Source organism: Simochromis diagramma, unplaced genomic scaffold, assembly GCF_900408965.1.
Source record: "Simochromis diagramma unplaced genomic scaffold, fSimDia1.1 OVJJ01000487.1, whole genome shotgun sequence".
Classification (NCBI taxonomy): Eukaryota; Metazoa; Chordata; class Actinopteri; order Cichliformes; family Cichlidae; genus Simochromis; species Simochromis diagramma.
The window spans coordinates 703,425-829,499 of record NW_024387305.1 but is presented as its reverse complement, the minus strand read 5'-3'; the positions used below and the strand labels follow the sequence as shown (position 1 = coordinate 829,499).

The 126,075-nt window shown below is 38.9% G+C and overlaps 5 protein-coding genes across 13 annotated transcripts; 1 reads left to right on the top strand and 4 right to left on the bottom strand.

The window, feature by feature from the left end:
• The first annotated feature begins 11,198 nt into the window (after window positions 1-11,198).
• cplx2l (complexin 2, like) lies at window positions 11,199-28,789 on the top strand. Its single transcript, XM_040004637.1, has 4 exons — window positions 11,199-11,417; window positions 12,767-12,850; window positions 25,963-26,141; window positions 27,382-28,789. The coding sequence occupies exons 2-4, from the start codon at window positions 12,820-12,822 to the stop codon at window positions 27,571-27,573; spliced, it is 402 nt and encodes a 133-aa protein (XP_039860571.1). The 5' UTR covers window positions 11,199-11,417; window positions 12,767-12,819; the 3' UTR covers window positions 27,574-28,789.
• A 936-nt stretch (window positions 28,790-29,725) lies between these two features.
• tmod1 (tropomodulin 1) lies at window positions 29,726-50,921 on the bottom strand. Of its 4 annotated transcripts, XM_040004633.1 has the most exons (13): window positions 50,395-50,914; window positions 47,039-47,116; window positions 46,858-46,917; window positions 46,497-46,633; window positions 41,028-41,184; window positions 38,886-39,002; window positions 37,127-37,216; window positions 35,661-35,791; window positions 35,291-35,398; window positions 34,072-34,215; window positions 33,557-33,701; window positions 32,784-32,883; window positions 29,726-31,931 (listed from the first exon to the last, which is right to left on the bottom strand). In XM_040004633.1, exons 4-13 carry the CDS (start codon window positions 46,617-46,619, stop codon window positions 31,913-31,915), a joined length of 1,134 nt encoding a protein of 377 aa, XP_039860567.1. In that variant the 5' UTR covers window positions 46,620-46,633; window positions 46,858-46,917; window positions 47,039-47,116; window positions 50,395-50,914; the 3' UTR covers window positions 29,726-31,912. The 4 variants fall into 4 exon arrangements, with proteins under 4 accessions (XP_039860567.1, XP_039860569.1, XP_039860568.1 ...); XM_040004635.1 differs by lacking the exon at window positions 34,072-34,215 and having other exon boundaries at window positions 50,395-50,921; XM_040004634.1 differs by lacking the exon at window positions 32,784-32,883 and having other exon boundaries at window positions 50,395-50,909.
• A 975-nt stretch (window positions 50,922-51,896) lies between these two features.
• tdrd7a (tudor domain containing 7 a) lies at window positions 51,897-68,927 on the bottom strand. 4 transcript variants are annotated; one of them, XM_040004629.1, is made up of 23 exons: window positions 68,538-68,798; window positions 68,351-68,441; window positions 67,935-68,164; window positions 67,672-67,816; window positions 67,389-67,503; window positions 67,177-67,272; window positions 66,784-66,812; window positions 66,215-66,255; window positions 65,765-65,935; window positions 62,102-62,533; window positions 61,743-61,939; window positions 60,976-61,168; window positions 58,995-59,106; window positions 58,629-58,840; window positions 57,822-57,956; window positions 57,120-57,203; window positions 56,848-56,982; window positions 56,634-56,744; window positions 55,892-56,066; window positions 55,591-55,751; window positions 54,833-55,026; window positions 54,390-54,550; window positions 51,897-52,673 (listed from the first exon to the last, which is right to left on the bottom strand). In XM_040004629.1, the coding sequence occupies exons 3-23, from the start codon at window positions 68,136-68,138 to the stop codon at window positions 52,450-52,452; spliced, it is 3,327 nt and encodes a 1,108-aa protein (XP_039860563.1). In that variant the 5' UTR covers window positions 68,139-68,164; window positions 68,351-68,441; window positions 68,538-68,798; the 3' UTR covers window positions 51,897-52,449. The 4 variants fall into 4 exon arrangements, with proteins under 4 accessions (XP_039860563.1, XP_039860564.1, XP_039860562.1 ...); XM_040004630.1 differs by lacking the exons at window positions 68,351-68,441; window positions 68,538-68,798 and adding an exon at window positions 68,821-68,927; XM_040004628.1 differs by lacking the exons at window positions 68,351-68,441; window positions 68,538-68,798 and adding an exon at window positions 68,815-68,908.
• A 935-nt stretch (window positions 68,928-69,862) lies between these two features.
• Window positions 69,863-78,663, bottom strand: stra6l (STRA6-like). Its single transcript, XM_040004631.1, is given in 19 exon segments — window positions 69,863-70,164; window positions 70,281-70,424; window positions 70,841-70,952; window positions 70,954-71,005; window positions 71,432-71,551; window positions 71,652-71,769; window positions 71,982-72,030; window positions 72,141-72,222; window positions 72,358-72,433; window positions 72,717-72,870; window positions 72,999-73,107; window positions 74,445-74,518; window positions 75,184-75,309; window positions 75,469-75,514; window positions 75,737-75,857; window positions 75,942-76,072; window positions 76,643-76,743; window positions 77,494-77,566; window positions 77,988-78,663. Coding segments are annotated over 19 exon segments (1,935 nt in total). The 5' UTR covers window positions 78,014-78,663; the 3' UTR covers window positions 69,863-69,943.
• A 2,368-nt stretch (window positions 78,664-81,031) lies between these two features.
• Window positions 81,032-116,279, bottom strand: LOC120716918 (phospholipid-transporting ATPase ABCA1-like). Of its 3 annotated transcripts, none has more exons than XM_040004626.1 (49): window positions 116,092-116,279; window positions 112,204-112,312; window positions 110,939-111,032; window positions 110,014-110,155; window positions 109,775-109,893; window positions 105,930-106,051; window positions 104,068-104,259; window positions 102,465-102,554; window positions 96,710-96,953; window positions 96,451-96,590; window positions 96,250-96,366; window positions 95,269-95,463; window positions 94,050-94,258; window positions 93,792-93,968; window positions 93,487-93,709; window positions 93,035-93,256; window positions 92,643-92,847; window positions 92,426-92,539; window positions 92,128-92,302; window positions 91,858-91,989; window positions 91,625-91,764; window positions 91,377-91,514; window positions 91,033-91,262; window positions 90,776-90,848; window positions 90,428-90,630; window positions 90,249-90,300; window positions 89,927-90,031; window positions 89,534-89,682; window positions 89,199-89,323; window positions 88,853-88,951; window positions 88,524-88,713; window positions 88,143-88,237; window positions 87,999-88,031; window positions 87,781-87,886; window positions 87,473-87,547; window positions 86,701-86,870; window positions 86,426-86,603; window positions 86,185-86,300; window positions 85,945-86,089; window positions 85,683-85,806; window positions 85,445-85,574; window positions 85,153-85,336; window positions 84,923-85,029; window positions 84,633-84,774; window positions 84,279-84,413; window positions 84,039-84,142; window positions 83,829-83,921; window positions 83,350-83,593; window positions 81,032-83,258 (listed from the first exon to the last, which is right to left on the bottom strand). In XM_040004626.1, exons 2-49 carry the CDS (start codon window positions 112,267-112,269, stop codon window positions 83,115-83,117), a joined length of 6,807 nt encoding a protein of 2,268 aa, XP_039860560.1. In that variant the 5' UTR covers window positions 112,270-112,312; window positions 116,092-116,279; the 3' UTR covers window positions 81,032-83,114. The 3 variants fall into 3 exon arrangements, with proteins under 3 accessions (XP_039860560.1, XP_039860558.1, XP_039860559.1); XM_040004624.1 differs by having other exon boundaries at window positions 89,918-90,031; window positions 116,092-116,278; XM_040004625.1 differs by lacking the exon at window positions 116,092-116,279 and adding an exon at window positions 112,669-114,424 and having other exon boundaries at window positions 89,918-90,031.
• Window positions 116,280-126,075: the final 9,796 nt, after the last annotated feature.

Below are 126,075 nucleotides of genomic sequence, written 5' to 3'. Positions count from 1 at the left end.
TTTACTTGTTTGTTTCTTGAGAATGTGATCTGGAGGAGTATATGGGCAGTTGGGATTTCAGGAAAGTGGAGAGAGGTTGGTGGAGAGATGGCAGGTAAGAGAAGAAAAAGAAGGAAAGGCAGAAGAAGAGGTGGGAAAAGGAAGAGATAAAGATAAAGAGTCCTATCTTTACTTGTTCTGGTTTTGTCACACATAAAATTTAACAAAAATAATCCTCAATACACATCTCTCATTTTAATCATCATTATCATAGACGTGGGTAACAGTGCTAGAGGAGCTCAGCTCATATTTAGTCATTCAATGGGTTTTCCCCTCTGTACTTACGCTGAAACTATTTGCAGCACATTTAAAAAAATAAATAAAAACCTCTGCAGTTGCACTTCTTCATTTTGTCCACAGGGGAGCAGCAGCGCAGCCACATTGCTGCTCTCATAGCCATCATCGTGACTGCAATGCAAGCCAAGGTTTCTTTCAAGGGCACACATCATATCTGCAAAGTCACATGTAAAGCAGGGAGAGGCTGTATGGGCGTTTTCGGCTTATCACACAGACTATGCAGTAGGGCAGAGAATGCTGAAGCTTAGTCTAGACAGTCACTAAATATCTAATCACAAATCACTCACTGACACCTTGTTGTAGTTGCAAATATTCAAGGGCGAAACCTTAATTTCCAGTAAACATAAATTGCAAGCATGTAGGTTTAGCAGATAAAGGATGCTTACTAACATGCTGACATGAAAAAAAAAAAAAAAAAAAAAAGGACAGATGCATATATAACAAATGCATCTTGTTTTGCAAGAAATTCGATTTTCAATCAAGGTAATGACAGACAGCATCCTTGCTGCGCTGCTTCTAATGAAAATCTATGTGCTATTACACATAGTGATGCATAGTAAGGTAGAAGCTGTGTTGTTCAACCTGAAAGGGCAGGAGAGCCATCATAGCTCTCCCCCAGTCTTACCTTTTTATAGTCATCAAATATGTATGGCCCCTCTGAGTGTGTATATATAATGTATTCACAGATCTCCAGCACACTGGAAACCCTGCATCAGCAGTTTGTGTGTGCATCTTCAGAATAAGACAGAAAGCCTAATCAATAAAATGATTCATGGAAGACCCATTCTGGAAGAAAGGCGTAGCGTGAGCGGCTTTGGACTGCTTGTTCTGAATATGTCAACAAAAGTGTAATGTATTTTCATTTTAATAGAATAGAATATCCTTTTCATTGTAACATGGAACATGTGCAACGAAATTAAATGTTTTTCTCAACAGTGTGAAGATCACAACAATCATGAGAAAACCTATATAAAAATATAAACTATATAAAACCATCTACGAGATGAAACCACACCAGGACAAACACAACCCTTCTATATTCTCCCAAACTACACAAATCTCTTATTGCACCAAGCACAATTATATGGATATTGTTTTTGCAGCATTTAATGCTTGTACAGCTCTGGGACCAAAATGGTTTTTCAGTCTTTTTATCCTTTTTTAAAAAATTTTCAGTACTATCTAACTGACATTAACAATGTATCCCTTATGATGTCACTGCCCTTTGTTGAGGTAGCCAGACATGTATAGGTCATCCAGAGTAGGGAGAGGAGCAAGAAATAATTTTCCTGGGCTATATTGATAACCTTCTGGAGCTCCGTTATCTGTGCCGCTGTGAACAGGAGAACCACACACAGAAGCAATATGTTCAAATATGGAGCAGCAGTAGAAGGACACCAACAGTCTTTTTTGCTCTTTCTGATGACCCTCGGGAAGTAAAGGAAGCTCTGTGGTGTTTATTTCCCCGAAACCACCAGAAAATGGAAGTCTGTGACTCTGTCCACATACTCCTTGCTGATAAATAAAGGCTTAATATTTTTAATGTCTTCCTGAAGCTAATGAGCACTTCTTTAGTATTAGACATGTTAGAGATCAGGTTTCTGCCTCTGCACGACTGAAACAGCTGCTCCACCTCATCTTGATAAGCAGACTCCTCCCCCAAGAAATAAGCCCCACCACTGCAGTGTCATCTGGAAATTTGGTGAATGTTTTGCTGAAATCAGAGTAATCATATGTGCTCAGCACACAGAACACACAGCTCTGTGGGGCTCTAGTGCTCAGGCTTTTAACCAAATTTCACTAAAAATGCAAACATTTCTGTATATCTAAAAGCTTGTGCAATCATCAAAAAGAATAAAAAACAATGCTTTCTCATATATGGGTTACTAACAAAACTGAAATAATAAGTAAACTTAAAAAACTCTCACGTCCTAATTTTTAACTCTATGACTTTATATATTTTCTTATTAAAGCCTAATGAGAAGTGCATCATATTCCATGACTTCACTGTACTTTTGGGTCTCTGACATTTTGTGCAGGATTTGTATGGTTCACTAAGTGGCAATGTTGGCAGCAGGAAGTAAACCTTTTCATACTTTTAAAATGATACTTAAAAAATGTTTTAATGACACTACTGTCAGTACACCCAAGAGGGCTTATACTCAGTAATGATACATGAAAGAAATGCGCGCACACACACATACACACACACACACACACACACACACACACACACACACACACACACATACACACACACAATCACTGGACATGAGCCATGGGGTGGTTAATGCAAGATTGCTCTGTCAGCAGAATCTTTATCCTCAAAGGATAGGTGCTGTGGATCCGTGTGTGAGACAGAGAGAAAGAAACAACGCACATTGGTGACTGACACGTGAAATAAAAGCAGTAAAAGGACCATAGTGACCCATAGAGTATTGATCACTACAGTCAGGCTACTTTAATCAACATGCACATACCAAAAGACCCACATATCTTTAGATTCACCAATCCACCATATTGCTTAGAGTCCTCCCCTTTGGTGTGGTTAATACTGATCTTGCAGAGGCTTAGAGCCAGAAATGTGACTGACATGAAGCATTTTATTTTCCTTGACATGAAATGCAAAATGTGCCCATATGTCTACTCTTCTCTTCCTCCCAAGCAAATAACCTTACAACACAAGGAGATTACTTCTGATCGGGTCAATTCCAAACTTATCCTGCCTTTCTACCCAATTTAATTGCTTTAGATTGGATGTTGCTTCTCCAATATATTTTTAGTTATGCCAATACATTTGGTAATAGTTTTTGTCCCCATGCCTTAGTTTTTATTTAGTTATCATTTCCTTTTTGTCAGAAAAAGAAAAGTTGTTGACGAAAACTGTTACGGAACTTATTAGTTAACATAATTAATGCTGCTTATGGTTTGAACTGAAAACATTGATCTACAAAGCAGAAGTTTTGCCATCACATTTCAGAAGGCCCAACTTTTCCTTTAAAGGCAAATATTTTCCATTTCTGGTTTAAGTGGTACTTTTCAGTTTCACTATCCCTTGGTGATTAGTTTTTGATTGAAGACAAGTTGACATCTTCCATGCGAAATATTGCCAATCAAAGCAATCGCAAGGTTTTGGGCAGATCACTTTATATCTCTTTACAACTAGTTTCACACTAGCAACTGCAGGTAACCTCCAGCAGCCAGTCACCTGGTGGTCATGGAATACACTTTCACTGGTGGTTACCAGGGAGTCTCCGACTGGTTTCAATGGGGCTTAAGCAATCAATTTCACAGATATTGCCAATAATCATTCAACATCAGTCGGAGAATACACATTATACCCTTGCAACTGATGGTTGGCAGATGGTCACCAACCAGTCTGTAGACCTGTGTAACTGGGGTTGCAATGAAGCATCTATTTAATAGATAGACAGGCAGACTGAAAGACAAGTATGTGAATACAGCTTTGTGTTATTTTGTTTAGGAAAGTAAAACATTCAGAAAAGATATTTTACATATCTTTCAGGAACATAGCAGTAATGTGGCTGCTTTATTCTGGCAAGCTGGACACCAGAAAGCTTTTTCTAATTTAAGAATACTGCTTTAAGCCAAACACTCCTGGCTATTAATTAGGCTGACTTCACAGACCAGCCAAAAACACACACACATACAAACACACTATTCTCAGTCTCTAAAAGGTGGGGGTGGTGCGTCTCTTATCCCATGTATCACACTCACATTTTTTCTCTCTCACCTGAATCACAAGTCTGTTGTGCTCTGCTTTTTGCCCATACTTTCTACCCCCACATCAACACCAGGATGCTGGTGTTGATGTGGGGGTAGATGTAATTTAAAAACAAATTAAAAAATATCCAGTCTGATTGGTCTATAAACAAATGAAGCCATGAAAAAGATTAGATTGCGCCTGAAAAACTAAAATCCTATTTCCTTGCTTTTCATGCGTTTATCTCTTCAATATTTGTGTGAATGACTGCACTGCAGAATGTCTGACAGCAAGCAGCTCTCTCTGGTATCTTAAATGAGAAGCTGGTTAGACAGTCAGACTGTCAGATGTAGTGCACTGGAAAATGCTTCCCCACAGGAAACAAGACACTTTGGACCTGATTCTCTGCGCTTTGTTTTTCATTCCTTTCCAGGGGCTGAGAAGGGGGTGTCACTTTATAAGAGCAGGCTAATTTGAGCATCCACAGTAGCTTTTGATCTAGCTTAAACTTAAACTGCACTTGAACCACAATGTCTTTTATAATTTGTCACGTACAGCCCTATTCTATTCTATTCTATTCTATTCTATTCTATAAAGCATTTCATCATTCATTTTTAATCACGTGTGTCCATTTTGTATAATGGAAATTGACGTATCAGATTCAAAAGATTAACAATGATTGAATCCTTAAAACATAATTCCTTAGACCCCCTTCACTGTTAGTCTGTTTCTTAGTAGGGCTTTTTGAGCTGTAGCTCAAATGTCTTCAGAAAAGCCCCAAATCTCTGGGGTTCCCGTCCACTGCACTAGCTGCAGGCTCATATTTGGTACTGTGGTGGGTGTGAATTCAGCTCCAGCCGTCCTGTTGACAGTTCTACTGCACTAGCTTTCTGGGGCATGATGCGTTCACTCTGGATGCTTTCCAATCGTTTTTGTACAGGAGAGTGGGAAGCCCAGCCTCCTGCAGTATTTTATGCCTTCAGACAGGTACAGGGGAAGATTCAAAAGGATACTGAAGGTTTCAAGAAATTTGCACTGGTAAACAATAGTGTCCAGTGACCTTGCCACCAGAGCACAGTGAAGGAACAAATCAGCTCTGAGTCTTGGCTGTGCTTTCAGTTGGAAATGTCAAGTCCAAATTATGTTTTTTTTCACAGACAGATGGAGGAAAAATATTACTGCACTGTAGCTCGGCTATGACTTAATCCTTTCCTTTCCTTATATTTTTTCTAAAATCTGTCCGTGTGTTTCCTCAAACTGGAGTGTTTCCAGCTGTCACACTGAGATGCTTCCCTCACCACTCCTTTGCCCTGCTGTCAGACCTCAGGAAGTTAATGATCTTCTGACACCACAATATGGCAAGCTATGGTGACATCATGCTCGAGTATGAACTTCTCAGCTATGGGGCGTTTACATTGGTGTGTGAAAGCTAAAATAACGAATAACTGAGGAAAATTTTTACCTTTGTTCAAAATAAGTATATATGTGCATCACAAGATATACATTTGAACAACAGAAAGCTGAACCACCCTTCATTGACAGGAAGGATGAAATTAAATCAAACACCCTCCTTCTGGGAGAAAAAAAAAAGGTAAGCAGCAGTGCAGACTGGACACCGCTGAATGGCTTTCCTGCAATCCTTCACGCCCAGCTTTTGCACTCCTGAACTAAGAGGAAAAATAGCCATTCTCAATCACCTGCTGCACCTTCTCTCTTCTCTTCTCTTCCCTTCTCTTCTCTTAATTAGTAAGTAATGATTTCTATATAAAATTTCATAATTGCCCAGCACTTTCAACTCTCTTCTTTTTACTTTTTTTACTTTTACTTTCTGAGTGTAGTTTTGAAGGGAGAAACCATGTAGTTCATATGAATTTGTGAATATGGGAGAGAAAAAAAACAAAGGGTGGATTGGAAGAATGCTTTTTAGTGTTTTTAACACAGTGAAGATCATCGCATTAACTCTAGGGATGACTTAGATTGGTTTGATGAGGAAAGATCAGAACAATAAAGTAGATTTATCACAAGATGAAGCAGACCAGTGGGTCTGTGATTATGAGATGTGCAAGGGCTGTAAAAGCCTATAAAACCTATAAAGACAGCTCGGTAGTTAACTATTTTGACAGGTTGTTGTTGTTGTTGTTGTTTTTCATAAAGAGAACTGTACTGTATGAAACTCTGATCCCATCAGTCAACCAGTCAGTCATTCAGCATTTCAGTCAGTCACACTCAGTGTCTGCTCACTGCTTGAAGCTGTAATGCCTTTACGCATTGCAGCAGAACACACCTCCCAATGTCTGGGACTTCAGAGGTTGATGGACGGACACACACACACACACATACTCACACATATAGAGACACACACATAAATTACATGCAATCCCTCAACTGCCCTCCCCTCCTTTTTATCCCTCACTTCACCTCCTCCCTTTCATTCTTTCAGCATCTCTGAGGACCTCAGAGTGCAGCAGGAATGATGGACAGCAGACTAATATCCAAAGAAAACCACCCCTCCCCTCTGATTTCACAGAATAGCCGGAGAGAGGCCAGTATGCCCTTCAGAAAAAATAAATAAATAAATAACATGACCTACCACTGAAAGAGAGGAAATGCTGGCAATGATACAGCACTAAGAAAAAAGGGTGGGCTGAGAAGTCATCAATATTGTAATCTGTTCTTTAAAATATGAATACTGAACATCTGCTCTAGAGACATAGACATTTCATTGTCATGCAATTATCACCTTGTAAATGCACTGATTCGCTGGGGACTTTAAATATGACTAATGCACACAATGTCCCCCAGTGAATCATGCTATTTAACATTTTAAGACTACAATTATGGAAGTAGAATGGATCTTACGTTTTTAACATTGTGAAGATCATTAGAGGCACCTTTGACAACACACAGGAGGTGATGCATGAATGCTCTATGCTATTTTAGAACAGTAACTATGTAGAAACTTGCTTGGGTCTGCAAGGGGATAGAAATGAAAGCAGGGATATCATATGTAATGTGATAAAAAAAAATTGTAAATAACAATAAAACAGAAATAACTTTTCAACGAAATACATATTTTAATCTTATTCAATTCAGTTCGGTTCATTTTATTTCAGTTCATTTTATTTCAGTTTATTTAGTGTTAAATCACGAAACCTCAAGGTGTTTATATTCTTAATTTCATAATAACGCTTACCCTTATTCTTCATCATGTGAAAAGGTCACACTTATTTCTGTGGAGGAGGTTTTTTAAGTATTGAATGGACCACCAGTAAAAGGTCATAAAACAGGGGCCTACTGGTTAGTCAATCAGTCTAGGGGGGTGGGATTGGTGGATTTGGGTTGTCTAAGAAGATACAATCCACATATTTACTGATGTGTGCAGGCAGCATTTAAACATACAGCTATGAAGAAGAGTTGTCTGCAATGAAATTAACAGCTGGCTTTTAAAAAACAAACAAACAAACCTTTCTTTAAGAAATGGTACAGCAGCACTAAGGTTCTTCATGTGCCATAATCCATAATTCAACAGCAGCATAAGCCAGAAATTTAGCACCCACTGTGTTGTATTTTACTGTCAGCTTCTCTATTTCCTGTGGCACCAGCTTAAGTAGACCAGGTCCAAGTAACAATTTCTACAATGGAAATTGAAGTTTATAAATTGAAGGCCATTGCTGATTATCCTTCATTTATTCTAACATTGCTGGCGTTTTCATTTATTCCATACTTATAACTATTCTCTGATAAAGATTTTCTAGCCACATACCTTCAAACCTGACAAAATTGCTAAACGGCAGATGTTCACACTGTAAACTAAGATGCTGGATAAGGTAACTTTTGAGGTCACATTATGATGTTGTACAGTCATGTAAATAAATAAATATATGAAGTTGTCAATGACTCTATGGTGCAATGAAAAAAAATACGAACACTGTGAGAATTAGAATAGACCATTCAGGTGTGTGTTGATATGACGCCAATGAAAAAACTGTTGAAAATCTTCACCAGAGTGGACACGCCAGCAAATTAACCCAAAGGTCAAACCACAAAATGCTCAGAGAAATTGCTAAAAAAAAATCCAACTGTCAAATTTCAGACTCTACAGGCCTCAGTTATCATGTTAAACATTAAAGTTCATGCCAGTACAATTAGAAAAATATTGAACATGGAACATGTATGACTTGTTTGGTAGTGTTGACAGACACAATTACCTCATCCAGTTGTCCCACACAGTGGTGCAGGGGTGCTGATCTGGACTTGTTTTTCAGCTACAGGACCTGTGCACCATATATGTAATGAGTTGACTCTGACCTCCCATTATTCTAGAGCCTAATGTGAGCCCATCAGCCTTACAGCTAAAAATTGACCAGAATTTAGTTATGCAACAGTACAATCATCCTAAACCAGCAAGATCTACAACACAATGGCTGAAAAAGAAAAGAATCGAGGTGTTGGAGTAGGCCAGACAAAATCCTGACCTCAACCCAAATAAATGCTGTGATGGGACCTTAATCGAGCTGTGCATAAAGAAATGCCTGAAACCCTAAATGGACTGAGTTAACGTTATGAAGACTAGTGGGCCAAATTTCCTTTAGAAGAACAGAGACGGTTAACATCTTCCAGAAAATGAATACTACAGTTAAAGGTGACTCTACAAGCTGCTGAATAATGAGGTGTCTAAGTAGAAGCCTCAACCCAAATTAGAAGAAACACATTGTAGTGATGGAGGACAATCACGGGACAATGGCGAATCTCCGTGCGTATGCGTGATGCTATTGTTACTAAATATTCTTAGGTTGTAAACTGCATGATGGATGTGTGCGTCAGAGTGTGCTGACTGGACACAGCTTCCTATGTCTTGATTAATTGATGGCAGATTCAGCAGTACAAGCTCCCTTTGGTGCATAGTGTTCTCTCTGCCTGTCTGTCTCACCATGTCTGCAAAGTGTGTCAATGTTGCAATATGAAAAAAAAAAAGCATGGACATTATAAGTAGTTACAAGGGCATTAAAAAAATCTTCTTTTAGAGCTGGAGGTTCACTAGGCCCGTAGCATCTGAAACAAGGTTAAGTTCAGGTGATAAATATGTACTTTGTCCTTTATGTGGGTCATCTCCTAGGGTGTGTACGAGAGAAAGACTCGCATAAGGACAGACTGGAACAATTAAGAGTTTCTAACCTTAGAAATATACAAATGCCTGCAAACACAAGGGTCCACACAGTAAAACAGCTTGACACCGAGGCATAGACAGACAAACAGCCCCAGGAGGCAGTAAAACTGTGGCACAGAGCATTACAAACCAACGAGGAGAAAGGGCAAATATGGTGGTGGGCTGGTAGGCAAACAGGGAACAGGTGAAGATGTGGATTTCAGGTGGAGACAAAACAAGCTATAAACCTAAAAGAACTGACCTGATCCAGCTGCTGTGATACCTCTATATGCTTTCTGGATGAAAATGTGGATACTTTTTGGCTCCGGACATTGTTCACACAGACTGTGGCTCAGGAGAAATAGAGCGGGTTGTCCAGCATACATTGGCAGATTGATCTGAACTCATCCAGTCCACAGGTTAAAGAAGGGGAAGATACTGAATCTCCAGTTGACGCAGCCATTACTGTGTGGGTGCGTGTGATAAAAGCACCATGCACACTGAATGTCACAAAGCACTGCATAAGTACGGGTGAATCTGACTTATGAATGGTCAATAAACCTAAAACATACAAGTTCAGACTGTGAACTAAAGTCATGGTACCGGCCTCCCTGCTCAATTCCGAGCATTGCAAAGAAACAGATACTAAAATTTATCTCATCAAATCTCATCAAAACTGGAGCATAGACTTCTTGAAGGGCCTGCATTGTTGTGTGTTGGAGTTCCTACAAGAGCCTACACAGAGCGTCATCTGCATGTTGCAGCTATGGAGTGAGACCAGGAGGCAGTGTCAGAAATATGTGGAGCCTCTGGCCGTATTTGTGTCTGTGCTTTTTGAGCAAGCTTCAAGTGGCTATTCCAGGAACTGCAGTTTTTGGTATTTCTATCTTCATTTTTTAATCCCTGAAGGTTGACATTTCTTTTACAACATGTTGTGTTTGTTACTTTACTTGTTATCCTGCTTCTTTAAATCCATAGTACTACATAAACTGGTGTGGACATAGCGGTACAGTGGTAACCACTGTCACCTCACAGTGAGAAAGTTCCTGTTTCAAATTGTACGTTATGTTGTTGTTACCTCCAGGAGCTGCAGCTTCCACAGTCCAAAGACATGCAGTTGGGTTAACTGTTAACCCTAAACTGATTATGGATGAGAAGCAGATAAAATGTTTAAAGTGTATAAGGTCACAAATCAGAATAAGGCACTGTATGAATGCATGTGAAATGTGTCTTAACTCTTAGTAGTCAATAAGATCACCAAAGTGTTATATAAATGCTAGTCTGTAAGTACTGTGACACAGTGTATCGAGGAAATAATACGAGGACTCCTTCAGCATCATGACAGTAAACAACTGATACAAAACATCTGGCTTGACTCACTAAAAACAAAACTTGCAACAGTCTGATCTCAACAATGACGGAAGACGTCATAATAACGGCAGTCTACTCAATAATACCTGTTTAGTATCTCGTTATAGCTTTAGTTATTCATTCATTCATTAGTATTATTATTGTTGTTTATAATGAACTTTGAAATAATGTGAATTCATAAATACTAACAAACAAATCTGGAGCATGTTTCTTTTGTGTGTGAACACTGGTCATTTCAATTGAGGTCAGTTTGTATTTATCTATGTATGAATTATTTATGTTAACCATTTCCTGTGCCGTAGTATTTACATTATGATTACGTTCTCTATAAAGAGACAATAAAAATACGAATTTTGAATTGTGAATAATAACGAATCAAGAGCTAATCAGTTAAGAGGTGTGAGAATATCTGAGGTAACGAACCAACGCTGTTATAGCCTACTTCTTGCACGTTGCACCGGGTAATTAAGGCGCTCTTGTTATTTACTGTTACTGTTAGTTTTTAACGTTGTTATAATGAAAAAGAAATGGAGTTTGGAAACTAGATAGACCCTCCAGTTAGCCCGGATTAGATTCATGAGCATCCCTCCTGCCCCCCCCCTCCCCCTCCCTCTCCCTCTGCATGTTCTTCCCTCGTCCTGCAGGAATAGTCTTTCCTCCTCCACCGCTGCAGCCCGGCATGTCCGCAAACTGAGAGCGTGAGCGGTGAGACACGGAGAAAGACACAAGCCAGCCTTTAAGACACACGGCTTGTATTTTGCGCCTTCCCTTTGAAGGAGAGAAGATTTTAACACCGCGACGAAGCTTTTAGAAGAGACTTGGACGAGGATCAAAAACAAGGTAAAGGATGTCCCGAGCAACCACTGGGATGTTGACGTGTGGCTTCACTGTACGGGACAGGGTGCGTGATAGGTCCGGGCACTTGGTACAAGATGCCGATGCTTCCGTCCACTGAAAAACAACAACAAAAAAATAACAAAGAAACAAAAACACTGGCATGTGTGTAAGTTGTGTCCCCTGAAAAGAGTAGGGGATGCATCGCTCTAAGCTTGTAGAGTAGATAGTACATTCTGTGCATGAACTGTGGCGACATGCTGCAGATAATAATACAGTGTTAACTGCGAGGGTTCATATGGGGGGAAGGAAAAAAGGTGCAGCTAAGGAGACTGATGAAGAGGAAGGAATCCAGGAAATGATTTGAGCATCTGAGCATAAAATCGCTGACGAAAGAGCGATGCCGCAACCGTGCAGCAAGTTCTCAAGTGGATTTTTTTTTAAAATTCTGCTATAGTGTGTATTGCAATGTCAGTGGGATGGTGCGAATGCTGCAGAACTTTACATGGTTGTTATGTCCTAAAAAGGGACTTAACTCAGGCTTTGAATGCTGTAGAAATGTCTTTGGGACATTATAATCTTTTGAAATGACTACAAAGTATCCACTTGTGAGCCCCTTAGCAGCAGCGTAGAGAATCATAGCCTTTTTCTTTTTAAAGTTATAAATGAACTGTTGATTTGTTCTGAATACCTACAAATCCAATGTAAATGATTATTATAGGAATAAGACATGCAGTAAAACGCCACAGTTACCAATATACTCACACAAAAGAATCAGACGTACTATAAGAAATCAGCAGAATGCATATTAAAAGCAGTGTGGTCAAGCTTTCTAAGACCCATGCAGTGACACAAATTGTGCCTAGGTTTGCTCATCTTTGACCCCGTGTTTGTTTCCCTTTGCTTCTGGGAGTTATCTCCATGAAGACAAATCGCAGGCAGTCCAGCAATGTCAGCATAAAATGCGCAAGACAGAGCGCAGTTGTAAATTGAGGGCACAGGTGCCTCAACCAAACTCAGGACACAGTGTTATCCTGAAGGGTAACGATGTTTTAACCGCTCGAAGTTTAACTATTCCCTGTTTTATTCACATTTTGAGATGGTTTCTGTACATTTTTAGCACAGCTAACGGAAATAAAATTCCAGAGAGCTACTAAATATGAAGATATTCTCTTTAGAGTGACTCCTTTACCAAACAGGGATCTCCGTCTGAACATCGTGTTGTGTCCGCATTGTGCCTCGTCATTTCTACCCCCACCCCAAACCCATCCCATCAAACTTGTGTAAGAATCACTGGAGTGAAACAGTGGTGTTCCTACAGTCACAGCTTGTGTATTCTGTCTCCCTGGCTGCAGGTCTGTCCCTGTAACGCGACCACTGAAGGAGGAGAACACAGAACTGCTTCATCATGAATTTTGTAATGAAAGCTGCGCTGGGAGGTGAGTAGACTGCCTGGCGTGAGGTTGATTTAACAGCACTGCAGCGTAAAGGATTTAACAGGATGCTTGGCGGCAGTAGCAGCAGTATACTGGTACTGGCCTCATAGTTATGGAGACACTGGACTGCATCCAACATCAAACTACTCTCTATAGCATCATATTTCCTCTTTGTTTTATGCCAACTGTTTTTTAAAACCTCCAAGGCTGCAACATAACTTGTTTCAATAAATGCATTCTGTTGGCCAGTGCTTCATTATTGTCAAGAACTGCTGAGTGTTTTAACCTTGTCTTTATGGCCAGCATATCAGTCTGGAACCAGGTTAAGGACCGCTGCAGATGAAATAGGACGGCGGCAGCAGCAGTGATAGATCTAGTCATATACCAATAATACGTCTGTCAAGCGAAAAAGCCGTGTATCTCCAAAATGTCACCTTCTGAGGATGGAGGCAGCCTTACTGTAGGTTGATTTTAATGCATGAGGTTTTCACATGGTTTTAATACCCAAGCAGACTCGGCTTTTCAAGTCCAACCAGTGGCACCTTTTGAGGCAAGAGAGATAGAGAAGGGCGGTTTTGCCAAGAATTAATGCTGACTTTTGTCCTTTAAAGCCTTCAGGTATTATCCCTTAGAATATTATCTCAGCTATTATTTGCCCCCTAATTAATCCTCATTATAGCTCTGTAATTCATCCTTCTCGTCAGCTATAGCTTCAAGGTGAAGGGCAGGAAAGTGGTACCAGTAGCTACAATGCAGCGGTTTCACTCATACCTGGTCAGTCGTGCATGATGTTGAGCTGTTGTCCAGGTTACAGAGATGTTAGGCAGTTACAGCTGGAGTTAAAGCATAGCCCCAACTCCTCATTGGGATGCAAAGGATGCAAGCGCTGCCTTGTTCTGCATAGCTCCTGTGCTGTGCAGCTGTGCTGTGAATTCTTAAATCAACTGCACTGCACTGGATGTAGTTTTGCTCTGCATAGGTTGGGCTGCACTCCCCCTGCAGACATTGGGAATAGATTTGACAGTGTGGGTGTTTATCTGTGTACACTGCCAGTGCAGGGGCGGGGTAGTGTGTTATATAGATGTGTGCACCTTATAAAAGATAAATTACAGTGAATGCAAAGGCCTGTCTGCGTGAACAGATCCTTGTTGTATATGTGAGAGAAAGGTGAGAGAGTAAGGATGCAGAGAGAAAGTTTGACGATTATCAGGATGGGTGTCATATTTAATATTTAATAATTATTCCTTCTGGGATGCATTGCTGTTAATGCCTTTGTATGTTACACAAGCTGTAGTTCCAGTCTGGACACAGTGACCTCTTTCCACGAAAATGTCCACAAAGTATTGACACTGCAAAACATCATTAAAGCTCCCTAAGGGGGGGTGAAAGGTTAATGAAGGAGGCAAGCCAGTTAGCCAGTTAATCAATGAGCTCAGCTATCAATCTGACGCTCAGAGCCGGAAAATCAGTAAATCAATATTTGTGAAATATTATTGAATTAATTAAGTTGGATCATTGAGTCTCCTCCGTGCTTGAGCAGTTTGAGCTATACAGTGCTCGTGGTTTCATTCCAACCAGTGACCTTTGTTATGTGTCAAACCCCTCTCTCTCTTCTCGCATTTCCCCGAGGCTTCAGTGACAGCTATGAAATTAAAAAAAGAAAAGAAACAGAATAACATGTTTTATTAATTAGCAATGTCTTACAGCGGGTGTCTAATTGAGACTGAAATATGTTCAGTAATACTGGGTGGATTTCTATGACATGAGCGTAACTTAGGTACCGACTCAAGCACCAACATCAGTTCTAAATTTAATCTGTGCAGCACTGTGCTTAATGAGATATCAGGGAAAGTATCAATCAAAATGCTGACCGTGCCATAAATATCACTGTTCCTGATTTCAGTTTTGTCATCCTTTTCAACATTGTCAACTTGTGCAGCAACACACTGCTCCCAGCCCCCCCTGCTATGTGTGGAGCTGTCAAACAATGACTTACAGGCTTAAACATATCCTATTAAATGGTCAGGATGCACAACCTGTAATGTGAAATGGTGTCAATGTAAAACCTCCAACACATGTTTAGGCTAGCCTGCCTAGCATGGGATGTGGCATAGCTTGTCAGGCTAGAAATATCCTGGATGTCAAAATGGAGACTTCGACAAAAGCCTGGTCTCCATAGCACTAGACTAGAGGGAACATCTTGTGGTGCTGTTGGGGAAATATGCTTACAAGTAAGGGCGATTGTGGCTCAAGAGTTGGGAGTTCGCCTTGTAATCAGAAGGTTGTCGGTTCGAGCCCCGGCTTGGACAGTCTTGGTCGTTGTGTCCTTGGGCAAGACACTTCACCCGTTGCCTACTGGTGGTGGTCAGAGGGCCCAGTGGCGCCAGTGTCCGGCAGCCTCGCCTCTGTCAGTGCGCCCCAGGGTGGCTGTGGCTATAAGCTTGCCATCACCAGTGGGTGGATGACTGGATGTGTAAAGCACTTTGGGGTCCTTAGGGTACAAATACAGGCCATTTACCATTTTACTCATTCACCATGTTGGAAGTTAAAAATGCTTTGAGTAGAACAGTGTTATATAAGAGCCAGTCCATTTACCAGAATGGATCTAGCTGAGGTATCTTGGGGATCTGATTAGAACGCCTCAACAATGTTGTCTCCGAGAGGTTGTGTAGTCATGGGCAACCTTAAGGAGACCCAGAAGCTCTGGCTTGGAAAAGCTTTGGTGTTCCCTCAGAAGAGCTGGAAAAGCTGGCTCGGGAGTGTTGACCTTGTTAGTGTTGACCCCTAAAATCCACACTAGCATGTATACACTGAAAAAACTCCTGACAGAAACATTTATATGACCTCCATTTATTCCTGTGACTATTTTTTTTCTCCTTAAGTCAATATTCAGACAATCTTAATGAGACGATTTAAACAATCTGCAGAAAGGTAGCTTGCTGAGAGACAGAAAACAGAATAAATCAAGCAGCATTTCTTCATTTCTACAGCATTCGTTTCCATCCAGTGATGATTTTTTTTTTACCTGTTTTTGGATTTGCTATCCTGCCACTGAGTGTTTTGCTGAGTATGTTTGGCGATGTGCGGATGAGAGTCTGTGTGACAGAGGATGCTGCCAGTGCATTAAGTAATCCTCCAAGGCTTCTTTAGTTACAGATACTTGAAAGAAAACAGAGCGATGTTTAACTGTGATGATTCAGCAGGACTAAGATCCAAAGCTTGAAGAGTGCTGGGTAGTTTGCTGCATTTGCCACAATCGACACCGCTGGTCACGCGACTCCCAGACATATTATTTTTCCTCACACAACAACTAAAAAAAAAAAAATGAAAACCTACCAACGTATTTTTATACTGTTGCTGTGTGCAAGCTGCAGAAAGCTCCTAGATGGGATATACAAACAGTGTAATTGAAAAATTTGTAGGCACCTGCTTGGTGATGCAGACATTTTAAAATACAATGAAACTTCTTTTGTTTTTATAAATTTCCGTCTTACTGAGAAGCAAAAGAAATGCAAAGAAAAGAACAAGATGTAATGAGATGAAACAAGTATTTTAATCCAACTTAAGGAACCTCTCAGAGTAAAATGGCATGTACGGATGGGCACATACAGATGAGGGGTGCTTACAACCACTTGAACATGTATGTTTAGGCATGTTTATCTCATTTAAAAAAATTATTAAATTAAATTAAATTATACAGTACCTTGAGCTTCTTGGACTACAGTTTAAAAGCCCACAGCATCCTAAAAATCTCCATTATGGAAACAAAAAATTATGCAGTTAGATTAGATTTTATTATTATGATTCATCCGTGAAGATCTGTTGCTAGTTCTGAGTTATGGTACAGAGTAACGCAGCTTTTGCTTTCAATCTTAAAATTCCGGATCCACTTTTGTCTCCTTGTTAAGTGATTGCTTCGACCTCTGAGTGCTTGGGTGCGGACTTGGCACCTCCTGACTCCTAACTAAAAGTTGAAGTTAGTTTGACAGAATGGGAAGCTGTTAAATGCGCTAGTGATTTAGTCCCAAGGTCTGGAGCTCAATCAAACTCTGAAGGCCTCAGGCAACAGCAGTGACACCATGACTGCTGCATCTGCAGAAAAGTCAGAAGTGCAATCGTCTAGTCAATAGTCACATTTAATTACTCATTTAACGCACGTTAACGCAAGTTTTATATTTTTTCCATTTGTTCAACAATTTCTTCAGCTATGGGAAGGTTAGATGTGCCAAGAAGATTGTCTTTACACAGAAGTTTGCAATTCGTGTACACTAGAGTTTATGTGTTTGTCTGTTGGTGGCACCAAATGTGCAAAACATAGTCACGAAACTTTACAGGTGTGAAGTTCAAGTACACCTGAAGGCCAGCTTTAAAGATCTGTTTAGGGGGACTTTGCAGTAGGACAGTAGACAACTAATTGAATCGGCACAGTGGAATGATTATTGATATTGATATAATCATATTGATATAATCATCAATATGACACCCAAAGAATAAAAGGCAGGAATTAGAAATTAAATAGAGTGCATGCTTAATATTGAGTATTTTGTTTTATTTGTCAGATGTTGTGAATGATATGGAGACTTGCATGTGAAACCAATGAACAGAAAGCTGACCTTTGTTTGGGTGAAGATCAAAGTCCATGAATGGCAAAAGTCCATGAACAGGTGGTAAAACATAATGTAAGACTGACTAGAAACACAGAGGAGGTTAAACAGATGCTCGTACAAAGGAGAAAAGAACAGACTGGGCCTATATACTCAAAATGGGGAAAGAGGCAAGGGGAGGTTAAAAAAAAAAAAAAAGCGCAAGGAACATATGACTTTCAAAATAACACAGGAGGTAACCAAACAGGAAATCGCCAATAGTGGTGAAAAATTTTACAATAACCCATAGGGAACTCAGGCGGGATAAACAAGGTAAGACTGAAAAATAAAACCAAATAAAAAAGATTTCAAGAACAAAGAAACTAAACACTGAGGCATGACAATTATATGGAAAAACCAGAAGGCCATAGACTAATGAAAACAATGAAAATCAAACTATAACCAAAAGCTGGAGCTAAGAAATCAGACTCAGTCCCAAACTTGAAATGCTTGGTCAAAGACCTGAGACCATAACATGAATAATGTCTCATAATTAAATACACACAGTTCCTTCATCATTAAATTAAAAGATCAGTATGCCAGCATAGCTGAATCGCTCATTTCTGCTGTTGTCTGGAAACCATTAAGGCTAGATACCATCGTCTGACCCATGAGCACCCAGTAATAATTTCTTCACCACATATCTGGTAGTTCCTGCTGCAGTAAAAGACTCCAAGACCACATTTTACCATGATCAAACACGCTTACACACAGACTGCTAACTGTTGGCTAAAAACTACAAAGAATTTACCGCTTCAGCAAATTAGTATTCTACATATTGTAAACAAAATGGGAACATGCTAGTTTTTCCTGGTAAAAATATGAAACCCCATCGTTTCTCTGCTGTAATAATATTTAGTTATTTACTCTAACACATAAATGCGATCATAAGACATTTTCATTAGTTAAGTCTGACAAAACTGTGTTATTTGAGGTGGAATGAACAGAAGAGACACCTTGAGATTTTGCTTGCTCACCCCATCGCCTCAAAGTAGAGATAATCACATTTAGCAAGCTTCTAATATGATTGGCAAAGGGAGTGAGGCCTTCATTACTTGATTGGTGTGGAGGTTTACAGCTGACACCCACACATAATTTTCCCATTTTCTTCTTGTGTTAACTCCAAGAAATCAAATAATTTCCAAAAGTGACCTTGAGCTTTTGCTGGAGTGCAAGGTGTGCGTGACTGCATGTCTGTTTGGTACATCCAGATTCAACAACTAAATTATTCAACCGTATAAGGCATGATTAGTGAAAGAGAGAGACGGGGGAGGGGTTCTGAGAGAGAAAGAAAGGCAAATTCACAGAAAGTATCACTTTTCGAATTCATAGCCTGACGATTGCAATGTTACATCCTGCTGCAGCATTTTTATTACTAATACCATTTTTCCTGTGCTGAAATGGCCATGTACCTTCAGAACGAATCTCAAGTCTTGCTTAGAAGACAGCTCATAAGCTCAACTGCTTCTTAACGCAGCTATCTAATCAGCCAATCACATGGCAGCAATTCAGTACGTTCAGGTATGTGGAAATTTTCAAGACGACCTACCAAAGTTGAAATCAAGCACCAGAATAAAAAGAAGAGTGACAGAACGATAATGAAAGTCTGTGTATTTCAGAAACTGCTGATCTGCTGGGATTTTCCAGCACAACCATCTCTGATTTACAGACAATGGTCTGAAAAAGAAGACAATATCCAGTGAGTGGTAGAGGAGATGTGAGACTGATTTGAACTGATGGGATGGGCAACAGTAACTCAAATAACCAGCTTAAAACGAAGGAATGCAGAAGAACACACATGTTGAACAGTGAACAAGACGACACCAGCTGCCAGTCCTGACAGCTAAAAACAGGAAACTGAGAGTAGAGTTTGCATGGGCTAACCAAAATTAGAAAATTGAAGATTGCTCACCCCATCTTCACTTTAGCTGCAACGGTCAGGCTGCTGTTGGTGTAATGGGGTGGAGATGTTTCCTTGGGACACTTTTGGGAGACGAATATAAGCTGGCATTAAAGCTGCTACCAATTAGTAGGCTAAAAAAAAAAAAATCAAAATCACAGTTAACATGCTCCCCACCATCTCCTCCACCGTCTCACAAAGCTGTTATTGAGACAATGACTTATATCCCAAAGGCCAAACTTGCTGGAAATCTTTACAGCACACTTGCGAACTTTCTCGCCACACACTGGGCTTAGAGGGGATTTGCCCGAGAACTTTGAGTGGGAAAAGAGAGATAAGTACTGTTTATCTGATTCTGTCAAAAGTTGAAACTCTGTGAGAGTTAGCTAAGGTTAGTCTTCTTTGCCACTTTCTCTCAAGACTTTGGATTTAACAAAGATTTACTGAAGAACTTTCAGAAGGAAGGGATTAAAGAAATGACACTTCTTATTAAGCAGGAAATGCCCAAACATGGAGGAAAGAAATCATAGTATATTAATTAAAAAGAGAGGTGATACAGGAAAATGTTGTACCGGTATCTTGGAATTGTATTTTCGATGTGGTCAGTAGCAAGATTATCTACAATATCCAGTGGCACAGCAGGGCATGTCTATGTCTGTTATGGATAAAGTGGCTGATATTACTGATTTTAATTGAAAAACATAGCTCACCACAGCTTTGTGATAAGAGCAAGCTAAATAAATTTACTTTTGTTTAAAAGGGCGTTAATGTATCTGTGGCAAATGGCTTACAAAACAACAGCCAGACTCATTGTTCAGTTTTAAAGCTATCATCCTTTATTCTATTTGAACAAATATGATCTGAATGCACAAATAGGATTTTGTGAAACCAGACCAAGTTTATTTTGGTTTGATTTAGTGTTGTTAAAATAAGAGCTGAGGGCCCTTTTCACCATGTTTTCCTAGGGAATTATTTGACAGTGAGGCTCAGCTAGTTGTGAGTCATTGCATTACTGACAGGATTCAGCGGCATTGTTTACACAGCTTCTGCTGGAAATATTCCAGATCTGGGCCATAAGCTGATCTTGAAGTCCATGTTTATCTGGGATTTTCTGACACTGACAGTATCGATTCATGTAAACATTTATTTCAGTTTCCATAGTTTCGCATAGTGCAGTGCCTTTTTCCTGACTAAACCAGTGGTCAAAGAATAGTGGTGTTTCAGTTAGTAGTAATCATTGTCTGGGCTGGTAACATTCAAAATTTCTTAACTTAATACAGCAGGTTCTCTACTAATTGGAAGGTCGGTTGATTGATCCCTAGTTCCTCCAATCTATGTGGTGAAGCATCCTTGGGAAAGATACGGAACCTCGAGTTACCACCAATGCATCCATTTGAGTGTGTGTGTGTGAATGTTAGATAAAAGTACTATATATTCTATAACTGCTAGTCCATTTACCATTTAAATGACACCTTTTCTCAGCACATATGAAAACAATACAATGTTTATCATCGTGTGAACATGTGTGCACATTTATCACTTGCATTCAAAGACATATAAAAAGAAATTGCATAACCATGCAAAACCTCATGTTTGACCATATATGTTGACAACTAAGGACTTTAGCTGTAACCTGCCTCTCTTTCACTGTCTGATACAGATGCAGACTTGAAAGGAGCAAGTATAGCATGCTCTGCCAGATGTTGCTGTGTTGGCTTCTATGTGCTGCTCATCCAATGCTGATGCAGCTAATACCTCACTTTACCTTGTATTTCTTTCCTTCCCTCTGAATTTATTCTCTTTAATAAAGAGATTCTGACTTTCTCTGTCCTTTTCAGTTTAATACAAGTGGCTCATTGATGCTGTTGATAAATTGCTTTAAATGCTGAAAAAAGTGCTGCTATTGCAATGCTTAAAATCTTGGTTGAGAATAAACTCACTGCTGGTTGGGTGTGGATAAGCAGGGAACACAGATATGGAGTGAAACTAACTTGCATGAACATAATTTGTATTGATGGAAAAAGAAATAGAAGAAATTCAGTTTGGATTGTTTTTATTCTCATTGAATGATAGAACTGAAGGAATTTGGAGTTTGAACTTTTTCAGCCTCTGCAGTGGGAAAAAGGTCTGAGAACCACTGAGCTTGTTAATAATTGTAGCTTTGCTGCTCTACACTTCCCATGCAACACCTGTTCAAACTGTCTTGAGATTACAGTCTTCTTTCCTAGCCCCTGGGCTAGAGCTATTACTAGTTCTCCAGTTGTCAATCCCTTATTTTTGCAAGCCTAGCAAAGTACAAGCGGGTGAAACCAGCCGTAGGTGGTGTAGCTCCAGGGTTAGAAAACTTTTCCTCCCTGTTATAGATTTTATTTTTATGTTTTTTTTAACATTAGAACATTAATGTGTTCCATTTCATACACGAGTTGGAGCTTATTCCGTTGAGTGTACTTTTTTACATAAGCACTGGCACAGTGTGTGTTTGCAACCTGAGCTGTCAGAGTTTTACTGTTGTTTTAAGTCTTCTTCCTTTGTAATAAAGTCTCTGAGAAGCTGTGGAGCCCCAGAGCATTAGAAATAGCCCTGTAACATTTCTAAGACTGATGTCTTTCAATCGCCCTCTTCCTCATTGTGTCTGGAGAGCTTTTTAGATTTTGATATTGTGTTCTTCTAGGCGATCTTTCAGCATACTTAAGTGTAGCCACGGCCCTTTAGCTGAGGTCCTGTTTTGAAGCCTTATTGTGAGCATTTTTACCGTCACCATCCTGTTTAGTTAAATCACGAATGAGAAGTGGATCTGACTAAGAAAATGAGGACACTCAATACGCTCAAGTTAGCATCTTGTCAGTTAAAGTAGTTCTGTGCCAAATCGTACCCTATTTCCATTTTAGGACTATAAGTTGTAAATTATATGTGCTATAATGTGTATGATCTGTTGTATTAAATGTGACTTAAAATAAAAAATGTGACTTTTTAATGTATTTTTATTGAGGTTATACCGGTAGATCAAATGAGCTGTAGGGCCTTTATTACAATTAGAATTTTTGCCAAAATTTTTTTATAATTTGGGGGTTAACTAAGAGGGCAAATAAGCCTACTTCTCCATACAAGCTGTAATGATTCAATGTTACGAGTGTTGTCCAGCAGTTTTACTATTAGTCTGTTCTAACAAAGCCCAGATAACCTTTTTTGCTTATGGAAATACAGGCATCCTTTAAAACTTGTGTTTTGTGGCTACTCAGGTTGCTTTGTTTTATGCTAAATTCTGTTTGAATATTTGATGCAATTTATTTTGAGATGTGAGCAGAAAAACTGGTGTCATTTGTGTTTTGTTAATTACCCAACACAAAAATGTGTTTTTCGTTTTCTGTCCTTCAGCACCCTTGTGCTCGCCCATTGCCAACTCATCTTTTCTCGTCTTCTGCCTTAGATGTCTTTTATCTCTCTCTACATTTTGCTACAGTTTGTTTTTATTATGCTGATGAATCAGAAAAACTAACAGCACCAGGGGAAGACTGAAGGAGTAGTCAGTCTTGTGTCTTGGTTGCTTGATTTTTCTCGTCCGACGTCCTTGCCCGCCTCTTATCTTTTCAATCCCACTCTTCGTTCTAACCTCACTCTCTCGTTTACTTCACTGTTTTCTAACACAACTTATTCCTTCATTGAGCACTTTCTCCATATTGCTTCCTTTCCAACTTTCCCTCTCTCTCTGTCACACTGTAACTTCACATGAACTGTTGGATAATCCCACTAACTGGAACACTTCAACAAATTGGACGATTATTTTTGACAGATTCTCTCCTTCTCATCACACTCTTCTTGCTTCCCTTCTTGTTGTGTCAAAATGTTCGGATGTAGACTGCCTTGATATCCTAGATTCCTTATTCTCCAGTTCTTCTTTCCGCCTCTTCGCTACTTATCTCCTCCCGTCTTTGCCAAGATTCTTCAGACCACTGGTTTTTCTCCTAATCTTTTATATCATGATGCTTGATGACTGTTTCTACTGTTTTCTATTGTTCGTGTTTGCAGAAGTCAACATTTTCTGTACTGAAATCAGGAGGTATTATTTTATTAGATGTATAACTCTGACAGGCACAGGAAGCAGATTTGTGCAAAGCATATTCAAAGGCTTATGCCTTGTAGATTAATATACAGAACTGTGTACTCTCTGAAATCTGTCACCATTCTTTCATCCTGTGTCATACTGATTATACTGTTAGTCTCATGAGTACGTCTTTTTTTCCTGTTTGCTTCTGATTGTTGCAGAAACAGCGTATGCCGTGTCATCTGGCAAATAACTGTATACATCAACAGTGTGCTATGCAAAAACCGTTTGATCCATAGCCTATCTGATATCATCCATGTTCCTCAAATTCCACATTGAGACTTATTAGGACTGCAGCCATTACTGGGGTCACTAACATTTAAACTACTTAGTTAATGCAGAATTCCATTCAGTTCAGTTATATTTACATAGCACTAACTCAGTGTGCTTTATATTGCAAGGTAAGGACTCAACCATCAGGCATTTACCTGGCAGCAACACTCGGCAACAGTGGGACAAAAGAACTCCTTTTCAACATGAAGATTCCCAGCACAACCAAACTCATTAGGGACAGGTTATGGGATGAGGGGAAAGAAGAGGGAAAAAAAGGAGAGCATAGAGACACAAGGACGAAACACAAACTGTGGGAGAAAAGACTGCATTTCATGGCATGCCGTTTACTAGCTGAAGGAAGTCATTTTCAGTGCATCATGGGTCATCTTCCAGCAGCATAAGGCAGATTAACAAAGGGATAGGTCAGCGTCACTGCTGCAGCTATGTGCTTCTTCAAAAGGAAAAATAGAAAAATTGTAATCCCGCTTTTACAAGTAGAGAGCGTGTCTGTTTCCCAAATACAAGCTGGGAGATGGTTCCATAGGAGAGCGGTCAGATAACCTAAGACTCTGCCTCCTGTTTTACTTTTAAAACTCTAGGAACCACAAGCAAACATGCTGTGTGGGAGCCAAATGCTCTGTTTAAATAATGTGATTCTATGAGGTTTCTATGTTGTTTGATTTTTTTTTTTAAAACTTTGTATATCAGGAGAAGTTTATTACATTCAATTCAAGATTTTTAGGGGCAAATACAATAATCCCAGCTTTGTTTTATTTTAGAAGTGGAAGGTTATAGTTCATCCAGACCTTTGTGTCTTTAAGACATCCATTCACGTGAAGTATTCCTTTTTCAGCCTTTTTAGATAAGAACAGCTGGGTATCATCTGCATAACAGTGAACATGTATCCAGTGTTTTATGATAACATGACTTCAGGGAAGCATGTATAATATAAAATCCATTGCTTTCAGCACAGAGCTCTGTGGAAGATTGGAATTTAGAAGGAAAGGGCAGATTCAGCTATGTTTTAATTGCCACCAGTAGCCAATATTTGCTTTTTTTTAATTTTTAAAATGCTTTTAATGATCTCATCTACAAGGGACTTGCAAATGCCTTTCCAGCAATATTAAATAGGGTCCAGCATAAGGTTCTTTTTTGCTGCCTTTTTTGGTATACTTTGCCGTCCATTTCATCAAAATGTGTCTCAGTTTTGTATGAGTCAGATGATTGTTGGGACCAGATCATCTGCACTGGTCTTTTAAATAGGCTTTGCCTGATATGTTTTGGTTTCATTTCCCAAAATCAAGCAAAATGGGCCATACTGTGAGTTCTGAATTAATAACCAAGTGTTACCAGCAGAGGGTGAACATCATGGTCAATGCAGACATCCATTTCCCTCTATTTTATTGTGACACGACATGTGAGGGCACCAACTATAAACACGTTCCCCAAATGGACTGTGAAACAGTATCTGGTTGGAATTAGAATAGAAGAATCAGAGAGCCAACAAAGAGCAATGACAATAAAGCGAAATTATGGGTGCTCCACGGCAACTGTGCAGGACTAAAAAAAATACAAATAGTAAAGACATCAGGAATAATTTCAGTCAGTTGTGGGTAACTGAAGACACTACAGTAGAGTACTTGTTTTTATTGGGTGCCCTTGTAGTGCAGTGTTTGCATTCAACAAAGTGGATGGCATGCTAGATTAATAAGAAGAACTGGGGTGTCCAAAGCTAATCATGAGAAAAGGTAAGCCCTTGCTTTTGTGGTGTAGCTGGAAGTACCACATTTTAATTTAAACCATGCTTGTAACTAACTCAGGCAGCAAAGGAGCTGTGCTAAAACAATCTTTGAAATCAGCTTGTAAACATATTAGAGGTGCCATTAATAACTGCTCAGACAGTATCTGTTTAAGAAAATTAAATAGTGAGTGAAAAGGGCCAACAAAAGACCAAAAACGGAAATGTTTTTGCATTTGATGTCAAATAGCATTGGATACTGGCAGATAATAATAGCTCTAAGGTGAAATGCTGAAGGTTGTACCTGTGTTTGTGAAATACATCTGCCTCTATTTCATTCAGTCAGTTTATCTGCTTGTCATCTCGTGTCTCGCAAACTAATTTGACAGCTCAATCTTGAAAGCCTGCTGGAGCAGTTGTTGTGTCTAATGTGTTTCTTTTTTGTTTCGTGTCTCTCAGGAGGCCCTCCTGATGTTGGCAAAATGCTTGGTGGAGAGGAAAAGGAAGAGGACCCTGATGCAGCGAAAAAAGAGGAGGAGAGACAGGAGGCACTGAGGCAGCAGGAGGAGGAGAGGAAGGCCAAATATGCCAAGATGGAGGCTGAGAGGGAATCGATGAGACAAGGCATCAGAGATAAGGTATAATGAAAAAAATGGATTTTGCTCTGTGGCTAGCTAAGGTAGTCATAAAGTAAAATTTACAGTTTTCAACCCAACAAACAGAACTATAGTAAGTCAGTCAGTCTTGTAAGGAAAACAACCACCAAAACAAAGACAATAAAGAAACAATTAATGCAGAATTAAATAATGTCATACAATGAGCACTGCTTACTGCGCGAGAGATGCATATGGGCAAAAAACTTGGATTTTTAGAAGCCTTTCTCTCTTTTGTTTTTCACGTACCTTCTAAAGGCTTCTCATCTTGGTGGCTTGACAGCACAACTGTTTATTTATATATATATAAAAAACTTGTTTAAAATAGACTACCGTGACATTGTTGTGCTTGCTTTGTACTATTTTTAAAGCTCTCGTACCCATGAAATAGATCAGTAGATCAGGAAGGAGCTGTAGAGAAGTAAAAAGCTGTTGAAAAATGAGATTAGATTGATTTAGAAACAGTAATGGTAGCCAGGATACAATTGAAGCTACATATACATATATATTATTAGGCCATTATTTGGACGTTTGTCTTTTTTCCATGATTACACACTGTATTTCTTTTATACAAACTAGTCAGGGCTGTAGAGACGCTGAAACTGCAGTGGCTGCAGTGTAACCACTTCACTGCAGTGTGAAAGGCAGGCAGTCTGTGGGTGGGACAGGTCTGAAGGGAATAGCCCACTGTGAATCAGCGGGTTGAAAAGCAGCACTCCTCCCTTGGCTCGTCACCTCGTCTATACTTCTTAAGTTCTCCCGGAGGAAAACAAAGAGTGAGGAACAGCTCCTAAAGTGCTTGTCACCAAAAGGATACTGTCAGTTTCCTCCACAGCTTCATTCCTTTGTGCCAGATTGTGTGAAAAATGCCCACACTATGTGCATGTCCTTGCTGGAGCATGGCAAAGCTAGCAGTGTCACATGCATAGCTGCTTTATTTTATGATTACCAAATTACTTGACTGACATTTGTCAACCAGAAATGGCATCTTACAAATGTAGTGTGTAGGCGTCTATAAAAATGTGATTCACAAGAAGCACTCACTCTTTAAAAAGCTGGCTGACAGCGCAATAATACTTCTTTTTCCATGATGTTTTGATTGCAACATGTTTTTTTAAATGGATGCTTTTTTTTTTTCTTTGTGTGCTTTTGTCAAATACAAATTTGCAATGTATTTTTTGTCTGAACTCTTATCAGCAAACTTGTGTTTCTGTTTCAACTCTAGTATGGCTTGAAAAAGCGTGAAGAGGCTGAGGCAGAGGCAGCAGCTGCCCAAGAAGAGTCTGCAGCGGGCAGCTTGACTAGACCTAAGAAGGCTGTGCCAGCTGGCTGTGGTGATGAGGAGGAGGAAGAAAGCATCATGGACACAGTGATGAAATACCTGCCAGGCCCACTGCAAGACATGCTCAAGAAGTAAGCTAGGTAGCTAGCTAACACTATCTAGCTTAGTTCACAGGCTACAGTTACTTTAATTTGTTTTTTCTCCTTTTTCAAACACATCTAAACAAATAACATGAAGTTACATTTTGGCAAGGTGTTATGTTGTTTGGCAAGTCAAGGTTTTGTGATGAAGAAATGCACCAACAGTGTGTACTGCAGCCATTGGACTAAGCTAGGCTGGCTTACCGGCCATGTGAACGTTAGTTATGTTACAAAGCTAACAGCAAGCAGAGGGCAAAGACAAATGTTAGACGATTTATCCTTCTAGTCTGAGAAGTTTTAAACTCCCTTTTCTGTCCCCTGCAAGGGATGCAAAAGCTTTCTTGCACCACTGGAAAATAATACCCTTGTACACCATATTCATTCAGTTTGTACATAAATAAGGCAGTGCATAACAACCCTCCATGTGGGCAAAAAAACAATCAAAAATATTATATATTAAAAAATATTATTCTGTATGTCTGTCTTTCAAAAGAAAAAAAGTAATAACTTGATAAGCCATATTTTAAAAAGGAACTTTAAAGACTACTCTTGTGTGCTCCTAAAGCTCGTTTTATGTTCAGCCTTGTCTAAAATTAATGTGAAACCTTTTGCACACAATGTTAAAATCTCTGTAAAACCTGTCGTCTACCTTCCTCACACACTCCCACAATGCCCTTCATGTAGTATAGTGTTTAAAATGTTTCTATTCTCACATTCTGTGTCTCTTCACGTCCTGCATGCCATTTGTCTGTAAGAGTTAGTCGTGTGAATATGTGCTCCCATCATCTCGGTATCCTTTTATCCTCTTTGTTATCATGCAAAAAATAATATGGCAATAACACCTGAGTTTGACTGTGTTTTCATGTCTATATAACCGTTAATATTATTAGTAATAAAAAGAAATATATATATATATAAATATGTATGCTTTCAGGAAGTTTAATTTACATGTTTGCAGGGTTTTCCTTTTTTTTATTTTATTGTTTTGATGAAGAATGACTGCTTGGCTGTTCATATAATAGCCAAAAACCTTAAGCTTTCAGCCATAAAACCAGAATTTACAGTATATATACACTATTACCATCAGGATCACTTAAAAGGGAAAGAATAATAACAAAACAGTGTGAATAAAAAATGTGTTTTTGAATAAGCAGCGTTGAGCCGAGAGTGAATTATAAGACCAGGTTTCGCATTATACAATGATTTGTGAGGAAAAAGACCGCCTTCCCTCGATACGCACAGACACACAGTGAATACTGCAGTTTGCCTTCTAATTTAGCTACACAGAAAAAAACTGGTGTGTTTTCAAAGACGATTTAAAGTGATGCTTGATTCAGTTTCTTATTGTTGGCTTAGATGTGATGATGGTCCAATGAGGGCAATGCAGGTTGCCATGAGCAATAAAGGTTTATCATGTATGTTTCTGCCTGAGATTCAATAAAAACTTAAAACCTTGTTCACACATAAAAGCGTGTCGCTGTCTTATTTGTGATATTCCATATTTAAATCATGATGGTAAGTTGCACTTTACAGTCTCAGTATACATGCAGTATTTGTTAGATTGGAACAATTAAGACGTTCTGAACGGTACAATAATAGAATATAAATATGTGTTTGTGTTTGCCATGTTGAATTTCACCAAATTAACAAAAACTAAAGACATTCCTTCCTGAATTTTATTTCATTTTAGTTACTTTTGTAATAACAAAATTCCATTTCCATTCCACAATTATCAGGGATTGTAACATCTAGCCCTTTTACTGAATCAGCCTCATTTTAATTTTTTATCACGATTAACTAAAATCGTTTTAGTTCAGTCCAGTTAACTGTAATAACCTTGTACTGAAACAAATGATGCATAAAACTGTAATTTTTCCCTCCAATGAAATTAAAAGAATTTTTTTTCAGATCGTTGCTTACAACCTCCCTGGAATGACAATGAGAACCTGTAATTTTTCATAAATGTGACATATGACGTGGATTTTTTCCTTGTTGCAACCAAGCGCCACCACTGAGGACCGTAGCCAAGAGAGCCAAGAGGGATGGAAAGCTTCACCAGCTTGGTGTAATTCTTCTCTTTCGCCACAGAGTGGCACTGTGGGCCCTGCGGTCTTTGTATCAAATGTGCTGAAGGTGTATAAACAAAGACAATTTTCAAGCTTTATTTAATTCATAAAACAGAACAAAAAAATGTGAACTATCTATGAAAAAACCGAGTCAAGCAGTACAATATGAAAAAAGCCCTACACAGGAGAAAAGAACATGACACACAGAGACTGTGAGAGCAGAGTCCTCTTTCACTTTTAGCTTTCAATTCTTCATCTTTATAATGAAGATATCGACCATTCACTGGACATTGGCCTTGACACTGTCAGTAACAAAGTGGTGATAAATAATAACACTGAATGTGTTATTAGCCCTTAAACATGCAATCAGAATTTTGAGCAAGAGTTGTTCACATTAGGAAGACGTAAACGTTTCCTAAAACAAATAATTCATCGACAGCTAATAAAAGCTAACAAACCATCCTGTGATTTCTACTGGAACTGTTCTAATTCCTGCTTATATAACAGCTAACTCTACTTTTCCCTCATTGCACTGCTGATTTTTAAAGTTATGAGAAATCCCACTATCTGCTCCAAAGTATACAGCAGCATAAAATCAACATTTATTCAGGTGTTTTTTTGGCCTATGATGAGAACCATTTCATTTTGATCTCCAAAGGATTAAGGTGCAATACCATATCTCTGATTTTCAGTACCTGTCATAGCCACACATGCTTGTAAATAGTCTGTTTTTCATACGAATAAGGGGGATTGTTATAGTCTGAAAGCTGCAAAGACATGAAAGGTTTCCTGCATACAAAAATACAACAAACCTGGATTTAGGGAGTAATGTGAAACCTGTAGTAAAAAAAGTCATTTCATACTAAAACACACATTGTAGCTCCAGTAAATACAAATCAACACAAACAATCAACAAACCAGACCTGGCTGAAAGTGTAAAACAAATCCATTCAAATATTCACAAGTTGCTTGGGTTAATGTAATCTGGTGACTGTAAGCAAAAACCCTTTTGCCACTCGGCAGCTATGTAACATTTATTCTAAAAAACTGCATGTAAAGAATCTCATCAAATTATGTTTAAAATTGTTACATTTCTTTGCAGATTTTGTCCCAACACAAAGTTTTTTACTCTCTGGGAGTTTTTTTTCTAACACCATCTTTAGTTTTGGGAATTTCTCTCAGAATTTGTTGAGCTTCTTGTCTCTCTCTCTCTCTGGCGCTCTTACAATGCCGCTGCTGTAAACACTTCTATATAACAGTGCCGTATTCGCTGGATATTTAAAGGAAAATATAAAGCACATTACACTGGCATTTGAATATTGCACATTAACAGGCAGCGAGTGCTAATATAAACGCTGGATAATGTCACAGTGTAATTTGACAGTACATTTTCTTTTACAGCAACATTTTTACTACTGGTTATTTGATTATCCAGCATAGTCAAACCAAGTCATATGAATGGCTTCTGACTCTTTCCCAGGTCTGTTTCAATAAATACGTATGTAGTGACAAATCTCACAGTTGCCAGGTTTATACAGCTATTTGTAAATTGCTCAAGAATCTGTGTAGCTCAGTATCGAAATGAGTCACTAAATACTTTTTTTCACACTGAAAAATGAAAAGAGAAAAACATCAGAAGATGGGGGCAAAACCAGATGTTCTTTTTTTTTCTCAATTCAATTTAAATGAATAATCTGACATGGCAGAAATTCGTAGTCTTGTAAGGTGTCCTGGAAGCAACAGCAGTAGTGACAACACCAGTCATTTACAGCACAGTAGTGGTAATAATAATAATAATAACTATTAAAATTCAACTCAGCAGACTGCTAAAAGTTGCCCATCGCTTTTCATATGGGACCACATTCAAAACCAGACCTTAAGCCCTTCACTGAGGTCTAAACACTCGATGAAGCATTGAAAGACTCAAAATTACAGAGTAGGAGTTGGTTTGTACAAAAAGCTGCAGTTATAGCTGTCCAAGCCTAGAAAATATGTCAAAATGCAAACTTCAGAGCACAAAGTAATAATATTAATGTCACTTTTTTTGTTGTTGCATGCACTGGAAACTCAGAAGGATCTGTTAATTAATCCAAATGGATCATTTAACATTTACTAAGTAAAAGTCTGTAAGTGAAAAAGTTCAGACACTGTCTCTGAAACCAAAACAATTGAACCTGATAGAGTGGAAGGGGGTGACAGATGGCAGGAGTTGAAGGTAGCCCTGGTTTCTACACATTTGTCCGACACTTTGGGAAAATGGGTCCTCCTTCAAGCCTTCTCTTTCTTACTGTAGACAGAGGGAAAATGGAAGGTTACAGGAGAAAGAAAGATGAAAGACAACATCAACCCATCTTAAGCAACAGCACAGCAAAGCTGACCTCTTTAACTGACAGGAAACAAGATAGCTGACAAAAAAAGCAAGGCAAAAAGAACATCACAACAAATTGGTGGCTGCAACGTGTAAGAAGAGTTCTTTGTGAATAAATACACAGGACAAACGTAAGCAAGTGGAAAGAACAGGACAGCGTCTTCTTAAATGTGATTACTTTGTGGTTATTGTGCACAATAAAACAGAATATATGTTCAGCTCTGAAGAAAATTCTGTCTCAAGATCACGTAATAATGCATGTTCAACAACCAGAAACTAATTACTAAAAGGTGATCAGAGACTCCATGAGAGTCCTGTGGGTCCACTTTTGGGGCTTTGGAAAGGAGTGAAAAAACAGGAGGAACCAAATTCCTCCAAAAATGCAGATGAAAAGAGCAGAAAGACCAAAGACTAATCACTCAAAGTCAGTATAGAAAAATACAGCATAATTTCAAAGTCAAATTCTGTGCTACTAGATTCTTTCTTTTTTTTTTTTATACAGGTAGTTATCTCATCTACATGTTTCCAGAATTGCAAGATTTTTGCGCTATTTCAGGAATGCCGTGGGACTAAAGAGCGGTCTCCGTAAGCTAGAGATGATTAAAAGAGTGAAGATGTGGACAAGCAATAGAAACTCTCAGAAGAGTATGACAGGAGGCAGCAGAGCTTCCGGTAGTCCGGATAAGAACTGGGAGATGTTGGCAGCAGAAAGGCAAGGCTGAGCGGTCATACAGTGTGTGACTGTACTGTACTTTTTTTTTTTTTTTTTACTTAGTCTTAGACTTGAACTTTTTCCCAAAGGCCCTCTCCAGCTCAGGGACAGATAGAGTGAGGGTGAAAGAGCCGTCTGTCTCCGACCTGACGACCCGGGCTTAAAGATGACGTGGGGAAGAGAAAGCATCATAAATGATGTAAAGTGGTTTTGAACATTATATATATATATACACAAAATACAAGAAGATAGTAAGACCATTTAAAACAAAACACAAACAAAATCATATCCACATCTAATTTAGTTTTGAAGCTACATTCTGTAGTGTGAATGTTACAGCAGTCGAGTCAGAGAGGATTTATTCTGCCCTAGTTTGTTGTACAAAGTAAATATTTTGGGGAAAACAAGTTGAAAATCAGGTCAGCAAACACAACAATTACTGGTAAAATCTGTGCATGACAGGAAACACTCCACTCACTCGCTTCATTATGTTCTCTCTCACGCTCACAGGCTTTTCTTAGTGCTGAGGTCATAACTCAGGAAGGTACTGTTATGATTGGCTGAGGCTGTTTGGCAGCTCTACTGAGTAACCAACTGATGATATCACTCTCATTCTTCTATTAGCCTCTGATTGAAGTAGAACTCAAGGAGATATAGTGATGATAAAGTGCACTCGTGCCCATACTAACGTCTAACTCTGCCAAATGAAACATTACAAAAAGACGTAACTAAAAGAATGAACATAATATTACTTGAGTATTTACTTGACGTTTTGTCAGTTCGAGACCTAATGCCACATCCATACAGTGATCATGCAGGTGTGTGTACCCACCCAGGTCATTGTTGTTCATCATGGCATTGGAGCCCCGGAGGCGTGGACCCTGCTGGGTGAAATGATACCCAAACTTCAGCAATGTGGTGTTTTTCTCCAGCATGTTGGCTATTTCCATCTCCACTTTGTTGCCTAAGGGCTGACTCTGGAGTTCACAGAGAGTGCAGGAAAGGATGGTGGAGAGAGGAAGACGAGAGAGGAGTAGATGATTAAAGGCAAAAAAAAAAAAAAAAATCAGTGGTGGGATTGAGGGTTTAAAAAAAAAAGTTGATTTCAACCAATAACTGGACTTGAAAAGCAAAAAAGAAAGGGCCAAGAACAAGGAGAGAAATAAAAGTAGGCATTAGTGGGCAATGAGTCACAGATGTCCAACTATGGCATATGAGACATTGCAATGCAATCAGCGAGCATTAGACCAAAGTGGCAATGATGAACTGTGTACACTGCATGACACATACATACTGTTCCAGTGTGTTTAAATCTGTCTGTACTCTATGGAGGGTGTGAGCTTTTACCTGATTGTCTATCTTGAGCTCCAATAGTGTGGTGTTATTCTGCAGCGACTCTATGAGGGCCAGGATTCCAGTCCCTGTTATGAAGTTGGACTCAACGTTCAGACTCTTGAGCATCGTGTTAACTTTCAACATCTCTGCCAGGGCCTGAGAAAACACACAGCACTTTGTATTCAGGAGCAGCTTTGAAGCCAGGCTGTTCTTGTCAGGCTTTCGTTGTGGTTTGGTCCCAGTTTTGATTTTGATTTGGTTTTTCTTCTGTTCATATTGTACAAATGTCTCCACTGTTTCCTACTCTTAGTCTCTGTTTCGTCTGTGTTAGTTCCCTCGTCTTGCTTGTTTCCATCTCCTGCTTCATTTTGGTAACTGCTATTCCTTGTGCGTCATCTGTGCCCTCACTTCCTGTCTTTGTTTTTCTTCTCATTTCCTGCTTGTTTCCATCTGTGTCTTCGCCTATCCGAGTTCCTTCCACTGTGATATCTGCCACTTATGTCCACCTATGTCTCATTCTAAAATCTGGCCACTGAGTATATGCAAGTCTTTTCTTTTTTTGGGGGGGTGGCTGTAGCTCAGGTGGCAGAGCAGGTCAGCCACTAATCAGAAGGTCGGCGGTTTGATCCCTGGCTGCATGCCAAATATCCTTAGGCAAGATATTAACCCCGTGTTTGCCTACTGGTGGTGGTCAGAGGGCCCGGTGGCGCCTGTGTCCGGCAGCCTCGCCTCTGTCAGTGCGCCCCAGGGCAGCTGGGGCTACAATGTAGCTTGCCCTTGCCTGTGTGTGTGAATGACTGAATGTAGTGTAAAGCGCTTTGGGGTCCTTAGGGACTGAGTAAGGCGCTATACAAATGCAGGCCATTTACCATTTTCCCTTTGTCTGATCATCTGCTTGACTCCACATGTACTCCTATTTGCGTCACATTTCTTTTCTGTATTGTTGGGACGAATTTTCCTTGTTGCCTTGAGTTTGGATATCTTGCTCTTGTTCTGCAGAGCTTTTTCTTCTTTTTGTTTACGCCCTGCTTTTTTACCCTCTTGGTGTATTTTGATCTGTTTAGGAGGAACTTTGTCAAACCACATGTTTATTTTAATCTTCATAGTGTTTGTCAAAATAGGACTCATCCCCATTAATGATAAAAAGTGAAAAACTGGGAAGCTGTTAAGATAAAAAGGAAAGAGAACTGGAAAAAAAAAAGCAAGTTAGGTTGAAAAGCATTAGACTTACAAATGCTACAGGGTCATTGCTCCTTGTTCCTACAATACTGAACCTCTCCACCACTGTGTTCTTCATCAGAGCCTCGGCATATGCCTTCAGAGTTGGGATAGGAATATTCTGGGTGCAGAAAAACAAAAAAATTTAATGTTGAAAAACTTATTTCTATGTATTTTTGCATTTTCCCTTATCATAAACAGTAAAAAATATTAATTGCTTTGTTTCATAAGGAAACAAATGCTTGAAGTTTATGTATAAAACTTGAAACCAAATCCAATATACATCCTAATTTAAATATAATTTTTATAATAAATATAGATTATTAAACCTGCACTGTCTCTCTCTTTTTCTTTTTTTTTTAAACACAACCCAGCATTCTTACCTTGATGTTATTGAGGTTGACTTCTACCAGGTCGGGATCATTCCTCTTTACTCTCAACAGAGTTTCCTCTACATCAGTGGAGTTGGGCTCCTCATCAGGGACTGGCTTGTACTGGGTACACTGGATCACACCTGGGGTGCAACACACGTATAATATAAAAATATATTTACAAAATCAGACTTCGGATGGATAAATTTGCTTTACTCAGGGTCTGATTGGACTAAATCTCATTTCAAAAGCAGCACAAAAAAATAACCTCTCCATTAAGTAGTTGACTCAATTTCTGAATCTGCGACTCTAAACACTGTAAACAGCATTTTCTGGATGATTGCTTGAGACTTTGCTTGTGTCAAGCAAAGCGAACACATTTTGTTGGTGAAAGTATAGTTTTCCACATTTAGTGTTGCTTTTGGTCGTGGAGTACTCTGCTGGTTTAGAAATGCTGTTCTTCTTCTCCATGCTTGCCCCCTTTTTATGGTAATCCAGGCTAAACATCTGTGTAGCTTCACATTTATTTTACTGACAGGGGATTGGTATCAATCTTAAGAAGGTGATTAAGCGTACTTCCAACGATAGTTTTTTGCAGAGCACAGTACAGGCAGAGTATTAGTATTTGGCCACAATAACCTCAGGAGATTTTCAAAATGATATTTTTTATACTTTGCAAAAGCTGTACAGAGTACCTCGTTGTAAGTGCTCTGCAACAGAAGATCTAAAATACGGAAAAACTAGAATCCGTTTGGTTTACCAGCACGAGAAATGTGCACCTACTTTAGTAATGGATTGCAAATTTCTGAGATTCAGTCATTAAGGTTAATATGGACCAATGCTTTTGTAAAAAGGGTTTTGTGCCCTCCTCTGTATCACTACTCAAAACAGAGTGACAACTTCAGCAGGAGACTCTGGGTTGCTTTATAAGGTAGTCATATTTGGATGTGAGATGCTCAGTCTCTGTTTAGAGCTGGAAGCGTAACTATAGGATGAGCCACCACACAAGATAAACAATAGCTCATTAACCTGTGAAGGAGAGCTAAAAGTAATCCCAGAATTCAATCGTTTACACGATGTAGCATAACATGAAGTGCAAACAGATGAACCAGCGATAGTGTATTCCTGGCAGGATAATAGCAAAATGTATGTGTGCTTATACTCTTTTATCTACCTATCTAGTTTACTTTAACCTGTTTTACATTATTTGTGCATGTATCAAGTGCAAAACAGAAAAAATATGAGCATACACTGTTTTTGGTCAAATAAACATTCTGCAAACATGAGATCACACTTTATTCCAATCCAACTGCAGCATTTTTCTTAAATGATGCAATTTTTTTGGTACTAGTTGAGTGATCTGCTTTATTTTAGAGTACTTTTACTTGTTCCTCGAAAGTCCCTATAATTCATGTGTACTTGTGTCCAGTAGTATACATTTTGGTAGGTGAGTGCAAGCGTGTATGTGTTTCACATACTGTTAAGGCCTTGCTTGTTGACTATAGTGCTGCTGGCCAGGGCTTCATAGTACTGCTGGTTACTCATCAGCGTGTGCATGCCCAGGATGGCTGGAAGAAGAGAAGGAGACTGAAGAATGAACATTTCTTGAGAAAAAAAAAGGATTGAGAAAGAGAAAGCAAGAGAGCAGTGCTGACACTGAGTGGACTTATTGATTGGCTTGCAACCTTACACCAGACCACCATGCACCAGTCGCTTTCAGCATCACAATCAAGGCGAGCATGAGAAAAAAAAAAAAGAAAGAAAAAAACCTGCACACTGTATGGATTCAGCTCCCGTGTACTGGCTTTGACTTCTGCAACCACAGCTGACCTTCTGCTCTTAGCAGGCCAAAGCCAAATCAATGTGCAATATACTTTATTTGTTATAAAAAATAATGAGATATCAGCCAGCCAAGGCAAAAAATCTATGATGTGCTCTGGCAGCGGGAAATCTGATATATGTTTCCAGCCAAGCAGTTACTCTGAGGACACAATTAACAGAGAATCTTTGCCTTGTTTCTTTGTCAGAGAGATTGAGAGTATCTGACTGTTTATTCGATTACTGAATGCAGTGAAGTGCGTGTATTGCAACAAGCTAAGAGGCTTGTTCACCACGAGCATTTCTCATTTTAAATCCCCGTCTTCTAACAGCAGCAGGGTTGGATAATATTTTTGTCACACATGAAGTATGCATCGTCTTGTAATTACTCTGACAGTGGTTAAAACTAAATGTGTTTACATGGTATAAGTAAATATACTTCCCACAAAGTCAACTCACTGTCATCATTAATATAATAAGTTCAGCACATTGACTGCAATAACTCAGGCAGGCTAAAAACAAACAAACAAAACAGGCAGAAAAAAACCCTGAAACATCAGCAACACTGTTTTAATGGCAGCTCGAGTTTCTCCTGATGGTATGGACATTGAAAAAGTTATTATTTTATATTTTAAGGCAAAGAAAAATAACTTCAAACACTATTCAGACAAAATCCAGCAAATGACAATAATTGCAGTGTGTAAAGCAGAGCTGTGTCATATCACATCATACCTGCTATAGCGGTGTCATGCACTTACATTCCCAACTGCCGCCACCTGCAAGCTGCAAGCTGATAAAACACTGGGTGTTTTCTACATCTTCATTAATATCATTTTTACAATTTTTTGTGATGTAGCTTACATCGTCCTTCCCCACTATGCAAAAAAATGTACCAGCAGGTCCACTCGCCCTGCATGAACCAAGTTTTTTGTTAAATACAATGCACGGTCCGCACATGCAACAATACGTCGACTACAAAGTAAAACAAAAAGCACAAATGTCACAGAAGACCAGTGTTGTTCCATGCAGGACTATGTGCAGCGTACAGATACCCTGGGCGGTGATGAACTAATAGATAGAAAGATCCAGAAAATGAAGGTACGGATGATGATGATGAAGAGTTGAACGGTAAGAGTGGAATGAAGATGAAAGGAGTGCTAGAGGAAATGAGTGAAAGTTAGATTAACAAGGGCTAGGTACACCTATGGTAGTCTACTTACATTCATTAGTGAGAGCATGCCTAAAACCTTCATATAGAAATATATAGAAGCAACTCTTGAAATGGAGAAAAGTTACAGTTCAGCTACATGTGCAGACGTAAAATCCAATTAAACTTAAGTACTTTTATTTGTTCATTTTCTTGGAAAAATTAGCCTACAGAGAAAATTAGCCTACAGAGAGATGTTGTGTGATAGTTACCTGCAATATCACAGAGTTCAGCATCGGTAGCACTGGACAGGGCTTCTTCTAACTCCGGCTCCAGAGTCACAGACTCTATGATTGGATCCACTCTTGTTTTAGGCACCCAGGCTTTCCCTGCAATATGAGGGGATATATTTTATGCAAAGTAAGTGACTGCAAGCACTACTATTACAATGACAATTATCAGTAACTTTAATTTAGCATTTAGCTTACAAGTTACATTTGACAGACTCCAGTTTTTTCCTGGATTTTTGTCAATTTAGGGACCTCTATGGCTACAGATTTGCTTCTTAAGTAGCATTTTTTCTCAAAATTACCCAAAATTTCTATACATTCTGTGTGGTGTGACCGCATGTAGTGGAAATGCAGCTTCATAGTATATGCACTGAATTTCTCTCTAAGGTTGAATTTGTTGAACTGCTGTGTATTGAGGTTATTAAAGTTAAAAATAAAACTAAAAACTAAAGTAATAAAAAACTGAAACTAGGCATGAACACATATTTTTGTGAACTAAAATGAAAAAAAAAAAACTACACCTTTGAAAAAAAATAAAACTGATGGAAAAGATTTTGTGAATTTGGAAAACTAAACTAAAATACAATTACAGATGAAATGTGTTTTCCTTGTCATTTATTATAAACTGCCTGATGAGGATTTGATGAATGCTTCTATTGAGGCCAAAAAGTCGAAAGGTTTGTATTTATATTGTAATATCTACACTGATTTTTCACAGTTCTTGCCTCTGGCGTTTGCCGTAAATGAAATAATAAGAATTAAAGATTGAAACTAATGAAAGCTAAACATTTTCAAACAATAAAAGCTAAACTGAAACAAGCAAACCCACTCTGGAAACAAACTGAAACTAAACAGAATTAACAAAAAGTCAAAATGAAGTAAAATTAAAAACTAGTAAGAAAAAAATAAAATAAAATCTATGATAACTCTGCGATATATTGTTTTTATTTCTTAAAATAATGGAATAAACAACTTTGGATTGTCCCCTCACAGCGAGGTGTGTCAAATCCACTAGACAGTCGGGGTGTTTCTGTGTGACGTTAGCATGTTCTCTCTGTGCCTGTGTGGGTTCTCCTTGGATACTCTGGCTTCCTCCTGCGGTCCTCCCATGTTAGGTTAATTGGACATTCTAAATCGGGTGTAGGTGTGTATGTGAACATGAATGATTGTCTGCCACTCTCTGTTATTCCTGAAACACAGCAATCATTTTCATTGCTACTACCATTAACAAAGGCTCACTCTTTTGTCATAGAAAGTCATGTATAAAAAAGACAGAACAAAAGCTAAGTAAATGTGAATTACAAAAACAATGAAGACCATCAACCTGTTAGAACCTATAACTAGTACTGAATACAGTACATACAGTAGTATGGAATTTGAATGTAACTGTCAGTCTAAGGTGAGGACATGTAAGACAAGGTCAGTCCAGTTGCCAAAATCAGTTCTGTTACACAAGCTGTGTGAGGTGAGTATGCTTTCATGTCACACCTGACAAGCGGCTGACTCTAGAAGCCCAGAGATGTCTTTACCGATAGGTTTGCTATGTCTGTATTTGTGTGGCTTGCTCCTCGAGTTTCAGCCAGACATTTTTTCTGATGCTCATATGAACACGTGGCTCTGTGAGAGGAGTTGTGAGAGCAGTTTTTGGAAAGTCACGTGTGACCTGTCTTGGTTAAATGTCATGGCACCGCTGAGGGCACGGCAAATGCTGCGGCAAGTGGAGTGAGTCCCAAAGCAACAACACCAGCAAATCAGAACGTAACAAAAGTCAGAAAAACAGAAAGAAACTTTACAGAGTTTAAAGAGTTTGACAAGGCTGAAGTTCTTCACCACCAGTCAAGTCTGTGTCTACGCTGTGGATTTCTAATAAACCGAGTTTAAGTGTTAACACCTGAGCTACAGGTTGGCTGTTTTCACTGATCAATTTGCCTTTTTAAAATCCATCCACGAGTCCAGAGATATTTGTTTAATTACAAAGTAACACCATCATTTAAATCATATTTAAGGAAGATTTAAACAGCTTTCATTTATTATTAATAATAACAATAATATCTTAATAAAAAGATTAATCATGAAAACATTTGCCTGATTAACTTGATTTTTATTAAACACACCAGTTCCTACCTCTCTTCTCCCCGGTGTAGGGCACCAGGTCTTCTTTGTCAGGATGCTCTTTGGCCTGTTTCTCCAGATGGGCCAGGAGGTTGTCTCTTTGAAACGTCCCTGTTGGTGCTTTCTTTGTCTGGTCCTTCTGGCGCATCCCAGCAGGCAACAATGCATTCTAGACACGGATTTACATTTACAATATGTTGGTATTGCATGTTGGAAAAATAACCCATACTTTTGCTAATTTGACCAGTCTATGCTTTACACTGTGTGAAGTGTGAAGGAATTTTTCGATGCTTTTAGCCAGACTTGCTCCCTGCTTTACAATTCCGATCCAGCCTAATGTAACTCAAGGATTCATTCTCTGGGGAATGAATGATGTTGAGTTTCCCAAAGTGCCTTTCTACTCATTCTATCATGTTAAAAAGGTTTTCGTTTTTTTTCCACAGAACTTGGTAGCAGAGACTGTATACGCTCCAAGAAAGAAGAAAGAAAGAAAGTGTACTTTATTGATCCCCGTGGGGAAATTCCTCTCTGCATTTAACCCATTCACTCAGTGAAGCAGTGGGCAGCCATTGGGCGCACGGGAAGCAGTGTGTAGGGACGGTACCTTGCTCAGGGGTACCTCAGGGTAGCTGTTCAGGGGAATCGAACCCCCAACCTTCCGATCATGGGGCCACCACTCTACCTACTGAGCTATCCCTGCTAAGAAGCCAATCACATAGCAACAACTTGGTCTCAATCATGCAGACATGGTCAAGACTACCTGGTGAGGTCTAAATCGAGCACCAGAACTGGAGTCAAAGATGATTTGAGCGACTTTGAATGTAACATTGTTGTTTTTGCCAGACAGGCTGGTCTGAATATTTCAGTGAGTACTCATCGACTGGGATTTTCCCACACAGTCATCTCTGATTTATAGCACAAGACCACACCTGCTGTCAGCTAAGAACAGATGAGATGATGTGAGATGATGAGATTTTTTGCTGCTGCAACATTAACGCTCCATGTCATAAAGTTCAAATCATCTCAGTGACAGTGAGTTCACTGTACGCAAATGGCCTCCACAGTCACAAGAGCTCAATTGAGCATCTTCAGGTTGCGGTGATGTGCCGACAACAAATCCGAAGCAACTGTGTGATGCTATCGTGTAAACATGGACCAAAATCCCAGAGGAATGTTTCCTGCACCATGTTGAATCTGAGCTACAAAGAATTAAAGCATTTCTGAGTGCTTTAACTAAGCCCAACCAAGTATCTCATATCTCACCTCATGAGGTGTCAAGATGTATGTAGCTTCTGAAAAGTGAAGTGACTTACACCTGCATTCTTTCTAATGGTCAACAGAGGGCAGCTTCTTTGACTGCAAAAGCAGGACAGTGCAAAGTCTATGATAAAATTACACTAATCAGACTTTTCAATCACATCCTTCAAGCACAGCATAGCATATCTTTCTTTATATTAGGATTAAAGTCAGTAAGTAGCTGTGTTGGCACCGGATCACTTAGTTTTTGTTTCCCTATGTCTCTGTCAGCAGTTATCTCATGCTAAAGTGGTCTCGAACAGGTGCTTATGTGGTTTTATTTTCTTTATCTTGTTCAAATTTCTCTTTTAGTTAAGTCTTGTAATATTTTGAAGCAAAACACAAAGCTAAGAACAAACGACTTTGATTTTTTTTCTTCTGTAACAAGTTTTATGAGCTGCTGAGTGAACTGTATGATGTCAGGCCTAGACAGCATGACACCATATAATTCTCTCTCTCTCTTCTCTAGCTCAACACAGGACCAAGAAATTTCCCAGACCATTAGTGCACACCAAGTTATTTTGAACCTAAAGCAACATTCAAAACCATGCTCTTAGAAGTGCTACTTATAGCTGCATATCTTATCTGCTTCTCAGCACTTAGGGGCCTCCCTTTCTTTATAAGTCTGTTTCTCTTTTTGCTTCTCACTGTTGTTCATCTTCAGTCAGACTCTCTCCTTACATTAGGAGCTTCCAAATAATAATCTGGTTGTACAGCAATTTAAAAAAAAAAACAACCCAACCGAACATACCCAACACTTTGCGCAGTCAGCACAATCTAAGATATCACCAACACAAAGCTTATATCAGCTTTAGATTACAGCGCTCAGTCCCAGTATTTTATTTTTAACAGCATGAGTCGGCCTCTGTTTCTCTCCCATCAACAGTCACGTGTACAATACGTGTGTCTATGTGTCTATGAGCCTGAAGCTGAGATGATATCATTTCAAGATATATGACACATCAAGATCCATTTCAGATACCAGCATATAAAAATGCACAACGCAAATAAAAATGACCACCTGCAACAAATGCAAACAAACATCAGCACAGATTTCAACTTTCTCACGCTCTAATAAACATATCCAATAATACCTGCCAGCAAAACACCACCTCCACCTCCTCAGGAAAATATCCGTCTATTCTGTAGCTACAGGCTCTCTACAACTTTTTGAAAATGGGAAGTTGCAGTCTCAGAACCATTTTGATGGTTTAATCTATGCCAAACTTTTCACTTTGATTGGAACTTTTTCTACGTGTGATTTGTATTAATCCACACAATCAAACAACTGAGTATGAAGCAAGCTTGGGTCAGTACACTTGTGAGGCAGTACTGTGTGTTGTAAAACACAAAATGTTCTTGTAATTGTTGCTGAATAATCAATAATGGCAGACATGCGTGCAAACTTTCAGTCTGTTTACTGGAACTGATGTGGGAAACCGTGCTAGGAATGTTACAGTCAGAGCAAATGGGCACTTTACTGTTGTGTAACAGGTGACCCTCATAAACAGGCACAAACAAGGTAAGGACATACGCACTGCTTCTCTCTGTTTCCTCTGTTTACGTCAGCGAGTCCCTGCAGTCACTCACTGCTGGCATGAGCCTCGCTAACAAACACACGCACATATCTACTCCACATTATACCCTTCGAGTCATCCCCTTGGCACTGAGGGGGACTCCGGTCTCTTTATGAGGAGTTAGACATTCATCTGGCAGCTATTGCAGCAGCTGTCCACACCTCGACCCCTGATTTATTACTCGGTGGTCTGTCGGTGGACGAGAATCAAATGCAGAAATAAACATATCATAAAAAGCAGCAGCGAATAAACACGAGTGCTGATGTAGTATTATAAGTGCTTTAGCTGTACTTAATACAAAAGGAGAAATACTTTGAATAACAGGGAAGACTAAACAGTAACAAGAGGTTATTAATTTAAGGTTAGTATTTTACTTTTTCACACTTTCACTCTTCATTTTTCGATTGTTTCACCATTTTTACACGTATTACTGAATCAAACCCTGCCGCAGACACAAAAGACCTTCATGTTTAGTTGTAATACTTTTACACAGAGAATCTAAGCTGCGCTCAGCAACTTCTAATACAGTCGCGGTCCAAAGTTTGCATACGCTCATTGTGGTAAATGCTCTAAATGATTTATTTGAACTGATATAAACTGATATAGTGGAATGACTATACGGCATCTGTCTTTAATGACTTCAAAACATAAAAATAAAGAATAAAGAATTTATTTCATTTAGGATTTTCTCTAATTCATACAAGGTCAAAAGTGTGGATTACACCCCAACTAATATTTGGTTAAACGTCCCTTAGAAAGCTGCACCTGGAATAGATGTTAAACAAATTCTTCAAAGCAAAATTGGTGGAGCTCATTTATTTTGGCTCATTTTGTGGCACGGAACCAGCTTTACAGGTTATCCCAAACATTTTCAACATGGTTAAGGCTGGAGGTTCGGGAAGGCCATTAAAGAAGCTTAATGCTGACCTGTTTTATTTGGAACACCCAATTCTGTCCATGTTTAGTCTAGTGTGAAGTGAAGTTGAAGAATTCCATCTATTTGAGTAATGTAACAGTACCACTAGCAGCAAAACAGCCCCAGAGCATGATGCAACCACCACCGTGCTTGAGAGTTGGTACAGTGTTCATAGGTTTGAAAGCCTCATCTTTACTTCTCCAAACATGCCTGTTGCCATTGTGGCCAAAGAGCTCAATCTTTGTCAAATCTGACCAAAAAACTTTTACCAAGAGGGATTTTAAATTGTCCATGTGGGACCCTCTCAGTGCATGGTGATGTAAAAACTGGCTTCCCTGTGCAGTTGGTATTTCAGTAGTTTCTGGTAACTTGAACTTGGGGTTTTTCCTGAACAACCATCATCTGAGGGTGACAGTTTTTCAGGTTTTCTTCCAGACCTTGGCAAAGTGGTGACACATCCAGACAAGATGTGCTTGCGCATAACTGTTCTGAATCATCTTGGAATGTGCACTTGTTTAGAAATGGCTCCAAGAGACCCTCCCAACCTGTGCAAATCTACTCTTTTCTATTGCTCTGAGTAGTGACCAACACTCAGAGCAATAGACAACCGCTATGAAACAAATCCTTTTTATGCTGGCAAAGAAAGTACCAGTTGTAGGCCTTGGCTTTGTCAATTTAAAAGAGACTATGGAACCTTCAGCACCGCTTATGAAAAAATGTGAGTGTATGTATATTTTATTTTATTTTGTATATACTTTTGACCAGTGTGGATCAGAGGAAATCCAAAATAAATTGCTGCTTGGGCACCCAATTCTTGTTTTTACAAGTCATTAGAGATATATGCTGTTATAATCAGGGGTGCACATAAGTGGTCCGCAGGTGCGCATTCGCTGTCAAAATAAAAGACGCGCACCAGATAAGAAGTTGCAACGCGTGTTTGCGTACATAAGATTTTCTGGGGGAGGACAGACATTTGTTTAGAACTCTTAAAGATGTCGAAGAAGCAAGCTCCTTTAAGCAATTACTTTGGTGCTCCTCCACCTCCAAAGAAATGTCAGAAGGAGTCCGAACCGCAAAAGAACCGCATATTCTCAGAAAAGTAGTTGCAGGAGGTGAGCTGGCTTCTAACAAATGATGAACGCACAGAGATGTGGTGCAGAATATGCCGTGAAAATCCCACTCTAGCGGACAAAAACAGTGCCTTTTATATGGACGCAAACGCGTGTTGCAACTTCTTATCTGGTGCGCGTCTTTTATTTTGACAGCGAATGCGCACCTGCGGACCACTTATGTGCACCCCTGGTTATAATCAATGCACCCTGGGAAAAAATGTCTCAAAGAAATCATTAAAAGCTCAAAAGTATCACGACATTCATTCCCATGATGAGTTTATGTAAACTCCTGACCATAAATGCCATGGCTTTGTAGACTTTTGTTTTCAGTCCTTTCCTTCAAACATATTTTAACAATTGCTACTGTACTACCACTATAAAAACTAAGATTTATGTTATTTTAAAAACAGTAATTACCAGCTAACAGCAACTCAAACGAAAGCACACTGCAGCTCCAGTGACATACAATGTAATAAATTACATCGTGCTGTCTGCTGAGCATGTATGCCCCCATTAATCCCCACTGATACCAGCATACTGACATAGCTTCTCCTTATGGACTTCAATGTTATAAACTTACATCAGGATCCAGTTCCTCTAATTCATCCTCTAACCGCTGCAACTCTTCTTCTGACAGTTTCTTCAGCAGCTCGTCCTCGTCTATGTCTCTGTACTTCTCCATCTCCTTCCTCAGAAGCGCCATTGTGGACAGCACACCTGGGGGGGAAAGAAGAGTACAATATCTTGGAAAACAACAGAAATAAAATATTTACACATCAATTATGAGCAATGACGGCAATCAATTTGAGAGTTATACTGTTTGAGGGAATATACGTGGCAATAAAGCATAACAGTATTTATCATTTTCTTGTATTCTCTTTGCTCTTTGTTATTCTTGGGATGTGTTCAACATGTGAGGCATATTCAAACTGTTCTCTCACCTCAGCAACGCCTCCAAATGAAAAAGGCAAACTGTAGGAGATCAGGAGCCTAGATTATATCTATGGATGGAAACAACCAAGAAGCGAGTAATTAAAATGAATGTTGGAATAACAGTGGGTTTGAAGGATCAGAGAAAAGCAACACAATGCTTTAACAGTGGAATTCAGAAGACAGACTGACCTTAATGACCCCCACCTCGGGTAAAATAACAGCAAAGGCAGCCAAGTGCCTGTAGCCCTCTTGGGAAAGCAATTACACCTGAAAGAGGCACAAGTAAATAGTGTGAAGAGAGATTAATAGCTCGCAGAATTAGAAAACAATACTATGTCATGAACATGGAAAGAAGTGAAACATCATATTTCTCTGCTTGTCATCTCTTCTCTACTACTCCGATTTCTCAGAAAGCAACTGTCCGGAAATACAGAAGGCTTGAAAATACGAAATTCTTTGAGTGCAAAAGAAATGTATGAGAATTTGTCAAACATTTTCACTGGTAATGCTTTAAATGTTCTTCTTTTCATTTCTCTTATATCGTCACAGAGTTTTTGAGAGCTGTTGGAGTGTTCAATTTCATGTCCTCAAAAGGTTTCCATGTGCCACACTCACATCTTTAGATTAAATATGACGCTACAGCCAGCAGGTTAGTACAACTTAGCACAGAGTGGAAAGATAAAAAGCGCTAACCTAGGCCTTCTCAAAGCTAACAATTCCCATCTGCCAGCAAATATACAATTAAGCTGTTAACAGAATTGCTAGATGGAACTGCTCCTAGCCAAGACAAGTCTGGTATATAACTGCATCTTTAAGCTTTTATGGAGGTTTTTGAATGACTTAATACTAAATATGAATGAGTTTACAAATGCAGACAGGTGAACAAACTGCACCGTTAATTATTATTTAAGGAGAAATATTTTGAAGCCTTCCTAGGTGTTTTATTGTTCTTCTCTGCAAGAATTTTTCCATTTATTTGTCACCATTTCAATTTGATTCAATTAGACAAAAAAAGGTTGTCTGATTGAATTGGATTTGCTTACAAGTTTTCACCTATTTGCTTGACACTTGGTAATTTTGCACATATCCTGCTGCTGATCATCTGCTTATTTTCTCCAAGTGTTGCCCTGAAAACTTTATAAATGTTGGATAGGTCAAATATGCTGTCCGTAAACGTGTCTTGCTCTTGTTTCTTTCTCAAACAGCTATGAAGACTCATTCCAAATCTTGCTCTCGAACTCTGTCTTGGCTCTGTGACCAAATGACTGAAAATGGATGAGCTGCAGTGGAATATTTGTGGACCAGAGCACCAAACACTGGGCGCACACACGGCCTCTAAGCCCCAAGTTCCTTAAAGCTCTAGTTCAGACTCTGACAAGTGTTGAGCTGCTACCGATGGATGCCCACATAACAACATTAACTATAACTTCACTGAGCTTGTATCAGGCGATGGGAATGATCTCAAATTAGGCAGAAAATATTGAGCTGGAGCTCAAAGTGCAGAAAATTGTGTTTTTGAGGAGCACAAATGTGAAAGAAAGTCTATCTTTTTGATCTTAGGGATGTCACCAAGTGTGCTTTGGCTTTAATCCTAAAAAGCGGGGTCAAGCGTGTTGTTCTTTTGTTCTGCTTTCTCTTTTCACTCCATGTCAAGACAAGTTTCCAAAACCAGAGATGAAGAACTGGGCTGCACTCCAAATAGCACTGCAAGCCCACTGGAAGACTGCAACCTGTTCTGATGATATCGAACAGACACTTGCCTGTATTTAGAACATTTCTATAAGCCTCTGCTTCATTACAGGACATTCACTGGGCAGAAAGAGCAAAACAACTAAAAATGACCTGAACCAGAATGTACCCTCTGCAGTCATAAACATCTAACTTGCCTCTTGCCCTTGAAAGCAGGCCTATCCAATCCTTAAGCCTCTAAGAATAGCCCACTGATACGGGATAATTAATCAAGTCAGATATGTGTAAAACCTTGGGAGGGCAACTGGTCTTGCATGAGCACAGCCTTTCACTAACTGAGAGCAGAAGATAAAAAGAAGATTTCAGAATAAAAGTCTTTTTAAAACTGCGTGTATACAAGTTAGCTACTCCTGGGTGAAGGCAAGATTTTTTTTCAGTCATGAAGTACGCAGACATTTCTGCAATATTCACAAATCCTCTCAGAGTGAAGAAAACGGAAATATTCATCACAGAAATAAGCTCATGCAGCAATATTAAAGTAACTTGATTTTTCTTTTTGCAGCTCCTCGTTAACTGCTTTCAAACAGCATACAAATGGCACGTGAAGCCTTTGTTGCCATCTTCTACAGGCTGCTGAAATGACCTCCACAACATCTTTGTGCATAACTACTTCACAGATTCACATTCAAATATAAGCATAACTCTACATATCTAAAAAAGTAAATTGAAAGTGATTTTAATTGATTAAATTACCCCAAACATATCTTAGCTGCTCAGTTTGTTCTAGGTCTGATGCTGAAATGGAATAAAACTACAATAATCACACTTAACTCTGCTCATTTTTGGGAAAGTAGAAGAATTAAACCCTAGTTTTGTGCCACACAATCTAAAGGAAAGATAGCAGTTGTAAAAATTGCACAGATATCTGAAATGTCCCAGCAGACAACAGCTGAGAGACAACTGTTCTCCTTTACTCAGCCACATGTCACAATGCATGTGGCAGAAAATAAGCTCTGTGGAAAGGATGGCGTGTTTTATTACTGGCACTCCAAAGAAAAGACAGTTTGGTTCGTAGATTTAGACCTGGCATTGAAGTTGTGCATACAACCAAAACCATTAAAGGCCACACGTTAAATAATCCTTCATTTTGCTGAGGACATCTGTGGCCACTGGTTTTTTTTTGCTTTGGGGCCAGCACAGAGTCATATATCATGATCTGTATACCAGACCAAGTAGCTCACTTGCTGCCTTGGACCTGGGGTCAGGCCATTTGTTCATTCTGCAGAGGTCAAAGTGTCATAATGTTTTTGTTAAGTGTAATATCACCAATGAGTGCTGTTATACTCCAGCTGATAATATAATACATGGCTAAACCAGGAGGTAAACAGCAGACTTCTGAAGCACCATTAAGAGCTGTGCTCATAAAATAAAAATGACTGACAAACAGAAGTTCCACAGCTTAGTTATTTCTAGAGTGGATGTGTGGAGGTCACAGAAAACCAGCAACTTTTGTATACTTCGGAACTCCTGTTTCTGCAAAGTTGTAATAACTTTAATAATTAAATTAAAAGATGTAGTTATGATTGGTCCAAATACAGTCACAATAAAATAAAAAAAATTTAAAAAAAAACCACCCAATCTGCATCTTTCAGTTTAATATTTAACCTGCAGCAGCCAAATTATGAAAAACAGAAACAGGGAACTTATATTTGGTGTTCATTTTTTCTAGAAAACCACTTTCCCACTTTAAGTAAATGTTAAACTAATCCTGTTCACGGTTTTAACACGGAGAAGTGACCTTAACTTATTTGACTGCTTTGCTGCCCGCAGTATAATAGATGCATTAATTTCCCTACCTCCTCCAGCGCTATTTATAGCCGGCTGGTCCCGCTGGGTGACAGCAACGAATACTTTGACCAGATATGGTTTCCTTCACAGCCGCCTGGAGTCGCAGCAGTGCGAAGTACGGTCCGCTGCAAGCGCGCAACTCCGGGAATCCGCCAAATTTCCCCTAAATCAAATAGTCCATGACCCGCGGACAATCTTGAATCCAGAAGATTTCAGCGCTCACAAAGTTTACTCCCCCGGCTCTGGTCGACTCTCTGTGGACCTGTTGGGACTGAATCTCATCTCCAGCAAAGGGCAAACCAAACTTCTGGGGAAGAGATCCTCCTCCTCTCCTCGCTCACGGCTGCTGTGTCACTCCTGTGATGTCACGAAGATGCGCTGCCTCTATTATCGGACAATGGTTCACTATGTAGCGTAGCTCACGATAACGTTTATGGTTTACATTCGAGCTGCAAGACTCTGGGTAGGATATCGGTTAGTTTGGTGACTGTTAACCGCTTAAGTGCTGGACTCTGGATCCCTATTATTTTACTGTGCAATTAAGTTATTGTATTCTTACAAGTACAGAGAGCAATCTGTACCAATCGGTTTATATTGGTTCTGCAATAAGCACCAAATTAAATTTAGGTGGGCTGAAGCGCAGACAGATGACTGTCTGTTAAAAAGTACTTGTATTTAAAACACTGTGTAGAATAATAAGTGGAGTAACAGATGTTTGTGCAGACACGTTACAGTATATGTTTCTAACACTGAAAACTTAAGTCCACTCAAATCCATTAAAATTGTGAAATTATAATTCAGTCTGATTCAGTTTGTACAGACAGCCAAATAAAACTGTTTAAAATACTCATTTTAATGTGGGTGAAGCTACAGTTCATAATAAGTGGGGGAGGGGGGGGAGATCTGCAGTTACAGAATATTTTGACTACAAATCAACCGTTTTAATAGGACCAAGTTTTTTGTTTTCTACTTTCGTGATTATATAAGTCGTCAACAACAACAACAACAACAACGCTAAATATTATGTAGCAAAACTCAAAGCTGTTTAATAAAGCACCTGATAAACAAGCAGCACTCTCCCAAGGCAGCTCACTCTGAGCATTATTTACTTTAAAGGTAATATTACTGTATTTCATGTATATTAACTTTATGTGTTTTTCTTTTTAAAGTTACTTGAAGACATTTGTAATGCAGTTAGTCAGGTCAGGGTAGCATGACAGATGTTTACTTGATTACACAGACATTATGTAGGACTAAGATAGGTAATGGATAACAGGTATCGATTTTAAATAACTGGACATGAATAATCTGAGCTCCTTTAATATTATAAAACAACATATTTCAAACTTACTAGACAGCTCTTTTGCTTGACAAAAGTGCCTTTAAAAGTTAGAAGAAAGGTAGAAATGTGAAATGTAAAAGTGAAATCAGGGGTTAAATGTGCAAACGCTAACTTTACAACATTAAAACTATATTGTCCATTATACAAAATGATACTGGAAGGCAGAGGTTAAACTTGAAATCTTTATACGGTGCATGCTTTCTATATTTTGAAAATACACATCACATTTGCAAGAATCTGCTGACAAGAAATTGTTCACCCCCCCCCAATATTTGCCCAACAAACCGTTAAACTGACATTGATGATATAAGGAAAAAATTTAATGGATTTATGATCCTATCTAGAAAATTGTAATCAGAATTAAACTTTTTGAGCCAGAAGGTATGGACGCACATGCAAACCTCCTACAAAAACAAAACAAAAAAAAAAACAACAACAATTTCTTCAGAAGTATACATTTCAAATATATATTATATAAATAAACAGCTGGATTCACTGCAATATCAAACTCTGCAAAGTCAGCTCAGCTTAAAGAAAAAGCAAAACATGCAATAAAGAACACATATGGCTTAACTAGAACCAAAAGAAAAATGCAGGAAATTTTTTATTAACTTCAAGACTGTGACCCTACCAAATCCCAAAAGTCTTCGTACAGAATAATGAACACTGAAACAGAACAGAGGACATTTATCCCCATGCTTGTGTTTCCATTCTAGGAAGTTCAAGACAGCTCGACATCAATCGCAGTGATAACTGTGTGGATCCAAAGGTCCTGATTATCCACTGTGGTGTCCACTAGGTAAACTGTCAACCTGCGCTCCCAAGGCTCACCTTTGACCTCCGACACATCTTGCACACTGTCCACCACTGCGACCAGTGCGCGATTCTCTACATGATTTCTGAATAACATCGAGGAATCCTCTGACCATTGGTGCTGTGTTACACCTGTGTGATCAGGAAAAGGAAACAACTAGTATGTGTACACCACAGATTTCATATAAAACATGGACATGTCTACTACAACACCCCCCCCCCACGGCCTTTTGCATTTTGGCTTCCACTATATTGATAGGTAGTAGTGACTATGTTTGGATGGATGATCTCCGTCACACCTCTCTGATCTTTCAACTAACAAAACCTCCAAATAGAACTCTCAGTCAGCTGGTAAGTTGCTTCTGATTTTCCTTGAAGCAGGCTAAAATAGGCCTTTGCAATTGCGGCGCCCAAACTTTGGAACAGTCTGCCTCTTCATACTAAGATCTCTCCAACACTCGACATCTTTAAAACCTTTCTGAAAACACATCTTTACTCACTAGCTTTTAATTTTGACTGAGTTTTTGTTTTGTTCTTTGTGTTTGTTCTACTTTTTACCTTTTTAAAATGTGCTTATAAATAAATTGATTGGATACTAAGTTGGGCTGTCAAGTTAAGTCACATGCAACAAGATTTGCTTGTTGAACACTTCTTTGCAAGCAGCAAGCAGTCCCATGAAGGACATTCCAGGTTTCAGATGGTAGCTAACCCTCAAACAGAATCTTGCTATTCCAATAGTAGACATAATTGTACCTAGGGCTGTGGGATATGACCAAAACCTCATATCCCGATATAAGACATTTATCGCCCCGACAACGAGATATCACAAAAATGTTACATTTTCTGCAAATTCTGTGAATCTCGGGCAACTCTATACTTGCGTGAAGTTTTTTCAGCTGGGCGTCGTGTACCTGGAGTTGAGTGTGTCACATTAGTTGAAAACTGCCACAATTTTCTTTGTATTTATTACACTGCGTGCTAGCGAGACAGAAGCTAAGCTCGCTGCAACATGGCAACTGCCTCAACGCTACCCGAAATTGAACCTCCCCCACCCTCATTCATATCTGGCATTTGGAACTATTTTGGTTTTCATGTGAAGTATGACCCTGAAGGTAAGCGCGTCATGGACAACAGTAAAACAGTATGTCGGATGTGCCACGCAATGCTCAATTACATTGGTGGGAACTAGTGCGTTAGCGCAGTTAGCTCGTTAACGTGTTGACGCCGTCCAGCCCCACACACGGGCGATCCGCGGTAGCTCGTTAATGGAGATTTGCGCCATTATGGCGTTAAAGTCATTTTAACGAGATTAACGCTGACAGCACTAGTGGGAACATAATGAATATGACTGCACATTTACGCCAACATCATCCTAGTGCAAAGACAAGTATAAGCAGACAAAGACAATAAGCACGCATGCTACAAACGTTACCCGAGTCATTTAGACAGCCGTTAGCACATGATTTTCCTTATGGGGACCTGATATGTTTAATATGCTGCTGAGAATATGCCCCAGAAGAAGCGTATAGTATAGCTTTTATTTTGGAAAGAGCCATTTCTGTAATAAACTCTCTTTTCCAAAGATGAGTGATTTATCGATCAGATAGATTTAATTTTTTATTATTTTTTTTGTTTCAGCAACATTAAATTTAAAAACTGTACTTTTGAGTTAAAATATATATTTATAATTTTAATGAATGACAAATTAAAAAAGGCATGAACATTTTTTGTGTCGAAAAAATATCGAACCGAACCGTGAATTTTGCATATCGTTGCACTCCTACTATCTATCTATATCTCCATCTATATGTAAAAAACCAGTGAAGCTGTATGAAGACAATAACTCACCTGCCAGTTGTGCAGTCATAGCCTGGAAGGGCAGCTGTCTGAACTCTTCTATTAAGGGCCTGATGAGCGTACTGTGGACCAGCTCATGCTTACCGTAGTCCAGCTGGTAGACAGACACCAAGCCATTGGAAAGACTCCCCTTCACCTTCACACGGTGCCAACTACATACAGGTAAACATCGGTTAAGCCATTGACCCTGACACAATAGCAACTTATTGATTTTAAACTGTGAACCTTGGCATCACACAGCAAAGCAGTTGAAGGTTTTCCTCCTAATATAAACTTATAAAAGAAGAATTCTTTAAGAATATCTTTTATAATTTTGGAGTCTCAAAAATATGCTACAAAGACAACAATGTGTTAGGGAAGGAGAGAGAATAAATGAAGTAGTTGATTTATTTCGGAAAAACTGACAGACCTTTAGCAGCCATGTGTCGACTTACTTTTTGTCTATTTTGGCAGCATAGATGTGTCCTTTCTGGATGGTGGTGGTTGGGTTGGTCTTCCCTGTCTGGTTGTAATAAAGCATCATCTCCCCCATCAACACCACCAGCTTATGCAGGTCATGCCAAGCCTGCAGCACAAAGTAACCAGGGTGGCATGCCACTGGTACGAACACATCTATATTCTGACCAGGCTGAAAGAAGAGGACAAGGAAAATGACTTCTTGGTACTCCAGCTTTTTTTGGGTCTGGAATTAAACCCATATTCTTTACAAATTTAATTTGACCATAATCTGTAAACCGATGTGAGAAATTGCTTGCTCACACACACACACACACACACACACACACACACACACACACCATACTTTGGACAAATTTGAACAGCAAGATTATGTTGAACTTTTAACTGGAAAATTCTATTCATTTTCAATGCTTCAATGTTACAGTTTTATTGTTGGACTGTAGTAGAGTAACTGCATGTTTCACCATGCAAAACAATTGTTTTATTTTAAACTAAGCCTTGATGAGCTTCAGTTTATTCTCTCTGAAACAAACCACTTTGGCTTCACCATGCTCCCCTCTAAACCAACTTTTTTCAGATTTGCTTCCCCTGGCAACAAAAGCATTTAAAAGGAGTGGTAGGGAGCAGTTTTGTGCTTAAAGCCAGGGCTGTGTGCTTGAGACTATTCAAGCACACAGACTATTCTTGCAGCCATCTTTTACTCCCAATAGAAGGTTATCTCATCTTCACGCACCAAGGGGAGATCCAGCGGAGGTGGCAGCTGAAGTAGTTGCGTCTGAGTTTTGGTGGTAGCATCCCCGCCCCCTGCTACGTGACGTAGCTGCGGTGAAGCCTTCACAGCGGGATTCGAGACTGAGTTGCTGAGAGACGACCTCTCCATCACAGGAGTGAGACCTACCAGTTTAAACAGCACCCCATTCAAAATATTATATTAGAGATTATGATCTTAAATAAAAAATAAAAGTTTCAGGTCAAATGTTGACTGCTGGTAGGAAGTATTTCAGACCCAGAATGTTTATGATGTGCACCATTACCTGTATTCATGTTGCAACTGGTGATTGTGTTGTTGTTCTGTATTGTGAGCTTCTTCCACAACTCTGACTGGGCCAAGTGATGGTTGATGCTCTCGTCCAAATGCTGACCGCCAACGCCAATGAAAAGATACATATAGACAAGCGTGTCCTTTGTGTCCTGGTTTAATTTCAAGATCTGAAAATGAAAAGAATGGTTAAAAGAATGCATGGACAAAATGTACAAATTGAGAGCTTAAATTTATCGTGACTGCTTTACACAGTTGCACTTTGGAGTTAACTGATATTTAACTGCACGTCTACTAATGAATCAAAATACGACAATCAGAAGTCTAACACACTGTTAGAACCTACAAGACCTGTGATTTGCCCTGTGATGTACAGCACTAATACAGTGCCAGCAGATCCTTTATTCTGTGCATTTTGAGTGAAAGAGCCAACACATATCATATTTGGTCCAACAGTCTCATTATCCATCAGAAGTTCATGGTTTGTGGATCGTTAGACCAGTGCTAGTAGATGCTGTCCATAGCTCTTCCACTAGCAATGCTGGTTATGGTATGTCTCAACAGTCAAATCTTTCCTGTTTAGAGATACTTCATCCCATTTACCTAAAAATTTGTCAAAAATCACTTCTTTCACACTGGCCATTATTCCAGAATGCAATTACAAGTTACTGTGCTTCAAAGTGAAGATTTTATTATCAGCAGCATTTACCAAGTCTATTTTTTGATGTAGATATTACCTTCATTTTACAGGCTTCAGAGCCCATAACAGCCTCCTTCACCCACAGAATGGCCTCTTGGCTCCAGTCACCCTCAGGAACAGGAAGGTCAGCTAGGCGACATTTAATAGCCTGGAGAAGACACAATTACAAACCTTTACATGTGTTACAAATCTCGTGAAGCCTGTCTGACCACTGATCTCTCCATCACCTAGAACAAACACAAGTAACTAACCTGTGGTGGGATGATAATGAAGTCTTTCAAAAGAAGAGGGGGGATCTCCCGAAGATCAGTGAGTTCTAGTGTTGCTGGGACACCAAAGTCAATGACAGAAATCTCCATCACTCTGTTACCGTACGTGTTGGTGATCTAAAAATAAAAGCAACAGAAGATGATGATGAAGAAGAAGAAGAACTTACTGGTCATGATTTTTGATATTCTCAAAATATTTCTTTAAATTATTTTTAAGTCTTCAAACAAATACATTGCCAATATTTGATTCCTACCTCAACTCTGGCCCATTTTTCTTTGTAGCGAGCTAGACAGAACTTGCCAATGAAGGGCCTAGACACCAGGAACTCAGATGTGATCTAGTAGGGGAGAAAAGAGAGGAGAAGAAGAAGAAAAAAAAAAAGAAAATCACAGTAACAGTGTTAGAAAGCTTCGCCCATTCCACAGGTGAAACGACAATTGCAAGGAACTCATATCTGAGAGAAGTACAAATAATGAATAAATCCCAGTAAATGACAGACAAGTGTCTGAAGTCTTTGGTGGGGATCAAATGCACTGTCAACGAGATAAAAAACAGGCACAAAAAAAAAAAAAAAAAAAAAAGGGGGAAGCCATTCGTGCTCAAAGGTCATCCTTAAGGAAAAACCTCCAACAAGAACTTTTTTTTTTTTTTTGTAAACTAGATGTTTTTTGCATTCATTGTTCTTTGTATTTAAAGTAAATGCATGCTTCTGAAAAGCAATTTAAACAGCCAATGTGAGGTACAACAACTGCACAAAAACCTCATTGTCCCTGAGGCCCAGTATGGGGAATGTATTTTTCCCCTCCTTATCTTTATCACTACACTCTGAGCTGTTTATAACTTCTCACAAAAACATGCCGAAAAATACAATCCTGCACACATAGTATGTGGAAATACCCTTATTCCACTGTCTTCCACTCTTCCATGAATGTATGTACTATAAAGTATTATATACCTGGGAAATGAAGTAGGCCTCTGTTTCTTCTAGTAACTTGCTCAGTCTTGCAGTTCCACGGGAAGGGAGCTGGCAGTACAAGGTGCCATCTTGACACACATTTGTGACAGACACATCCTGATAGGTAACATTTACCTACAGGCAACAGTATCATATTATACAATGCTGGAAGAATTCATCAAAAACTTGTGTGATGCAGCAATGATGATAATGGTTAGAGTCTCACACACAAAACAGTCTTTGCATTTTCATCTTATTTCTGGCCATTTGATGGGCTAAAATGAGTGCATTATGCTTCAATAAATGAAACCCAGATTAATTTATTGAAGCATAATGAACTCATTTTAAAAAAAAAAAAAAAAAGCAATTTTATTGCTACAATACATTAAAAAAAAACAAAAAAACAATGAAGATAATGAAAGTTTTGCTGCACTCCCGAAGTTATTTTTGTACTCTTGAATTTTTAAATCAAGTAACACGTGTTTCTCAGGAAAAATAACAAGCAGCAAGCTCTGCCTGAGGGCTAACAAATCACTTTGCCCCAAGCTGAATATAAAACTGCAGTTTCCAAACCACCCACATACACACACACCCCTACTGTAACATAAGGCACAATAAAGTACGGGTAACACAGCACCACTTAGTGGTTATGTTGAGTTTATAAGAAAAATATGAAAAGGGGAGGAAAATTATTACAAATCTAAGTCTTCCCCACTAGAACTAATTGTCTGACCACATTTTAATAAAAAAAAAAAAAAAGAAAAAAAGAAAAAAAAAAAGTATATCCTCAATAATATGTAAACCTACAGACAGAGGATTGTTCATGGTCTTGTCCTGTAGAACCTTCAGGCAGGCGGAGTTGATGTTGAGGTCGTCATCCTGTGAAGTATCATAAAGTACTGCTGTAGGTACTTCACTCTCTTGGCATGGCTCTAATGTTTCCATCAGCAGGATCTTTCCAACTGCCACATTATCCATAAGTGAGAGCACCAATGGATGGGAGCTGAATCCTTCTAGGCCTGACAGGAGGATAGTAAAGAAATGGAAAAAGATGAAGACAATGGCAAGAGCATCAGGGTAACAGAAACTCCTAAAAACATTTCCTTCTTTATCTAGAGATTGAGTTTGTTCTGTATAAAACAGTTAAACAGAATTTCCTAATGTTCTACATACCTGCAAGCTGAACATTAGTGGCTTGAAAGGGCAGGGAAAGAAAGTCCCTGTGTAGTTCCAGCAGATTTTTCATGTTAGTCTCTACAGAGAAGCCATAATCCATGTAGTAAACCTGACAGACACACAGAGAGGTTCTTTGGTTTCACATGTCTACGTATACACACACACACACACACACACACACACACACACACACACACACACACACACACGTTAAATATTATAAGACTTTTGGACGCCTTTTAATACACATTGTATTGTGATGGAGCTTAAACATCAGTCTCACGCATGTTGAGACTGAACTTAAAATAAAACAACAACAACAACAAAAACATACAGAGTATTAATTTTCAAAAGTAAGAATGCACTCTTTGCAAGTGTACATAAAGTTGGTTTAGTTTAACATTAGAACCACAAAGGGGGTCATTTGGCATTTAAAAAAAAAAAAAAAAAAAAAATCCTTTTACCTCTGTTAAAATAAAACCCCATCATCTCATATTCCTACACAGGGCTTATTCATCAAATACTGAATTTCTAGGGGTGCTGAATTTTAAACAAATATTTTGACATGAAAGATGCTATAACACGAGCCAGAGCTAGACAGATGTTATAGATAAATAAATGTATACGTTATAGTATTTAGATAAAAAAAAAAAAAAAAAAAAAAATTAACTGCCAAGGTGAGCATGGGATTCTGAACTAAAGCAGAGTGGGTAAGAGGTGGGAGTGTGCGAAACCAAAGCTGAACCCAACTGAGAGTGCACAGTATGGAGAACTAATCCAAGGGAAAGACATTTTTTTGTTGCAGGAGAGGTCAAAATTACACTTTCTGGCAGAGACAGAACAATAAATTCAAATTTCTTTGTATTGTGAGAAACTGGAGAAACCCATGCAAATACAAATATTCCAGTGTGTCAAGTTTAAAACACTTTCAAGGAAAACTATGCTGCCTATCTTAATTTGCGTAAGCATGCCATTTTCGTAAGCCACTTGTCCTTAAACTTGCATTTTTTTTTTTTTTTTTTTTTTTTAAATTTACATAGACTAACAGCCACACTATCAAACTCATCTTCTTCAACTAATTCTTAAGAAAGGGAAACAGTAGTATCATTAGATTTTAATCCATCAATGTGTGGGATCATCTAGACCAGCGGTCTCCAACCTTTTTTGCACCACGGACCGGTTTATGCCCGACAATATTTTCATGGACCGGCCTTTAAGGTGTCGCGGATAAATACAACAAAATAAAACTAGTGCCAGTACCGAAAAAAAAGAAGATTTATTCATAACACACGTGAAAAGACCCAGGAAAACCGAGTTAATGATAAAAATGATAACAAAATAACGCTGAAAACCGATAAAAACCATACATTTCACACCTGAGCCTCAACTTTCGCGGCCCGGTACCAAACGACTCACAGACCGGTACCGGTCCGAGGGTTGGGGACCGCTGATCTAGACTGAGAATGAAATAAAAAGAAGAGCTTTGAATGACCTTCAATATGCCTGGAGAACTCTTCCTGAGCACCACTTAAAGAAATTCCAAGAAACAGAGTTCAGTCTGTGTTAAAGAGTAACATGTGGGCATACCAATATTGACTTTCAAGTCTGTTCCAACTTTATATGCTTTACTTCTATTCATGTTTCATAAATCACTGCCACCATCTCCAATTTTCCCAGCAAAATATAGAGAAATGAGACATGGATCAAGACTTTTGGACAGTTAAATGCTCTTACACTTATAAAAACTGCCTGATGGTTTAGCCAAATTAAAAAGCTTGGCTCTATCAATATAATTTACTGAGACGCATAAAGGGGATTAAAAAAACAACAACAAAAACAGTGACATTGTGTGTCAGAAACTCTCAGGGTGACTAAAATTGTAGTGGGTGCAACTAGATATTTTAAATATAAACATTTAGGACTTTAAGGACTCATAAACACACTAGCACAGAACTATGGTTAAAAATAAATAATTTACCTTGACCTTGTTGGGGCCTGTGACCTCTAACACCTGTCCTCTGGCCATCTCAGCTCCATCCTCACCTCTGACAGCTACAAGCTGACCAACTATGGGATTAGACACAGGATGCTGAATGGAGTTTTGGCTGTAGAAGGTTTGCATGGCATCCTCCATTGCTTCCTGGGCGTTGGAGTAGTTCTCACCTACATACCTGAAGAAAGACAGATTTTCACTTCACTCTTCAATTTGTCATAACTTACTGTGGGGGAAAACATTTTTGTATTTTCAAATTAAATCCAAATAATGAAGGTTGCAAGACATGATTTTAGTCATAATAAATCACAAACAAACAAAAAAAAGACTGAATTGATATTATGTAATAATAATAATAATAATAATAATAATAATAATAAAAAATTGCATTTATTCACTCTCACATTCACACACTGGTGGAGGCAAGCTACAGTTGTAGCCACAGCTGGCCTGGGGCAGACTGACAGAAGCGAGGCTGCCATATCACGCCATCAGCCCCTCTGGCCATCACCAGTAGGCAGTAGGTGAAGTGTCTTGCCCAAGGACACAACGACCAAGACAGACAGAGCTGGGGATCGAACCGGCAGCCTTCCGGTTACAAGATGAACTTCCCAACCCCCTGAACCACGGTATGTTTATAACAAAAGGTTTTGGATTTTTCTCTTCCATTTTGTTGACTGGGTTTAAATTATTTTTTAGATTTAATAATGCATTAAGTACAAAAATGTCTGCATTAATAAAGTCTGTCTCACCTTACAGTAACGGCATTGGTGGTCTTGACTTCAGTAACCAGCACTGATGGGTATTGCACTGAGGGAAGAACTAAAGAGGGAGGAACCACAGGACTCAGGACCTTCAGACCAGAAGGAAGAGGATGCCTTATACCCTGCTGGTTTTCTCGACCGACTGTGGGTTTTATGTCTGCTCTGCTTGATTTGTAGAGGATGGCCTGATCACAGGAAAGAATGAAAACATAACCATTGTTAGAATCATTGTTGTTTTAGCTGCAAACAATCACCATTTTCACCCCTACAGTTTCTGTGTTACCCATCAGAACACCTACTGCCGTTTACTCAACTTATACGTCACCGACACTGCATCAATCTCTTACCTTCTTCTTGTCATGTGGCGAGGGGTACTCCACATTGCATATATCAAGCAAAAGAGACAAGTTGTCCAGCACATGCTCAGGGAATGGCACCTTGTATGTCTCCATAAAAAGTTTGGGCATAGCATGGGCCCACAGACCCTGGCTGTATTTGGAAAGGAGCTCCTTTATTTTCTGACGAACATCAGCTGAGACAACAGCACACGGTTTTGATGGAGGACATGGTGTAGAATCAGAAGTGGGATTGAATGTGACTTGTGTACAAGGGCTTTCAGGTGTTGAGGGACATGAAGAAAAATGTGTGCTGGTAGTGCTTAAATTGTTGAGCGATGCTTGTGAAGTGCTGGTGGTGCTCTTTAAAGGAACAGAAGATTTCTTGGTAGGCAGAGGAGGGTAGACCAGCCGGTCAGCTCGGTTGGTGGAAAGTTCCTCTACCTTTGGAAGAAGATAAATGAGACACAAAAAAGTGAACATCTTAAATAAAGCTGTTAAGCATACAATCAAAGACAGCAACACACCTCCAACTTACCCCATCTCTAACACCCTTCTGTCATTCTAACCCTCTCCATGACTAGGGCTGGGCGATATGACCCAAAATTCATATCTCGATATTTTTTAGCTGGATGGCGATATAAGATATATATCTCGATATTTTTTTAAGCCATAAAGTAAGAACAAAAAGAGAGTTCTTAGTTAAAGCTGTGTCCCAGATGTCACACAGGCACTTTTATTAACATACAGCACAGATGTACATGAAAAATTACTCAAAAATAAATTATGAGCATTCATTAAATAATAATGCTCCATAAATAAAATAAAACAATGTTGTTTTTGTGCATAACAAAGAGCTCACAATTGTGCAGTCAAAATGTAAACTAAAAGACGCTGAGCGTAATAACAAAGACAGACAGATTTCACAGCAGCTCTATTTCCAAGTTTTACTGCGTGACTGACAGCCTGGAGTTTGAAATCCACTTCATAACCACGTACGTCTCTTACAGGTGCTATTTATGGTCCTTATACACACACACACACAATACGGTAATATTATGTTGAAGCACAGTACGTATCACTCCGCGAGGCTCCTCGGTAGCCGTAATGCGCCGACAATCTATCAAGCGGTGCAGCTCCGTAGCTGACCAAAATCTTACTCAAACATTTTTGACAGATTGCTGAGCGCCGCGTACCACATAAAATCGGTTCGCGGCCATCAAGCACAACCAGAATTCATACATAAGGCGCGCTGTCAACTTTTGAGAGAATGAAAGGATTTTAGGCTATGCAGCCCGTAGGGACTAGCGCGGTTAGCTCGTTAGCATGGTTAGCTCATTAACACGTTGACGCCGTCCAGCCTCACGCATGGGGCGATGCGCAGTAACTCGTTAACGGAGATTTGCCGTGTCCATCTTGTCGCTGCCTGCACGTGAAGCGATGGGGGAGGAGGGGGAGTTGTGTTCAGTGAAGGATAGAGGCGAGGCGGAGTAATGTTGCGTAGAGACAAAAGTAGACGAAAAAGAGGCAAACTTGCGGCTCCACAACTATAAGTATAACGTAACATAGACTACATCGATATAAAGGATATTGTCACATCTTATATCTCGTATAAAAATATATCGATATGTTTTAAAAACTCGATATATCGCCCAGCTCTATCCATGACCTCCTTCACTAAATCCAGGAATCTTACATGTACTCCTGCCTGGCAGCTCCATTAAAATTCTTTGTCTAATAAATCCACTGTACCTCATTTGCACAATTCCAAACCATCTCAACCTTGCCTCAAACTTAGTCTCCTCAAACTGACTCATTTTTAATCTTGTCTATCCTGGTCATTCCCAGTGAAATTCTGAGCATCTTAAACTCTGCTACCTCCCTCTCATTTTATACGTGTGTATTCTGTCTTGCATCCAACTTTCTTCTTCACTCCAGTGCATACCTCCATCTTTCCAGACTCTCCTTCACCTGCTCGCTACTTTTACTACAGATTGGTGCTCACAGATGACATCCAGGGAAACTCCTACTTGACCTCATCTGTCAACCTGCCCATCAACACTGCAAGCAAGAAGGGGCTCAGAGCTGATCCCTGATGTAATCCCATCCCCATCTTGAACCCATCTGTCACTCCCATTACACACCTCACCACCATTTCAGTGTCCGCATACATATCCTATACCACCTCACATGCTTCTCCTTGCCACTCCTGACTTCCTCGTGCAGTACAATAGTTAGCTGGCACCTTATCATATGCTTTCTCTACATCCACAGAGACACAGGGCCTGTCTCAATATGTGTACTTGTGCATACTTGCGTTCTCGTGATACGTCATCAGTCGGAGACCAAGTACTGTTCCAATTCAAAGTACGCATCAAGCCGAGAACGCGAAAAAGTCCCGGATGTGTTCTCGCTCCGCCCGTTTTATCGAGCATGCATCGGTGGTGACTTGTGTGGACTTGGTACAGCTAAATATCCCAGAATGCATTTCGTCCAAAACGCAAACGCAGCAATGGCGGACGAGCGGGGCTAAAAACTTTTAAATATTACTCTTTCTGGGTCACAAAATAAACTTTTAAGTTATTTTCAAGCGAGAATGTAGCTGTGTAAGCTTCAAATATCTGCTCGATTTATCAAGATATCATATTTCAAAATGTGCTCTGATGTTTTTGGAGACGTCTGTGACCCGCCAGCTCTATAGCAGATAGCGAGGTTGAGGATCATTAGAGCCGACGAGAGCAGCGGACTCTCGGCGCAACATTTTCAACCCCCCCACGGTCTTTTCGCTACTCAGGTTAAACAAACCCCAGCAGCTGCCTATTGTATTGAGTGTCCACTAAAATATAAATAAAAGCATTCTAACATCTCACCTGCTTGTTTTTATTAAAACATACATGTACACTATTTTTTTATTTTATTTCGCTACTGAGGTTAAACATGATATATAAGTCACTTAGATCACTTCTAAAAGTTAATGTTTGGTTTATATGTTTGGTTTATTTCAGTGTTTTATTTGTTCCTGAGTAAATCGGTTTGGCTGTGATTAAAGTTAAGCTTCATAACATATTACTCAGTTAAATTAAGAGGGGACGGCAGTAAAAACTCCGGACCTGTGACATCATCAAGTACGCTGGTGTTCCAAATGTAGAAATCGTGAGTCCGTGCTCACGTTCTCGGCAAGTCCGTACTCCCGTGCGGTCTCGGCAAGTCCAGTCTCCCCGAGAACACGAGTGCGTACTTGCGTACTTAGAATTGAGAAAAGGCCACAGTGAAGCTCCTTCTAGTGCACTCTTCTGGCATGAAGCCATACTGCTGCTCATTGACTGCAACCTCTCTTAAGCTAGCTTCAACAACTCTGAGGCATAGCATTACTTTTTCCTTTGCTATAGGTCTGAAAACTAGTACTGGTAACGATTTCAACTGAAAATACTATCACTTCCTAAGAGTTTGTTAAAGAAAAAACTTGACTAAAAGTACTTTTTTTACAAGGCATCACGATACGTCCACAACCACCCTTACTAACCCTTTTTTGGCATTTTAAACTACAAGTTTTCAAAATAATTGATTCTGAGACTGCAGAACTGAGTGTGAAATTGAAAACTGTCACTGGGTTTACAACCTAACATAAAACAAGACATTAAAAAGAACAAAAAAACCCCAAAATACTCAACTTACCGTACACACGTGTGTCCATTTTACCATGTCCCTGAGCACCTGAGGATGGAGGTTCCGACTGAACGTATCACAATACAGTTCTGAGAGTTTTGACATCCACAGTCCACTGTAGTACTTCTCCAGGAGCTGACTTATTTGACTCTGCACCAGCTCCACGTCATACTCACTATCCTGCATGGAGGGATTTGAACGATCATGTGTTGCATTGCCACCTATGGGTTAAAACTTTCTACTATACCATATTATCAAAACTATGCAAAAATAACTAAAAGTTATTTTCTTAAACAGAAAGCATCTGATGTGACTTCAGTGATCAAATAGTTTAACTGAAATAGTATAAATATGGATTTTAAGTGTATTTTTTTTACTCAGAAGTATTAAGATTGTCCTGACCATCTAAAGAGCACTTTATATTCTAATATTGACAAAATTAACAGCAACAGACCGTACCTGGGATTGGCTGGGCATAGATACTCGCTGTAGGTTCACTTCTGAAAAATGTTTGACAAGATAGAAATTAAGTAAATACACTTTGATACAAGCCAGTCTCAAAAGCAAAGCACTGCTGTTTGTTGTTAATCTTTATACATATCCTGTATTAACTTCTTAAATCAATCATTAGCACTAGAGCAAAACTTTGTTTCATTTCAGATCCTATGATTATTGTGACCATGCATTGTTCTGAGCACTATAGCTGATAAAAAGTCAAACACTTCAATATGGTGCTGGTTAAACTGTCATCTGTGCAGCTGATTACAAGAGTTATATATTGTGATGCTGCACAGCCAAATTCACTTTACTAACAAGCTTGGTACTGTTTGTACTTTTCTTTAGTAATACATTTCTAAGCCTGACTTGAAAAGATCTAAAAATATGCCCAAAGAGCAGTTTAAAAGCAGATATATGCAAAAGCACTATATTTGTGTAACTCTTGTTATACTTGGATTCAACTTAGAAAGTTGTGCTATCAGAAGAAAAAAAGAAAAAGAAAAAAAAAAAAAAGGAAAAATCTCAAATACCTTTGGAGTTCATCAAGTTCTTCTCTTTCCTGTTAGCAACATAGATATCTTAAAGCACAATGTGATTTCATAACAATAAGCTGTCACTCAACAGTGATATTGTTTTTCATTCAATAGTAAGCTAAATAACTTGGCTTGGTGTCTCACTCAAATGTTTCTCAATTATTCTTTTCTTGGTTTTGTCACATTTTCAAAGCCATCAAATCTGACTTTAATGCTGATATAAGATTACTTGGGCCATGTTTTAGTTTAAACTAATATTATAACTGGAGTAAGGACACAGAATTTTGCATTCATGTAGCTATGATTCTTAAAGGCTATACATACTAAAATTACACAGTACATTTTTTTGAGGAGAGCTTAAGCTTAATTTGCCCACAAGTGTATCTTCACCTGTTAAGTGTAACACATGCTGGTTTTAAAGCTGGTTGAGGAGCTGGTTGTCGGTGTTCAACTGGTGTGATGGAGCTGAAACCTTGGTCCAACTTCCTAGCATTTGAGAAGATTATGACAGAGTGTGACAAAGAATTTCTGCAAAGCTGAAATTATTGTCTAACTATTGCTTATAATTCCTTGAATAAATAAGTAAAGCAGATATTGTTAACCTGTAGTCCCCTGAGGCACTGAAACCTCTATAGCCACCATAGGGCCAAGAACGGTTTTTTGGTGAATAACATTTACTATGAGCAGAAGGTTGGCGGAGTGAAGTCCTTGGCCTCACTAAAACCAAGGAAAGAAAAACAAACCATATAAATAATGACCAATGTTTCCCCACAGATACAGTGTATGAAAATCTGCCCAATCATTATGACATTAATCTTTTTTTTTTTCTCTGTCTAAGATGAGACCATGATTAATTAGTTGTTCCAACTAAGAAACACCTCCTACCATTGAGCATGTACGAGTTGGGAGGCTTGAATCTCATCTTGCAGTTCACAATCTGGGAGCGACCAGATTTCTTCGAGGTTTTCTGCCTGGCAACCAATTGAGCAATGTTGGCAGTCTCCTCATACACTGCAGCTAAGCACTGTAACTAAGGTAAAGATTAATAAAAAATTGTTTAATAAAAATTTCTAGCAGTTATACGTCTCCCAGTTCTTTGATGAGGCAGTAGTGTAGAGGGAAAACATTTTTTTAAACAATACACTCACCTGACCCATGCCGTACTCAAGTTTCACAACGGAGGGAATGCTTCTGAGGTAGTCCTCGAGCTTTGAGAAGCCCAGCTTCTCCAGTGGGATGTTCTCTCCACACAGTGACCGGTACTCCGACTGAAGGTTGTCAATTGACACGCCGTCTTTGCTGGACTGGAGGACAGCCCGCAATATCCTCTTGACGAACTCAGCATCTGCCATCTTGGCAAACTGAGACTTGCATAGAACTGAGAAAAAACAGAAAGCAAAACATGGTCTTTAAAAAAAAAAAAAAAAAAACAAACCAAAACCATAACATTGTAACAAAAAGGTGAGCTTCGACAGCACATTTCTTATTTTCAAAGAGCTCTGATATATTTTACAGTTTGGATACTTTAAAAATCTACAAATCTTTGGTCCCTAAGTTAACATACCAACACGTTTGGGGCACACTCATTATGTCCGAAATCTTTTTTTTTTTTTTTTTTTTTTCTCTCTCTCTCCACTCAGGTTCATGAATTTAGCCTGTAAAGGGAGTCACAGGAGTGACCAAAGATTAGGTAGGAGTTTCAGGTGTCGAAAACCTCACCAATAAGTTTGGTGTGTGAGATTTTGGTAGACCACGTTTGTATCATTGATGCAAAGAGCAAAATCTCAGTGCCTCATTACTGGACTCCTTTTTAATCCTCATGGAGAAAAATGGCGCAAACCGCGGGAGTTGGCTAACGGCTAACTGTTAGTACAAAGTAGCTCGTTCAGAGGTCGGAAATAGTCCTTCATTTCGGCCCACAGTTGACATAAACCATAAACCAGCGAAAAAACATCTATATTGCGCAATTAACATCAACTTAAATTTCGTAATTTTATCGACAGGGAGACGGTTAAAAGTTAATAGTACCTGCACCTGTTAACCAAACGCCTGGAAACTCTTCTCTCGCGAACTCAAAATCTCGCGCACGCCCACAACTCCCAGTAGTTAATTATCCTAAATAACGCAATTTTGAACCGCCTCATATACGTTTAAACATTACGTCGCTTTTTTTTTATTTGTCTCGTAAACATTTAACTAGCTAACACATATTTTCTTACATCACACAAAAAAGGTTTAATCAATTTTTTTGAAAAGCTGCTTTTAAGTGTTGTGGAAAATTTAAACATTTATCGCAGAAAAAGACTATTTCACTATTCTCAAAGCAAATGTTTATTGTAAATTTATTATTAGTAGGCCTATGCTGTTTTGCATCATTCATACAATATACCGGTAATTTTGCATCTGGTATACATTATCCTTGATTAATTGTTCAAAGTATTAATCCAAATAACATCAACTCTAGGATTTCTGGTATCATTTTATTAATTTGTATTTTGATTTTATTTTCAGCTGACAACCTACACTGGCCTTTCTATATATGTACTACTATAAAAAATTGTATGAATGCTCACTATTAAACACAACCAGACATTTAAGGAAAAGTAGTGTTTATTAGCAGTTAGATTTTATGCTGCCAAGACAAAATAAAAATATCAAGCACAATAGCTGTGTAGTGTAGGTCAAGTAACTATATGGCCAGCTCCAACTCGAGATGTTATAGAGGTTGTGACAATATACAAAGGTTTGTTTATCCCTGCATTTATACATTTATATTTTTTTTAATTTGCCTTCACAGCAGATTCTTTCTGAGTCAGGGAAAGAGATGGCATGAACTCATGTTTGAATTCTTATGCCAAGTCTGAGTAAAAACTATGTATTTGTAAAAAACAATACACACATAAAACCCACAGACCCTAGGCCACAGAACTCCATTAAAAAGAAGTACATTCACTAACTAGCAAATTAGTGAAGTTGTTTTAAACTTATTTATGGCACTCTCAGCTGGTGACATAACAGGTAGTGAGATTATCTAGGTTAGTCAGATGGCAGTGCTGAAAAACTTCCTTCTGCTTTATAACAAGTCTCCATTAAAGGTCTTCGTCATTCATTGGATTCCAGCTTATATTTTTTTAAAGAACCGGAATCAAATGTGTTATTAACAGTCTTCTTCTGGTGGCAATTTGATCTCTGGTGGCAGCTCTGACAATGCCTGTTGCCTCTGTGTTTGAGATGCCAAAATCCAAGCCTGCAGCACTGTGTCTGCTGGGGGAGATGATGAGGAGAGGTGGTGCTTTCTTAGCATGATCAGGGGAGGGTTCCTTAGTAATGTGTAAAGCAAAGCCCAACGCCTCCTGGCCCGACTGTTCACAGGGGGTTCTGAACAAACAGAAAGTGATAATAAAACAGAAGTTTGAGAAAGATTAGATGACAGAAAGGTCAAAGCAGTATAAAGGTGTCTATAAATGGAAGAGACACACAGACACACCACTGACCTGACACATTATTGTCGAATGTGGAGTAAGCAGATGAATTGTGTCTCTGCAGCGTACTTGACACCAGCATCTGACAGAAAGATACCATGACTGGGTTGTTGTGATAATGGTCAGCAAAGATCATCCCAATCCATGTAGTGTAGCCTGGATAAAAGGGGAAATACAATTATCAATATTCAGAGATACAAATTCACACACCATCAGACAGGGTATTGCAGTAACATAAGAACAAATGAGCACAAAGCTGTCATTTTACATGTTTTTTACATGTTTTTTGTGAAATAACATCTTTTTTTTGTTGTTGTTGTGTTTTTTTTTTACTAGCTTTAATCAATATTTGACTGATACCAATATTTGCCTTGAGACAAAGTAACTTGTAATTCTCATTGAAATGCTGCCATCTCGTGGATGCATCTGAATGTGGTCTTCTGGACATCAAATAATATGAATGATAAAATTATTTTTCATTATTACTGCAGCATATTAAAATACCAAAGAGTTTAGGTTTGGCTGTGATCTTTTTTTCTTAACTATATGTTTTTAGTTGAATCTAAGCTTACCAGCATCCATGTTCTCATACCCCCTCTGCATAATAGTTCGGTCTATGCGAGACACCAACCATGTTCCCACCACAATGCTTAAAAGAAGCCTCAGTATGCAGGTGGTCATTCCCCATAACCACGTTGTAGAAAAAGAAGAAGTAGTTGAAGCAGTGAAATGCCTTCCTAAAAAGGGGGAAATTGTGATTTCAGGTTAATGTGCTTTGAGTTAAATCCTTTTGTCTTATTACTGTTTGAAAAATAATTGTTAAGTGATGTTAGAATTGGAAATCAATATATATCTATTAACTATTAACTATTAACTATAATTCTTTATGACTCTGGTGGTCATCTGGTTGCTTGTGAATATGCAAATCTCCTTGAAAAAGTGCCAATAATGCTTTCATACTACTTTAAATATTTTGTATCTGCTATCTAATGAGCCACTTACTGAGTATGTGAGATTTACGAGAGATTTTTGGATTTTTAAAATGTGGGTTAGTGAAATTACATCAGCCTTTTGGCATTTTTCTACCATGACTAATTGCTGGCAAATGAAAGATCTGAGTGTTGGTGTGACTCAAGAACACACTTTATATGAGATACACCTACCTGTTGTTGAGGGCTAGAGGTTTCTCTTTGTCTGTGGCATCTATTTTGTTCTGAAGGAAGAAGATCTGAACCAAAATTATTTGAAGAATCACCAGGCTAATTACAATGCAGATGGTCAGACTAAAAGAGACACAGAAAAACATTAAAGGTCAGCCAGAGTGCACATTAATTTATATATGTAATCATAGCAACACGGTTATAAAAAGAAAAACAGCCTTACAATATAGTTCCCAGTGTGGAGAGCATGCTAAGCACTTTCCCATTCAGTATAGGAAGAACCACCATGTAAGCAATCAGCAAAGCAAACAGGAAGTGGACAAAATGGACAATCAGGTAGCCTAAAAAAAGCAGAAATAATTAACAACTGTAAAAATATTTTCCTTATAATAGCTGCCTGTATAATAAGTCAGACAGCTTTTCTGTGATTAATTTCATAGCTACTGTATGAAAATGATTCTTAAGATTTGGTTCTCAAGTCCTAATACAGGATGTCCTATTTAGATCAGGCCAGTTGTCCTTGTTTTGAAAGTTTACGGTAAGAAAAGCTTACCCCACAGTGTGAAAGCGATTTGCCAGCCCGAGTATCTTGCTATGGAAGCCTGGTAAAATTCATGGCACAAACATTTTTGTGTACTTTGTTAAGAATGCAATAATTTAAAATCACTTCAGCTCTACAGTATGCGTGTTTGCATCCAAGTGTTTTGCTTACCACACTCGTAGCAGATCTAGGCTTATGAAACTTCTCAGGAAGAAAGACTTTCTGTCCTTTCCAGAGCCTCCTTAAGTGTTTCCTAAAGCAACAGTAAGCTCATTAAATTACAGACAAATTCAGATGTGTTTGTCTGCTTGCTGGTAGTAGAAATGGTAGTCTTGCTGTAAACTAAATATAGCTAACAGTCATTATACCCGTTTCTTAAATGTCTTACCTGTAACATGCCAAAACATGGAAGGTGTAGGCAACAGAGTTAAGACTGGCAAAGATGGTGGTGGCTAGCCAGGATTCTTAAATAAACAAACAAACATAAATGCAAACATGCATAACTTTATATTACTGTATATTACTTTGTATTCTTATAAATGGCGATGACCATTGTGTTCCTAATATTTAACAAAAATATTATTCAATTTTCTAATAGAGGTTTATTTGGTAATTCCTACTGGCAATATTAACTCTCGAAACAGCAGGAAATAAAATGTGTCTGATATCCACTTTACACATAATATGTGATATTAATCACAGGGTTCATAAATGCTCTCCCTTTAAAAGTCTGAAGGGACTACTTACTCCTGGCCACAACGATAAATTCTTCCAGCTGTGGTACCATGTATCCCAGGGATTCTGTCTCGTTACATGCAGTAACCACATCTTTCAGTGTATTTTTCCAAGTTTCAATTTTGTCAAAAGTAGAACTACTGACACTGTAGTCTGCTAGTGTCATCTAAAGGAATGGAAAAGACAAATGAATATAGGAGTCCCCGCAGAAGAAGCATAAATCATTTAAATAACACCAAACAAAGGGAATCAATTAGACGATTCAAGAAAATCATAAAATATACTTTTCCGTACCGTATATAGGCCTATCAGGGATATTACAACAGTGCCAATGATTCTGCTGGGATACTTGAAGTAGGGGTCCCACTCATAAACCCTCCTTTGGAACCAGGTAAGTGGCATACTGCAACACAAACATGGATGAAAAGTTTCAATTTGTCCTGTTCTTAGGTTCAATAGCAGCTGCAGCATTTTTTTAACAGCACTGAAAATTCTCTACAGAACTGTGACACGTGTGATTTTCAATTAGCTGGATTGTTAACTCTCACATTTTTGATACTAAAACCTTTTGAAATGGCTTGAACACACCAGACTGGACTTTAATCAGTCTGAAGCTCGGTTTCTATAAAATGCAGTCATTAAAACTTAACATCCAATGTTGAGTCACATTTTATATTAGAATGAAACTAGGATACCCTGAAGATTTGTAAAAATGCATAAAAATTCAGGAAATCTCAAATATCTTTCCCTGCTTGGCTTCTCATGTCTTTGTCTAGTCTAACTCTAACCCTCTGAGAGTCTCTCAGTCTTGTTCTCTAAAACTTAAAGAATTATGAATTTCATCAACTGGTCCCTTAATGAAATTGACACCCCATTGAGAAGCGTGGGCTCGGGAGAGCCCAATTGTCCTGCAGAAGTTTGCTGATGGATACTTGATGGTCAGTTGAGTTGTGTGCCTGGTGACACTCTCGATGGAGGAGATTGAACGACATCTACCTATTCAGAACCATGATAACAGAGTTCTGGCTGATCAGACCTGGTTTATCGAAGAACAAAGGAAGAGGTTACAGCTGTTCAAAACCCCACAAGGGTGGCCGACATGACTGATGATGGGCAAGAAATGAGTACTCAGACTGTGTTTATTGAACACAATATGGATAAGATCTTGGAGAAGCTCACAGCTCTTCAGTGGGAATTGATAGACTTGGTGACCAGTAACTTATTAGACCAACTACGAAACTGGAAGGCAGTTGTTCGCACTAACCCAAGCAACCATCTTCTTCACTCATGCGGCTCCAGAACAACAAATTCTTCTCCCTGATAATGGGAGCGTGTTTGGACTCTGGTCAAAACATTCTTCAAGGCCACCTGCATCGACTGAAGGACTGTTGACTTTCGGTGTATGGACACTTTCTCTTAGTTAAACACGGGACACACAGACACACACGCACGCATGTACACTGACACATACATACAACGCACCCCCCCAGATGCATGCTGTCTATGCAATGAGGGGGGATGTCTATTCTGTTCTCTATTTTGTTCTCGAACTGATCTCACTTTAGGAGCTCAGTATCAGTATGGGTGGAGTTCCTTTTTCTCCTCCATTGTTCTACCTCTCTGACCTGTCTTCCCCATGTGATGTCTGTGTAATGTCTGTACGGGAGGAGGGGTAAGATGGCGCTGGTTGCCGGCAGCCTTAAACCAATTTCATTCGTGTACACGAGTGGGTGTATTTACCTATGTCCGGGTGTCTTTCGCAGCAGTCTCTTAACATGCTGAACCTGGTGTTGCTCAGTTAGCTCTGCAGAATCCTGGCAACAGATTCAGACATTCATACTCAGACAAAATTCACTATATTCATAAAAAATTGTAACTTTCTAATCTATTATGAAAAAAAAAACGTTATTAAGATAGCAACTGACATCGACTTCAACCAAGGCAGCTACTATCTGGGTAGTATTCATTTTATTATCTTTGTATTTTTAATGTATGAATTTTGTTTTCTTTGTTCTTTTTTTAAAATGTAAGGAAGTTTGTACTGCAGGCTATTGTTGTTTGCCCTGCTGAAGCCCATTTCAATAGAGAATACCTGACATAATTTTTATTGTAATTATTTTTTAGTAAAATGTGTATGTGTGTTGAAAATACAAACTACACTGGTAAGAATAATAGTTGGTGTGATGAGGTAAATGAGACTTTTTGTCCATTTTTAACCAATAAATCATTAAGTTCAACTTGAAGACCTTGGTGAATGTAAGTCAAATTTTAATGTAATGTTAACACATCCCCACTCTACACCCTTACAAAGTTTTATCAGAATATAAAAAATATGTGAGCTATTGCGTTTACAGGCAGAATGGGGCACATGCAAACAAATTTGCTACCAACAACATAATATTCTTGATGGCAGTAATGACGTTATGTTGTACACGTATTTAGTAGGAATCATCACAATCCATGTATTGGTATTTCTGACCTCTTGTTCCATGTGCAGGCGTATTCGAATAGCTTTGACCAGGATGTAAATAAATCGCCCGAAGAGGAAGATGAGGGAGAGCATACGGGGCCACTGGGAAATCACCTTTTGGTATTTACCCAGTATCTTTAAAACCATAAACACAGACAATCATAAATGTGTTCTTCAAAGCTTAATGCACTAGGCAACTTCATAGCTAAATGTTCAGCAGAGTTGAATGTCTTTAATTAACATGGGTCGAATATTGTGAAAGCTTGATGGACGATACATTGCTGGTTTTCCTACCTTACCACTGGGACAAGTGACTGTTTCCCAGGCTGTAATTCCTATCCTACAACATAAAAACACAAATGTGTAATACGGTTGTTAATAAAATTAAATCACCCACACATCAACCAGTTAATCTATCTATTTAATCGCCAACTTTTTTATTATATTTTGTGTTTTTAGTTCCTGTATTAAATTAACCATTAGTTTATTTTTGTTTTAGTTTATGAGAAGCTTTAAATGATGTTGTAAAACATGCATACATAGACTATGTCTGAATATTTACCAAAATAGAGAGTAGAGTATTCCCAGCACTGCCCCTGTCATTCTGAATGGTGTGGACAGACAGGCAAAGAAAGGGAAATAAACCAAGCCCACTTCTAAAGCTCCAATCAGGTACAGAAAAGCTGAGGATAACAGTCAGAACAGTGTATCTGTCAACACAATTCTTGGAATCTCTACAGTAAAAAAGTAAGAGGATAACAATGTACCTCTGGCCCAGGATGGAACAGTGAACGGGACGTAGTTTTCAGAGAACAGGAGCAAGACGCTGCTTGATACGGCCCCAAAGGCAAAGCCATAAGACCAACGATTACTGAGGCTGCCTACAGTATCCAAAGGGCTGAGGCACAATGATTAATAGAAAAACAACCATAAGTACAGAAAAAGCCATAGTGATGCTGTAGTCATACATTACAGACACAAGTAAATGATTCTTAAAGGATGTCAGTGAAACTTAGTAGGGGATATCCCAAAAAGTTGATTCTGGTCACCTGGACGTAGCGTTTTCAGTAGGACAACGGTTTCGTCACCCATCCAAGTGACTTCTTCGTTCTCAGCTGAATGCAGGTTTCCCCAACGTTATAAACAGTGGTTCTGCATAATGACTGAAACTAGCACTACTGACAAACAACGGGCTGACGAGTAATTGTTCCCATTGTTCATCAGTGGTGCTGGTTTCAGTCATGAGAGGGAGAGTGACGAAAACTTTCTCCCACTGAAAACGAAGAACAAAATCAACTTTCTGAGAATTCCTTACCTAGATGATTGCATAATTAATTAATTTTTACACTAATACATTAGTTTAAAACTACAAACTTATGACTGATATTTACGTCTCGTTTTATTGTATAATAAAAGATATGACACTGACTTGAGGACCCATCTGTTGTTACTACTCCTGTTGACTTACACAACTATAGCAAAACGTCGATCTAGGAATGGCAGTCTGTCGTCAATGGCCAGCCTCTGGGCTCGTTTCTGAAGGAATGACAGCACCCCTGCAATCAACACCTGGATGAAAAGATATCACATCATAAATACTATAATAAATAATAATGTCACGTTCGCATCAACTGTGTGAACAAGGAAATAGGGTGAGCATATGGATCTCTTATAAAGGCTTTATTTGATCCTTATATATTGCTGCACCAGTCAGTGCTGCTCACTTATTGTGGCAGCAGTTTTTTTGTATGTTGCTATGCTGTTACCCTGCATTCCCAGTAGCACTGCGCTAGTGCTACTCGTAATCCTTGGTTACACAATACTATGCAAAAGTTTAGAGTCACCCCAGACTTTCTTTTATTTTTTTTAATGTTGTCTTCAGTAAAAGTGACTAAAGTTACCATTCAAAGTTAGAGTGCTAAGTTTTCTGTTGTGAGCACACACAACACTTATTCATTTCTTGAGTTAGGTGACAGTTTCTGGCTTGTATTTCTGGCCACTGTTGGGTGGTATAGTAAATATAATATTTTTTTTGATAACGTAGTAATTTAACACATTACTTGCATTACAAATGTTTTTCAATTCTCTACAAAAAAAGTTAGTAATAAAAAAAACACCCCACCATGGATAATAGACATCTTTTGAATAAAATAGGCTGAAATTAAGTTGGGACACTACACACTTGAGTTGTTCAAATACAAAACAAATTCCAATTATTAAGGGAATTTCTGAAACTCTGCATTATTAACATGGTCTTATTATAGGCAGTGTTGTAGTTGGCCATGTCTAAGATGCAGTTTTAATGAATGAATAGCTTACTGCTGGTATGAGTGAAAGATGCAAGATTAGCTCCACAGACACTCTTTGGTGACAATCCTCATCCGGAGAGACCCTGGAGACACAACGATGCTATGAACACAATGTAACATAATGCACTGTAACACATGACAAATTAAGGAACACCTAGTTTGTTCCCTTTTGTTCTGCTGAGTACAAATTAATTTGATAGACTAAAAAGACACCAACAGGACAGAGCCTATTTAAACTAAAGTGCTGATCTGAGTGGAATAAGCCTTGCAAAACCTTACCAAAGCTTTACTTACTAAATCAGTTAGAGATAAAAGAGAATTTAATAAAAAGGGTTCATAGTGCACTGATAAAGTCAGTTCAAGTTCTGTCCCTGTGTCTTTGTTTCAAACTCCTAGAATCAGTTTGTAAACTCAAACGGCGACAACAATATACAGCTGATTATAGCAAAGTACAGATCTGTAATGTAACACATTTAACATTTAGTGTTTAAAGTTTGTACTCACTCATGTTCCAGCAAGTTTCTAATCATCTTTCGATAAGTTGGTTCATTACTGTCCAGAAACCTTTGTTTCTGCTGTGCTGTAAAGATATAGCAGGCTGTGGAGTGATCCCACTTCTCCTTTTCCTGGTTTTAGTCATGTGACTAATATGAAGTTGACCTTTGACCTCAGGACTCAACACTTTTATAACTCTGCTGTTTTACTGTCCTCTGTGTTTTTTCTTTTTTCGTTTGCTCTCGCTCTTTGTCTGTCCAGTCCTTCCTCTTTCTGTCACTCTTTCTGCCACACACATACACTATCGACCACTGTGTTACTCAGTGAAAGGAGTGTAAACAGTTAGCTCACCCAGTTAGATAACCAAGTGTTCATTCACCTTGTGTCTTCACTTTACAAAGGAATGTTACACTGATTCCTGTCTCTAAATAACAAATCTCTTCTTTCTTTCTTCTATTCTGCATTGTCTTCACTGAAACATTTGTTCAGTCTTTCGTCTGTTTCGCCCTCCTTATTATTGTCTGCTTTGGTGAAATGTGAATTTGGTGGATAACAAAAGAAAATACCCCAAGCACACTGTTGAATGATATTTATTGATTGCGGTAAGTATTTAAAACAGTTGGAATCATTTCACTTGATTCTGATTGGGCCCTTGACAGTGACTTCACCAGGTGTGGAGGTCAGCAGCTCTGCTCTTTGACAATCATAATGTCCACCTTCGTTGATCTGATAAGAAAATAATAACGACATGACTGGGATGATTTCTGTCAGATGACTTTTAGTTTAACATATGATAAAGAGTGAAAATGAGGTCATGTTAACCACAGGTCACATTTCATCTGTGAACAGAGATAAAATGTGTCAGGAGTTACCGGGTCATGAACAAACAGAAAGAGGGAGAAACAGAGACAGAGATCTTTTTTTTAAAAGAATGACATCATCCTAAAATAGCATTACTTTCCTGTAGCTAAACCTGTCTGTCATTTGAGGAAGATTCAAGCCTATATAAGATAATGTTTTATCTTAATCATTATCTGATAAAAAAAAAAACAACCTCACATTACCGCAGCATTGACTTTATTTATTTTACTCAGACTCACAATATTTCCTATGTAAGGATTTTATCTTATCTTAATCCTATCTTCTATAGTTTTGTCAGTATTTTTTGCAATATTGAATAAGAGCATTGCTGCTAAATTACCTGTTCAAATGTAGAACTTTATCATTTCCCATGATATAACTATTACTTTCCTAAAAAATCACTAACATCTACATACATGCTTATTACTCGTAAAAATGAATCAAGAATGAACTGGAAAGCTTCATTATTTGAATCATGAAGCAATTATTTGTCTAATTTATTTTTTAATTTATTTTCTACAAACAGATGGATGTGCAAGTATTATATCCTCCTTAATGCAGGCTTGGGTGATGTTGAAGTAATGTGTGAATACTGGGAGTGTAGAGCAGCTGTGTGTACTCACTGTCTCTGGGCACACAGCTGACACTCATTTGCATAAGTGTTTCCATCGCTGCCACATACAGGAGAGAGGTTCAAAGGACACGCCACAATCTCTGCCGTGTCAGGACAAGTAGGCTGGCAGAAAGGTAAACATTTGTCATTTATATTCTATAATAGATACAATAATACTAACAACATTTCAGCAACAAAGCTGTAGCTTCAGTTAAAACGAATCCAATCCCTGAAAGTACTCAAATATAAAGTTTCTATTTAAAAATATGTCACCTTTCTCATGAGTCCAGACCTCTCTTCTGCACCTTAAAAAAACCCAAAGAAAACTTTAAAAAAAAAAAATATTAAAAATAGTTCATATAATAGTCAAGAAATAAAGAAAGGCCAAAAAAATAATTTGGTCTTCAAAGAAGTAACTACACTGATTCAAACTGTGCACTAGAATGAGAAACTACTACTGCTGTATTGTTAATATGTAAAATGTTCACTAAGTGTATGAGTGCATAGAATTTAATAACTAAAGTAAAACTGACACACCTGACATAACAGCCCCATATTGCAAAATGCGTATGCATATGTAACCAAGTATTCTGTATTTCCTATTTATAATGAAGTCAACTTAACTATACTTTACAGAGATATTTTGTCTGTGACATTTGACTGTTGTTTTTGGTGATCAGTGTTGAAGCATAAACCCTTCAACTCAGTGTTGTAAAACAATAAAACTTCATTATGTCAGTGTGCTTCTACAACTGCAGCTGCTCCCCAAACTAACTAACCCCGATCTAACACAAATATAATTTCACTTAAAAGTACCCCACATACAGAAGAATGATTGTTTGTTTAGAATAGAGGGCTTTTCTTTGTTACCTGCAGTCATACAGATGAGCAGAAGTCCCAGAAAAACAACTCTCCCGGTCATGATGTTGGTGGATGAATAACTCGGAGTGACAGGAACCCGTGAGTATGCTTCTCTTTTTAAAGGCAAATAAAATGTGTGTGTGGTGGGTGTGTATACGTGTGTGGGAACACAGCAGATGAAAATGGACACACAGACGCATGAAATCTCTAGAAACTTAGTCACCAGCACACATTAACCCACACACCCAAACATAAACTGATCTTTTGTTCATCCAGTAGCTACAAACTTCCATGTGACAAGCCCACCCTTTTTTTCTTTTTTTAATCTAGCACACAGGTACTGTGAAAGCAAAGTCAAAGTAATCACATCGTGAACCTTTTTTTTTGAAAATGTATGAATTTATTAATGTAAAGAATAACTATACATAATGGGTAACAACCACAAACGGCCATAATACTTAAAAATGTAAACAAATAATAATATTGAGCATGAGAAGAGAAAAATCCCTACCTTAGTACTGTCTCGCTCTCTCGTTAACTTGCTACTATCTCTGCTTTTGACTATTTCACTCATTTCTCACGATCACATGTAAGCCTTTGTTCTCTATTTCAAGTTTCAAACAAATCGTTTTATGCAGTGGATTAACTTTGTTTTGTCTGTATTCCAGTGCAGAGATTTGTTTTTACATGTCTCTTTTGCCATGATTTCCACTTTAAAATAGTTGAAATAAAAGACTATACTAAACCTATAAAGTGCTCAAATTTAAAACAGGGGTTTGGTGGGATGGGGATCAGACCCTTGGTGTTGGTAACAGAGTCAGCCCCAGAGCAGTTATCCCCGAGATATTGGAACCCCCTTCCGAGATTCCGCGTGAAACAGAGCACCTGTTATCACCTTAAAGCCTGGATTGGACTTCTGAACTATAAAGCATTACAAGCAAAAGTATTAATTGACATGGTCCTCGATTTTAGCCTGGCTTACTGACTAGCTCTTATAAACAAAATATCTCAACAGCTTGTCCTATATTAGAGCTACTGACAGCACAGATACCTTCAGTGTGGCAGTTTATGGACGTGGACAGAGTAGAATTTGGCAACATGACCAGAGGATAGAAAGAACTTGCAGTCTAAATAAGACTGAATGAGAGCACAAGTTTGTTTCACGCTGTTGACAATGAGAATAGGAGGATTTTGACTGAGCTGATGGATAAAAGCACAACACAAACTTTAAAAAACATTTGCCTCCTCCAGATTATGCTGGTTGGTTAAGGATACATATTCATCTTCATTTGGCACAGATACTGTTTGTTCACTCCACTGGTAACATCTTTTTTTTCGACTTGACGTCACAAAATTGCTACTGTACATAATATCCACATCGGCACTGGCTCAGGTCTGAAAAGCTTCTGTGGTACCCTCGCACTGATGTTTATAAAAGCACATCCTGGTCACACTCAGATCTGGCGGCATGCTTCGGTACACAGAAAAAAGGCCGGACAGTCCAGGTGTGTGGCCCATTGGAAAGCATGCACTATATATTTCCATTTGACTTTCAAAAATTCTTCAGTAATCCTTAGCCCTCCTTTGTCCGAACAGGACAGAGTGAGTAACAACAAGCCAGCATAGCAGACTGTACATCTTGTGCATATAACAAAGAACCACAAGATTTTTTTTTTTGTTGTTGTTGTTTTTTCACGATGAAGGACACACTTTAAAACAAAACAGTCAAGTTTCTCTATACACACAAAGAAATTGGGCTTTTTTTGTGCTTTGATGCATGTTGGTATCTGTCTTATACATTCCTTGGCAGCCTACATACATTGTTGTTTTAATGGAGTGCTCAAATTTCTGTCTCCACCAGTTTAGGCACTATGCTGGACAATGTCAAGGACACCAAGTACGACAAATAAAAACAAAACAACTTGGTTAGCAGTTCTTAATTGTTATTCGAAGAAAAGTAACTCTGTCAAGGTTATGTTTGCCTGGAGGAATTAAATTACCTTTAAAAATGTAATTAGTAAAAATTACTATGCTGATGATTGCACATTTGTGACTGAAAGTGGATTGTAAAAGCTTTTTTTTTAACCATCATTTGATATAGAAAAAAATCCCCCAAACTGCGCTTGGTAATGAAAAGAAATCTAGAAAGGTTTGACCCTGAATAAAAAAGCAGTCAGTCTGTTTTTAACCAGGTTAAAAAGGTTGAACAGATTTAACAGCTGGCAGTGACTGATCCAAATTTGTTTTTGTTTTTTTATATCATCCTGATTTCTCCATACAGGCAAATATATAAACACCCTCACTGACCACAGCCAACTACTTTAGGAAAGGGGTTTAAAACTGAGAGATCTTCTGCCGTCCCCTGGGTCTTGCCCATTGAGTGGGTAGCTAGGCTACACATGCTTTCCAGTCTAATACAGCATTAAAATTCTGCTGTCAGTTCAAGTGTTCTGAGTCTTTCCTTTCTTTCTGTCAATCTAGTGAAGGAGAAGCACCTGTCTCCTACCCTCACAGAAATATCTCGTCATCTTAAACATAATTATATATATATTTCTTGCATTGATTTGCATTGAGCTTTCATTGTTTCAGTGTCTGTCACAATACCTGCAGTCTCTGCCTTTTCAAGAGGCTGTGCATTGAAATGCAGGTCCACTGAGAAATGATGACAATTGAAAAAGACTAAAAAGTAGAAAAAAAAAATGAACGCAGTCTGTCTCCCCAGAGTTTAGTGGTCCATCTTTTCTCGGTCGTGGGGAGGGTGGGCGAAGCATTGCAACTCCCACAGATGGTATGTTGTGGAATCAGACACAGCTCTCCCTGGTCTTGTTGTCTGTGAGAAAAGAGTTCAGCTGGGAAATGTCCACTACAACAGCGTCCCGCTTGCTCAGATGGACATCTTTCAAGTGGTCCTCGTCACTTTGGTCCTTGGCAAAATTTACAAACACCTGGAAAAGGAGGGCGAAGAAGAGGAAAAACAAATGAGCGTGCTTAAATTGAAGTTGGATGTTCATAATGATTGTTTGTAAGTTTGCTTACTTGGTCTAAAGTGGTCTGAGAAACAGAGTAGTCCTCTATGCTGAGAGCCTCTTTGTTCTTTGAGAGCAGGGAGAAGATTCGGGCGAGAGAGGTGAGGGATGAGGGAAGCTGGTACTGGAGCATGTTGCGGTGCTTCTCCTTCAACGTGCTCCCTGGTAGCTCCCTTTCTATGAAGTCCATTACTGGCCTAAGGTCTGGGTCTGGTCCCGCCACCCGTAGGATGATTGTGTAGCCATCTCCAAATCTAACAAGTATATTAAATATATATACATTCAGTTTTTTTTCCCTGCTATGGGGCTGAAGACCAGTCTTTCCTTCATATGAATCATTACTGCAGCTGACAGAAATACAGAATCAGGATTGCTGCCATATATAGTCATAAACATAAAATAATACCATTAATCTTGCTAAAAGTGTAAAACGACTTTTTGTGAGCTACAATGTTGTGAGAGGTGATTTTTTTTTTTTTGTGGTCTGACCTGTTTTTGAGATGCTGCACGCTGCCCAGACAGCGGAACCTGCCGTTGACCATGATGGCCATCCTGGTGCAAAGAGCTTCACACTCCTCCATACTATTACAAAACACATAAGAAAAATATTCATAAGGGGGAAATTAGGAAAAAAAAAAAGAAAGAAAAAGAAAGAATGCCCAGGTAAACAAACACATGGACCGGAAGGGCCTGTCGAACCTGTGAGAGGTCAGGACTACAGATCGCCCCTCTTTGATGATGCTCAGGATGGCGTTCCAGAGAGCACGACGTGCCTTGGGGTCCATGCCTGTAGTTGGTTCATCCTGCGAACATGTAAGAGCAGGTACTCAGCTGCTGCTACACAATCATATTTACGAGACAGTTCACTGACTTTAGGAGCTTTAACATTCAGCAATGCTTTATTATTATTATATTATTATTATTATTAGTTTCACTGACCAGAAACACAACAGGTGGTCCTCCTATTAGAGCAATAGCAGTAGACAGTTTCCTCATATTTCCTCCACTGTAGCTGCCAGCTGCCTTGTCCACATACTTCATCAAACCCAGTTTACGGATGCCCCAGTCTGCCACCTAGTGGAGGGTTAGAGTTTTGCGTGTGTTAAACTGTCTTCTGGCTTAAACATGACACATCATGGCTGAAAGTGTTATCATTATCAGGTAAAGTGTCTAGTTGAAATATAAAATAGGGAAAAAAACCCAAACAAACAACAACACTGCACAAGTAGAATTATAGGTGTAGTTTACGTGTAAAAGGCAAATATGTATCACGTGCGTATGCTTGTTGCTGACCTCACAGACTTCCTTCTCGGGCACTCCTCTCAGGATAGCATAAAACTCGAGATGCTCTCTGCCAGTCAGTAGGTCATTGATAGCATCAAACTGAGGACAGTAGCCCATGTTCTGATGGACTTCATCTATCTCTGTGGTTACACTGCAGTAAGAGAAAATAGATTAAAGTGGGTTTTTTAAGTGATATGAAGAAAGAAAAAGAAACCTGAAATGTAACACCTTTTCATGAATTAAGTAGTGTTGTAATCTACATAGTGTCGTATGATATGACGTCTTTTCTTGTCTCTCACCTCTTGCCAGCCAGGTAGGCCTCGCCACTTGTTACCACAGAATCTCCTGTCAGCATTTTGAAGGTGCTGGTTTTTCCTGCTCCATTCACCCCCAGCAAACCAAAACACTGCAGGAAAGAGGAAGAATATATTCTACTTAATATTTCACATTCAAAATGCCATTTGCTAATCCTTAACTGAAAAAGAAATTACTCATCCTCGTATGTATAAAAGCTAAAAGACAGCAATACCTCTCCAGGAGGGATGCCAACACACAGCCGGTCCACTGCTGGCTTCTGTTTACGCTTGTAAATCTTGGTGAGCTGTCTGAGCTCCAGGATGTCTGACTGTCCTCCACCGCTGAGGATCCGCTGTCGCTCTCTTGCCACATCCTCATCTTCCTCTCCGATGGGCTTCAGATGACTAGTGGATGACCTGAAAGTTACGGAGGAAAGGAGTTAAGTCTGAGTGTTGTGATATGGAGAACAAAGTTTAATGCATTTAAAACAGAATAATCACATGTATGTAATAAGTTTCCCCCACCTGGCCTTGAAGCAGAAGTGATACTGAATGAGGATGGTTATACAGAAGAAGACAACACCCTCAATGGCCATTGCAAACAAGTTCTTTCCAACCATGTCCCAGGCCAGAGGAGAGCGGAACCGGTTTTCACCTACAATAGGACATACATTTTAGGAACAAACACTTATTTTTCGTACCTTGTCAAAAACTAATAAGAACACATTTATTGCTGTAGTTAACAACTGCCTGCTGTGTTTACCGAATCTCTCCAGAGCATCAGCCATTGCTTGATTCTTCACCATGTCAATAAGTCCTCTTCCCAAGCAGAAGTGAGGGAAGATGAGGAACACATTCTTCAGGATATCATTAATGCCACCGATTTCCTGAAGGAGGAATGAAGGCAGCATTTAGCCAAGAAAGGTTGAAAATTCAATGTCAGTCATTCAAAAACCTGCAACTCTAGATATTTTTGAGTAATTCCTTACAAATTTACAAGTCTCCTGCTACTAATAACTGCTTACATTGCTTCCAAACAGCTCGAGAACAAATGTGGACACGCTGCCGTTGATTCCTATCAGTATGTTGACGCTAGTAAGAACCACGTAGGCTGTGCTGGGTATTTTAAAGAAAAATGAAGCTGGGTACATCAGAGGGGTGATTGACCATCTGAAAAAAGACACAAACAGAATTTTATATGAAAACAGGTTAAAGATAAACAAAAACGGAAAGAGACAAAGAAATTGTGTTTGTGCCTAATTTACCCATATAGTAGCAGCAGCAGAGCCAGCACAGGCAGATTGGTGGAGGAGACGTAGGCGTCTTGTTGGAAACACACAAAGATGATGATCACCAGTGTGGCGGGAACGATGTAGTTACACTGCAAATGGGATAAAAAAATGTAATTTCAATAAGCTAGATGTTCTATCACGACTGTGGTTTTCAAGTCTTTTTCAAGTCTTGAGCCAAATGAACCTTAAGTTTAGAAAAACTAAAATGACTTACCATATCCCAGACAAAGTTGGCCAGCCAGTAGAGGAAGGGTTGTACTCCACTAATGAACTGCATGTGTTTAGCCTTGTTCACTCTCTCTTGGATGAGAAAGACCACAAAACTGGCGGGCACAAAGGACATGGCGAAGATGACGCAAATGGACACGAGCACGTCCACCGATGTTGTCATCCTGGAAAAGAAATAACAAAAGACACAACGGGAGTAAGGAGAGGCCAAAGAGATAGTTAAACCTTTGAATTCAGCACTGTAGTCACTTTAATACTCACAACGCGACTTGTGAGAGCTGCTCCTTGGTGAGGTTGAGTGGATGATTGTAGGCAGTGATGCCAAACTTTGTGGGGTCTTTTCCACCTGGCAGACTCACCCGTAGAATGGCGTTGTTCATCACATTGAGGAAGGAACCAATGCTGTGCCAGCCTTTGTTGTTAAACCAAATCTGCATTAAGAGAGGCAATTGTGAGAGTTTCACTTGCTGTAACATTAGAGACTAAATAAAAGGAGCTTAGACATAAAACAGCAGCTTGGAGATCAGCTAAGTGTTACAAGTCTGTAAGAGTAAAGAATTATTATTTTTTTAATACTATAAAAGTCTACAGCACTCATTTATTTTACCCCCTCTTGAGCACTTATTATCTTTCCACAGTCAAAGTAGCACTTAAAAAACCCCACTTAGGTTCTAATGTTATAGTGCATTTGCTGTTATTTTGGACACCAAATAGTGCCAGACACCATTTGCATTTAAAATGTGAAAGTACAAGTACAAGAAAAATACACATTACTTGGTACTCTGTAAGAAAGAAAACATAGGGCAATAAATCTCACCAATGTGGAGGGGAATCTATGTAATGTTCATTATTTATGACATACTCAACATAAATAGCATGTAGGTTGAGTACTACACATTTTGTGTGCAAGCTGCAGGTTTAACAATGGCATTGTTGAAGGAATTGATCAAGGAGGCTTAACTGTAATGTCCAGAGCCACGTGCTGTTGTATAACTGCTGTCTCGTGTGTGCATGTGTGCGTGTGTGTGCTAACCTTGACGTTATTCTTGGTGTCCAATCCTTGGATGAAAGTGGAAAGACTGTGAAAGAAACGATCTGCTGCAGCTCCCTGGAGAATGGGCGAGGCAGCAGACAGAAGAAGTGAGCCAAGTCTTTTTTAGCACATGTGTAAACTGACACTGCTCAGACTTGTAATAAGATACCATGTTTATCATCAGTACAGCTGTAATTATAACAGCACAGACAGACCCCCTGTAAGAGTCTTATCCCGACAAAATCAAAGCAGGCCATTATGGAACGGTTTATGGATTATGTAGTACATAATGTAATAAAATCTCTTACTCTTTCAAGATGGAAACGTCTCCTCAGCTGAGCAATTGCCCGATCAGTTTCATCTGCGTGGGCCAGAAATTGTGAACTCCTTGCACCTAATGAGAATCCGCCATATCTGCAATAGATTACAGCCATTTTAATACTTTGAAAGGACACAGCGGAGAAGCACTCACTCAGTATTATCGATTTGTGAAGGAACTAAAGATGCATCATGTCTGTTACTGTACCTGAACTCGTTGACCCAGATCTTGTTCTTCAGGCTGTAAGAAAGAAAAAGAAATTACTCAGTACTTGATAGTTGCTTGAATGAGAACAATTTGCATTAAAAAAAAATCAAGGTAAATAATAATAACATGTCAGAGGAGTGTTACCTCTTGCCAATGATCTGAGCGTAGGTCTTAACCAGATAGTCTGAAACGTTTCTGCCTGTCAAATTCTGCAGAGTGTCTGTCTCACTGAGCTTCATCTGGATACAAAAACAGACAAATCAGTTATTTCGTGTTCATTATTCATCTAGTTGGTTGCTCACACTTATTATATGACTTTTGTTTTAACTGGTTTTAGATTATATTTGCCATCTCAATTTCAATTATTTATTTATACAGAGCCAAATCACAACAACAGTCGCCTCAAGGTAATTTATGTTGTAAAGTAAAGACCCTAGAATAATACAAAGAAAACTGAGAAAATATAATCATATGACCCCCTATGAGCAAGTGCTTTGGTAACAATGAGAAGGAAAGATCTCTAACCTGTGGTGGTGGAAGCCCCCCAGCTCCAGATGGACACTCGGGCAGCATCCTCTTGCGCCCTTCGCAGCTGCACTCACACAATGGAGACGGATTCTGCATGGTCCAATTTCCTTTGTCAAACATGTCCTTCACACTTTGAGAGACTTGAGGGACCGACCACTCATCTTGAACTGCAGTGCAGGGAATGTCCCTGGAGCATAAAGAGGGCGCTCATATTAAAATCTCCAATTTGTCCATATGCATTGAGCATTCTTCCTGAAATTCTGACTGATTTTTACACGATCTATAATATAGATCTAAATATTTTTCCTAAATGTAAGTTAACTCACGGTATTGGCTGTACTTCCATGCAGCGTGTTCCAAAGCCAGGTTCTGCTGTCAGAGCTCCAAGCAGATTGTTGGTATGAGGGTCTTCAGGCATGTCATTACTTCAAAGGCACAAACAAAACGCATTCCTTTTAATAACACATGCCATTTTAAACTATCTCTAAAAGTAGGAGAAATACATGTTAAAAGAACATCGCCACAAAATTCTACTTAGCATTTACAGCTTTGGTAAGAACACTAAAGGATAGGCAGCGTTATGTAACGTTTTACATCTTTAATGGGCTGAGGAAAATGGGCTATTTTGCAAAACAATGGATTAAAGTTCTTTGCAGACAGATTTTATCTTACCTGATGAAGGTAAACTGTTCTCCATACATGCCAGGATCCAGAGCCAGGCTGGGGTACTTTCCAAATGGAGGAACGATCAGGCTGAAGACCAAGGCAATACACACAAACACTGCCGGAAGCACAATCTGAAAGATAACAGCACTGATGTTAAAAGAGAAAAATACAGCTATTATTTTATAGAATCAGAATCAGCACCAGAAAGACTTTTATTTATCCCCAAGGGGCAATTAAGTTAGTAGTTAGGAAGAGCCTCATGATTGAGCGAGGCATAAACATTCATATAATGGCTAACAGTGTGTGTAGAGCCCATATATGTGGGTTTAATGCCAGTATACCTGGGCAAAAAAGCCCTTCCTAGAGCGTCGAGCATAGAGGAATCGTTTCCACAGTAGTGCTACAAACTGCTGTCTCTTCAGACTCCAGCCTTTCACTTGGTATGACCCTTTGCCATCTGTTCCACTAAGCCAGTCGGTCTCACGGGATTCTGAACACAGACAACATGATACCCATCAGCAAAACTGCAGTGTGACAACATGGAAACATAACTTGTGACACATGGATTGCAATAACTTAATGTCTGCAAATTTGTAATTTTGTTTATATTTATATATCTGGTAAAATGAAACTTTAGGTACAAGCATAGGCTGAAAGATTTGATGAATGATAGCAAAAAAGATCTTTGCTATCACTGCACTTCATGCTGGGTAATCCATTTCTACCTGGGTCACCTTCAGAGTCATTGAAATCAAAGTCATCCTCAGTGAAGGGTTTCAGGCAGCTCTGGTGATCTCCGAACGCATGACGACGACGGGTTCTGGTGGGCACGACTCCATCTGCAGCCACATGAGAATCAGTGAGCTAAGCTAAACTATTTAAATTCCATTGTTTTGTCTTCTCTATGTTCCCTGATGCTTCCTATTTAAGACTCAGTGTACACAGCATTTAATTTCTAATTATTTCATCTAATGTTTACCAACAAATGGTGTTATAATGTAGATTGCATAGGAGACGTTAGGTGTGGAAATGTTGGAATACATATCCCAGATTTACCTGAGAGCTCAACTGAATCCACTCCACTGTCCTCAGCCACTTTCAAGAAAATCTGAAGAGTTAGAGGGAAATAAATTAAAATACTGGCTAAGGTGAAAACAGACTGCAAAAAATAATGCAAATGACATATAAATATGTAAAAAAGTTAACTCCAACCAAATGAAAATGTAGTATCTTACTTCTTCTAGGGTGGTATCAGATATTCCATAACTTGAGATTCCCAAGTCAGTCAGTCGGTCATCAAGCTCATGAAAGAGCTCCACAAAGGCACCATCTTTTGCAGCCTGGTAGGGCAAGACATAGGCGAGTTCATGGCCGAGATCCTCCACCAGGCGAGCCTCAGGGACATGCTTGAAAATCACATTGGAAATGAGGGAGACATCTATGGGGAAGAAGAAGCAGAGAGAGTGAGAAGTTAGTAAACGGACAGAGGTCATTTTACATTACAGCTTTCCTTTTTGGAGCTCAAACTGATAATGTGGGCTTAATTTTATAAGAAAGACAGCCACTTTGTTATTGATTCTTACCAATAGTAGTGGTTTCACTTTCTGGTTCACTGCCAAGACCAGCATCTGAACTGCTTTCTGATACATTGTCCTCCTGTTTAAAAGACAAGACAATGTTAAGAGGGAAGAAAAAGACTAAATCAGTTGTCCTTCATTAGCAATCAGCATGTATATTTTCTATTTTACTATAGTAGAGTATATTTCTGTATTAATGATACAGAAAGTTTTTTTTTTCTTCATTTGAAAAAGCTTAATATTGCTTTTTACATTTCTTGTACCTTTTCTGTTTTCTTGCTATAGGAGACTGTGCTGGCAGAATTCCTGCATGACTGTAGTGTCAAGTCATAGTCTCTCTTGACCAGGGTCAGGTAGTAGCCTGTCCCCAAGTGGGTCTTCAGGAAAAGAGAGGAGCCTACGCAACACAGCTTCCCGTGCGAAATGATGGCAATGCGGTCACCCAGGATGTCAGCCTCGTCCATGTGATGAGTGGACAGGATGATAGTGCGGCCTAAGAATAGAAAAGAATGAATTTGGCATTTCATTCTTGGGGGTGGATTTCTTGACTCAAATTCTATGTAAAACTACAAAAATAACAAGCTAAGACAATATCAGATCTAGTTACCTTGTCTGTATTTGAGCAAGAGATCCCAGATGCCCCTGCGTGCGTAGGGATCAACACCAGCTGTGGGTTCATCCAGAATCACAACCTTTGAACCACCAACAAAAGCCAAGGCCACTGACAGCTTCCTCTGCATCCCACCTAAAAAGACATCAAGAAATAAAAGTCAGAGACAGACTTTCTGTAGAAGCGTTAAACAGAAAATCCCTTTGCACAACCTGCCCACTGAAATAAATCAAATTTAAACTGACCGGACAGGGTGCTTGTGCGAGACTTTCGTTTGTGAGGCAGTCCAACATCATTCACAATTTGTTCCATTTCCGCCTTCACCTTCTCCTCTGAAAGACCCTTCAGGCGGGCGTAGAACCAGATGTGTTCCTCGACTGTCAACCTGCATTACAGCAAGCAACAGTTCACTTAACAGCCAAAGCACAAAAGACTCAAAGTTTCCACAAAAGTCTGTCCCCCAGTAACGCATACGTACATGCTGAAAAGTACGTTGTGTTGAGGGCATACACCCAGATTCTGCCGGATTGTGCTGAGTTCAGAACGAATGTCTTTGCCGAGAATGTAGGCTGTGCCAGAGGTGGGTGGAAACAGCCCTGTCAGGATTGACCTTGATCAGAAACAAGAAGGAAACACAAAAATACAGTCAGCACTTCAGCTGGGCAAACTTTTAAATCCTTTATCAAGTGTCAAACTCTCAGCTCAGCAAAACTTAGGAGTACTGTAGACAACATGTGCACTATCTTACATAGTTGTGGTTTTGCCAGCTCCATTGTGTCCGAGGAAGGAGGTGATCTGTCCCTCATAGAATCTCAGGGACAGGCCATCCACGGCCAGTTTGTTTCCATGGCTGTAGATCTTCACGAGATTCTCAATGTAAACACCTGGCTCTATGTGGCTTGGCTCTTCCTCAATGCAGACAGCTGCAAATCAGACACAAAAAAACAGCATAATTTATCCTGGTATGCCATCCAAACTTTAAGTAGTTTAAAGTGAAGATGTGTTGTATATCTAAAAATTACGATAATGATGATTATGATATGTACCATCAGCGTTACCCTTCTTTGACAGAGGGGTGGAGATGTTCTTGTTCTCTTTTTCTCCACACCAATATGTCCTAGTGAAGGGAAAATACCAGGGCCTAGGGATCCCATACTGACCTGTAACAGAATGTATTGCTTGTCAAATAATTCATATTGCTCATGTGCAATTTGTCCGCTAAAGGGAAAAATACCCAAACTGCAAAGTTTTTGCACAACTCACCAGGGAAAACAGCTTCAATGTACCAGGTCATTATTCCGTACAACACAGCGTCAAACAGCATGAGGCAGATGGAGGTGGTCAGGTTGTAGCTGTCTTCCTCTAGAGGGCTGGCAAGTAGGTTTGACCACTGTATTCCCACTCCTTGCTCCTCAAAGAGGGCAAAGTACTCACATCCAAAACCGAAAGCCACAGGAGAAAGGAGACTCTGTGAAAATGAAAGAGCATTCAAATTTTAGGACAGAAAATTATGCCTGCATACAGCAAGCTTGTTTTTAATCACTATATTCAAACATAGAAGTAATATTTTAAGACAAAGGCACGAGGAAAGAGTACAAAATGCAAACGAATCATGTTTGTATTCATAAGTGTGTAATTAAATCTATTCAACACACCACAACAATTTTTGCTCCAAAGCCCACGTAGTCCTGCCAGGCAACACAAAGCACGTAGGGCAGGTAGAGAGTGAAGTATATAATGCCACCGCAGGCGGCTGCCAAGTTGGCACGAGAAAACAGCGTGCTGATGAGAAAGCACTGCATGATGGTAACTACGCCAAACGATCCCAGGAAGAGAAACACAACGCCGGAGTCACTGTAAGGCAGCAGGTTACCCATCTGAGAAGGACGTCAGACAAAAGAGACAGGGAGAGAAAAGAATGATGTCAGTTGTTTTCCACCTTTTAATTAAATTTGGAGACAACATGGAAAAAGAGTGACTTAATTGTGCTGAGTATGAACATCTGCAATGATCAGTGCGAGCATGTTCACTTGTTTTCTATAATTTGCTGACATTCCTTCATGGTGACATATTGGGCATACGTGTGTGTGCCTGTGGCTGCACCAACCTTCAATAACATCACCAACAACCCAGCGCTGATCAGCAGGGGGATTAAACTGCTGATGAACCAGCTGAGCCAAAGGGTGCCATTGTTCAGTCCCATGATTCTCATGGTCTCTTTGAGGCGTGCCTCTTTCTCGTATACCACTCCCTTGATGATGATAGCTACTGAGTACATCCATGCCAAGGTCATGAAAAGAGGCATTGACCGACTCATCACACGCAGGAATCTGAAAAAGCGCATTGAATGTTACACACATATCCTCTGTAGAACTGAAACACATTCTTTTTTTAACCACAGCATTCACTTACATATCATCAACGTAGCAGGGGTAGGGCATCTGCTGAATGTAGATTCCTGTCTTCTGCTTGGTGCCGGTGACAGCTCTGATAATTCCTTGTTCGATTACATCCTGCAGGTAGGAAAACCCACCCCAGACATACCGCAGGTCCTCAAAGGGGTCTGCCCTGGGACCAGGGTCCCAATATCTGCAAAACAAGATGAAAATCAAGAGGGTCAAAGGAAAAGGGAAAATAAATAAAAACCGTCTGGTCAACACGGCCACTTACCCGTCTTTAATCTTGTTTGTTCTCTCCACATTATCGATGTCCATACGGATTTTGTAATTGACATTGGGTGGCAGGTCAGTGCTGTTGTTGTGGGCAATGTCAGGAAACACGATTCCAGCCCAAAACCTCTGGTTATCAAGAAGACCCATGGACTTGTTGACCAATCGCTCCTCATTAGCCACTGGCTCCAGCTTGTCCAGGTTCACACACTGAAGAATTTTGATAAAGAATGGTTTTAATTACAGTTTAGCTAGAAAAAAGGCACTTTTGCAATAACTTTTATCTGAAAATTGTTCATACTGAAGACGCCATCAGCCTGCAGACATCCAGTTCAAGTGTTAAGTCCTTAACAGCTCCAAAACAAACTACTCAGCTCTTACGAATGCTAAAAAAGTTTCAGCTCAAGTAGTCACACAGTTTCTCAGAATTACATTTATTTAAACTGGAAAACAACAATGAACTTTACACCCGATTGCACAAACTCAGGTGCTTTTGTAACCACACCAGGATTGTTTAGCTGATTTGTTGAGAGCTCCTACAGATTAGCTTCAGACTTTTTTAGTTGACAGAAGCAGACTTGTACCAGATCCTCCCACAGCAAGTCTCTACTATGCCAACAGAAAGCTAGAAAGCATAATGAAATGTGGGTGGACAATAACAATTAAAACACACCATATGCTACATATGTATGTCATTTTTGACTGTGTACGGTTGTCCTCGACACAGTTCACAGTGCAAGAAGCTTCACACATCATATGATCTTAAAGGGTGAAACAGTCAGTAGGTCAGTGAGTTGTTTGTGATTTTGCTGAACATGTAATTGACCCTAAGTGAGGCTTTTTAAGTGATTTGTATTGCATTTGTGCATTTAATAACATTATCCGCAGTGGCTAGAGACAACAGGTCAGACAAAACCAGGTCAGATTCACATTGAGATTCACACTAAAATGATCAATTACAGTAATAAAATTATCTATATATGGGAAGTAAATAGCTGTGAGGATCTGAAAGCATTTCAAATGCACTGAACAGTGGAAGATGATGGCAGATTTGTACTGTGATGCCAAAAAATGTGAAATTAGCGGTTATTTTTCTGCATGCATGAACACCTATTCTACAGACACAACTTCAGACTCACGTTATTATGGCTTTAATCCCAAAATCTCAAAAAACATGGCAGCACATGACAGTTTGTTGTGCACTTTTTATTAACACTAACCTCCATGAAACGAGAAATGGTCTGTATGGCGTGGTTGGTTTCATTGAAGACGTCTCTCCAGGTGTAGACCGATCCTGCATGTTTTTTGTTAACTGAGGTCTTAGAGAGGAATGCTGCTATATCTGACACGCGCAACTCAGTCCCACTAAGCTGGGTGTTAAGGAACATAGCGCTGGCATTATTCTGGAGCAGGGTCTGCAAAAAGAAAAAATAACATTTAATAACAAATAAAATCAAAGTAACAATGCTGATTTTGATTAAAAAAAAATTTAAGATGCTGGAAAAGCTGAAAGTTCTTTTTTTTTTTTCATTTAAATTGTCTTTTAACCTTCTTCTTTTTGTGATGCAAAATGCCAAACTGTGAAAAACTCCTGCATGCATTCTTGCTTGTTCAGGCAGTTTATCCCTGACAGCAACTTATCATTAAACTCAAAATGTAATCATTATCAGTAAGTAACATCAAAGTATTTTTACAACCCTTCACCACCAGGTGGTGCTTTATGTAATTCCCACATGAAAATGCTGAACAGATTTCTCAGGCACAGCCATGTTATAAACTACATGTCTTCTTATTGTGATGTATTTTTGAGAACATAATAACAAGTAAACTGACTCCAATAGGATGAATCCAGAACGATGCTCATTAATCGTGGCAGAACAAGTAGTCAACCAAGCACATGTGTGGTTGGTCCGGCTCTTTTCTTATTTGAACGAGAACAAGTGTGGCCTAAATGAGATCAGTTCTTATTTTTGGTTTACGAGCTTTTTTTCCTCAGCTGCCAAATTCTCATTTCGATAGCTTCAAATAAATTCATCAAAAAAATCCCAGAACATAAACACTCTTTGCTATTGAGGTCACATCAGATATATAATTATACATAATTACATTTCAGTAAAGGCGATCCTTTCATGTAAACAGGAAGCACACAAAGCAGACAGTGCTGATGTGTGCCAAAGGAAAATGCCCCTGCACGCACTCACCCTGACCATGTCCATTTCCTCGCTATTCTCCATGAAGTTCCAAATCTTGGGCTTCATCTCCTCCCACATCCCTCCAAGGTCCCTCAGCACACCCAACTCCTGGAAGGTCTTATTAACCTGAAAGACCCACCAAAGATAATTTCATTTAATGGTTCATACACACCTCTAATGGGGATTTTATATGTTAAGCGATAACTATACCTCGTGGATGATCCTCTGTGTTGCTGGAGTGTCTGGTGTATAAAGGATCTTCCCCATGAGAAGGGGCTTCAGAGCTCGCCAGATCATTCTGGAAATGGGACTGGACTCCAGGTTCTTCATCAAATTGTTACAATAAGGAGCTGAAAAATAAAAACAGAGACATTTAAATGGTGAACCTTGTATTTGTAACAACAAAATATTTGACTAACAAACTGTACTATTGGGAAACTAAATTGATAGGTGAGCTCTGGACACTTACTGGAGGAGTTATCGTAAGTGGAGATGGGTTCACTGTCATTATCGTTGCCGTGGTTTCCAAAAAGGGCCTTGTAGTTGTTGTCTTCATACCAGTTGAGAGACTTGATTTTGAGGCCCCCTCCCTCAGGATGTCCACAGACGATACGTGACACGGCCTGGTACATCTGATTTGGAGACCCTGTAGCATTTGCGGTAAGATACAGGATCTCCTTTCGCATATCCTTCCAACTCTTCATGCTGGAAAGCTGTAGTAGAGAGAGGCAGATAGAAATGTCAACATATTGATGATTGCTAGGTGGCAGTAGGTCAAATTAGAGATCTACTTCTCATGTCCTCAAAAAATCGGTTGACAATCTTTGGTTTGTCTACACAAATAGAGATAATGCTCCTGAAAAGACCTATTTTAGACACAAAATATCATCTTAAAATTTTAGAACAATTTTTATGTTTCAGGCAGGAGGCTTTTTTTTTTTTTTTTACCATATTGCCTTTTTACAGTAAAGTAACTGCATATATTTAAGACTGTCACTTTTATTTTTTTTAATTATGCAGATCCACATGGTTGAAATTCATCCTGAATGACAACATGAGTGTGTTTAATGCACCACTGATCACTTCAAGTGTCTTCCCATACGTGTTCGAAGTTGCTCTGCACACATTTCTTCTTCAGGTATTCTCAAATGTCCTGAATGATTAAACAGATAACGAGCAAACTGAAAATAATATGCCCACATCCTTATTTGAAAAAGGATCGTTTGTGACAACAGTAATATAAAATGTTTGAGTGCCTGTGTGTGACGCTGGAGGTGTGAAGATATTGAAGGTTATCATCTCCTCTATGGTTGGTATTCTGGACGTGGAAGTCAAGTGCTGCACTGAGGGGTGGAGACACTTAGCACTTAGCTGTCTGCCTGCCTCAGATAAATTTAACTGGTGTTCCTGGTCTATCATTATGCCTGCGTATGTGTGTGCATGAGGAGAGGTCAGATAAAATGTAACACGTATTTCTGCACGTGACTTGCATGCTACTGCTGAGCGTCTTACATAAAAAGCAGCTGAGATGATGATATTTATCATATTGTACATCTCACATGTGTACGTTTTGTAACAAATAACACAGAACTTGCATTGCATTTCAACAGCAGTTATCTCTGCTAGTTTTCTGCTGCTTATGCATGTGTTTTTAATGTGCACACAGTTAAAGGAAAGCTGACTTTTAAGTTAGATAAACTTTGTGACATTCACTCATCATTCAGTTAAACATTTGTTTGGCATTGGCACAAAATGTAACAAATCTAAAATGACCAAGATTATTTTCTTTTGCATATCCTTCCAGTTTTAATCTCCAGAAAAACTGGAATTATTGTGATGTCAACATACATTTGCATTGTTACATCGAACTGAAGGAAGCAGGGAGTTCATTCTGGTTCACACTGAGGTTACTACAGGTCATCAGACAAGTCCACACTAGTTCACTGTTAAGTTTCCAAACTGGTCATCAGCTACCTACACACGCAATTATGTCACCGACTCGTGACAGAGAAGGATGTCTTTTGTTAAAGTAAAAAAGAAAGAAAACAGACGATAACTTCAGCAATTCCAGCGTCACACACGCACAAAAAAAATCAAGCATTTCAAGTCCACTCAAAGGGGGACTTTTGTGAAAGGAAGGGGGGTACTAGGGCATACGGTAATTTTGAGCTTTGTGCTTTAAGCATGGAGGATGAAGAAATCAGACCCTTTCTTGAAAAAATAAGATAAAAATGTGAAAGAAAGAAAGAAAGAAAGAAAGAAAGAAAGAAAGAAAGAAAGAAAGAAAGAAAGAAAGGAAGAAAGAAACTGAAGACAAACAAACAAACAAACAAGACAGTGTGTGAGAGGCTGCAGCAGGAGGTAGAAATGAGCACAGAAAGCAGAGGAAGGTACAAGAACAAAGAAAGGTTACTATCGGGCGTTCTCGTAACTGGCAAACATCCGCAGGCTCCACAAGTACAGCCCTATTATTCTGACAACTGTTACTGAGTACATGCTCATTGACACAGAAACACACATGCACACACACAAACGCATATAAACACATTCAAGCCAGACAAGTAGAAACGCACACGCCTTTCTGAAATGCCACGCATTCCTGCTTTAGAATAAAAACCACAATTTTCTCTGTCATCTTTGTCACTTAATATCAGCTGCTCCATGTCATTTTTATTCATTTATTTATTCGCTATTTGCCAGGAAAACAAATATTCAACGTAGTTTTCAAACAAAGAGAAACTGAGCCGTAATTTAAAGACCTGTTGCGTCCTACATTTGCACTCGCTGAGCTCGTTTTGTATGCGGTCGCTTTGCAGCTGATCCTGCAGCCACATCAAATGGTCACATGCTTTCCTGCTCTGTCATGTACAAAGAACTGTGGGTGATGATTTCTGCCAGTATGTGCCTGTCTGTAGTGCTGACTGGGTGCATATCAGAGTCTTTTAGGAAGTTTTGTTTTGTGGCTGTCAAAATACATTAAAAAAATATCAGGCTGTGCATATGTGTATGTGTGTGTGTGTGTATTTAACACTGCATGTAGCCACCAGGCAAAATTTATATATAGGTCTGCATGAGTGCGTACTTGCCTTGTGCTGAAAACGCTTTTGTGTGACTAAATTAATGTGTCATTTCCCTAGTGGGTTACTGCCCATGTTATCTTGGGTGACTAGGTGACTAATACACACATCCATGCAGGAACTTGCACAAAAATACACACACGCACATCGACACAGACATGGAGGCAGCAGAGAAAGATCATCCTAGAGTAACCCCACAGCTGAGTCTACACCAGGTTACTAAAGTTCAAGTTTCCGCTCAAGCACACAGCTATTTAGACGAGAACAGACCCTCGGAGGGCAATCCTAAAATAATTGTGAACATCAAGTCACAAGTATAAAATACATTTACATAACTTCCAAAGAGATCCAAATTCTCAGACAAAACAATAGAATGGGAGTTGCAGGTGCACACAGTTGTTCTTTCTGATAACGTAAACCGATTAGAAAAACACATAACGATACACTGATCATTATAAAGCATGAAAGAGTAAATAAGCTAAGAATGTTGCTGTATGCACTGTAAACTGGGCTTCTTTGTGAAAAATTCTAATGAACACTATACAAGTCAAAAAAGTTAAGTTAAAAGCTTTTCTCTTGTTCATCTGGTCATGTCAGAGATTCAGCTGACTTTAAAAACTCTAAAAAGAGTTTTAAATCCATTTTGCACAAATAGTCTGCATTTGCCAGACTTTTTTTCATGACCCCCTTTTCAATAATTGCCACCAATCATAATGAAGGTTTTAGTATAAATTCTGAGGGGGGATTCCAGATTATTAGTGCACAAATGCCTGCCTCCTCAGCAAAACCAAAATAATCTACTTACAAACTGAGAAAAGGGTTCAGATAAAGTACTTAAGTAATTAGTTTAACAATACATTAAAAATTTAAACTCATCATGGCTAGCAGAGAAATAAAAGGCAGCGATGTCTGAGTCAGACAACGACCATTATGTAAGTCTGACATGGACCATTTCTTTTTGCATAATTTTCCATGTAGTTATGAGATGCTGGTTGATAAGAATAGTTACATCTCATTGCTCCATAATGCCAGGCTCGCTCACACTACTTATCCAGTGTTTAATGAAAAGCCAGGAGGTAGCTAAAACCCTGCCCACCTTGCCCAGTTATGTGAATATTTATGTTTTCAATGCAATTCAATTCAATTCATACCACATGCATTTTGCACGCTGTGTGTACTTTAAAAAGTAGACATTTTTGAAAAAAACCCCCAAACAAACATTTGATAGGTTTGTAGCTTAAACCTATTCGCCTGAACGTTCAAGACATTTTAACTACACAGCAAAGCAAGACACGAGTAGGCAAAGTTCTTTATGTTTCTCGTGCACGGAGAGAACTGGACAAACACCGTTCCTTCGCTTGACCCCAGTTGCTCTCGTCCGCTAAACCGTAACACTGCTCTTTTTTTGAGGTTACATGAATATATATAGGTTCATTAACATATCACGTCTATATACACACAAAGAGTACCTTGCCTGTGCGTTGTGTAAGTATTTGTGTGTGTGTGGGGGGGGGGGGGGGGGTGTCAGAGTGTGACCTCATAAACGACTTCCCTTCCAGTTCATCTAAACAAAAGGCACTTAGAGTAAAACAGATATAGATGTGTTTGCTATACCATGTATCAGCAAGAAAAGATACAACCTTGCTCATGATCCCAAGAGTGATCTATGCCAGAACACTCTGGAGAGGAGTGAACGCACCCCCCTCTTCATGCTACACAGAGTTGTTACAGACCTCCTAGGATGAGACATTCTTTCAATCTACAAATGATTATATACTTCTAAGCATATATGAGTAGATATTTCTAAGCATAAATGACAATCAACAACATAAACCTGACACATTAAAAACATTAACATCTGTACTTTTTTTCATGAGGTTTGTCACAGGGCTGGTAATGTGGAAAAGGGCTTTTTCTTTGCTCCTGAAGAAAAATTCTGAAAATGCATTAAGCTCTTTATGCCATTCAATAGTGATAAGCCTTGGCTTGAAACACAGGCTGTGAATGATTTTTGGTTGGGAACAAGAGGGTATATGATTGCACGTCTCCATTCTGGCAGCTGCATACCTCATCTATCAGCCAGCTAAGCAACGTCATATAATCTGCTTCTAACAAAGTAACAGACTGAAAAGAATTATAGTCTTTTTTGGTCATTATGCCACTGCATGATAGCAATTCATTCCCAATTTCAGCAACCTAAAACATAACCAAGTCTCCAGTGACGTTTAAAAGTTTCTAAGCAGCTGTGGCCAAAATGAATATAAGCATGGTAAATCACAGAGGAAGTTGTACAAGAATGATTTCAGTTGAAATTCTTTTTTTAAAAAACGTTTTTTATGAGATTATGCTTATCAATCATTTACACAGAACAGAGAGTGGAATAATGCAACATCAGCTGCTGAGAAGAGGAGAAGACAGAAGTACATTGGTGTTCTTGCAGCTGCTTAGGAGGAACATACACCAACACATACACACACTTGCATTCACGACTGGATCTTTATGTTTTGCCAACTCACCAAGCAGGGGCCTGAGAGAAAGAAGGTTGTGTTGTAGCTTCTCTCGTTTCTAACTACACTCCAGCAACGCTAAGATACATTAGCTCAGACGTGGAAGTGAGCGTGCATGCACGTGATTCTATACTGCTTGTCTGCAATGATGTGAGACAAGTGAAGACAGTGCACCTGGTTGCCTGCTGAGCAAAGCTTTTACAGGAATATTTCACAGCCTGCTTACTTTTATCTAAGCTTCAACAAGATGCATTACTGCAGTTTTTTATGCTTTAGACTATAATTTATTTTCTGCTGTTTGTACAAAAACGTGATCTGTGGTGCAAAATCGCTTAAAAACAGAGGGACCCTAGTAAATCAGAGCACACTGTGTCAGTAGAGGAGATCTGATTTTATATGAGGTGTTATAAAAGACTCTTATAAGAACAACCTTTTCGAATCAAAGTGCACAGTGTGCTTTCTATTACTTATTACTACCTCGACCCTAACTTTAAATATCTTTAGTGAGATTTGGTTCTTGGTAAGCATTGATTTTATAGGGGACTGAACTTTGGACACAAATACCTCAGTAACCTTGTTTGTTCGTGTTATGTTAACATGGGGGGGTCGCGTTATCTGTATACATCGGCGGTGTGTTTACCTCAACGGCCAGTGCTCCCAGGCTTTCCAGAAGATTGTCGGTTGCAGCTGAGACTTCCTGAACGTCTTTTGGATCAGACCTCACATCCCTCTGTGAGATAGAAAGAGGACAGTTACTGTGCTGTAGAGATTTTTAAGGTAGCCTGCACAAATAAAAATTGATTGGCTATTTTCTAATTGCTTTTGTTCTTGCATAATATACTACTAATGACCACAGGAAAAGATTTATCACACAGGCAGAGAAAGGTGAGAAAGTTGTGGGGTAAAGAGGAGGAATAACATTTGGGTCAAAGGTGAATGAAGAGGGACCCAAGAAAGAACAACGAAACCTAGGTCAATGTTAGTTTGACCTAGGTTTCCATTTGTCAGGCTGCTGTGAGTATACAAGTGCGTGAGAGTGTTCTCATATATCACACTTAGTTGTCAGCTGCTGGAATGTCTGAAATTCGATAAAGCACAGGTGCTTCTGAAGACAGAATGGCTTTCTAAGAAGAGAGAAAGACAATTTAACTTTCTAGTAAGTTCTTTCTCTCTAAGTTGCTCGCTCGTCTGCCTGACTTTCTCTTGCCTTAACAATTTCTCCACTGTCCCTCTGTTTTACACACACACGCATGCACATACGCATGCACAAATGGGGAGAAACTGACTTATGCAAGTTCCGGTCTTCATATGATGCAATTCAAATTTTTTCCTGTTGGAAAAATTTCCCAGTCTTGCATCATTGTTTTAAAGACTCAATTAAAAAGACATACACATGATTTTTTGGCTTGATAAAATCACGCTTCTCTGAGCCAGAAATGTTCCTTATTTACACGCGAGTGAGCAAGACAACACCAGCAATGGTTATTAACTTTACTGACAATGATGACATTCAGAGATATTCTCCATTTCTCTCCTCCTGTGTTTGTTTCTTGTTTGAACATTCTGTGCTGCATAATGTTGGCTGACCTCTTCCCATCCTTCCAATCATGACTCACATTTCTATCATGGGTTTGGAGGGAAAGGGCAGGCGTTTTGGAAACATGCAGGGAGAAGGGAGGTTAAGCTGAAAAGAAATTAAAAAACCCAAAGCAAACAAAAAATAGACATGGGAGCACAAAATATAAGAGATTGTGGTTATAACTATAATTCCTTTTGACCACTGACTGGTCAAAAGGTGTTTTTATAAAGATCATTTGTGATTCTCCTTGCAAAAGAAGGCTAGGGACTTCTAAAAAAAGTACTTTGTTTGACTGAAAAACACTTTGGGGATATCTGAATAAATACATGAGCACTAGTAATAGTTTTACTATAACCATGAAGCGTCACAGTTCCGTGACAATAATGCATATTTTCCATTTTAAACAGGAAGGGCATGTCTTCCTAGTTCTGGGCAGGTACACAAGATACCACATCCCGGTCAAATATGTAAACACAGCTGGCAGATTTATAGTGCTATACTCTGACACACTATTGAGTTACAAGTTTTTCATCTGTTTTTTTATGTTTCATTTTATCCCAGAAATACTAAAATAAGATGTTATATAGGTATTATTAGCAATATTACATTTGATGTCAAAATTAAGATCCATTCTAAACTTATCATTTCATGGATTTCAACTTACCCGAACAGGTTTTAGGAAGTCCAAGTTAGACAGGAAGTGGCTCTGGGCCTTGTTCAGCCAATCACTGGAACTCTTACAGATGATCTCTTGAGTCATGCGGGACACGTTGCGGTCAGCAATGTGGACAAACTCCTCCAGTGGTGTGGTGTTGCAGAGATCTCTGAGATGGAAGCCGAAACCTTTTGTGAGGACCTAAAAAGAGAGGAGGGGAAAAAAGACAAAACAGGATTGAGATAATATAGAGAATAATGAAAAAGAATGCATAGGTGAGATAATGTAACAGGAGAATTTTAATGTCTGTGTGTGTTTTATATATTGAGTTAAGCTACGATGGATTTACAAGTAAAACTGCATCAAAATTTGGTGAATAACAAAGTTTCCTAGGTGACTGTTACTGGCTCTTATATGACTAATATCCAAAAAACACGCACAAACTGATAAATTCCTGAAAGCTGACCATGTAAGCAAAACAATGATGTTCCCAGAAAAAATATTATTGAGCAATTATGAGGTAAGAAACGTTCTGAATGGCGATGCTGGGTAAGCCAAGAACAAACTGGACAAACGTTAAAAGTACTCCAGTACTCCAAGCAAAACTCAATTCTAAGAAATTCATTTTGCCTTAAAAAATTATCCCTCTTTTTCTCTTTTAAAAACTCACAAAGATAGAAAGAAATTTTATTAAGCAGCTGCAGCCACAATTAAGGCCCCTTTTCCTCAAGACTGTAGAAATGTGTGTACTTGTGTCAGTGTCTTGTTTTGTAAATGTCCTTGAACATTTTTTGTTATGCCATCATGTCAATCAGACTTCACAATCTGCACAGACATACACAACTTCCAGTCTTTTCACTGGGAAAACATCAGTGCTTACAGCAGAACGGTCGAGGGACTGGGAATCACTCTCACTTTATACAACAAAGGACACAGCAATATATGGCAAGATATACTTCCTTGAATTTTCTCTCCTCTCCTTCAATAATGCTCTTTATGAAATTTCTGACCAAAAGGACATCGCCCTATCTGATCAATAGCTGTCCGGGAGAGAGGAATGAGATGAACAGATGGTAAAACATGATCCCAGAGTGGGAATTTGTCTCTGAGCTTTGGTCTCTGCACGTGAGGAGAAATGTGGGGAAGGGAGGAGTGAAGCGGCCATGTGACTTCAGCCCTCCAACTGCTAAGTAAGGATGATGTGATGTGCTGAGGTGGGAGCTGTTGTTGAGGGTAGGCAGATCAGTCAATGTATGTTCTATGGAGTTTGTTTGCATAGAAGAAGAAGTGTTCTGTGTGTTGACCTGCGCATGAGCATGTTCTGAATTATGGAAAATTAAACACAAGACGAGAGGAATCGTTTCAAAGTGAGGGAGGTGACAACAGAAAAGGGAGTTTCTAATGTAAAAATAATGGAAAATAATTAAATTACTGACTTAAAAAAAAGAAAAAAAACCAATATATATAAGCATACATGACCTCATTTAAATTGTTTCCATTACACTGGGTTTAGAGAAAAAACAAACTGAACAAAAAGACTAATGATAAGGGGACAACCTCTTCACCCATCTGCCCCTCACCCACTCTGATTTTTCTCTCGGGTATTAAGGGCTTAGCTGTGCCACAGCAGAATACAGTGGCCCAATAGACGCTATGAAGCCAAGGTCATTGGATTTACTTACAAACACTGTGACCAGGGGTGGTTATGATTATCTCATAAAAAAGAAGAAAAAAAACAGTGATACAAGTATTGGTAGTGGTTCTCAGGTTGTAAGAGAAGCTGCACGAAAACATTTAACCCATTGGTGAATGTTACTGAAGAAAGATTTTAAAATAAATAATAATGATTCTAGACAACTGTCTTCATTTACCTTCTCAAGATTGACATCAGCCTCCACTATATGCTTCAGGGCGTGACGAGGAAGTGACGCATTGTGATGCAGGAAGTGAGAAAGGGTTTCATCATCACGCAAAAAGTCTTTCAGCTTGAAACCTAAAGGAAACAAATCCAGATACACTGATTAAAAATAATAATAATAATACCACTTTCTAGTGGTTGATTCTGACATAAAGACAAATAGCAGATATCCCAGGAGAAGAGGTTTAAACAAACTGCTTTCAAAAAGTTATAAGCTCTATCTAAGCACATATCTGCAAAGAGACTGTTTTTATATTATCAAGATTCAATCTCACAATTGTAAAACTTAAAGGCCTTAATTAAAGATTCAGTGATTCGATGATAAATGACCTCCACACACAGATAATCCTTTTTTTTTTGGCTAATTCCAAAAAAAGATAAAGGAAATGAACAATGATGGCTTTACCCAGAAACACAATGTCTCATCTGCACTCGTTGTACTTTGCTGCATTCCAGTGAAGTCAAACCATTTCAGAAACTGGCTTGAGTAAGCTGTGTGGTTAAACACATGCACGCATACACACTGACTTCTCTCTATTCCTCAGCTCCAGGTTTGGAACTCAGCCGGGGTTACTACAGGGCATTCAACTTTGGACTAAATATTGTGTCTTCTTCTCCTCTATAAGGATTTAGCTCCCCAGATTTTCCCATCTCTCCTTTCACACAGTGTTCTGCCCTCTAACTAACATTTTAGACCATTTGAAAGCCATCTATTTACTAGCCGTGAATGAAACTACTAAGTAGAATAATCATGTAGCAAGAACAGGAACTCCTTCAGCTCGCAAGAATAGATTGTTGGTGGAACGACATACTTTTTTATCAACTTTTTCCCTTTAAAAAAAGGTTTACGCATTCTTTTACCACCCTGCCTGATTACTGGCCGTCTATTCTGTTTTTATCTGCTCTCATCTAGTCTGTACTCAACTATAAATCAGGAATGCTTGTTTAAAAAACATCTTCCTACAACCCCTCTCATCTTCCATTCCTTCCCCATCATCTTAAGTAAATCTTTTTCTGCTCTCTGGTTTTTATAACAAGCACAGATGCAAACGCACACAAACTCATGCAGACAGGAAACACTTGTCTCGACTGAACAGAACATCCCCCGAGAGGAAATGAAAGGGAACAGTGTGTTTCTGTGTGTTTGAGGGCACATGTGTGGTGTCACTTTTTTTACTGCCTGCATATCTACGCGCCATAGTGTGTGAATTGTTTGTAAGGGTGAAAGTTTTAACATCTACATCCTTTTAAAGTCCTAAATACCCTTACCAGTCCTTATGGACCTGTGCATGTACAACTAATTGTGTGCCTTTGTGTGTCTTTGTCTATGTGTGACCTCAAGTCCCAGCTGGTAACAGCTAGGGAGTATTAATAAGGTCTAATCAGCGCCCCAGTAGGAAGTCAAAGCTCCCATGGCGCACCGCATCCAAAGACCCTTCGGGACACACCAGTGTGGATGGTGCAACCTTGTTGAAATGGAAAATCTAGCAGTACTTTGTGCAGTCAGCAACTTATCACGTATCAGGAACAGGAACAGTTTTTGAAGTATTTGTTTATGTGTGTTTTTCCTGCGTTGGTGCCAGCCTGATATGAGGGCAAGTCCCATATTAACATTTGCAAGTCTGTACATGTTCCTGGCATTACCTATCAATCTTGTTTGTAATTAAACAGTACTGACACACACCTTAGCGACCATGGCATCACTGGTCAAACTAGTTCAAAATCAAGCTGTCATTTCTGTGATACCAAATCTGTCACAAAAACTCATCTAACAGACTTAAGGTGAAATTAACCTCAAGGGGGAAAAAACCTGCTGGACTGTCTGTTGTATGTTGGCATGTGAGCCTATTTGTGTTGTAGATCACTCTCCATTCACTGTTTATCGATGTTACATAATAAGAACTATAATCACTGTTCTGAAAGTTTTTGAGTGTCTTTGCAAACTGTTGTTAAAGTTTCTACTTCAAAAGCTCGGGCTCAAAAAACAAAACAACACTCAAATAAAGTCTTTTAAAGCAGTCAGGCAGATTGAAGACGGTGGAAGATTCACTATGCAATTGCAATTAAGCTTTACTTCTGTGAAGATTAGCAATATGGTTAAGAATCAAAATCAAAATATATTTACCTCTCATCTACTCTTATGATATTAAACACATTTCAAAAACATATTGCATATATAGCAATGGCAATATGCAGCATATTGGATATTGCAAATTACTGCTGAATTGTTTACTTTGATGTAATTGTCCATTGTCATCTCACACCACAGATATCTGTTAGATCTGATCAATGAAAATAACATACAGTGTCATCCACTTGTCTTGTTATCTAAAGTCAAAAAGCTTATCCGTGTCCACAACACTTCACAATCCACCTTTATCAGTTAAGGTCTTACTGAAATGACCTCCATACAAGTGCTGAATTATTAACCAACATGTGAGAGGCTCCACTCTCAGCTCTTTGATCTAGGCTGTTATTCTTATAGCATCACTCTGAAGCAGCACCAGCTCTGTTTGCCCTCTTTGGCATCACACAGCGCTGTCTCTGCTCTATATCAGCTCATTTCCTTTTGTGGATTAAAAGAGATACTGAGTGGAATATGGGATTGACGACTATCAGACCGCTGGGCTTTCACAAAGCAATTATGATGAAGTGCACAGATACAGAGAAACTGTGTTAAAAAGAAACCCCATGGCTCCCTGTTCACTCCATTTAAAATAAAATGTAATAACGCACAGATAGATAAGATATATCACTGGTTTTTAAGGCATTCCAAAGAAATTCTGAGAGAAAAAAGGAATACGATATCACACGCCACACAAGGCATGGAAACTGAGAAATCTTTACAATTGAAAACTGACAGTCCATATTTTCTTTGTGTGAGGTGATTTTTTCGTTAACCATGCTTTGCTTTGTAGGAATCATTGCATAATGAATTGTATCTCCAGGCTAACAAAACAGCAAAGTCAGCTAAGGTACCCAAAATAACAAGAAACTGATTGCCGTGTTTTATTGCGTAATTTATAATTGCTTTAGCTTCTCAGTATATCAGAAAATAAATGTACTTATTATTGCGTGAGTATAAAAGCAAGGAAACACTAATGAGTCAAACAAAAGAGCAGCCAGATTAATTAGACTTCCTCGTTTCACATCACCAATTAAGGGAGGTTAGTAGTTACATCACTGCTGTTTAATGTTGTTATACACTGTCCTGAAATGCCTTCCTTCTGATCCTCCTTTTTATCCTTTAATAATGTTTTTTTTTCATAACATCATTATATGTTTCCCCCCTAAATGTGCAAACTTTATCGGTAACAGACAGGAAGAAACAATACTCCAATCCAGACAAAGTAGAAAATCCTTATTATGATTATGGTGTGATTGTCAGGGCAGGTTAGACTTTGCTACCACCAGCGACACATAAAAGTGGAGAAGTGCAACACCCACTAGCTGCTCAGAAAACGGGCCCATGACATCTGGTGGACTGAGATAAGGGGCCTCTGAGTACTCAGGGTACCATTAGTTGCACGAGCTGGTACACTGCAAACATGATCTTAAGTCACTTTATCTACGTTTAGCATATTTTTGTCAGTGTATTGATCTGCAACGACTGAAGTCGATCTCACTGCAGATCACAAGACATTACAGCTCTTACTTGTACCTGGAAATATATTCTTGGGTCTTTTTCAGAGTAAAAAGGGAGGAGGAGTGGGTTAAAGGGTGATCAATGATCAGTCACTTGATCCTCAAACACTTACTAACACAAAAAATACCAAATAATCAAAGGCACAAACTTACGAGCAGTGTTTTTCTGAAGATTCCTGAGGGCTCTTAGCAGTCCCTTGTAGCCTTCATAGCTCTTATCATTCTGAGTGTACAACAGGATCTTCTTGGCATCAGTGAACAGACGGGAGATTCTGGTGTTTAGGATGAGAAGGATGAGAATTGGATGAAACAAAAAAAATGTGTTGTTTGAATTCTGTGAATCAGTGCATAAATTGTTAAATATTAATACATTTGACAGCCAAAGTACTCACATAGAATCATTAAAATTTCCCACCACCCCAGGACTCTCTCCAGGTGTGGGATTACGGAAGCAGGGGTTGTTGGCATTACAGATGATACCTTGTACCCAGGGCAGAGTACCTGCTGAAGGCATGGCCTTGTTTGGGAAGTGACCTGAAAAATATACATACAAATTCAGATATAATTTGATGTAATAATATCAGCTTTTGTTAAATGAAGTCATAAAACAGATGACAGACACTGCAGAAGAAAACCTGATAGCATTAAACTACCAACTGGGAACATATACATCATTGCAACATCAGTATTAAAGAGTGCTGATTTTATCTTTAACATAATTTGAACTCTCATGAACTAACATTACCGATATAACCACAACTGACAGAGTAGAACCAGTTATTATAATACAAAAGATAAGAAGAGAAAGCAAACCATTGTCAGAAAGTTGACACAGCCATGATTAACTTTCTGTCGTGAGTTTATTGGGTTAATTGCGATGCAGCTGAATTGAAAATTTGAGGAAATTCTGTTGGAGGTGACAACTTTCCTTTTCAAAAGTGGAAAAAAAAATCTTTACGAATACTACCAGGATAATTTTGTGCTTTCAATCAATGAGTTGCAATCTTATTGACTTAAATGGGGCCAAAGTTGTGAAACCAGCTGTACTGACAGCCAGTAATGTAATTCCCCGAGTCTTATCACATGTTCACTCGGTGCAAGTAAATGTTGGCAAGTCCAACAGATTCTTCTATGAATAAAACAAAAATTCCCTGGATGAGTAAAGTAGTGATCTAACATATTTGGCATAGTTTTCCTGAATTTTTTTTATAAAATGCAGAACAACTGTTAGAAAGTTCAGACTGATGATAGCCAGTTCACTTAAAAGTAGGAAAAACTTGCAGAAATTTTTAAGATGATGCTTTTAACAACACTTACATTCATGTTGTTCATAGGGTGGATAATATATTCGGACTGATATCAGGATGAAAAAGATGAACAGGGGCCAGACGATCTCAATCAGCAACTGGATCTAAGAGACAATGGATGATGACAAAGCTTAATCAATGAAAAGAAAGCAGGCTTTACAATCTTCATGTGAAAAAATAAGTTAATCATCCCAAAACAATGGGTAATCTATTTTTTACTTTGCTTTTGTGTGTTTGTGTATTTACAGTTCATCTAAGGGTATTTCTACTGCTTTAAGACAGAAAAATATCAAGTGCGTGAGGAAAGGGGCTATCAGCTGTTGCTCTTCAAACATTAATCCCAGCATGACTCTAAAGTAAAGTATATGGGTTAATAAGAGGAGACGGAGTGAGACAGAGAGATCTGCTGGATTTAAGGACTGTGGGTTTGTCCATCTGCTCCATATGGCTTCCTCGCTTCATCTGCTTTTGACACAGGCTTTAACAGCATGCTAGACATACAATGTAGGGATAAAGAACAAAGCCAACGTCTCAGAAAATGTACTGTATCCCATTGTTGCAAATAATTGGACCGAAAGTCACGCAGCTAAGCCGTCACTTTGAGCAGCATTTTCGACTTGATGGACAAATGGCTTAACTGTACACAGAGAAGCCTCTCCATTTATAATGGAATACTATTCAACACTTGGGAACTGAATTTCATTTACATAACTTTGAGTGTGTAGGCATCAACCAACACAAGAGTAACTGGATAATGGATCTGACACATAATTGTGTCATCAAGCTGTCTTCAACCGATTCACAGTAAACAGCAGCACTTTTCTTTCCAAGTGGCACAAAGGACAATTACACTGTTGCCATTGCATTGGGCTATGCAATGCAATAACCCGTATAAACAAGCTTCTGCAATGCTTTTATGACTAGGCATGTGGCATTGGAAGATCACATTCAAAGATCACATTTAAAGTAAGCCAACTAAAAAGTGAGACAAAGCATTGCTGGGAAATCATAAACGATGGATCTGTCTTTTTTGTGACGAACAATACCATGGGCAATAGTAGGAAATTATAGCAACGATAAAACCAAACTGAAAGAAGAAAAATAAAAGGTACACAATTTCCTTGTGGGTACTGAATAAAAGGTATTTAACCCCCCAAAAAATTGGTTTAGTGAAACACTGATAAATAGGAAAACATTTTAAGAGTCACGACAAACAGATAAAACAAATACCCAAATACAGGATTAATCAGTCAATTGAGCTACACTGCTACTTACAGTCTGTCTCCGTCGGTAGGTGAAGTTCTTCCAAAGCAGTAAACCCAGCTGAGTGGAGACTGCCATGTTGCCGTCTTCCCAACCTCACTGAGCACGCTCCTGCTCCTCACTGTGAATCCACACAGACAAGAAAGAGGATCAAACACTGTATACAGGACTCATCAATAACAATCTGCTCTGCGTGATAAGTCCACTAATTAAACAAAGTCAGCTAACTGACTAACTAAACCTCTATTCCCTGTGGATAAAGACACGGATGACAAAAAATATACCCCACTGACGCACAAAAAAAAAAAAAAAAAACCAGAACAGAAAGTTGTTACATGTTACATTAGCAAAACCATGATTACCAAGATCACGCATTTCTACCGAATATGGCTGTAAACTCGGCCTCGTCATGTGACAGTAGGCCATGAACATAGAAACAAGAAATCAAAAAATAATAATGATGGCAAAAACATTCACCTATTTAACAAACTGTTTCAATCTGAAACTCAGAGCCAAGCCGAAAGTATCGCTACAGTCGACAAATGAAGCCAACTCTACTGACTGAGGAAGGGTGCTAAACCCTGCAAACTCAGGTCCACTTCATGTAGCCCCGTCTGTACCAAAGTTAAGTGACGCTTCTTCTGGGAGAATGACTGGGTGGGTGGGGGGCAAATTCGTCATCTGGTACGAGTTGTTAGCTACCACCCCCCTACCCCTCCAATCCCTTCTTTTCTTTAATCACAAAATAAAATTCATCCTGTTAACACTCAGTATCGCACACAATACTGCGTCTCGTTTAAAAGTTAAAGTTATCACCGTAAACCCATTTATTCCGATTGTTTAAAACAAAATAATCCACTGATTAATCTGAGTTTCTTTCAAATGCTTGTGAAAATCTGCGTGGGTGGAAACCTTTCCCTGCCTATTTGTTTGCTCTATCTGCAGCTCGAAAAGTCCTTGGATATTTGCTCAGATGTGTTTTATGCAACGTGATCTAATGAGACTACCTATACAGTCACTTATAGTTTTATTTCAGTTTCTTTTTTTTAATACCAGGAACAACTGATGATAGAAAATTAATCAATGTGAATAATTAAAACAAGAAAGCCTTGGAAATCTGAAACACGGCATTATCAAGAATTAGTCAGTAAATTTGTTCTCCTGGTGATCAAAAGTTAACATAAAAACTCTTTAATAAAGAACTTAAGAGTCCCTGCTGCTCAAGGCTGATACAATTATTAATTAAGGTCACTGAAATCTATTTTACTTGATGTTAACTGCAGTTAGAGAGGAAGACGTTGTAGCATGACATATCAAAAATAGTATAAGGGCTCATTCCTGACATCTCAACATTTCACTGAGCTCAAAAACTATTAACAGTAATGCACTTTATGTATTTTCAGATTTGATGGTTTTATTGGTGATGAAGTTGGATTATTTTTGGTGGGAGAATTAATGCTGTGCTGTTTATTACGCAGAAGTCCTTTATACAGAGAAAAGCTGGCTGGATTTCACAAAGAGCAGGATGACAAAATAACAATGTCAAGGACAGGGTGATGTTGAAACGCGATCTTAACTGATCTGCCTGTGGGCTGAAAAACCTTGTCCTTATTAAGCCATTCATACACTTCTCTATGGTTTTACACCGCATTTTTGCTATTTCAAGCAAATAACATTTTAGTCAATCTAACCACATTCTCAGGTGTTTTGCAGCGAATTTATAAGTAATCAGTAAATCCACTTAAATGCATTAAATGTCGCAATTAAAAACTAACATGAACTTTGGGAACAGCAAACAATACTCTAACCCCTGTCCTTATTCAGCTGTACTCCTACATCTGTTTTCTCCATGAGTCACTTATTTTAATAACAGAACTCCGGGGCATATATAACAGTTTCAGAGAAACAATGTAAGATACCTGGAACTGACATGTTGAGAGCCTCTTCACTGAAAAAACAAAACTAAAATCAAAACATCAGCTGTCTGATTTTTCGTTATTATTTTAACGCTGTTGACCATTTGTGATGACCATTCACTGAGGATGTGGGGGAGAATTCTGAAAACCCCGAAGACAAAAAAACATAATCAGCACGATCTTGTGTTTTATCACAGCTGATGGTGAATGCGGAGAACACCATGTTTATTACCATATCAGAGACAGCAATGGTGCTGTAGCAGATGGTGAACTATGCATACAATGCATTCTTTCTATGCATTTCGTCATTTAACACACACAGTGAATAGATGTCACTATTCTTTTCTACTAAATACATGGGATTTAAAAAGAAAAACATATGTTTTGTCTTTTTACTGGCAAAATGTATTGTTCTGTAACTGCCCCCCCCCCCCTTCCCCTCAACTGAACCCCTCGTTTGCGTCCTTATTGCCAATTACAAACCTTTGCATTCATTTACCTTTAATTCTATCTATATTTTCTCCAATAATACAACCAGCTCAACATGACATCCCGATAAATCATTATCGATCAGTCCACCCTCCGGGATTTGTATGATTCTGAGACACGACGTGGTGGAAATGCGTCGCATACAGAGAGACACGAGCGGTTCTGCTTAGTGATGAGAAGCCCGTACAGTGCAGAGCCAATGCGCCTCTAGTGGTAGACACACAAAAAATGTTATTTTTAATACTTGTTTACCATCAATCCTCGCTCACGTGTTATATCACTCTCACACATGATTTTCCCCCCTTGACTTCATTGTCTTGCTTTGTGTAAAACACCTGACAAATCACTCAGAGTTTTTAAAGAGAGCGTTTTCGATATTAAGAAAAAAAGAAATATAAAATCGTCGATGCTTTACTGGAAAGACGCGTTTATGCTTCCCTAAATCACGAATGAAAAAAACAACCTACAGTAATGCATCTCGTCATCACTGCGTACATAGCTGCACATAAAAAAAACCCTACATTCTCGTCACCACTGCGCACATACACATAGATTTAAAAGAAAAAGACTTTTTTTTCACTGACAACAAAAAACTAAAATAAAGGAAGAAATTATAAGCAGCATATAGTTAATAGTCATAGTTGAAATTGGCCACCTTTTGCACTACAACCAAATGTCAACGATATAGCAGACTTCAAATCATCGTCTGACAGAGAGTTTTGTGCTTCTGTTTCATTGTGTTACTGAGCTGAGGTTACTGGCGGTCATCAGCTTTGCGACGCTGACCCACAGCAGCAGCATCAAGTAAGCCAAAGTGAAGGCAGAAGTAGGGTGAGCAAACCTTCAGCATTAAGAGGCAACAAATGGGACGACAAAATATCGATGTAACAAAGACCACCTATACATACAACTGTTACCATGCAAAGCGCTCTGTCGTGGATTTGCGTTAATTGAGGAAGAATGTAGATATTTTTTTTGGTTTTTTTTACGTCTTTAGTTTTTCTTTAAGGGTTTGCAAAAGAGGACATTGCAACAAACTGCCTTTTATTTTTGGTATACCTCACCGGAAGTCCTGTACTTGACTATAGCTACCTTGACATCGCTTTTTTTTAAACACCACATAAGACACTTGCGCCACAAAAGAGCAAAAAATAAGGAAAGAAAAAATGCATTCACTTGTACTTAAAAAAAAAACCCAACAGTACTGACTTAAACTTAAAGTGTCTATTGAGGCACGTTAACGTCACTGGTTAACTCCGCGACGTTAATGCAAAAACGTCGACTAATAATTAGCCAATAATTAAACAATATAAATTTTCATCAAAGAAGAAAACTACATTTTCACTCACGCGGACTGAGAATATTAAGATGACAACGTCTTCATAAATAGTAATATGAATTTTTTTCTTTAAAAGAGATATTCTCACACTCTTTGTTAAACAAAGAAACGCACAGTTTCTCACAAAAGTCAAAACTGCGCTTCCAAATCACCGACCTGTATCCTGCACGGTGTTTATATCCACTCCTTCTCATAAATTGAAATCCTTCGTTCAAAGGTTGAATAAAATGTTCTCCTCAGTTGTTACGGTGCACCGTTGCTCTCTCTCTCACTGGCTGACAAAATGTTTTTTTCTTGTCCGCCAGGGTTTTATAGCGCAGCTCGATGCGGAGCAGAGAAGAGCAGCAGCAGAGGTAACTAACGGTCACCGTTTGTTGCTGCTCCCATATAAGGAAAGCACGTGCGGAGGCAAAACATGTCTTAAAGGGCCAGCGACACTCGCGCGCCTCTGTGCACTGTGCCGCTTTTCAATAAGTGGATGATTCATGGAAAAATTCAATTAGCAACAACACTTCTTTTAGACTTAATCAGATTACTGACCATTGTTCTATATCCATTCAATAATAATAATAATAATAATAATAATAATAATAATAATAATAATAATAATAATAACAACAACAATAATAATAATAATAATAATAATGCGTTATTATCTCTTTCTCTTGATAATTTAAGTAAAATTATGCACAGTGGATTGAGTTCAAGAAATTTAAAATGATATTAGGTATACAACCATCCATCCATCCATCCATCTTCATCCGCTTTATCCGGGGCCGGGTCGCGGGGGCAGCAGCCTAAGCAAAGAGGCCCAGACCTCCCTCTCCCCAGCCACCTCCTCCAGCTTATCCGGGGGAATACCAAGGCGTTCCCAGGCCAGCCGAGAGATATAATCTCTCCAGCGTGTCCTGGGTCTGCCCCGGGGCCTCCTCCCGGTGGGACATGCCTGGAACACCTCACCCAGGAGGCGCCCAGGGGGCATCCTTGTCAGATGCCCGAACCACCTCAGCTGGCTCCTTTCGATGTGGAGCAGCAGCTGCTCTACTCTGAGCCCCTCCCGGATGGCCGAACTTCTCACCCTATCTCTAAGGGAGAGGCCAGCCACCCTTCGGAGAAAGCTCATTTCTGCCGCTTGTATCCGCGATCTCGTATACAACATAATCGTAAAAATGTAGAACACAATATATGCATCTATTAGATTCTGTAAATATAACATTTCCATATCCATATGTTGTGTGGGTAATGGGCATGGATATATTGATAATTTAGAGAATGAATGTTTAAAAGGCCTATACAAACACAGAACAGTTTCTATTTCAAAAGGTCCTGTAGATAAACAAGGGAGTTGCAAAAATACTGGATGTTCAGTCAACAAACTGTACACTTGTATTCTTCCTGAAAAGCAATACTATAGGTGAGTATTAATGTGGCTCTATCTGTATATGTGTATTCTGCCTCCTGGCCAATGTGCGCACAGATAGGCTCCGGCCCTCTGTGACCCTGAAAAGGATAAGCGGCTTAGAAAGCGCATGGATGTTAGCTTGTCATTGCTTCATTTCTAATTGCTGCTTTCATCCTTCAAACCTAAACTCAGATCACGGCAGGCTAAGACCACTCCAGGTCACGTGGAGTGATGCAGTAATGCACAATAAACAGTAGATGCTGTACAGCAACTATGTGCTGTAGTGATTTGGATAAGAAATGAGATTATCCTCTTTCAGAGCTGCAGCAGTGCTATCACAGTCAGCTGGGATAACATTGCTGGGCTAAGTAAATAGATCCACTTCAAAGAGATGCAATCCAGCAGAATCCCCTTCGAGATGAGTTTGAGTTTTGATGTCTTTCACCAAACTCTGAAACTAGGAAGCTTTTATTTGTAATTCTTTGCTTTGTATTGCACTGTGGTCAGATATGTTTAATGTGGCCTGTTCATAACTTACTGACTGACTGAACAATGTTAATATTTAATAACTTGTGTAACTTGACTAATCTCAAAAGTTTAATTATAGCTGCCACAAGTTGCTGCTGGTCATTCATATGCGTCTATCTGGCCATCACTTTCACTTTGATCAATGACTGTGCCCAAGTTTACAAAAAACAACAACTTTCACATCATCACTTTTTAAATGTTCTTTTTCTTTGAATGTAAAGAGAAGCAAAAACAGAAATTCTTGTAGATTCTGTTTAATCTTAACAGAATCTGTAAGAATCTGTAAACTCAGGCTCTTTAATGAAATGCTAATAACCAATGCCTTCAAGAATCAAGAAAAATTGTTATAATCTATTCTAATGAGAGAACACTATCACTATTACTTTGCCTGCTCACTAGCCCCAAAACCTTTGTCAACTTGCTAAGTGTGGTTAAATATGGATAACTGGATAGCTCTGCTGTCCAACTCTAAAACCTTTGCATGTCCACAACGTCAGTGACAATTGGCAACAACTTCTGCTGTAAGAAAAAAAACATCTTTTGACAAATTAAGCACCACTACTGTCAAGTTTTTGCAAGATAAAAGTTTGGACCTCTCTCTCTCTCTCTCTCTCTCTCTCTCTCTCTCTCTCTCTCTCTCTCTCTCTCTCTCTCTCTCTCTCTCTGGTCTGTATCAAAGGGATAAAGACCAGCAATCCCCTCCAACACTGATTCTATTTGTTTACTGGTAAGCCTTTGTTGATGTTTGAGAAAAGCTGCAAGATGGGTGCATGATGTATTACACAGATTCTCTGATGTACAAAGAACATGACAATCATCTGGCAATGACATGTCCTTTGATATACTGCAATGAATTCTGACTAAATGAACTGCAGAATCTGTCCAGAGTCTTATCGTCCTTTGTGATCTTGCAAACTTCATATTACTCAGCTTTAAAAAATAAAAAAAACATTATAAACCTCTATTTAACTAACTATATAACTATAACTGTTCTCTAAACATGGGGTGAAATTAAAGCACCATCTCCTGTCTGTCACAGTAATCAGTTACAGAATCTCCAGAATTTTGTGAATCGGTGAAGATGGATCACAGTTATCTAGGTCATGCAAAAACAGTAATTAATTGACTGAGTTATACAATAACCTGTTTAGCTGTTTATTTTATCTGAAGACTTTGGACTAACTAGGGACAATTTAAACTGCTTCTGGGCTACAGAACTCACCCAGCAGGCATTACAGAGATCTAAATGAAAGCTCTCAGAGTACTTAAAGACAAAACAAACGCTTGTCTGACAAAGCCAAGTGGATCCTAAGATGCATGTCTCCTTCTCAGTTTACTGTAACATCTCTGGACAGTTCATTGTTTCATCAGAGTCTGTGTTTACGTTTTGTTAACTCAGTCAGTGCTGAACTGAAGGCAGCGTACACAAACACTAAGGTAATTAGTCTTTCAGTTAGCTTTTGACTGAGCTGCACACTTTAAGTTCTCTGGATAAATCATTGTTTCTTTTCTCTTTGAAACAAAGGGAACTGAAATAAAATGTAAGATGTGTAATCTCTTTATTGAAAACAGCTTATTTTATCCATAAAGAGACACATTGTGACACAGTTCTGTTGTGTAAAAAAATGTAAAAAATATAGCAAAACCTTGCTCAAGTTTCCATAGTTTTTAAAAACATGTGTCTGCATTAAAATGAGAGTCCAACCACAGCAAGTGTTTTTCTCAAAACTGATATTTCCAATAATTGTCCATTTTCTTTGGCTATCCAAAGTAATCTTGAGTGAAACCAACAATAATCTTCTACTTTATTTATTCCATTGAAACAAAACAAATCATACACCACAATGTTTGAGACACCCAAATCACCATATGAGCCTCATTATAAACTAAATGGTAAGCGGACTGGTTCTTATATAGTGCTTTTCCAATTTACCTGAGCATTCAAAGTTCTTCATACTTCATAAGCTACATGAAGTTTCTGTAAACTCATTCTCCTATGATTCATTCACAGATGAGCCATATAGAGCAATATTCTCTAGACAGATCTTCACTCTGTCTGTACATGCATTCAATTTACAGGGAGTGCAGAATTATTAGGCAAGTTGTATTTTTGAAGAATAATTTTATTATTGAACAACAACCATGTTCTCAATGAACCCAAAAAACTCATTAATATCAAAGCTGAATGTTTTTGGAAGTAGATTTTAGTTTGTTTTTAGTTTTAGCTATTTTAGGGGGATATCTGTGTGTGCAGGTGACTATTACTGTGCATAATTATTAGGCAACTTAACAAAAAACAAATATATACCCATTTCAATTATTTATTTTTACCAGTGAAACCAATATAACATCTCCACATTCACAAATATACATTTCTGACATTCAAAAACAAAACAAAAACAAACCAGCGACCAATATAGCCACCTTTCTTTGCAAGGACACTCAAAAGCCTGCCATCCATGGATTCTGTCAGTGTTTTGATCTGTTCACCATCAACATTGCGTGCAGCAGCAACCACAGCCTCCCAGACACTGTTCAGAGAGGTGTACCGTTTTCCCTCCTTGTAAATCTCACATTTGATGATGGACCACAGGTTCTCAATGGGGTTCAGATCAGGTGAACAAGGAGGCCATGTCATTAGTTTTTCCTTCTTTTATACCCTTTCTTGCCAGCCACGCTGTGGAGTACTTGGACGCGTGTGATGGAGCATTGTCCTGCATGAAAATCATGTTTTTCTTGAAGGATGCAGACTTCTTCCTGTACCACTGCTTGAAGAAGGTGTCTTCCAGAAACTGGCAGTAGGACTGGGAGTTGAGCTTGACTCCATCCTCAACCCGAAAAGGCCCCACAAGCTCATCTTTGATGATACCAGCCCAAACCAGTACTCCACCTCCACCTTGCTGGCGTCTGAGTCGGACTGGAGCTCTCTGCCCTTTACCAATCCAGCCACGGGCCCATCCATCTGGCCCATCAAGACTCACTCTCATTTCATCAGTCCATAAAACCTTAGAAAAACCAGTCTTAAGATATTTCTTGGCCCAGTCTTGACGTTTCAGCTTGTGTGTCTTGTTCAGTGGTGGTCGTCTTTCAGCCTTTCTTACCTTGGCCATGTCTCTGAGTATTGCACACCTTGTGCTTTTGGGCACTCCAGTGATGTTGCAGCTCTGAAATATGGCCAAACTGGTGGCAAGTGGCATCTTGGCAGCTGCACGCTTGACTTTTCTCAGTTCAGTGGGCAGTTATTTTGCGCCTTGGTTTTTCCACACGCTTCTTGCGACCCTGTTGACTATTTTGAATGAAACGCTTGATTGTTTGATGATCACGCTTCAGAAGCTTTGCAATTTTGAGACTGCTGCATCCCTCTGCAAGATATCTCAATATTTTTGACTTTTCTGAGCATGTCAAGTCCTTCTTTTGACCCATTTTGCCAAAGGAAAGGACGTTGCCTAATAATTATGCACACCTGATATAGGGTGTTGATGTCATTAGACCACACCCCTTCTCATTACAGAGATGCACATCACCTAATATGCTTAATTGGTAGTAGGCTTTCGAGCCTATACAGCTTGGAGTAAGACAACATGCATGAAGAGGATGATGTGGACAAAATACTCATTTGCCTAATAATTCTGCACTCCCCGTATGTAAGAGGATGTTTGTTCGTGTATACATCATCCGACATTGCTTTTAAATATCATCATTGTTGGTCATTTGATCTGCAGAAAGACGTCTAAGATATTTAACCTTATTACAGACAGTAAGATTATTATCTGATTATTTAAACTTGAAAATCTTTGATATTCGTCCTCCTTGTTTCTACAAATCATTGTGCAGTGTTCTGGCATTGTGTCTGTTTCTCTGTATTTCTATACTGTTTTCCACACCATAAGCAGAACGTGTGAAGAATGAGAGACTACTAGGACTAAATACCATAAGATCATCTGCATACATAATATTACCAACTATGCACTTAGTGTTATAGGCTCTGAATGGCTTTGATAATTCATAAACATGCAGATTAAAAACTATTGGGGACAAAATTGGTCCTTGTTGAACTCTGTAGCCCACCGAGGGGCCAAAATGATAACCCCCACCCCCCATTTTCTTGCAAAGTTTGTTTTCCATATCAATAAACCAGAATTCTCACACATAAAGACTAATGAATTTCTAATGTTCAAAAACAGTTTAATAAATGCACTGTCAAGAAAAGTAAGAGTTAATGATACAGCATTTGTAGAGGAATGTGTCTTGAAATTACAATAGCATACATTGGTGAGCTGGCAACCCAATAATGTATATATATCACCAGTACAAAGGTAACTAACTAACTATTTTTTTACCAATAAAGAACATTTGAATGATCCAAGCCAACGGTCATATCTTCATGTGGTCACAAGTCTGAATTAGAAGAGATTCCAAAAGCACATTAATTTCCCAAGAGCTTGAAGTATTGTGATCAAGTAAGCGAACTCACACTGTGCCAGCCATGGCAAACTATTGTTCTCCAGTCAGTGGTAATAAAGACACCAACCCTTTACATATAATTGCAATAAATGAAGTGAAGAACACTTCACAGGAACGACAGATATTCTGATCAGTTTTCATGAAACTAACTTTACATCACACAGTTTCTCAATCCTCCTACCTCACTCTAATGAAAACAGGCATCTCCAACTATCCCTCTGGACTGGGCAGAGCTGAAAATGTTGTACTCGTGTGCACCGTTTAGATTTTGCTGTGTGATTTTTGAGTCAGTTTTATTCCTCTTATTCTTGCTGTCTTAAAATACTCTGAAACCAGACACTGTGACTTCTTATTTTTCCTAAATGTCATTGTCATAGCATTTTTGTACTTCCCACTGAAAATGTGAAAAAGTGATGGAAGGGAAATATGCCAGAAAATACTTTTTCTTATTGTGACTCATTGTGACTAAGAAATCAAGCCAATGTTAGCAGCCTTGTTTGTGCTAAAGCGCAATTTGCACAGATACTGTGATGGAAACTCTGAGATAATAATAAGGGTCCACAGTTATGGTGCACATCTAGTCAGTCTCTTTAGAAAAGGCATTGAAAATGATTAATTTAATTAACTGGTTAAAACCTTGAAACCATTGAGAAAGACCATAGTTATTATTACACGGGACTAAAGCCTTCTTTGAAAACAAAACATATCAGTGTCACTGGTGTAGTTTGCTGTTTCAAAAAACACAACACAATCATCATATAAAGCTTGTTATCTGAGACACTTACTTGTGTCTAAAATGTGAAAAACACAAAGAGAAGGACATGGACTTAACAGGGGAACAAGGCTCCTATGTCAAGGTTGACCTGAGTGATGAGGTGAAGAAGCCATAATCTCTTCAATAAGGACTTCTCAAGAATTTCTTGCAGGCAGTTTTTATTCTGGGTTTCTGAATGTGGGTTTCCATTAAAATACAGCTTGTTGATTCTCTCGCTTATGCAACTGAAAGCATATCTACTGATTTTTTCATCTCCTATTTTTGTGAGTAAATATTTTAATGTGTCTTTGTCTCAGTTAATGAATAGTTTCTTTGTTTCGTTTTTGAATAAGGGACCAAATGTGTCTCAGCTTCCTCGTTTTCGGGTTGACCGATAGTAACCCGGGTCTCTCTCTTTTTGCAGGATTTAATTAACATGCAACATGTTTCACTTTCAGCCGTGCAGCTCGTAAATTGTCGTCCTTGGAGAAACATATCGTAATTTTTAAGGAGTACCTATGCTTGAAAAATATGCGGGTCCAGAAAAACAGGAATAAAACAGGTCAGGATGAAAATGAAGAAGAACAGGAGGAGAAGGAGGATGATTTTGTCCGATAGTAACCCCGGCAGTGGAGGAAGGGAGGTTTGTCCGATAGTAACCTCGGCACAGAGAATGATGGAGAAAAGCAGAGTAGGAGGGGGTGGTGTACATATCACCTAAATTTAACTCCGCATCGCAAAAATGTGTCACATCTGTTTGCTGTGCTTTAAAGAAATTACTGCCCTAAAACTGCATGTGTCAGTGCCACATTACACCCGTGGTCTTTTGCACTAAGCAATGCGGCGAGATAAACACGACACGGGAGTTTATTATTATTTTTTCTTATATTTGCATATATTTATCTAATGATTGTCACAGATAACATTGAATTGGTCTAAGTACAATAGGACACCTTTCTCCTAACTGTGCAGCAGTCTACAAAAATGACTCCCGTATTCAGGAGTTCTGTTATACCGACTCCCTGCATGCAACGTAGACATCTTATGTAACATTAAGGAGCTGTGGGAAATTTGATTGACTAAAACATTAGTAACATAAACATAATAATGAGGTTCTTTCCCCCACTTGTCTAAATTCCGGACTATTGTGTTTTATTGTCTGGCATTCGTGTAGGGCATTATCATTTATGATTATGGCAGCAAGTGTCACTGTTCCTTAAGTGCTCCACAGAATGCAGTTTACCTTCCTCTCTTCTCAGGAAGTGAAAAATGCAGAATGGCCTAAAGACACATGCATAACACAATCAGCGTAGTCTTTAAATTCATATTTGTCAGATGTCAGCAGACATACATATTTAGCCTATCTGGAAAAATGAGCCCACGTTAAAGATGTGTGCTAGTATCTACATCTAGATGAAGGTACTAGCGATTTATCTGTGGACATCATTAATGGAATATAACATCAGTGTGGAAGTCATTGCCTTTAATCATTGCCTAAAGCAGGAGGCTGGCTGGAGTTATTAAAAAAAAAAAAAAAAATTAAAAAATGGTACTTTATTCTACTGCAGTCTGTGCCCTGTGATATTTTTTGTGTTTGACTTTTGTGTTACAATATGTATATTTATCATATTTATTGTGTATGTTATTCATTTAAATATTTTTTAAAGGCCCAACAAGGGACAGACATATTTCTTTTTCTATTTCTTTTTCCATCTTTATTCTTACGGTTTTCGGAGGTTAAGAATGGCATTTGAACGCATCGCGGTTTGACCGCAAGTTACCTCGCACTGCAGCCGCCGGAGAACTGGGTGAAAGGGGAATGATGTCACTGCTTAGCCGACGGATGAGAACAATAAAGACGCCGAGACTACTGGAAATGGTTACTGGGCATAAATACAGCAGCGAAGACGCTTGAATAATTTATCACTTAAAGCATGTTTTAAATCTGAACAGGACACAGATACTAAGTTTACATTTCTTAAACTTACAGTATCATTTAACGTGGAGTCAGTTATACCGGATAGTTTTAGAACAGTTTTGTTTCCCTTTCCTTTTTCCTGTTTCATAATCATAAACAAAGAGGCTTTTCATCTGTCAACTAATGACATGTTAATAGTTCACTTATCATGTTTGTTTTTATTTTCATTGCCACACTTCAACACTTATATAAAGATCCGTAGCTGCAGATAATTTAAGATTAAATCTCAAAATCGTTGCTGTTTGTTTCCTTTTTAAACAAGTTGTGTGTTGTGGATCCAACCAGGTCACATCAACAGCAGAAACTGACACAAGCTCAGCTCAGAATGAACTATATATGCTGCGAGGTCAATCCGTGCTTCACTGGATAAGTAATAAATCAGATTTAATTGGCTCTAATGTGGCAAGAAGTTCTAAGAGGACCGGGGGTTTTAAATCACAAGAAAGGGTCGAGAAAGGATCACAGCTTTGAATCCATGACCTATGACAGAGTCAAAGGAATAAATAAACTTTTCTGTATTGTAATTTAAAGATCTAAAGAAAAAAAATCACCAGGAAAGCACATAAGTAAGCTTTGGGTGACCGTACAAATTTTGTGTTGAGTACACTGTGGTCACTGAGCTGCTTTCTTGTGCGTATGTTGTTGTTTTTTGATCATGTGGGCTATTATCAGTTGCTATTAAATATCTCAAAATCTTAGCGACAAAAATGCAAACTGCATTGTTTTCCTTTATTTTGTCTCTTTGTTGATTTATTGCATAAACTCATGACCAGTAACTCACACACTGAATAATGATTTTCCATGTAGCTGCAATGAAGCTCTTTCACTCCACTGGGGACGAACTACATATTTGCAGTTGTTGAATGAGCCTGTTGTTGTTGTTGTTGTTCCACTGGGTTTCAGATTTTTGATTTTTTTTTCTGGGAACCATCTGAAAGAATGTATTCTCACAAGTCATGACCCCAAACTAATTTGTATTCTGTTATGTGCCCTATGTCCTGCTTTATTTCTAAG

Coding starts and splice junctions, on each gene's coding strand:
- tmod1 (XM_040004633.1), bottom strand. CDS start 46,619: ATGGCGCTTCTGAGGAAGGAGATGGAGAAGTACAGAGACATAGACGAG. Junction 39,003..41,027: donor CTACACCGGGGAGAAGAGAG/GTAGGAACTGGT, acceptor CTCATATTGCAG/GGAAAGCCTGGGTGCCTAAA. Junction 35,792..37,126: donor CAACAAGCAAGGCCTTAACA/GTATGTGAAACA, acceptor GTTGCACCCCAG/GTGTGATCCAGTGTACCCAG.
- LOC120716918 (XM_040004624.1), bottom strand. CDS start 112,269: ATGGCAGTCTCCACTCAGCTGGGTTTACTGCTTTGGAAGAACTTCACC. Junction 89,324..89,533: donor GGAAGGGCTTTTTTGCCCAG/GTATACTGGCAT, acceptor GTTATCTTTCAG/ATTGTGCTTCCGGCAGTGTT. Junction 88,952..89,198: donor GAACAGTTTACCTTCATCAG/GTAAGATAAAAT, acceptor GTGCCTTTGAAG/TAATGACATGCCTGAAGACC.
- tdrd7a (XM_040004627.1), bottom strand. CDS start 68,551: ATGATACAAACGTGGTCTACCAAAATCTCACACACCAAACTTATTG. Junction 65,936..66,214: donor CTATGCCCAGCCAATCCCAG/GTACGGTCTGTT, acceptor CCCTCCATGCAG/GATAGTGAGTATGACGTGGA. Junction 55,752..55,891: donor CAGTTGCAACATGAATACAG/GTAATGGTGCAC, acceptor TTAAACTGGTAG/GTCTCACTCCTGTGATGGAG.
- cplx2l (XM_040004637.1), top strand. CDS start 12,820: ATGAATTTTGTAATGAAAGCTGCGCTGGGAG. Junction 12,851..25,962: donor AATGAAAGCTGCGCTGGGAG/GTGAGTAGACTG, acceptor CGTGTCTCTCAG/GAGGCCCTCCTGATGTTGGC. Junction 26,142..27,381: donor GACAAGGCATCAGAGATAAG/GTATAATGAAAA, acceptor TTTCAACTCTAG/TATGGCTTGAAAAAGCGTGA.